Source organism: Oncorhynchus tshawytscha, linkage group LG07 (genome assembly GCF_018296145.1).
Source record: "Oncorhynchus tshawytscha isolate Ot180627B linkage group LG07, Otsh_v2.0, whole genome shotgun sequence".
In the NCBI taxonomy this organism is placed as follows: Eukaryota; Metazoa; Chordata; class Actinopteri; order Salmoniformes; family Salmonidae; genus Oncorhynchus; species Oncorhynchus tshawytscha.
This window is the reverse complement of record NC_056435.1, coordinates 65,489,947-65,634,125: the sequence shown is the minus strand read 5'-3', so window position 1 is coordinate 65,634,125 and position 144,179 is coordinate 65,489,947. Positions and strand designations below refer to the sequence as shown.

The window sequence follows — 144,179 nt, the reverse complement described above, 5'->3', positions numbered from 1 at the left end:
CTCTGTGTGTTGAGTAAAGCTGGTCTAGAGGTTTGTATGCATCTCTGTGTGTGGAGTAAAGCTGGTCTAGAGGTTTGTATGCATCTCTGTGTGCTGAGTAAAGCTGGTCTAGAGGTTTGTATGTGTCTCTGTGTGGAGTAAAGCTGGTCTAGAGGTTTGTATGTGTCTCTGTGTGGAGTAAAGCTGGTCTAGAGGTTTGTATGCATCTCTGTGTGTTGAGTAAAGCTGGTCTAGAGGTTTGTATGCGTCTCTGTGTGTGGAGTAAAGCTGGTCTAGAGGTTTGTATGCGTCTCTGTGTGTTGAGTAAAGCTGGTCTAGAGGTTTGTATGTGTCTCTGTGTGTTGAGTAAAGCTGGTCTAGAGGTTTGTATGTGTCTCTGTGTGCTGAGTAAAGCTGGTCTAGAGGTTTGTATGTGTCTCTGTGTGCTGAGTAAAGCTGGTCTAGAGGTTTGTATGTGTCTCTGTGTGCTGAGTAAAGCTGGTCTAGCGGTTTGTATGCGTCTCTGTGTGCTGAGTAAAGCTGGTCTAGAGGTTTGTATGTGTCTCTGTGTGTTGAGTAAAGCTGGTCTAGAGGTTTGTATGCGTCTCTGTGTGTTGAGTAAAGCTGGTCGAGAGGTTTGTATGTGTCTCTGTGTGGAGTAAAGCTGGTCTAGAGGTTTGTATGTGTCTCTGTGTGTGGAGTAAAGCTGGTCTAGAGGTTTGTATGTGTCTCTGTGTGTGGAGTAAAGCTGGTCTAGAGGTTTGGATGCGTCTCTGTGTGCTGAGTAAAGCTGGTCTAGAGGTTTGTATGCGTCTCTGTGTGTTGAGTAAAGCTGGTCTAGAGGTTTGTATGTGTCTCTGTGTGTGGAGTAAAGCTGGTCTAGAGGTTTGTATGTGTCTCTGTGTGTGGAGTAAAGCTGGTCTAGAGGTTTGTATGCGTCTCTGTGTGTTGAGTAAAGCTGGTCTAGAGGTTTGTATGTGTCTCTGTGTGTGGAGTAAAGGTGGTCTAGAGGTTTGTATGTGTCTCTGTGTGGAGTAAAGCTGGTCTAGAGGTTTGTATGTGTCTCTGTGTGTGGAGTAAAGGTGGTCTAGAGGTTTGTATGTGTCTCTGTGTGTGGAGTAAAGCTGGTCTAGAGGTTTGTATGTGTCTCTGTGTGTGGAGTAAAGCTGGTCTAGAGGTTTGTATGTGTCTCTGTGTGTGGAGTAAAGCTGGTCTAGAGGTTTGTATGCATCTCTGTGTGGAGTAAAGCTGGTCTAGAGGTTTGTATGTGTCTCTGTGTGTGGAGTAAAGCTGGTCTAGAGGTTTTTTCCCTCTGGTTGCACATTTAACATGCTGATAGAAATTAGGTAAAAACGGATTTAAGTTACCCTGCATTAAAGTCCCTGGCCACTATAAGCGCCGCCTCTGGATGAGCGTTTTCCTGTTTGCTTACAGCGGTATACAGCTCATTGAGTGTGGTTTTAGTGCCAGCACTGTTCTGTGGTGGTATGCAGACAGCTATGGAAAATACAGATGAAAACTCTCTGTGTCATTACATTACAGCCAAGAAAAACGATTGGATATCAGAGCGACGGTAACTCATCAGAACTTCCAGTATTACGACCAGGATTACGACTTCCCTGGAGCAGATCCTTTGTTTGCTCTCCCCAGAGAAATGTAACTTATTCCAGAGGCTGACCCAAGACAACGCCGGCGTAGGAGAGGTACTCGGGGCGGTATTCTGGTCCGATTTAGGAAGGGTGCACACCACCCACCACTCCCGGATATTTTACTCGCTAATGTCCAATCTCTGGAAAATAAAGAGTTGCTTTTCAGAGAGACACCAGGGATATTGTAACACAATCTGCTTCACAGAACCATGGCTCTCTCTTGAGATATACTGTCTAACTCTGTAAAGCCAGTTGGGTGCTCAGTACATCGCACCGACAGCAACAAACATGTCTCCGGGAAGCAGAAGGGTGGAGCTATGTTTTAAGACTAACGACTTATGGTGTAACTGTGATAACATACAGGAACTCAAGTCCTTCTGTTCACCCAACATAGAATATCTCACAATCAAATGCCGACTGTACTATCTCCAGAGAGTATTTTCGGCAATAATAACCAAGGCGGTCTATACCCCCCCTCAAGCTGATACCGCGATGGCCCTCAAAGGACTTCACTAGACTTTATGCAATCTGGAAACCACATATCCTGAGGCTGCATTTACAGTGGCTTGTGAAAGTATTCACCCCCCTTGGCATTTTTCCTATTTTGTTGCATTACAACCTGGAATTAAAATCTATTTTTTTTGGAGGTTTGCATCATTTTGATTTACACAACATGCCTACCACTTTGAAGATGTAAATGTTTTTTTATTGAGAAACAAACAACAAATAAGACAAAAAAACAGACAACTTGAGAGTGCATAACTATTCACCCCCCTAAAGTCAATACTTTGTTAGAGACACCTTTTGCAGGAATTACAGCTGCAAGTCTCTTGAGATATGTCTCTATAAGCTTGGCACATCTAGCCACTGGGATTTTTGCCCATTCTTCAAGGCAAAACTGCTCCAGCTCCTTCAAGTTGGATGGGTTCTGCTTGTGTCCAGCAATTTTTAAGTCATACCACAGATTACCACAGATTCAGGTCTGGGCTTTGACTACACCATTCCAAGATATTTAAATGTTTCCCCTTAAACCACTTGAGGGTTGCTTTAGCAGTATGCTTAGAGTGAACCTCTGTCCCAGTCTCAAATCTCTGGAAGACTGAAACAGGTTTCCCTCAAGAATTTCCCTGGATTTAGCCCCATCCATCATTCCTTCAATTCTGACCAGTTTCCCAGTCCCTGCCAACACCATGCTTCACTGTGGGGATGTTGTTCTCGGGGTGATGAGAGGTATTGGGTTTGCGTCAGACATAGCTTTTTCCTTGATGGACAAAAAGCTACATTTTAGTCTCATATGGTCAGAGTACCTTCTTCCATATGTTTGGGGAGTCTCTCATATGCCTTTTGGTGAACACCAAACGTGTTTGCTTATTCTTTTCTTTAAGCAATGGCTTTTTTCTGGTTACTCTTCTGTAAAGCCCAGCTCTGTCGTGTGTACAGCTTAAAGTGGTCCTATGGACAGATACTCCAATCTCCGTTGTGGAGCTTTGCAGCTCCTTCAGGGTTATCTTTGGTCTCTTTGTTGCCTCTCTGATTAATGCCCTCTTTGCCTGGTTCGTGAGTTTTGGTGGGTGGCCCTCTCTTGGCATGTTTGCCTTCCTTTACTAGTACACAGCCCTCTCTCTCTCTCTTCTCATTCCTCTACTGGTACACAGCTCTCTCCCTATCTTCTCCTTCCTCTACTGGTACACAGCCCTCTCCCTCTCTTCTCCTTCCTCTACTGGTACACAGCCCTCTCTCTCTTCTCCTTCCTCTACTGGTACACAGCCCTCTCCCTCTCTCTTCTCCTCCTCCTTCCTCTTCAGGGCCTGTCACGTGTGTTTAGAAGCAGACCTGAACTGGGTGCAGTTTTTGGATGTTGCTGTGGATCACAACCTACAGAAGATCAAAGCTCTGATTCAAGGGTCCAGCTAGATGATGAGTGGCAGTGGGTACGTGTGTATGAGGTGAATGAAAACAAAGAGGTGTGTGAAGAGGACTGGGGGTCTTTTCTCTGACCCTGAGCTCAATGGACTGGGACTTTGTTGAATGTTACTGAAGTGTGTGTTCTTCCCTCTTGTGTACACACATGCTCTACATCATTTTAACAGCAGATATATTACATTACTGCAAGACAAATATTTGACAAACATACATTTTTCTTCATGAGTGTATGAATATTTACAGATTCATTTGGGCATTATCACTTTTATTTTGTATTTTTAGGGGACCTACAGCCAGATGTTTTGTATTTTAGTGGGACATACAGCCAGATGTTTTGTATGCTTTGCAGTCATTAGAGAAACCAAGGCTGTTGAGTCTGCCGATAAGAATATGGTGATTGACAGAGTCGAAAGCCTTGGCCAGGTCGATGAAGACAACGGCACAGTTCTGTCTGTTATCGATGGTGGTTATGATATCATTTAGGACCTTGGAGCGTGGCTGAGGTGCACCCGTGACCAGCTTGGAAACCAGATTGCATAGTGGAGAAGGTATGGTGGGATTCTAAATGGTCGGTGATCTGTTTGTTCACTTGGCTTTCAAAGACTTTAGAAAGGCAGGTTAGGATGGATTTAGGTCTGTAACAATTTTGGGTCAGAGTGTCTCCCCCTTTGAAGAGGGGGAGAACCGTGGCCGCTTTCCAATCTTTAGGAATCTCAGACGACATACAGCCAGATGCTTTGTATTTTAGTGGGACATACAGCCAGATGCTTTGTATTTTAGTGGGACATACAGCCAGATGCTTTGTATTTTAGTGGAACATGCAGCCAGATGCTTTGTATTTTAGTGGGACATACAGCCAGATGCTTTGTATTTTAGTGGGACATACAGCCAGATGCTTTGTATTTTAGTGGGACATACAGTCAGATGCTTTGTATTTTAGTGGAACATACAGCCAGATGCTAACAGTGGCATAAGCCTGTTTGGAAATCTTTCTTTGAGTGACAGACTTGAATTCTGAAAGAATAATAAGTTAATCAGGATATTTATGCAAGTTATGCATTTTATTTTATTTGACAATTTAAAATGCATTAAGAAGCCACACCAGTCAAAAATACATGCACCACAATTACAGAGGATTACATAGACAAAGTCAAGTCATGAAAAACAAGATTCTCTGGTCTGATGAAACCAAGATTTAACTCTTTGTCCTGAATGCCAAGCGTCACATCTGGAGGAAACCTGGCACCATCCCTACGGTGAAGCATGGTGGTGGCAGCATCATGCTGTGGTGATGTTTTCAGTGGCAGGGACTGGGAGACAAGTCAGGATTGAGGGAAAGATGAACAGAGCAAAGTACAGAGAGATCCTTGATGAAAACCTGCTCCAGAGGGCTCAGGACATCAGACAGGGGCGCAGGTTCACCTTCCAACAGGACAACGACCCTAAGCACTGTCGTGGAATTATTCTAATCAAAAGGATTTAGTATTATAAATTGCATTAGTATTTTTGTATAAGCAAGCAGTAAACGAACTAGAGACAGATATTTGGCGCTATGTACATCTTGATGTCTGTTGCATGACAGAAAAATGTACCTTTTATAAATTCTCTCATTTGTGATTTGTCATGAACATCCAGGAGGATGGACTTTGCTATAAAATGCTGTGGCTTTGTCCTGCTGGTTGGGCTCTCAACAAATCACTTACGGGTGGGTCATTGACAAGCTCCGTTACTGCAGTAATTAAATAATAAAGTTTGATTGTTTTGAAGAAATCTAAAAGTCTTTCCTTTTGATTAGAATAATTCCACAACAGCCTGGGGGTGAAGGTTCACCTTCCAACAGGATAACGACCCTAAGCACACAGCCAAGACAACGCAGGAGTGGCTTCAGGACAAGTCTCTGAATGTCCTTGAGTGGCCCAGCCAGAGCCCGGACTTGAACCCGATCTAACATCTCTGGAGAGACCTGAAAATAGCTGAGCAGCAACGCTCCCCATCCAACCTGACAGAGATTGAGAGGATCTGCAGAGAAGATTGGGAGAAACTCCCCAAATACAGGTGTGGCAAACTTGTAGCGTCCTACCCAAGAAGACTCAAGGCTGTAATTGCTGCCAAACGTGCTTCAAAAAAAGGACTGCGTAAAGGGTCTGAATACTTATGCAAATGTGATATTACAGTTTTTTATTTTTAATACATTTGCAAATGGGGCATTGTGTGTAGATTGATGAGGGGAAAAAGCTATTTAATACATAAGCCTGTAAAGGAACAAAATGTGGGGAAAGTACTGTAGCTAGATAGACTCTCTTACCCAAATACATGGGTGAACGCTTCTCCCTCTCTGTCACGGATGCCATGGTTGCCCTTAGTTTGAAGATATAATCCAGAGACAGGTGTTTTACACAACAGCTTTCTGTGTTTTATCTTTTCGACTTCCTCTGCATATTTGCAATCAAACGGCAGAATTTTCTCCATCTCCTTAGCTATCATACTCTAATTCCACCAGACATTCCACTGATTTCAAAACTCGCTCCTCTAGAAAGTGGAGAGCAACACATACCGACCAGCTCATGTTATAGACAGAAGCGTGCTACATGGCAGACCAATTCGAACTCATGTCTCGGCATATCCAGCCATTACATTATCTCAGCCAATCATGACTAGCGGGAAGGTTCCTGCCTTTTTCAGTGGCTAAACCAACTAGGCTGGTAATTTCACAATTGTATTCATATTTACGGATGGCATACATGTTTGTTATTAAGGTACATGAAAGTTCACATGTTCCAGAAGGCATTTCAGCCCCCCAAAAAACACATGTTGAGAAAAAAAAGCTGTGAAGTATTGACACGTGACATATATGAAATATTGATACATTTACTCTGACACGTCACGACCCACCATTAACAGGTCAGGGTCGCGACCCATACTTTAAGAAAGGCTGATATAGGATATAACAGGAAAAGATGGTATAAATTGATGAACTTATTTGAGTTATTAGAGTAATTCTCACGAGGGCTTTACATTCTACGGCAGTGGGGGGACAACACTGGTGACGGTTTGATGTACACATTGCAGCTTGCCTTTATGTCCCTGAATTGATCACAGTTGAAGCCGGCCACTAGCTTCTTAGGACCGGGTCTGTATGGAGTGAAGGGTATCTTCACACATAGTCGTTGCCCTTGTTTTATCAAAGGCGTTCTGAGGAGACACGTGAAACAAATTATACCTCAAGGAAGCTTTAGATCTCTGAACTTCAACACACAAGGTAGTGTAAAATATTTCAGATGGAAAAACCCTAAGCTTTAACCACATGAACAGCCCATGAATGCGTGTACTTTCTAGTTTAGCCAAGAGCTAAATAATCTCTGGACAGACTATGTAACATAAATTGTATTGAATCATCTGTCAAAAGACTGTGATGCCATAACTAACAAGGAACCGTAGTTCCGGTGCTTTGGTGTCCTCACTAGATATCTGGACATATCAGGATTGGGTGGAGGTGGTGCTGAAAGTGTGTGTGGGGGGGGTTTCAAGCAATGATTTCAGACAATGATTTCAAGCTGAAAGTTTTCAGAAGGGGGGCTTGGCTGAGAGTTTCTGTTTAGGGGACTGGTGACTTCACTAGTATCATTAGTATCTTTGGTCAAACATTTTCCTCCAGAACCTAATCAAGCATCTTACACAATTACCTGAGAATTTAGGCCTGGGATTCTGAGATTAAGAGCTAAATTGCCAATTTGACGAGCAAAGATTCGGTTTGTCATAAAATCTGAATCCATCCCACTTGGCAAAAACTGGGTCCACATCCAGGATTCAAATCTGGACACATTTCACTGGGCACAGACGTCAGTTCAACGTCTAGTTCTGATTTACATTTGGTTGAGTTATCAACTGATGTGAATTAAAAACCAACAAAAAAGGTTAAACGTTTACTTTTTGTAAATCCAATCAGTTTTCCATGTTGATTCAACATCATCACACTGATTTTTTTGGTTGAAATTGCATGGAAATAATGTTGATTCAACCAGTTTTTGCACAGTGGGATGGATTCAGGTTTTATGACAAACTGAAACATTGCTAGTAAGGACTTCAGAGAAATGTCAGGGCCTACCTGGCTTCCATTGTTTCAGTCAGCAAGCCACTGCCGGTCACTGTTATGAAGCAGTCTCTTAGACCTTCGGATAGAGGGTTCTCAAACACAACCTCTGCCATCATGACACTATACTGCAATTCAGATCCAATGGCCTAAAAGAGAACACACATTCGAATAAAAGCATTTGCTAAATAGTATATTATATTGGAACTATCACACTGAACAAACTCCATCTCCAGTTTAATGGCTGTTACTGATATTGGCGTTGTATGTATTAGATCAACTGTTCAGATGACAATCTAACACTTTAGATTTTCATCTTCACAACACGTTTATTCACAGGGCAACCATTAATATCCTTGCAAATTGCTATTCCCGCTACTAGTGTGTTTGCCACCTATAAATTAAAATGGTAACCCAAGAGTATGAAAAGACCCTTGGGGCTTGTTCACTAATGACCCCAATGAATGTCACTCAGAGAAAGAGCTGTTCTAAGTGGGGTTTTGGAGTGGCTTAAGGAACTGACAGACTGCGAAATGACAATGTTGGGAATATGCTCACTTTGATGGTGAGCGAAGGGCTCTCTGGCACAAAGTCTTTCTCTGTGATGTACACTGCCCCACTCTTGTCCTTGTCTGTGACCACAGCCGAAACCTTGATGCTGTTGCTCTCCTGCATTTTCTCCCCATACACAGAGAAGGGGATGTGGATGGGTATAGTCAGATCTGCCAACAGAGACGATGCATTTGATTGTCAAGGTATCACAAATGCTAACATTCTGTGTCATCCTCAGTACAACGTTAGCAACCCTAACATTCTGTATCATCCTCAGTACCACGTTAGCAACCCTAACATTCTGTATCATCCTCAGTACAACGTTAGCAACACTAACATTCTGTATCATCCTCAGTACAACGTTAGCAACCCTAACATTCTGTATCATCCTCAGTACAACATTAGCAACCCTAACATTCTGTAGCGTCCTCAGTACAACATTATCAACACTAACATTCTGTTGTGTCCTCAGTACAACGTTAGCAACACTAACATTCTGTAGCGTCCTCAGTACCACGTTAGCAACCCTAACATTCTGTAGCATCCTCAGTACAACATTAGCAACACTAACATTCTGTATCATCCTCAGTACCACGTTAGCAACCCTAACATTCTGTGTCATCCTCAGTACAACGTTAGCAACACTAACATTCTGTAGCGTCCTCAGTACCACGTTAGCAACCCTAACATTCTGTAGCATCCTCAGTACAACATTAGCAACACTAACATTCTGTAGCATCCTCAGTACAACATTAGCAACACTAACATTCTGTTGTGTCCTCAGTACCACGTTAGCAACCCTAAAATTCTGTATCATCCTCAGTACCACGTTAGCAACCCTAACATTCTGTAGCGTCCTCAGTACCACGTTAGCAACACTAACATTCTGTATCATCCTCAGTACCACGTTAGCAACCCTAACATTCTGTATCATCCTCAGTACAACGTTAGCAACCCTAACATTCTGTATCATCCTCAGTACCACGTTAGCAACCCTAACATTCTGTATCATCCTCAGTACAACATTAGCAACCCTTACATTCTGTAGCGTCCTCAGTACAACATTAGCAACCTGACAGCCATAAGAGTAAGTGTCAGTCGATTTGCTACAACGTTATGGCAGCTATACATGAGACTTTACAGCTTTGTTAAATTGACCCGTTAAACTCTAACTATATAAACTCCTGAAACACAACACCATCATTGAGATTGATATATGCGTCATACCAAGGATGTTGACAAATAATTATGAAGGTGAATAGCTGCAATGTGCTCTTGGTTTTGTTAAGTGTTTCAGTTCTCTTTGTTCTGTGATGTAAATCCCTCCTTGTGTGCACTACTGTGTTACTTAAACATTGTAGGCCTACTCATGGAAAGAGTTTGAAACATTTTCACTCTACCTTGGTTGGGAAGGAGCTTCTGTTCTTTCAATTCGGTCTGTATCTGGGAGGATGGGATCCCATTGTATCTCATGGCCTGAACGTTGACATTGATCACTAGTGTCCGAGTCACATTGTCGTTGTTGTTCAGTACAAGCTTGAGGTCGATGTCTTTGCCGCTGATCGGCTTGGTCAGCTCCACGATCTTCATGGAAACGCCAGGTTTGTCGTCATGGATCCCTTTTGAATTCTCTTCTGATATGTTGACTCTTTTCACAGCTTGATTGTACACATCCCTCTCCTTTTCCGTGCCTGTTTAAAATGTGTGACATTTTGGATGAGTACCTGGTGACTCAAGCAGTTGCTCTCACTCACTTGGGAGAATTATCGTGACAGGTGGACACAGCACCTTTCTGACTCATCTCTTAAAAAAGTATAGAACTTTTTCCCAGACCAACCGTAGTTCTCAAATATATAAAATACACTTATACCCTTATGATAGGCATAACCCTTGTAACGCTGCATTATTTCTGAAATCAACTGATAACAGTTCAATCTTGATATAGTCAGACTCTCGGTTCATTCAATACCAACCCTCTGCATGTTTATAGTTGGCAGTGATGTCCACTCTCTTGTCGCTGCCCACTGCCTTGGTGCTGATGTTCTGACCTACGGACACACTGTCCGTGAAGATCTTTTTCTTGGAGCCGTCAGCGAACACCATCCAGGTTACACGGTCGGCGTTGACTTCGGCGAAGACAAAGGGCACATCGTATTTGAGGTCAACGTGACCCTGCAGTATGGCCTTGACTGGAGCAGGGTCCGCAGCAGTAAACACCTGGGGGAGGGGAAGAGAAAACAACATGAGCGTATAACAGGGAGTTCCCTTCATGTCTCCCAGACCCAGGACACGAACTCAGAACCATCTGCACAATAACACAACATACAATACATACAACCTGTGTTATTATGTAAGATGGCGTGAGATGAGATGGAAGTTGGACCGTACCAGTGCTTTTCTCCTGGGGAGTGGGGTCCACAGCCTGCCAGCCGTCGTATAAGGAGCCTGCTGAGAGATCGGGCCGTGTCATCCAGGCCTCCACCCACACATGGTAGTTCCTGAGCAGAAACACCAGTCTTCAAAACTTCATGCTATTGGCATCACTCTTCATACGTAGCCACAATTACCTCACGTTACACTTACCATACACTGTCGAGGCTCTTTTTGGGTCTGACTCCATAGTCGGAGAAGAAGTTGTCAATTGTCAGGTTTTTGTCGGTGTCGTGGGCTGACTGGAAGTTGGTAACCACTCGACATGGGATTCCCAAACACCTCAGTACTGACATGGAAATACATTTCAGGCATACTGGTTAACTAAAACAATACATTTCAGGCATACTGGTTAACTAAAACAATACATTTCAGGCATACTGGTTAACTAAAACAATACATTTCAGGCATACTGGTTAACTAAAACAATACATTTCAGGCATACTGGTTAACTAAAACAACACATTTCAGGCATACTGGTTAACTAAAACAACACATTTCAGGCATACTGGTTAACTAAAACAATACATTTCAGGCATACTGGTTAACTAAAACAATACATTTCAGGCATACTGGTTAACTAAAATAACACATTTCAGGCATACTGGTTAACTAAAATAAACACATCAAAGGCATTGACACCAGCCTCTCTCCTCTGGCCAGAGGTGAATCGGACACAAATGGTGGGTAATCTTGCCATCCCTCTCAAAAACCAATCACAGCCCTGGGTCTGAGTGCATGCAATAGTCAGTGCTATTTAAATAACATTGTATTGATTGATTGACTAAAATAATAATTAAAGAGAGATTGGACAGTTATATCCTACCTGTGCACATTACAGCGGCGAACACCCAACACTGGCCATACTTGACTGGATTACCACCATATTTGAGCCACCTCCTTAGTACCTCCACACTGCCGTTCCAGTGAGTGGGGGACATGCCACCATCGTATTGACCATCCCACCGCCCCATCAGGACACCTCTGTCATCGTTAGCGTTGATCTGGGCAAGGAAAATAATGTTCAAATTAGATTCCAGAACTGTCATTTGGCTGAGTGAATGTGTTTTTGTACAATCTAAAATGTAGTTGCTTTCCTGGATCTAGATTGAGCATAGCCTAAAAAGCATGTTCAGTGTGGAAAGTTACTTTTAGTCCAGGACTAGATTTAATCTGGGTCCGGGAAACCAGTCCTATATGTGTAACAACACCTTAATTAGTGGCACTGGACCCATTTATAGTGAACAGGGCCAGAAATAAACCAATGGATTTTCTTGTGCTGTTTAAACAGAACTATGAGCTGATGATGATTTAAAGAATGTCACTGTTATTAGTGGGGTTCAATAATGTTGTCACGGCTACTAGTGGGGTTCAATAATGTTGTCACTGTTACTAGTGGGGTTCAATATTGTTGTCTACTGTTACTACTGTTACTAGTGGGGTTCAATAACTGTTACTAGTCAATAATGTTGTCACTGTTACTAGTGGGGTTCAATAATGTTGTCACTGTTACTAGTGGGGTTCAATAATGTTGTCACTGTTACTAGTGTTGGGTTCAAATAATGTTGTCACTGTTACTAGTGGGGTTCAATAATGTTGTCTCTGTTACTAGTGGGGTTCAATAATTGTGTCACGGTTACTAGTGGGGTTCATTAATGTTGTCACGGTTACTAGTGGGGTCCAATAATGTTGTCTCTGTTACTAGTGGGGTTCAATAATGCTGTCACTGTTACTAGTGGGGTTCAATAATGTTGTCACTGTTACTAGTGGGGTTCAATAATGTTGTCACTGTTACTAGTGGGGTTCAATAATGTTGTCTCTGTTACTAGTGGGGTTCAATAATGCTGTCACTGTTACTAGTGGGGTTCAATAATGTTGTCACTGTTACTAGTGGGGTTCAATAATGTTGTCACGGTTACTAGTGGGGTCCAATAATGTTGTCTCTGTTACTAGTGGGGTTCAATAATGCTGTCACTGTTACTAGTGGGGTTCATTAATGTTGTCACTTACTACTTTGGTTCAATAATGTTGTCACTGTTACTAGTGGGGTTCAATAATGTCACTGTTACTAGTGGGGTTCAATAATGTTGTCACTGTTACTAGTGTGGGTCAGATCTCCAATCTTACCATGGCACTGACCACCCTACTGACATAGATGGGGTTACAACGAGCAGAGAAGTCCTTGGCGGGGTCACTCAAACACTTGGGATTCACGTCAAGCAGCTTCAGGCAAATGTCCACTATATCGTCTTCAAACTGGAGAAACAATACATTAGGGCAGGTTAGCTAGCAACCTACAACAATTTATAAAATGTCTTGTCTATACTAACTTACAATTTAGTCATTTAACAGACGCTATTATCCAGAGTGACTTACAGTATTGAGTGGATAAATGTTCGTATTGGTCTCCCGCGTTAATCGAAACCCACAACCCTTGAGTTGCAAAAGCCATGCTTTACCAATGGAGCCACACAGGGCTCTAGCCAATCATGTAGACTAAGATAACGTGTGACACTTGGGGTCGGTTTCCTGGACAACAGATTAGTCCTGGACTTCTCCAGAGTAAAAATACTTTTGGATAGAGATTCTCCCATTGAGTTTGCTTTTTAGTTGAGGAATATATTTAATCTGTATCCAGAAAACAAGCCCTATATGTTATGAGCAGCTAGCTAGTACTTTTCAACGGTACAATACTGTTTGGTTTGTTCTGTGTACCTGTCCGAAGTTCCACGCCATAGAGCTGATGTATTTGTCAGAACCTTTGTACACCAGGCCTTGTTCTCTCATCACATACTCCTGCCTCTCCTCCTCCTCAGGTAGATGCACCGAGTCCTCTACAGCCCGCAACAAAATACAGACGTTTTAAAACATCAATTATAAGAATTTGTTCCACTGACTTGAATGGTTAAATAAAGGATAAATAAAAAATACATTGTTATTTGTTATTATTAAATGAAAGGGTATCTGGACAATGTTTTAATTGCGAGTATCTTTAACATGTTATCATGCTGTTACTGTGTTGTGACCACTGTCTCCCATGCTAGAATGTAGTGTTACCAAGCTGTGTTACCAGGATATTACCAGGATGTTACCAGGCTGTTACCAGGATGTTACCAGACTGTGTTATCAGGCTGTGTTACCAGAATGTTACCAAGCTGTGTTACCAGGATGTTACCAGGATGTTACCAGGCTGTTACCAGGATGTTACCAGACTGTGTTATCAGGCTGTGTTACCAGAATGTTACCAAGCTGTGTTACCAGGATGTTAGCAGGATGTTACCAGGCTGTTACCAGGATGTTACCAAGCTGTGTTACCAGGATGTTAGCAGGATGGTAGCAGGCTGTTTCCAGGATGTGTTACCACGCTGTGCTACCAAGCTGTACTACCAAGCTGTGCTGCCAAGCCTTTATAATAGGATGTGCTACCAAGCCGTGCTAATAGGCTGTGCTACCAAGCTGTACTACCAAGCTGTGCTGCCAAGCCTTTATAATAGGATGTGCTACCAAGCCGTGCTAATAGGCTGTGCTACCAAGCTGTTACCAGGATGTGTTACCAAGCTGTGCTACCAAGCCGTGCTAATAGGCTATGCTACCAGTCTGTGCTACCAAGCTGTGCTACCAAGCTGTGCTGCCGGGGTGTGCTGCAAGGCTGTGCCATCAAGCTGTGCTAATTGGCTGTGCTACCAATGAACTCATCACATGGTTTAAACAGCAATGCAACCATTTTGATATTAGAGAACAGCATTCATAACCACAGATTGTTATTCATATAATGTGGCTCTGGATGTTGTGGCCCATTGTTTGTATCTGTGTGTCTATTATGTCCCAAAACAGTTATGAGGCGTCTTTCCAACCCATACAGAGACATGGGTTACAACAATCTCTGTAAAGTTAGCCATTTCCAGCTGTTAAACTGATAAGAACATTCAGGAATGCAGCATTTGACACCTCCTGGATACTGTATCAAATAATGACTGTGTGTTACCATGGCTGTGTTGAATCATTCACCACATTTGTTGTCCTTTGTGTGATTAAAAAGTTAATTTATCACAGTTCTAGTTAACATTTTTAGGAATGCTTTATACTTCATTCTAAAGTATTACATATGCTTTACCATACTCTCAAATCTCGTTCGCAGGAAGTGAATTAATTGTCCCAGAATGCCCCATGCGGGATAATGAAGTTGTTTTGAATTGAATTGTCTTTACCTTGGCACCAGGGATTAAACAGCAGAAGCAGCTTGCCCAGGCTGCTGCCCACCGAGGCGGTGGCGCTGGTCTTTACAGACAGGCTGTACTCTCCCACTGGGGCGTCTGCTGGGCTGGTGATGTCCAGGGTGATTGAACCCGCCGGGAGCACTGAGCCCTGGTGAACCTTGACCTTCCAGGATGAACGCTTCCAACGGCCTTCAGGTAGCCCGAACACTGACCTGGTCCCCAATGCCTCTGAAGGCTTGGGCCCTGGATGGAGAAGGGAGAATGTTGTGGATTGTTTTCAGTAGGAATTAAATTGATGAAAACTTTCAGAAACAGTGATGACCTATACACTGGGAGTACAAAAAATTAGGAACACCTTCCTAATATTGAGTTGTCCCCATTTGCCCTCAGAACAGCCTCAATTCGTCGGGGCATGAACACTACATGGTGTCGAAAGCGTTCCTCAGGGATTCTGGTTCATGTTAACGCCAATGCTTCTCACTGTTGTGTCAAGTTAGCTGGATGTCCTTTGGGTGGTGAACCATTCTTGATACACATGGAAAACTGTTGAGTGTGAAAAACCCAGCAGCATTGCAGTTCTTGACACACTCAAACTGGTGCGCTTGGCACCTACTACCATTCCCTGTTCAAAGGCACTTAAATCTATTGTCTTGCCCATTCACCCTCTGAATGGCACACATACACAATCCATGTCTCAGTTGTCTCAAGGCTTAAAAATCCTTCTTTAACCTGTCTCCTCCCTTTCATCTACACAGATTGAAGTGGATTCAATAAGGGATCATAACTTTCATCTGGATTCACCTGGTCAGTCTGTCATGGAAAGAGCAGGTGTTCCTAATGTTTTGTACACTGTGTATTTGATTCAATATTTTCTGACAGCGTAACTTTGATGTCAGGAGTACAGTACATATACAGTACAAGTGGAGGTATCTCAAATCCTGTCAGTGGTGCAATTCAGTCTATAGATAAGATTGAATTGACCCCAACTCAGCTATCTACAACACATATAAGGATTCGTTTTTATCTCTTTATTACTGCATGTGTCTGTCTTGTCAAAGGGGACTAACATAGGGCCGGTTTCCCTGCCCTAGCCTAGATTCATCCTAGTGTGTTTTAGTCCAGGACTAACATAATCTGAGTCTGGGAAACTAATACAAACAGCACTAATAAATAGCAGAGATAAATAAAGTTATTCTATTTTCTATTCTAACTCACCTGTCTCCACCGTCAGCTCCATTAAGTCTGTTGTGGATCTGAAGGGGCCATGGAGTTCAAAGGTGACCAGGAAGGACTGGCCTCTCCTGACTATCAGTCTGTTCACTGAGATGTCATTGGTGTTGTGGGCTGTGTTGTTCTTCTCACAGTGGAGCTCTACTTTACCAACGTCTTCAAGAAAGAAAGAAATTAATAAATATATAGATACTATATATATTTTTCATTTGAAACTGAATTACATTTTTCCTGACAACACAACTTTTTTGTTTTCTAGTGTGGGTGTCTGTTTCTGCATTTGCCGTTGTCTTTCCCAATGTTTGTTTGTCATATTTTTTCCTGACAGCAACATAGCAGAAACAGAATGTCAGTTGGGCTGGTTTAGACAACTGAATAGTAAAAAACACTTGTGGCCAATGACCTTGCATAACGCAGAAAATATATGCAACAAAAAAATAGGTGAAAGACCATACATAGACTTAGGAATTAGACCATACATAGACTTAGGAATTAGACCATACATAGACTTAGGAATTAGACCATACATAGACTTAGGAATTAGACCCTACATAGACTTAGGAATTAGACCCTACATAGACTTAGGAATTAGACCCTACATAGACTTAGGAATTAGACCATACATAGACTTAGGAATTAGACCCTACATAGACTTAGTTCTCATATAGACTTAGGAATTAGACCCTACATAGACTTAGGAATTAGACCCTACATATTAGGAATTAGACCCTACATAGACTTAGGAATTAGACCATACATAGACTTAAATTAATTCATAGACTTAGCAACATAGACTTAGGAATTAGAATGTAATATGTGAAGTGCAACATGGCAGAAGATTAGTGATGAAAACAGCCCCTTTAAGGCAGGAGAATCCCCCCCCAAAAAAAAAGTAAGCCTGTATATTGCACAGGTAACACATTATAGTAAACTACAGTATACCTGTATACAAATACTGTATGTACAAAGACAGCAGCAGATCTTCAAGTCCAGCTGTAACATTTGCTGATCTGCCCCTATCTGTAAATGTTTATATAATTTGCTGACGTGTTATCTATGCAATACACTACAGGCCAACTTTGCATATTTTCTCTAATGGCTCATAAATAATAAAAGCTGTCAGAAATCATATTAATTTAACAGAAGAACAAACACCAACAAGGATGATTTTCCTTTGTAAGAAAATGTTCCATTCTACAAGTCAAGTCACCCAATTACCCATTCACTGTACTAAATTACCCTCTGTCACTAAACATGACATAGGCTACCTTGACAATGCAATATCCACATTTTTCAGCATCTGAAAAATCTTGCAACGAGCATTGTTAATTGACTTACCAAAACCCATTGAAGCTGTCTCTCACGTGGTTGTGTTGGTAAGTAGATGCAGTTGCTTGTTGTAGTACTGCAGTACTGTAAGTAATGCAAGGATGCCAGGGCTTTTAAAGGGAGCCCAACCCAGGTCATAAGAATGTCTCAAAAATTACACTGAAAAATACACACCCTTTCACTAGAATGGTCTTCCTGGTTCCTCCCCTGTTTATAGGTGAAAATAACTACTTTACATTTTTGGGCAAGTGATCATAATCTCTGTGCCTTTCAGACCTTAATGTCATTCCCCTTCCATGATTCTGGCTCAAATGGACATTTAGACCTTCTACTGGCCAAATTGGCAACTATTTCAGATTGAGTCAGAGTGTATCTGTCAGTTCCACAGACTACAGCAGGTGTAAACAGTATAGTAAAATGCTTGCTTGCTTGCATGCTCTTCCTCAACGTTGCAGTAATACTATGTCATATAAAATAAATATACACGAGAAATGAAAAAAGGTACACAAGAATGAAGGAAATACACAGGAAAATGTTGACAAGTAGAATATAATGACATGGATAACATATTGATATGGATAATATATTGACATGGATAACATATTGATATGGATAATATAATGACATGGATAACATATTGATATGGATAATATAATGACATGGATAACATATTGATATGGATAATATATTGACATGGGTAATATATTGATATGGATAATATATTGACATGGGTAATATATTGATATGGATAATATATTGACATGGGTAATATATTGATATGGATAATATATTGACATGGGTAATATATTGATATGGATAATATATTGATATGGATAATATATTGATATGGATAATATATTGACATGGATAATATATTGGCATGGATAATATATTGATATGGAGAATGTATTGATATGGATAATATATTGATATGGATAATATATTGATATGGATAATATATTGACATATAGAATATAATGACATGGATAATATATTGACATGGATAATATATTGGCATGGATAATATATTGATATGGATAATATATTGACATATAGAATATATTGGCATGGAGAATATAATGACATGGAGAATGTATTGATATGGATAATATATTGATATGGATAATATATTGATATGGATAATATATTGATATGGATAATATATTGATATGGATAATATATTGATATGGATAATATATTGATATGGATAATATATTGACATGGATAATATATTGATATGGATAATATATTGATATGGATAATATATTGACATGGATAGACTATATTGACATGGATAATATATTGATATGGATAATATATTGACATGGATAATATATTGATATGGATAATATATTGATATGGATAATATATTGGCATGGATAATATAATGATATGGATAATATATTGACATGGATAATATATTGATATGGATAATATATTGACATGGATAATATAATGATATGGATAATATATTGACATGGATAATATATTGACATGGATAATATATTGATATGGATAATATATTGATATGGATAATATATTGACATGGATAATATATTGATATGGATAATATATTGATATGGATAATATATTGATATGGATAATATATTGACATGGATAATATATTGACATGGATAATATATTGATATGGATAATATATTGATATGGATAATATATTAACATGGATAATATAATGATATGGATAATATATTGACATGGATAATATATTGATATGGATAATATATTAACATGGATAATATAATGATATGGATAATATATTGACATGGATAATATATTGATATGGATAATATATTGACATGGATAATATATTGATATGGATAATATATTGATATGGATAATATATTGATATGGATAATATATTGATATGGATAATATATTGATATGGATAATATATTGATATGGATAATATATTGACATGGATAATATATTGATATGGATAATATATTGACATGGATAATATATTGATATGGATAATATATTGATATGGATAATATAATGATATGGATAATATATTGATATGGATAATATATTGACATGGATAATATATTGACATATAGAATATAATGACAAGGATAATATATTGACATATAGAATATATTGGCATGGAGAATATAATGACATGGGGAATGTATTGATATGGATAATATATTGACATGGGTAATATATTGATATGGATAATATATTGAAAGGGGTAATATATTGATATGGATAATATATTGACATGGGTAATATATTGATATGGGTAATATATTGATATGGGTAATATATTGATATGGATAATATATTGATAAGGATAATATATTGACATGGATAATATATTGATATGGATAATATATTGATATGGATAATATATTGACATGGATAATATATTGATATGGATAATATATTGACATATAGAATATATTGGCATGGAGAATATAATGACATGGAGAATGTATTGATATGGGTAATATATTGATATGGATAATATATTGACATATAGAATATATTGGCATGGAGAATATAATGACATGGAGAATGTATTGATATGTATACAAAATCAAAAATAGACACTATTGAAATCTATATACATCTTGATTTCTAGGCAGGGCAAATGACACATCAAATATTAATACTACCATCACTCCCCTGTCTTCAGTGCATTTGGAAAGTATTCAGACCTCTTCACTTTCTCCAGAGATGTTTGATCGGGTTCAAGTCCGGGCTCTGGCTCAGCCACTAAAGGACATTCAGAGACTTGTACCCGAAGCCACTCCTACGTTGTCTTGACTATGCGCTTATGGTTGTTGTCCTGTTGGAAGGTGAACCTCTGGCCAGGTCTGAGCGCTCTAGGAGCAGGTTTTCATCAACCATCATTCTATACTTTGCTCCGTTCATCTTTACCTTGATCCTGACTAGTCTCCCAGTCCCTACCGCTGAAAAACATCCCCACAGCATGATGCTGCCACCACCATGCTTCACCGTAGGGATGGTGCCAGGTTTCCTCCAGAAGTGACGCTTGGCATTCAGGCCAAAGAGTTCAATCTTGGTTTCATCACACCAGAAAATCTTGGCTTCGGTCTAGCCACTCTATCATAAAGGCCTGATTGGTGGAGAGCTGCAGAACTCTGGAGCTCTGTCAGAGTGACCATCGGGTTCTTGGTCACCTCCTTGACCAAGGCCCTTCTACCTCGATTGGGCAGTTTGGCCGGGCGGCTAGTCTTGGTGGTTCCAAACTTCTTCCATTTAAGAATTATGGAGGCCACTGTGTTCTTGGGGACCTTCAATGCTGCAGAAATGTTTTGGTACCCTTACCCAGATCTGTGCCTCGACACAATCCTGTCTCGGAGCTCTACGGACAATTCCTTCAACCTCATAGCTTGGTTCTGACATTCTCATAGCTTGGCTCTGACATGCACTGTCAACTGTGGAACCATATATAGACGTGTTTGCCTTTCCAAATAATTCCCAATCAATTGAATTTACAACAGGTGGACTCAAATCAAGTTGGAAAACATATCAAGGATGATCAATGGAAACAGTATGCACCTGAGTTCAATTTCGAGTCTCATAGCAAAGCGTCTGAATATTTATGTAAAAAATATGTTCTTAATTGGTTTTCGCTTTGGTATTGTGTCTAGGTTAGGGCTGACCCCATTTAGTTGAAAAAATGTTTTTCTGTTTTTAATTTTTCTTTGCAAAAAATTCTAAAAACCTGTTTTCACTTTGTCATATATGGGGTATTGTGTGTAGATTGATGTGAGAAAAAAAATGATGTAATACATTTAAGAATAAACAGTAAAGTAACAAAATGTGGAAAGGTCAAGGTGTCTGAATACTTTCCGAAGGCACTGAATGCTGCCATGGTGCAACGGCAATGCATTTGTTTGATAGAACAGTTCACAACTACAATCATTTAAACGTTAAAGGTACTTTATTCCCCATTTAACAGTTGTCAACTCCCTTTGAATTGGCTTTTATCATACAGTATTTATATATATTTTTTCTCTCTGGTTTCTACTTTCATTCACCAATAAGCAGTGTCACATTCTGTCATCCAGGTTATTCAAGACATCTTATTTCCCCATCTCTGACTAATGTGATTACACCTTTTTTCTGCACCTTTTTTTCACTGGTTTATCTTGATTATATATTTTCGCAAGGCACTGTAAATGTCAGTTCATCTACTTTTCTGCTTCTTGATAATTTCATGAAGGGAGTCTTGCTGCTCGGAACCATTGCGAAAGTGCTTACTCAACGTCCGATGTGGGAGAGGTAGACAAACTTCTGACTAAATGAACAAGGGGGAAACATTGTCTGTTAGCAAGTTTTTGTTCCAACCCAACACTAACACATCTGATTCAAATGATCCGACTGCTCATGCGATTCAATCCAGAGTAGTTAGGAACTGGTGTGTTGGTGCTGGGCTGGAATAAAATCCTGTGTACACGGCTCTCCAGGACCAGGCTCTTGGCCATCTGCCCTGTTCTTGACATGCAGCTCTGGTCACGCATCCCCCATCCACGCCCTCCTTGCCTGGGCCCTCATGGCCGTGTTCTGTGGCGGCCCCAGCTGCCTCACTTCCACCCTGCCCTCCACCCCACGGCTACAGCGCCCCAGGTGGGCCATGTATCTCTGAGCGTGGGCACCGCGGTGCCAGGTGCGTAGCTGGGAGTCATGTTTCTGGTGGGCGAACAGCTCTGTCTCATCCAGGTGAGGCTTGAGGCGCACGCCCTGCGCACGCTCCTGCCAGTGGAAGAGGAAGAGCTGCCGGGTGCTCTTCCTCTGGTCCCAGCGCATGGCGGTTCTCAGAGCTGTCATGCCCTCAGCGTCCTCCAGTTGGTGTGGGGCGCCGCGCACCAGTAGCTCCTGGATGGACTGCAACTGGCCCTGGGCGGCTGCCGCGTGGAGGGCCCCGCGCCCCAGGGGAGTCTGGCCCTTAACGTTGGCCCCTAGATAACAGGGTCAAGTTTGTTAGGCATACAGAAAGAAAACGGGCTAAAACAACAAACTGGCTTGACTTTTGCTTTCTTCTGCCAAATGTTTTCCGTTGCATGGCCTAATTAACATAACCCAGATATTGCCAGCGTACCAGAAAAACCCTGTCTCTCCAAAAAGTGAAATGTTCAGGAATTAAAAATAATAAATCCATTTTTTCAGACCTATTGTTATTTACAAATCGAAGTTCACAAGACATTTTTTTAAATTATTTATATTAGTCCTACAGAAATATTTTTTTATTTCACAGAGCATGGAGGGGAATCAGGGGCGTCATGCACACACAAATCTGAGGGGGAACAAAGTATGTGAGGATGGCTGGCGGTGGTATGGTAGCAAAATTACAAGATTATGTTATAATATTGTTTATGCAACGAATGGTTGTTTTATGCAATATTTTAGAGTTTTTAGATAGTTCTCATCTATGTCTGTGTAAACTGAGAGGAGCCTAAAATCCTACAGCTGGCATTCCAGAGATAAGATGTGGTCAGCGAGATAGCCTGGAAGAGTTTAGAACAATCCCTTATTTTTCTAATCATCCTGGAATCTGGGAAACTAAGCCAAGGTGGGGTTAAAACAACACCCCCGTGCAGATGACCATAGGTTAAACCCAAAGTGGCTTATGGTGCCCCCCAATCTGCAATCGAGGGGTGAAACCAGCCATGACTAAGCATTCTTTGTGTCAGCTATATAAAGATCTCTGCATTTCTGTGAAGGTTAGGCTGTTCGGCCCAACAGTCAAGAGTGTTGGGTTGACTAGTCTCATTATTCCAATAATTAATCGATATTGAATGAAGACGATTGTTTGAAGAAATGACAGTCTCTCTCACTTGATTAGAATATTCCACGACTGTAGTCTGGAGGGGGGCTAGCTCCCTCGTCCATAAATTGGAGAGTTTAGCTTTTTCAAACACTTGAAACAGCTTTTTTCTGCAATCTACAGCCAAAATCATTATGCCTAATTCCATGTAAAAAATAGCAACTCAATATATTTCTGCATATCTAAGCATAACTCTTGAGCTGTCTGTATCCTCCTGACTGGTGGTTCTTTTATTTTAATAAAGTAAATATGCTTATCTGCATTTCTTCCTAAAATCTGAGTAAAAGATTGAAATGAATACGAGTCTTAGTCAGTACATTTAGTGCTTGCGTTTCTAATGTCTACCAACCTTGCCAGCAGGCATGCCAGCTAAGATAGTTACAGTACACAAGCTAGCTAATCTTACTTGGTTGAGAGGCTGAATTGGCTTCTTGAAAGCTGGGAGATCGGGAACCTATCTGTGCCAGCTAAAGCCATCTTCATAAAATTGCTAAGTGGCTAGTAGTATAACAGAGAGTATTACATGTTTTTAAATGTGGAGTTTAATGAATGTGTTAAATATCTGAGGGGGGGCCTCCCGGGTGGCGCAGTGGTTAAGGGCACTGTACTGCAGCGCCAGCTGTGCCATCAGAGACTCTGGGTTCGCGCCCAGGCTCTGTCGTAACCGGCCGCGACCGGGAGGTCCGTGGGGCGACGCACAATTGGCCTAGCGTCGTCCGGGTTAGGGAGGGCCTGGCCGGTAGGGATATCCTTGTCTCATCGCGCACCAGCGACTCCTGTGGCAGGCCGGGCGCAGTGCGCGCTAACCTAGCATCGTCCGGGTTAGGGAGGGTCTGGCCGGTAGGGATATCCTTGCACGGTGTTTCCTCCGACACATCAGTGCGGCTGGCTTCCGGGTTGGATGCGCGCTGTGTTAAGAAGCAGTGCGGCTAGGTTGGGTTGTGTATCGGAGGACGCATCCCGTACGATGAGACAAGATAGTAGCTACTAAAAACAATTGGATACCACGAAAATGGGGAGAAAAAGGAGTAAAACTTCAATAACAAAAAACAACAAAAATATATATATCTGAGGGGGCACCTGCCCCTGTGCCCCCCATGGGCATCATGCCTCTGTGAGGGATGTCTACATTCAACTTATGTCAAAATAATACTTATCAAAATCTCCCCAAGTGAGATACAAGGTTTTTCCAGTGTGCCGGTGATATCCAGATGTTTTGCCTCTGCGGTGGTTGGTACCTTGTTGGAGCAGGAAGCGGACAGCGGGAATGTGTCCACGGTGGGCACTGATGAACAGCGCAGAGAAGAGACGGTGAGAGAGCCAGGAAGGAGCTCCACTCATAGAACCCATAGCACTGAGATGGGAGGAACGTGGCGGTGCTGGTTTGGACATCACACTCTTGAGCTACATGAAATAAAGAGAATTTATATGTGTGAAAAGTCGATGGAAATGTTCATCCTAAAAAAAGGGAAGAGTGAAGTAAATAAGGTCTACAGGTTGTAATAACAGCTGTGAGATGCTGTTTAGATGTGCAGTAATTACAGGCTAGCCACATTAGATCAAATAAGGAGGTGGATCTTTCAGCAAGTCTGGTAAAGAAATGCAGTATTGCTATTAGGTGATGATGGTTTTTAACCTTTATTTAACTAGGCAAGACAGTTAAGAACCAATTCTTATTTACAATGACGGCCTACCCTGGCCAAACCCCTAACCTGGACAACGCTGGGTCAATTGTGCGCCGCCCCAAGGGACTCCCAAACATGGCCGGTTGTGATATAGCCTGGAATCGAACCAGGGTCTGTAGTGACACCTCTTGCACTGAGATGCAGTGCCTTAGACCACTGAACCACTCGGAAGCCTACTTTTTTTTTTTACTATGATCAATAATGACCTGAGACATAGAGAGTCTCTGTGTAGGACTGCTGTAGACTATTCTAGGTTCTTCTTTCATGCCACATCACCTTGAATACATCACCAGTAGCTGCAGCGATCACAAGCTCAGACCATCCATCATAAGGCCAGATCATCAGGGTGACAGTTGTTCCAGGGATGATGTCATTACAGTGAATAGTGGTGTCATCACATAGGTCACCTGTTGGGTGGAGAGAGTACACATTAGGTCTGGTCAGAGAAGCATATCATTAGATAATTAGTCTGACTGGAAAACACCCTCAATAAAATGTTCACCATGACGATCCTATCACTGCTAGCCTACGTTTGAGATTTATAAGGTCCGTGATTCTAACTTCATTAAACCCAATAAAAATCTATGAATAAATATCTAATCATTAAATCAACAACATCTCCCCAGTTCTCATTAAAATATGTCAACAGTTAAACCAGCAAATGACATCAAAGGTATTTATTTTACCATTATCCAGGTAGCATACTCTCTGGAAGTCTGTGGGAATCCCAACCACTAATTCCATGGTGTTTTTTAGCTCTCTGATTCTCATATTGTGGTGGCAGTCGGGCACAACGAACATCTCTCCCGTTTCACGCAGCCTGGCACCAAGACTGAACTTGACTTTCTTCGACGGGTCACGGTAAACTGCACTTTTGGGCCTCGGTACACTCTTCGAGTCGATGTCGCGGTTAATCATCGCACTTTTGGGTCTCGGTACCTGAAGTGAAATCTTCTTCGTTGAGGTGTAAAAATATGCCATTGGATTGCTCATAGAAACGCGCTCAGTAATTTTTGCAGATTGCAAAGGGTTTAGAATTCTAAAAGAATGAATGAATGAATTCTCTTCCGTTTGGAATGTTGTCTGACTATTACTGTTGCTATGGTGATAGACGTTAGAGTCCCATTGTTGTGCTTTCGGCTCATGTGCGACAGTAACATACACAGAGATGAAACAATGCCTATGTTTTTGACATGTTACTATTGCAATGATTATAAGACCACTGAAATTATTGTTCATTTTTTAAATTCTTGTTGCCAAATACTTTATACACAAACAAAAATTCCAAAATTCTATACCAAAATGACACATTTTTCTGATTGAATTGAATTATCTTATTAAAACATTAACCCTAGTGAATAACAACAAGAATAACATCTTCCTGAATCATTATAATAAGATATTTTCAGAGTGAATACAATTGCACTAAAATTGTTTATTTTTTGTATTATTTTATTTATATTTAGTGTATTTTTGAGTATTTTCTTTTTAATACCTGTGTTTTGTTTTGTTAGACATGTTTGATGGAGCAATGTAAGTTGATTTTTGTATTGTGATTTTTTAAATACACACAGTTGAAAATATCTAATGTTTCATGATCAACTGATACTTAGTATCAGTTTAGTTATATTGACTTGGAAGTACCTGGTATATTATGGTCAGGAGGTAGGCCCACTTTTTAATGGATTTGCGACAGCAGTCCCACAGCAGACAGCAGTCCCACTTTAAATTCTGTACAACTTACTTCTGACATTGTAACGTGATTGTCTCAGTGGTGACAATTGAAATCGGCTATATAGTCAGTGGTGAAATGGTGATTTTTAGGTGAGGGAGCAGAACAGTTTGATCTCATCATTTTCTCAATCAAAGCTTTACCGACCAGTGGTTTTGAGCCACACCTACTAAATAAAAAAATAAATAATAATCTGAAATCTTTTTTGGTGTCACATATAAGTTTGCAAACCATGTAAAAAAAAAATATATATACATATATACAGTGCCTTGCGAAAGTATTCGGCCCCTTGAACTTTGCGACCAGGAACTGGACCGTAGATCGTCACCGGGGACTCCGGACCGTGGATCGTCGCCGGAGGAACCGGACCGTGGATCGTCGCCGGAGTTCCCGACCCTTGGATCGTCGCCGGGGACTGCGGACCGTAGATCATCGCAGAGGGCTCCGGACTCGGAATCCACCTGGAGGCTCCGGACTGGGAACCCCCGCTGGAGGCTCCGGGCCGGGAACCGTCGCTGGAGGCTCTGGACTGCCGACCATCTCTAGAGGCTCTGGACTGCCGACCGTCGTTGGAGGCTCTGGACTGCAGACCGTCGCTGGAGGCTCTGGACTGCAGACTGTCGCTGGAGACTCCGGACCTTGGATCGTCTCTGGAGGATCTGGGCCATGGATCATCACTGGAGGCAACGGGCCATGGATCATCTCTGGAGGCTCCGGGCCATGGATCATCACTGGAGGCTTCGGGCCATGGATCATCACTGGAGGCTCCGGGCCATGCATCATCACTTAATGTCACGCCCTGCCCTTAGAGATCCTTTTAATTCTCTATTTTGGTTAGGTCAGGGTGTGACTAGGGTGGGCAATCTAGTTTTCCTATTTCTTTGTTTGGCCTGGTATGGTTCCCAATCAGAGGCAGCTGTCTATTGTTGTCTCTGATTGGGGATCATACTTAGGCAGCCTTTTTCCCACCTTAGTTTGCTTATTTTCCACCATAATTTGCAAATAAATTCATTAAAAATCCTACAATGTGATTTTCTGGATTTTCTTCCCTCATTTTGTCTGTCATAGTTGAAGTGTACCTATGATGAAAATTACAGGCCTCTCTCATCTTTTTAAGCGGGAGAACTTGCACAATTGGTGGCTGACTAAATACTTTTTTGCCCCACTGTATATGGACGGAATTAATCGAACAAATGGACCAATTGTGATGTTTATGGGACATATTGGAGTGCCAACAAAAGAAGCTCGTCAAAGGTAAAGCATGTTTTATATTTTATTTCTGTGTTTTGTGTAGCGCCTGCAGGGTTGAAATATGCTACCCTCTTTGTTTACTGTTGCGCTATCATCAGATAGTAGCTTCTTATGCTTTCCCCTGAAAAGCATTTTAAAAATCTGACATGTTGGCTGGATTCACAACGAGTGTAGTTTTAATTGAGTATCTTACATGTGTGATGTAATGAAAGTTTGATTTTTATATAATTGATTTAAATTTGCCGCGCTGCATTTTCCCTGGCTTTTCCCTGGCTTTCCCTGGCTTTGAGTCGGACGCAAGCGTCCCCTATACCATAAGAGGTTAAGTCAAACAGCAGTTACATCAGTCAAATACAGAGTAGCCAGGTTCTGCTCTGCTTGCTTTTACAACTTGAAGAAAAAGCACAACACACAGTCAACAGCTGCCTCTGTTCGCTGGCTCTTTGGCGTCTGCACCGTCCTAAATCCAGCCGGCTGATACCGCTCTAAGGCGTCTGCATGGTCCTAAAGCACACTGATACTGTTTTTAAAAAATTATAACAGTGCAATGAAAAAACTGGGGCGGTGGTACAAAAATGCAATATCAGAATGTGTGTGTGTGTGTGTGTAGGGGGGGGGGGTCATGTCCCCCCATCCCCAGTGAAAGTTGCACCCCTGCATAAAACAGTCCCTCCCTCTACCACAATGGCATCAATTCTTCAACACTAAAAAAACTTCTAAGCTTCTTCCACTATGCACCATCATATTTCTCTCCCCAAATAATAGCCTAAAATGTTTGTTATTCCTTATGAGTAAAAGTGTAGTAGTCTGAGTGCAGTTACTTGTGATGAAATATGTGATCTAAGTGCCCCACACACCAACGTAATAAGGTTGATATTTGAACTGAACACAAATATAAAACGCAACATGCAACAATTTTAAAGATGTTGCTGAGTTACAGTTCAAATAAGGGAATTAGTCAATTGAAATAAATTCATTTGGCCCTAATCTGCGCCCCTGGGCAGGGGCGCAGCCATGGGTGGGCCTGGGAGGGCATAGGCCCACCCACTTGGGAGCCAGGCCGACCCACTGGGGAGCCAAAGCCAGCCAATCAGAATGAGGACTTGATTGACAATGTGTATGGGAATGTTCTTAAACAAATTACAACCTGGGTGGTTCGAGCCCTGAATACTGATTGACTGACAGCTGTCACCATGAACTCCTGAAGCTGGTACAGGTACTCTCTCCTGTTCTCTGCATGGAGCAGAGACAAGACAGAAGACAGAAAGCTTTACACCACAGCAACAGGTCCAAGTTATGGGTCGTTCCACGAAAAGAGTGCCTTTTGTATTGCTTTGATATTTTCAGTAGAACTTGTGCACCGATATTGCATTTTTAAAAGCCTGTTATATTAAATGAAGTGCCCCTTAATATACACCAAATAGAGAATTCAAGAAATCACCTAAAAAAATTATGCATTTTTACATGTCGCTCTGTGCACACTCTGTGACTTCTAGGAAGATTTGAATCCACATAACCTCAACATTTCTCTAAGTTTCCACCATCATTGTAAAGCCCTAGTTATTTTGTTGCACTGTAAAGTTACCCATAGCTACGCCCCAGCCATGGGTGGGCCTGGTAGAGCATAGGCCCACCCACTTGGGAGCGAAGCCCAGCCAATCAGAATGAGTTTTTCCCCACACAAAGGATCTATTACAAAGATAAATACTCTTCACCCCTCTGACGATCCTGCAAGGAAAGAAGCCGGATGTGGAGGCCCTGGGTTGGCATGGTTACACATAGTCTGTGGATGTGAGGCTGGTTGGACGTACTGCCAAATTCTCCAAAATGACGTTATGGTAGAGAAATTAACATTGAATTATCAGCTCTGGTGGACATTCCTGCATGGCAATTGCACACTCCCTCAAAACTTGAGACATCTGTGGCATTCTGTTGTGTGACTAAACTGGATTAATTATCTTGACAAAGGATAAAATGCTCACTAACAGGGATGTAAACAAATGTGCACAAAATTTGAGAGAAATAAGCTTTTGGTGGATATGACACATTTCTTGAATCTTTTATTTCAGCTCATAAATCATGAGACCAGCACTTTAAATGTTGCGTTTATATTTTTGTTCAGTGTAGTAGTCTGTCGGTTGTAATCAGAACATAGATTTTACTGACTATATTTCACCGCTTCACTTTATGTGTCAAACTTCAAGTATCGCAAAAAAATACTTTTAAAGAAGCAAGTAACAATTCTTCTTCATGGAAAACTCACCTAGCTGAGTTTTATATTGATCAAAAATTTGTGCTGCAGGTGTTTTGAACCTTTGTGACAATGATATGACACTCATTTGCACAATTCATTTGTTGGTTATACAAGGTAGTTTGGAGACAGGCTACACATGTCTTGATTTTTCTCATTTATATTATAAATTTAATTACAGAATGCTAAAAATAACATTACATAAAAAATATTTTAAAGAAATTATTGAATGTTACAAAGGTTGTGAAATGCAAAGTTCGGATATAAAATCTTTGAACAATGGTACATATTTGAAAAGAAAAATACATTTCATAAAATGCATATATATTAACAGCTCTACCATAAAGAAAAACAACATGGGGAAAATTGCTGACAGGTGTGATGCGTTAGGTAGTCTACAGCAGTGAACATTTCCATAAGATGGAAGACAGACTTGAGATGCACTCCACACCGCAATCAGTTTAGGATCTCAAGTCGTGTTTATGGCCAAAAATGGGTTGCCATGTGAACAGGTGAGAAAAAAAGAGAGAAAAAAGACTACAAAAGTGACAGCTCTCATTATATCCACATTCATGTCTCTACAGAAAACCCTAAAACTGGCCTTGGATCCCCTGGCTATACAGGTTAAGCTATACAATGGAAGTTATTTATTCTCCAACATACTTATTTCACTACTAATGAGATTTAGTAGTCAGAGCGTCTTGGAACACAAACCCAGGCCACACAAGCATTCCTATACTGTACAATTAATTGTGGTCAGTGCAGTGGTCTGACTGAAAAGCCAAAATGGGATTGGAATCCACAATGTTGAAGTGGATTTACATTTTTTAAAATTAATTTAACCTTTGTTTAACTAGGCAAGTCAGTTAAGAACAAATTCTTATTTACAATGACGGACTACACGGTGGATAAGGGGGAGTGCTTCACAGGTCTTTACCAAACTATCAATCTCTTTTTCTGCTTCTTCTTTCTACAGGTTTACAACAAACTCTGTCACTTTATCATAAGCCCTTGAGTCGTGAACACCCCAAATAACCCCAAAACACAATTGAAGGGATGCATCCAATATGGCACCCTGTTCCCTATACAGTGCACTTTTTTGACCATAGCCCTATGGGCCCTGGTCAAAAGTAGTGCACTATAAAGGGAATAGGGTGCCATTTGGGATGCAAAATTGACTGTCACCAGAGGTCCCGCTGACACCAGAGGTGCCGCTGACACCAGAGGTTTATTCAGGGGAGAGCAACGTTACAGAATGTACAGATGCATTGTATATAGAAGAATCACAATTCTAGTGAGTCGATCTATACATTCCATTTCTATCTGTGGCGTTCTAAAGCGCTGTACCTCATTCTATAAGCTAAACGCCCCTATGGCGAAACTGGCCTGAGTTATGTCCAATCAGAGGTATTTCATTGGTCTCTGGGAGACTTGGATCACATCATTGACATAGTAAACACACAGAGGGAAGATGCCACGAGTTCATTAACATATTTTGTTTCGTGCCAAGTGGTGCGGTTGTTCCTTCTCCTAAGCAGTAGTGGTTACGGAGGTCATTGAAGACAAGATGAAAAGAGAGAGAGAAACCGTGATGAAACCAGAGGACCTGAGAGAACCAGCTGGATACAGATGGGTTGAGGTGACTGGACGACGGGACGCTAGCCGAGCCGCATGGTGGGTTGTTTTCCACCTGGAATCCGATGCCATTTTGCGGTGGCTGTTTTAGCTTAGCGAGGTGCGGTTTTCAGATCGTGTGTGTGTGTGTGTGTGTGTGTGTGTGAGAGAGACAGAGAGAGAGCACATGACTGATTCTATGTATGTTTACGTATCAGTGCCTTTATTTCCTGCAGGCGAGTGTTCTGGTCAGGTCTGATGCTGGTGATAGTTATTGGCTGTGTGTTGGAGCAGGCTGGAATGTTCTAGATTAAAGCAGAAGTGTCCATAAGCACCATGTCGGGGTCCAGGCTGGCAAAGAAGCGTACGTCTCTGTCCTTGTCCGCCTGCAGGGTCATCACCGTCTCCTCCAGCTCTTCTAAGTAGGCACCGCCCGGCTCTTTGAAGTACGCTGCAAGTACAAGTCAAGTCACTATTTATTTAAAGTGCATTTTACATGGGTCACAACTATAGAAATATAATTACTAGAATGGGTGTCCCAATTCAAGTCAATGAGGCCCTAATGGGTGGACCGGTGGGCAGTACTTAACATAATTAAAATATAAGAATGTAGGAAACTGGGGAAATCTGGAGAACGATAGGGAACAATGAGGAATAGAGGGCAAAACATGAACAACAAAATGAAGGGAGAAAATAGTCCACAGAAGAGAGAGGGAAAACAATATTCTAAGTGGTATGCTCGTTTGGATATCAGAAACATACGGCACAACACATTTTGGGAGGATCAAAAACAACAACATGCAACGAGAGAGAAAATCTGTTGGAACTGGGAAAGACTCACTAACAGGAAGTCGCTCTGGGTAAGAGCTAAATGATTAAAATGTAAATGTACCTGCAAGACCAGTCACCATTTATTGTCATGTACTGTGCTTGACTTGCCTATTGCTATTGCTCTATTCAATATAATTAGTAGTTATGCTCTTCTTCTGCTATTTATTCATTTCATGTGTATTGCATCATACGTCTATTTCTGTTTCTATTTAAGCAATAAGGCACGAGGAGGTGTGGTATATGGCCAATATACCACAGCTAAGGACTGTTCTTAAGCATAACGCAACGCGGATACAGACCTTAGCCGTGGTATATTGGCCATATATCACCACCCCCAGAGCTGCCTTATTGCTATTATAAACTGGTTACCATTGTAATTAGAGCAATACAAATACATGTTTTGTCATATCCGTGGTATATGGTCTGATTACAGTACCACGGTTCAGCCAATCAGTATTCAGGGTTCGAACCACCCAGGTTATAATCTGTTGAAGAACATTCCCATACACATTATGTCAATCAAGCCCTCTGTTTGAACCACTTTGGAGGTTGCCTCATATCACTAACAGGAGATAGCTCACACCCTATTTTAACATGCTCCATGGCTTAGGACAAAAGGATGTTTTGGCTCAGCTCATTTGCTAAGAGGAAGAACTTTGCAGCTGTTTCTGATTAATAAACAATGTCATGCTGGTGGGTGGTAACATTTAAATAAAACCCAGCCCTGAAAAGAAATGGAGTCTGAAAAGAATTTGCATGTTATCTCATAGGAAAAAACATGGCATTGACACAGATTTCCGCAAATGTCACACCTTGAATTTCCCACTTCAAGGACAAATAATTGACACTTTCACTAAAATGATGACCTATTGAGGTAAATCATTTACAACACCATGGGTAAGCTCTGACCATCATCTTTCATCTCGAAAAAGTGGATTTCTGGTGTGGGCTTTTAAATGTGTGAGACATATTCCCTCTCGAAGACAAATTATGTTCTATTCCATTCTTGACTTTCTCAATAGCATAAAGCATCTCATGCATGAACCATATTCTTGGGTAGATAAGAGGGCCCAGTCTTTACCTTTCTCCATGACACTCTGCCGCAGTGCTTTGGCCACCAGCACGCGGACGTTGGCCACGGGGTCCAACGACAGGCTGAGGAGACTGGGGAGGAGGTGCTGGGCAAACTGGTCCATGGGCATACAGTCCTCCTCCACGATGGCCTGGGGAACACAGCGGAGAGTGAGTTAATAGAAAAACAGATTTAGATAGAAAAATAGATGACAGATGGTAAGCAGAGCCGTTCGTGTTCATTGGGGAATGCAACAGAAAATGTTTCAAAAATCAGTTTCCCTTCTGTTTGGTGCCTAATGAACATGACCAAGCAGTCAGGCATACAATTCTCACTTCCGCCTTCTTTCAGAATAGTTCTATGGCAAGCATGGCTGATGCAATTTCACACTAAACATTATTTTGAAGGCAGCAGATATTGGGATTAGTGTTTGTAAGGATTTCTTTTCATAAATACTATGTGTGTCCTGACCTGGCAGATGAAGGCAAAGGCCTGGCGGCCCACCCATTTTGGACAGTGGCAGAAGCGGGCGATGAGCTCGTTGCTGAAGTTCAGGCCCAGCTCGTGGGCTCCACACGCATACATCTTCTGTAAGATCTCCACCACCTGGGACAGACAAGATGATATTTGATGACATTTCCACAATACGAGGTCGAAATAACAGTATGAAATTGTGTATGAGCCGTTTGAAGAAAATGCCTGGAATTTCAGCCTGTTCAGGAAGGATGGATCTTTTGGCCCACAGCATGATGTCACAATGTGATCTGATCATAATAAACCAATGACTGTTCATCTGGGTAATGGGGTTGGCTGGAGACCATCCTATCAGGGCTGTGTATGTAAATACAATACATGACCAAAAGTATGTGGACACCTGCTCGTCGAACATCTGATTCCAAAATCATCAGCATTAACATGGCGTTGGTCCCCCCTTTGCTGTTATAACAGCCTCCACTCTTCTGGGAAGGCTTTCCACTAGATGGTGGAACATTGTTGCGGAGACTTCATTGTCATGATGAAACAGGAAAAGGCCCCCAAACTGTTGTCACAAAATCATCTAGACATTCCTTGAATGTTGTAGCATTAAGATTTCCCTTCACTAGAACTAAGGGGCCAAGCCCAAACCATGAAAAACAGCCCCAGACCATTTTTTACAGTTGGTAATTACGCATTCGGGTACCTAGCATTCTCCTGGCATCCGTCAAACCCAGATTAATCAGTTAGACTGCCAGATGGTGAAGCGTGATTCATCACTCCAGGTAGCGCGTTTCCACTGTTCCAGAGTCCAATGGCTGCGAGCTTTACACCATTTCTTCCAACGCTTGGCATTATGCATAGTGATCTTAGGCTTTTGTGCGGCTGCTCAGCCATGGAATCCCATTTCATGATGCTCCCGAAGAACAGTTCTTGTGAGGGAAGTTGCTTCCAGAGGCAGTTTGGAACTCATTAGTGAATGTTGCGACTGAGGACAGATTATTACATGCTACAACACTCGGCGGTCCCGTTCTGTGAGCTTGTGTGGCCTACCACTTCGCGGCTGAGCCGGTGTTGCCACTAGATGTTACCACTCCACATAACAGCATTTACAGTTGATCGGGACAAACTGACTTGTAGGAAATGTGGCATCCTATGACGGTGCCACGTTGAAAGTCACTGAGCCTTTCAGTAAGGCCATTCTATTGCCAATGTTTGTCTATGGAGATTGCTGACAGGTGTAAAATAGAGCATACAGCCATGCAACAGGTGATGCTGAAATAGCCGAATCCACTCATTTGAAGTAGTGTCCACATACTTTTGTCTATATAGTGTATGTGGGATGCTGGGCTGAAGGGAGTTGTAGTTTTCATGAAGCAAATATTCAAACTAGTTCAGTGCATAAACGTGGTAATTAAATAGAATGACCACAATCCATTGCGCCTGTTCTTCCTGGCTCGCACAGAGCCCGCACAACAGACTGCATGAGAGGAATGTACACAACATGACGAGAGGGATAGAGACAGTACGTGAAGTAGCTCTACCCGATTGATAGTTATGGGAGCTGGATATAAGCAGTCTAGAAAGTATGCCATGTCTTCTTTAAAGAACTAGTCAAATGGTTTCGTCAGACAGCTCTGCAGCATACTTAGGCAGCTACCAGCTAGCCACTAGCCTAGCTAAGTAGGAGGACTAAAAGACTGTAGAGTATGGGAAGCACAGGGATACCATTAGATGGTTGGCTGGCTGCTATTGCCTGAGCAGAGATGAGATGATCAAATAAAAACAAAGTAATATACACAACTGAAATATTTTGTTTTTTCATAGTAATTTCCTATTTTTCTATTGTTGTCCTGACACAGACAATGGAATATTTTCAGCCATTTGTGAGGCAAACCATGTTTGGATGCTTCCCATTCTTAAGAAAGGCAGGTCACTGATAAGATGACTGTCACTTCCACAGAAGTTTGTCACAATACAGACATGCGCACACAAGCACACCTCATATCATTGAGGACAATATGAGTACTTGAGGCTGTCAAAAATGATAAAGAAAACATTGTTACATCATTTCACCCCCCAAACAATTAAAGTACAAATGGCATGCCTACCAGCTGGTAAGAGATCCACCGGACCTCTGACACTTTGTCTGAGCAGAGGGTTAGTGCTATTTGTCTGAGGTAGTTATACACATCATCGTGGCTGTACAACTCCATGATCAAGATCAGCTGCCTGTGGACACACACATGAAGACGTTCTGTTCAACACACATTGGATCCTAAAAAAAAAAAAGTACATTTTCTTTCTCTGATATCTTCACTCCACAAAGAGGTCCAACAATACTTCTATATGCATTGGGAGAGCAGAGTAAATAAAACCAAGAGGGCGACTGCTTTTGTGACAGCATGGAGCGCCATGTTAACCTGAGTGACAGTCTGTTTGTGCCATCATGCCGAGTCCCTGTCACTCATTGTTGTGTTTGGCTTGATGAAGTAGACAAGAGCACAAACAGATACGGGGCCAGAATCCACAAACTGTCTCAGAGTAGGAGTGCTGATCTAGGATCTGTCCATATAATCTTATTACGATCTAAAAGGCAAAACTGGTTCTAGTTCAGCACTCCTACGCCGAGATACTGAGGATACGGGCCCAATGTTAGTGATTTACTGCCATATGCCGTCCTGCTCAGGAGCATCATTCATTGCCTGATCCACCCTGCTGACCTGGATGAAACCCTGTGATCATTGGAAGGCCCATCCAAGTGGAATACTAAAATTGTGCATGACATCACAGTCTGGTGGCAAGTGCGCCCTCTATTGGGAGAAATCTGGAGGCCTCGATCCTAGATGAATGAGAAAGACCTAGCCCTGATCTAAATAAATGGGAGACTCACCCGGCCAGCTGGTATCTAAATGAATGGGAAACTCACCCGGCCAGCTGGTATCTAAATGAATGGGAAACTCACCCGGCCAGCTGGTATCTAAATGAATGGGAAACTCACCCGGCCAGCTGGTATCTAAATGAATGGGAAACTCACCCGGCCAGCTGGTATCTAAATGAATGGGAAACCAGCTGGTATCTAAATGAATGGGAAACTCACTCGGCCAGCTGGTATCTAAATGAATGGGAAACTCACTCGGCCAGCTGGTATCTAAACATCCAGTTGCGGCTGTTGTCAGTCACCATGAACTCCTGAAGCTGGTACAGGTACTCTCTCCTGTTCTCTGCATGGAGCAGCTGCCACAAGACAAGACAGAAGACAGAAAGCTTTAGCACCACAGCAACAGATCCAAGTTATGGGTCGTTCCACGAAAAGAGTGCCTTTTGTATTGCTTTGATATTTTTGGTAGAAATTGTGCACTGATATTGAATTTTAAAAGCCTTTTCAATTAAAGTGCCCCTTAATATAGACCAAATAGAGAATTCAAGAAGTCAAAATGTTTACATAAATAAAGACTTACTAAAGTGCTAAAATTATGCATTTTTACATGTCGCTCTGTGCACCCTCTGACTTCTGGGAAGATTTGAATCCACATAACACCAAGTTTAAACCACCATTGTAAAGCCCTAGTTATTGTGTTGCTTTGACAAAGTCATTTGTGAAGATTACTAAGATGAAATCATCAACCCTGTTATGTACAAACCAGTTACTTTATTCGACACTTACTTGAGATGGGAAAATGAGTTTGTTATGACAGAATGCTAAAATTGGGTGAAACCAAAAGTTACGCATCTCAAAAGGCGTGGTGGAAACACCCTCATGTTTCCCCATCATTAAAAAACCCCTGGACAACAAATTATCATTTATTAGTGATGCAAGGCACAAGTATCAAGAGAAGTATAGACAAACGAAATAAGAGTAAAAGGAGTCAACCTGTAAACTAAACATGTTGTTATTGTGAAAGAGAAATTGGTTCAATGACAACCATATGAACTCAAATCAAATCAAATCAATCAAATTTTATTTGTCACATACACATGGTTAGCAGATGTTAATGCGAGTGTAGCGAAATGCTTGTGCTTCTAGTTCCGACAATGCAGTAATAACGAACAAGTAATCTAACTAACAATTCCAAAAAACTACTGTCTTATACACAGTGTAAGGGGATAAAGAATATGTACATAAGGATATATGAATGAGTGATGGTACAGAGCAGCATAGGCAAGATACAGTAGATGATATCGAGTACAGTATATACATATGAGATGAGTATGTAAACCAAGTGGCATAGTTAAAGTGGCTAGTGATACATCTATTACATAAGGATGCAGTCGATGATATAGAGTACAGTATCTACGTATGCATATGAGATGAATAATGTAGGGTAAGTAACATTATATAAGGTAGCATTGTTTAAAGTGGCTAGTGATATATTTACATCATTTCCCATCAATTCCCATTATTAAAGTGGCTGGAGTAGAGTCAGTGTCATTGACAGTGTGTTGGCAGTAGCCACTCAATGTTAGTGGTGGCTGTTTAACAGTCTGATGGCCTTGAGATAGAAGCTGTTTTTCAGTCTCTCGGTCCCAGCTTTGATGCACCTGTACTGACCTCGCCTTCTGGATGACAGCGGGGTGAACAGGCAGTGGCTCGGGTGGTTGATGTCCTTGATGATCTTTATGGCCTTCCTGTAGCATCGGGTGGTGTAGGTGTCCTGGAGGGCAGGTAGTTTGCCCCCGGTGATGCGTTGTGCAGACCTCACTACCCTCTGGAGAGCCTTACGGTTGAGGGCGGTGCAGTTGCCATACCAGGCGGTGATACAGCCCGCCAGGATGCTCTCGATTGTGCATCTGTAGAAGTTTGTGAGTGCTTTTGGTGACAAGCCGAATTTCTTCAGCCTCCTGAGGTTGAAGAGGCGCTGCTGCGCCTTCCTCACGATGCTGTCTGTGTGAGTGGACCAATTCAGTTTGTCTGTGATGTGTATGCCGAGGAACTTAAAACTTGCTACCCTCTCCACTACTGTTCCATCGATGTGGATGGGGGTGTTCCCTCTGCTGTTTCCTGAAGTCCACAATCATCTCCTTAGTTTTGTTGACGTTGAGTGTGAGGTTATTTTCCTGACACCACACTCCGAGGGCCCTCACCTCCTCCCTGTAGGCCGTCTCGTCGTTGTTGGTAATCAAGCCTACCACTGTTGTGTCGTCCGCAAACTTGATGATTGAGTTGGAGGCGTGCGTGGCCACGCAGTCGTGGGTGAACAGGGAGTACAGGAGAGGGCTCAGAACGCACCCTTGTGGGGCCCCAGTGTTGAGGATCAGCGGGGAGGAGATGTTGTTGCCTACCCTCACCACCTGGGGGCGGCCCGTCAGGAAGTCCAGTACCCAGTTGCACAGGGCGGGGTCGAGACCCAGGGTCTCGAGCTTGATGACGAGCTTGGAGGGTACTATGGTGTTGAATGCCGAGCTGTAGTCGATGAACAGCATTCTCACATAGGTATTCCTCTTGTCCAGATGGGTTAGGGCAGTGTGCAGTGTGGTTGAGATTGCATCGTCTGTGGACCTATTTGGGCGGTAAGCAAATTGGAGTGGGTCTAGGGTGTCAGGTAGGGTGGAGGTGATATGGTCCTTGACTAGTCTCTCAAAGCACTTCATGATGACGGATGTGAGTACTACGGGCGGTAGTCGTTTAGCTCAGTTACCTTAGCTTTCTTGGGAACAGGAACAATGGTGGCCCTCTTGAAGCATGTGGGAACAGCAGACTGGTATAGGGATTGATTGAATATGTCCGTAAACACACCGGCCAGCTGGTCTGCGCATGCTCTGAGGGCGCTGCTGGGGATGCCGTCTGGGCCTGCAGCCTTGCGAGGGTTAACACGTTTAAATGTCTTACTCACTTCGGCTGCAGTGAAGGAGAGACCGCATGTTTTCGTTGCAGGCCGTGTCAGTGGCACTGTATTGTCCTCAAAGCGGGCAAAAAAAGTTATTTAGTCTGCCTGGGAGCAAGACATCCTGGTCCGTGACTGGGCTGGGTTTCTTCCTGTAGTCCGTGATTGACTGTAGACCCTGCCACATGCCTCTTGTGTCTGAGCCGTTGAATTGAGATTCTACTTTGTCTCTGTACTGGCGTTTAGCTTGTTTGATAGCCTTGCGGAGGGAATAGCTGCACTGTTTGTATTCAGTCATGTTACCAGACACCTTGCCCTGATTAAAAGCAGTGGTTCGCGCCTTCAGTTTCACACGAATGCTGCCATCAATCCACGGTTTCTGGTTAGGGAATGTTTTAATCGTTGCTATGGGAACGACATCTTCAACGCACGTTCTAATGAACTCGCACACCGAATCAGCGTATTCGTCAATGTTGTTGTCTGACGCAATACGAAACATCTCCCAGTCGACGTGATGGAAGCAGTCTTGGAGTGTGGAGTCAGCTTGGTCGGACCAGCGTTGGACAGACCTCAGCGTGGGAGCCTCTTGTTTTAGTTTCTGTCTGTAGGCAGGGATCAACAAAATGGAGTCGTGGTCAGCTTTTCCGAAAGGGGGGCGGGGCAGGGCCTTATATGCGTCGCGGAAGTTAGAGTAACAATGATCCAGGGTCTTTCCACCCCTGGTTGCGCAATCGATATGCTGATAAAATTTAGGGAGTCTTGTTTTCAGATTAGCCTTGTTAAAATCCCCAGCTACAATGAATGCAGCCTCCGGATAAATCGTTTCCAGTTTGCAGAGAGTTAAATAAAGTTCGTTCAGAGCCATCGATGTGTCTGCTTGGGGGGGATATATACGGCTGTGATTATAATCGAAGAGAATTCTCTTGGTAGATAATGCGGTCTACATTTGATTGTGAGGAATTCTAAATCAGGTGAACAGAAGGATTTGAGTTCCTGTATGTTTCTTTCATCACACCATGTCACGTTAGTCATAAGGCATACGCCCCCGCCCCGCTTCTTACCAGAAAGATGTTTGTTTCTGTCGGCGCGATGCGTGGAGAAACCCGCTGGCTGCACCGCTTCGGATAGCGTCTCTCCAGTTAGCCATGTTTCCGTGAAGCAGAGAACGTTACAGTCTCTGATGTCCCTCTGGAATGCTACCCTTGCTCGGATTTCATCAACCTTGTTGTCAAGAGACTGGACATTGGCAAGAAGAATGCTAGGGAGTGGTGCACGGTGTGCCCGTCTCCGGAGTCTGACCAGAAGACCGCTTCGTTTCCCTCTTTTTCTGAGTCGTTTTTTTGGGTCGCTGCATGTAATCCACTCCGTAGCACTGGTTGTAAGGCAGAACACAGGATCCGCATCGCGAAAAACATATTCTTGGTCGTACTGATGGTGAGTTGACGCTGATCTTATATTCAGTAGTTCTTCTCGGCTGTATGTAATGAAACCTAAGATGACCTGGGGTACTAGTGTAAGAAATAACACGTAAAAAAAACAAAAAACTGCATAGTTTCCTAGGAAGGCGAAGCGAGGCGGCCATCTCTGTCGGCGCTGGAAATGACAGTACACAGGTCAAGTCAGGCAGACATCCACATTTAAAATCCATTATGGTAGCCTGAGTTCCAATCTGTTTGTGCTCTCATGACAACTCCTTGTCAATGTTTGGCCCGACAATGAGCAATGGCGTTGGTAAGAAGAGCACAAACACATCTGGGACCAGGCTAGTAAAACAGCACAGGAGGTGGACCAAACGTTTTAATTTTAATGTGTAGCCTATGTAGATGGCCGATTTAGAATCGCTACACAGTTGCTCGTTACACGTATGGTGGTCTCACCTTGAGGAAGTCATAGAGGTGTTTGAGCACGCCGATGCGCACCTCGTCCAGGTCCTTACGGAAGCCGTTGAAGATGGGCACCAGGTCGGCCGCCGTCAGCTGGTCCCCCAGGATCAGGGCCAGATCGTGGATGGAGAATGCCAGCGTCCGGCGCACTTTCCACTGTAGGGGTAATGGGTACAGCCAGGGGGTTAGCTTGGCTCGTCACAAAACAAAACGTTTCCATGTTAGAGAGAATTAGGAGGAGTATAGTCAACATGACCGTTGTCAGGTCAGAGGTGGTAATTGAGAGTATAGCCACACATGTTAGACACACCAAACATGTGGAAGAAGGTGCTCTGGTCAGATGAAACCAAAATTGAACTTTTTGGCAACAATGCAAAACGTTATGTTTGGCGTAAAAGCAACACAGCTCATCACCCTGAACACACCATCCCCACTGTCAAACATGGTGGTGGCAGCATCATGGTTTGGGCCTGCTTTTCTTCAGCAGGTACAGGGAAGATGGTTAAAATTGATGGGAAGATGGATGGAGCCAAATACAGGACCATTCTGGAAGAAAACCTGATGGAGTCTGCAAAAGACCTGAGACTGGGATGGAGATTTGTCTTCCAACAAGACAATGATCCAAAACATAAAGCAAAATCTACAATGGAATGGTTCAAAAATAAACATATCCAGGTGTTAGAATGGCCAAGTCAAAGTCCAGACCTGAATCCAATCGAGAATCTGTGGAAAGAACTGAAAACTGCTGTTCACAAATGCTCTCCATCCAACCTCACTGAGCTCGAGCTGTTTTGCAAGGAGGAATGGGAAAAAATGTCAGTCTCTCGATGTGCAAAACTGATAGAGACATACCCCAAGCGACTTACAGCTGTAATCGCAGCAAAAGGTGGCGCTACAAAGTATTAACTTAAGGGGGCTGAATAATTTTTCAGTTTTTGATTTGTTAAAAAAGTTTGAAATATCCAATAAATGTTGTTCCACTTCATGATTGTGTCCCACTTGTTGATTCTTCACAAAAAAATACAGTTTTATATCTTTATGTTTGAAGCCTGAAATGTGGCAAAAGGTCGCAAAGTTCAAGGGGCCGAATACTTTCGCAAGGCACTGTATATATTGAGTTAATAAAGCCACATACAAACATGGCCTCTTTCTGCTTTCTTAAGTAAATTTAAATAGGCATGTCCCTTAAGAACAAATTCTTATCAACAATGACTAGGAACAGTGTGTTAACTGCGTTGTTCAGGAGAAGAACGACAGATTTTTTATTAACTTGTCAGCTCGGGGATTCAATCAGCAACCTTTCGGCTTCTGGCCCAATGGTTTAACCACTAGGCTACCTCCCTAGTGGTTAGGCTATCTGCCTAGTGGTTAGGCTACCTCCCTAGTGGCTAGGCTACCTCCCTAGTGGCTAGGCTACCTCCCTAGTGGCTAGGCTACCTGCCTAGTGGTTAGAGCTAGAACATTCAAGCCCATTTGGGTGCCGCCATAGATTTACAGTAGAAGTGCCCGTCCAAGAAGGCTGAAGGTCATTGGCTAAAGATAAAATTACATCAAATCACTTTTTTTTTCTACCGTTTCTACCGTAGCTTTGATTGGACTGATCATGTCAACATCATACTTTCAAAATCTTAGCAAGCAAGCTAGACAAGCAGTCATCATCATGAATCACGTTGACAATCTACTGGCAAATCCTTTTCCATGCTTATCATATGAAGAGAAATTATAGATAAAACGTCTCTGTGTTCATTTGCCATAAACATTTCACAACAAGTCGGGAATCACAAATTCAACTACGAGTGGTTTGGAAGGAAGCAGTGGCTAACTACAAGGATCTCAAAGCAATCACTATTTGATTCCTTTGCCTGCTATTCAATGGAGAGTGTGCGTGGTCCAAGTCTGGGTTTAAGGATTTAAAACATCTGTCTGAAAGGGTCTCTAAACATGTGAATTGTACATCACATATAGACAACGCTGTTAAACTCGAACTACTGGGGAAATCAAATGTTTTGACTCAGCTAGACACCTTATATACGAGCCATCGACCTTTTGTTTCGTTCGTTGTTTGAATGAGTAGACCAAGGTGCGGCGTGGTAGGCGAACATCTTACTTTCAGTACAATAAACACAGAAAAAAACACAAAAAAAAAAAAAACGTAAAGTTCTGCAGGCTACACAGCAACTATACAAAATCAAGATCCCACAAACTAAGATGGAAAAAAGGCTGCCTAAGTATGATCCCCAATCAGAGACAACAATAGACAGCTGCCTCGGATTGGGAACCATACCCGGCCAACATAGAACTACAAAATAGATTGCCCACCATAGTCACACCCTGACCTAACCAAATAGAGAATAAAAAGGCTCTCTAAGGTCAGGGAGTGATAGTACCCCCCCCCCAAAGGTGCGGACTCCGGCCGCAAAACCTGACTCTATGGGGGAGGGTCCGGATGGGCATCTAGCCTCGGTGTCGGGCTCCGGTTCGGAACGTAGACCCCGCTCCGCTCGCTGATCCCCCCGAACCGGACCGTGGATCGTCGCCGAAGGAACCGGACCGTGGATCATCGCCGGAGGAACCGGACCATAGATCGTCACCGGGGACTCCGGACCGTGGATCGTCGCCGGAGGAACCGGACCGTGGATCGTCGCCGGAGTTCCCGACCCTTGGATCATCGCCGGGGACTGCGGACCGTAGATCATCGCAGAGGGCTCCGGACTCGGAATCCACCTGGAGGCTCCGGGCCGGGAACCGTCGCTGGAGGCTCTGGACTGCCGACCATCTCTAGAGGCTCTGGACTGCCGACCGTCGTTGGAGGCTCTGGACTGCAGACCGTCGCTGGAGGCTCTGGACTGCAGAAAGTCGCTGGAGACTCCGGACATTGGATCGTCTCTGGAGGATCTGGGCCATGGATCATCACTGGAGGCAACGGGCCATGGATCATCACTGGAGGCTCCGGGCCATGGATCATCACTGGAGGCTTCGGGCCATGGATCATCACTGGAGGCTCCGGGCCATGCATCATCACTTAATGTCACGCCCTGTCCTTAGAGATCCTTTTAATTCTCTATTTTGGTTAGGTCAGATTGTGACTAGGGTGGGCAATCTAGTTTTCCTATTTCTTTGTTTGGCCTGGTATGGTTCCCAATCAGAGGCAGCTGTCTATTGTTGTCTCTGATTGGGGATCATACTTAGGCAGCCTTTTTCCCACCTTAGTTTGCTTATTTTCCACCATAATTTGCAAATAAATTCATTAAAAATCCTACAATGTGATTTTCTGGATTTTCTTCCCTCATTTTGTCTGTCATAGTTGAAGTGTACCTATGATGAAAATTACAGGCCTCTCTCATCTTTTTAAGCGGGAGAACTTGCACAATTGGTGGCTGACTAAATACTTTTTTGCCCCACTGTATATGGACGGAATTAATCGAACAAATGGACCAATTGTGATGTTTATGGGACATATTGGAGTGCCAACAACAGAAGCTCGTCAAAGTTAAAGCATGTTTTATATTTTATTTCTGCGTTTTGTGTAGCGCCTGCAGGGTTGAAATATGCTACCCTCTTTGTTTACTGTTGTGCTATCATCAGATAGTAGCTTCTTATGCTTTCCCCTGAAAAGCATTTTAAAAATCTGACATGTTGGCTGGATTCACAACGAGTGTAGTTTTAATTGAGTATCTTACATGTGTGATGTAATGAAAGTTTGATTTTTATATAATTGATTTAAATTTGCCGCGCTGCATTTTCCCTGGCTTTTGGCAGAGTCGGACGCAAGCGTCCCCTATACCATAAGAAGTTAAGTCAAACAGCAGTTACATCAGTCAAATACAGAGTAGCCAGTTTCTGCTCTGCTTGCTTTTACAACTTGGAGAAAAAGCACAACACACAGACAACAGCTGCCTCTGTTCGCTGGCTCTTTGGCGTCCGCACCGTCCTAAATCCAGCCGGCTGATACCGCTCTAAGGTGTCTGCATGGTCCTAAAGCACACTGATACTGTTTAAAAAAATTTATAACAGTGCAATGAAAAAACTGGGGCGGTGGTACAAAAATGCAATATCAGAATGTGTGTGTGTGTGTATGTAGGGGGGGGGGGTCATGTCCCCCCATCCCCAGTGAAAGTTGCACCCCTGCATAAAACAGTCCCTCCCTCTACCACAATGGCATCAATTCTTCAACACTAAAAAAACTTCTAAGCTTCTTCCACTATGCACCATCATATTTCTCTCCCCAAATAATAGCCTAAAATGTTTGTTTTTCCTTATGAGTAAAAGTGTAGTAGTCTGAGTGCAGTTACTTGTGATGAAATATGTGATCTAAGTGCCCCACACACCAACGTAATAAGGTTGATATTTGAACTGAACACAAATATAAAACGCAACATGCAACAATTTTAAAGATGTTGCTGAGTTACAGTTCAATTAAGGGAATTAGTCAATTGAAATAAATTCATTTGGCCCTAATCTATGGATTTCACATGACTGGGCAGGGGCGCAGCCATGGGTGGGCCTGGGAGGGCATAGGCCCACCCACTTGGGGGCCAGGCCGACCCACTGGGGAGCCAAAGCCAGCCAATCAGAATGAGGACTTGATTGACAATGTGTATGGGAAGGTTCTTAAACAAATTACAACCTGGGTGGTTCGAGCCCTGAATACTGATTGACTGACAGCCGTCACCATGAACTCCTGAAGCTGGTACAGGTACTCTCTCCTGTTCTCTGCATGGAGCAGAGACAAGACAGAAGACAGAAAGCTTTAACACCACAGCAACAGGTCCAAGTTACGGGTCGTTCCACGAAAAGAGTGCCTTTTGTATTGCTTTGATATTTTCAGTAGAACTTGTGCACCGATATTGCATTTTTAAAAGCCTGTTATATTAAATGAAGTGCCCCTTAATATACACCAAATAGAGAATTCAAGAAATCACCTAAAAAAATTATGCATTTTTACATGTCGCTCTGTGCACACTCTGTGACTTCTAGGAAGATTTGAATCCACATAACCTCAACATTTCTCTAAGTTTCCACCATCATTGTAAAGCCCTAGTTATTTTGTTGCACTGTAAAGTTACCCATAGCTACGCCCCAGCCATGGGTGGGCCTGGTAGAGCATAGGCCCACCCACTTGGGAGCGAAGCACAGCCAATCAGAATGAGTTTTTCCCCACAAAAAGGCTCTATTACAAAGATAAATACTCTTCACCCCCTCTGACGATCCTGCAGGGAAAGAAGCCGGATGTGGAGGCCCTGGGTTGGCATGGTTACACGTAGTCTGTGGATGTGAGGCTGGTTGGACGTACTGCCAAATTCTCCAAAATGACGTTATGGTAGAGAAATTAACATTGAATTATCAGCTCTGGTGGACATTCCTGCATGGCAATTGCACACTCCCTCAAAACTTGAGACATCTGTGGCATTCTGTTGTGTGACTAAACAGGATTAATTATCTTGACAAAGGATAAAATGCTCACTAACAGGGATGTAAACAAATGTGCACAAAATTTGAGAGAAATAAGCTTTTGGTGCATATGACACATTTCTTGAATCTTTTATTTCAGCTCATAAATCACGAGACCAGCACTTTAAATGTTGCGTTTATATTTTTGTTCAGTGTAGTAGTCTGTCGGTTGTAATCAGAACATAGATTTTACTGACTATATTTCACCGCTTCACTTTACGTGTCAAACTTCAAGTATCGCAAAAAAATACTTTTAAAGAAGCAAGTAACAATTCTTCTTCATGGAAAACTCACCTAGCTGAGTTTTATATTTAGCAAAAATTTGTGCTGCAGGTGTTTTGAACCTTTGTGACAATGATATGACACTCATTTGCACAATTCATTTGTTGGTTATACAAGGTAGTTTGGAGACAGGCTACACATGTCTTGATTTTTCTCATTTATATTATAAATTTAATTACAGAATGCTAAAAATAACATTACATAAAAAATATTTGAAAGAAATTATTGAATGTTACAAAGGTTGTGAAATGCAAAGTTCGGATATAAAATCTTTGAACAATGGTACATATTTGAAAAGAAAAATACATTTCATAAAATGCATATATATTAACAGCTCTACCATAAAGAAAAACAACATGGGGAAAATTGCTGACAGGTGTGATGCGTTAGGTAGTCTACAGCAGTGAACATTTCCATAAGATGGAAGACAGACTTGAGATGCACTCCACACCGCAATCAGTTTAGGATCTCAAGTCGTGTTTATGGCCAAAAATGGGTTGCCATGTGAACAGGTGAGAAAAAAAAGAGAGAAAAAAAAGACTACAAAAGTGACAGCTCTCATTATATCCACATTCATGTCTCTACAGAAAACCCTAAAACTGGCCTTGGATCCCCTGGCTATACAGGTTAAGCTATACAATGGAAGTTATTTATTCTCCAACATACTTATTTCACTACTAATGAGATTTAGTAGTCAGAGCGTCTTGGAACACAAACCCAGGCCACACAAGCATTCCTATACTGTACAATTAATTGTGGTCAGTGCAGTGGTCTGACTGAAAAGCCAAAATGGGATTGGAATCCACAATGTTGAAGTGGATTTACATTTTTTAAAATTAATTTAACCTTTGTTTAACTAGGCAAGTCAGTTAAGAACAAATTCTTATTTACAATGACGGACTACACGGTGGATAAGGGGGAGTGCTTCACAGGTCTTTACCAAACTATCAATCTCTTTTTCTGCTTCTTCTTTCTACAGGTTTACAACAAACTCTGTCACTTTATCATAAGCCCTTGAGTCGTGAACACCCCAAATAACCCCAAAACACAATTGAAGGGATGCATCCAATATGGCACCCTGTTCCCTATACAGTGCACTTTTTTGACCATAGCCCTATGGGCCCTGGTCAAAAGTAGTGCACTATAAAGGGAATAGGGTGCCATTTGGGATGCAAAATTGACTGTCACCAGAGGTCCCGCTGACACCAGAGGTTTATTCAGGGGAGAGCAACGTTACAGAATGTACAGATGCATTGTATATAGAAGAATCACAATTCTAGTGAGTCGATCTATACATTCCATTTCTATCTGTGGCGTTCTAAAGCGCTGTACCTCATTCTATAAGCTAAACGCCCCTATGGCGAAACTGGCCTGAGTTATGTCCAATCAGAGGTATTTCATTGGTCTCTGGGAGACTTGGATCACATCATTGACATAGTAAACACACAGAGGGAAGATGCCACGAGTTCATTAACATATTTTGTTTCGTGCCAAGTGGTGCGGTTGTTCCTTCTCCTAAGCAGTAGTGGTTACGGAGGTCATTGAAGACAAGATGAAAAGAGAGAGAGAAACCGTGATGAAACCAGAGGACCTGAGAGAACCAGCTGGATACAGATGGGTTGAGGTGACTGGACGACGGGACGCTAGCCGAGCCGCATGGTGGGTTGTTTTCCACCTGGAATCCGATGCCATTTTGCGGTGGCTGTTTTAGCTTAGCGAGGTGCGGTTTTCAGATCGTGTGTGTGTGTGTGTGTGTGTGTGTGTGTGTGTGTGTGTGTGTGTGTGTGTGTGTGTGAGAGAGACAGAGAGAGAGCACATGACTGATTCTATGTATGTTTACGTATCAGTGCCTTTATTTCCTGCAGGCGAGTGTTCTGGTCAGGTCTGATGCTGGTGATAGTTATTGGCTGTGTGTTGGAGCAGGCTGGAACGTTCTAGATTAAAGCAGAAGTGTCCATAAGCACCATGTCGGGGTCCAGGCTGGCAAAGAAGCGTACGTCTCTGTCCTTGTCCGCCTGCAGGGTCATCACCGTCTCCTCCAGCTCTTCTAAGTAGGCACTGCCCGGCTCTTTGAAGTACGCTGCAAGTACAAGTCAAGTCACTATTTATTTAAAGTGCATTTTACATGGGTCACAACTATAGAAATATAATTACTAGAATGGGTGTCCCAATTCAAGTCAATGAGGCCCTAATGGGTGGACCGGTGGGCAGTACTTAACATAATTAAAATATAAGAATGTAGGAAACTGGGGAAATCTGGAGAACGATAGGGAACAATGAGGAATAGAGGGCAAAACATGAACAACAAAATGAAGGGAGAAAATAGTCCACAGAAGAGAGAGGGAAAACAATATTCTAAGTGGTATGCTCGTTTGGATATCAGAAACATACGGCACAACACATTTTGGGAGGATCAAAAACAACAACATGCAACGAGAGAGAAAATCTGTTGGAACTGGGAAAGACTCACTAACAGGAAGTCGCTCTGGGTAAGAGCTAAATGATTAAAATGTAAATGTACCTGCAAGACCAGTCACCATTTATTGTCATGTACTGTGCTTGACTTGCCTATTGCTATTGCTCTATTCAATATAATTAGTAGTTATGCTCTTCTTCTGCTATTTATTCATTTCATGTGTATTGCATCATACGTCTATTTCTGTTTCTATTTAAGCAATAAGGCACGAGGAGGTGTGGTATATGGCCAATATACCACAGCTAAGGACTGTTCTTAAGCATAACGCAACGCGGATACAGACCTTAGCCGTGGTATATTGGCCATATATCACCACCCCCAGAGCTGCCTTATTGCTATTATAAACTGGTTACCATTGTAATTAGAGCAATACAAATACATGTTTTGTCATATCCGTGGTATATGGTCTGATTACAGTACCACGGTTCAGCCAATCAGTATTCAGGGTTCGAACCACCCAGGTTATAATCTGTTGAAGAACATTCCCATACACATTATGTCAATCAAGCCCTCTGTTTGAACCACTTTGGAGGTTGCCTCATATCACTAACAGGAGATAGCTCACACCCTATTTTAACATGCTCCATGGCTTAGGACAAAAGGATGTTTTGGCTCAGCTCATTTGCTAAGAGGAAGAACTTTGCAGCTGTTTCTGATTAATAAACAATGTCATGCTGGTGGGTGGTAACATTTAAATAAAACCCAGCCCTGAAAAGAAATGGAGTCTGAAAAGAATTTGCATGTTATCTCATAGGAAAAAACATGGCATTGACACAGATTTCCGCAAATGTCACACCTTGAATTTCCCACTTCAAGGACAAATAATTGACACTTTCACTAAAATGATGACCTATTGAGGTAAATCATTTACAACACCATGGGTAAGCTCTGACCATCATCTTTCATCTCGAAAAGTGGATTTCTGGTGTGGGCTTTTAAATGTGTGAGACATATTCCCTCTCGAAGACAAATTATGTTCTATTCCATTCTTGACTTTCTCAATAGCATAAAGCATCTCATGCATGAACCATATTCTTGGGTAGATAAGAGGGCCCAGTCTTTACCTTTCTCCATGACACTCTGCCGCAGTGCTTTGGCCACCAGCACGCGGACGTTGGCCACGGGGTCCAACGACAGGCTGAGGAGACTGGGGAGGAGGTGCTGGGCAAACTGGTCCATGGGCATACAGTCCTCCTCCACGATGGCCTGGGGAACACAGCGGAGAGTGAGTTAATAGAAAAACAGATTTAGATAGAAAAATAGATGACAGATGGTAAGCAGAGCCGTTCGTGTTCATTGGGGAATGCAACAGAAAATGTTTCAAAAATCAGTTTCCCTTCTGTTTGGTGCCTAATGAACATGACCAAGCAGTCAGGCATACAATTCTCACTTCCGCCTTCTTTCAGAATAGTTCTATGGCAAGCATGGCTGATGCAATTTCACACTAAACATTATTTTGAAGGCAGCAGATATTGGGATTAGTGTTTGTAAGGATTTCTTTTCATAAATACTATGTGTGTCCTGACCTGGCAGATGAAGGCAAAGGCCTGGCGGCCCACCCATTTTGGACAGTGGCAGAAGCGGGCGATGAGCTCGTTGCTGAAGTTCAGGCCCAGCTCGTGGGCTCCACACGCATACATCTTCTGTAAGATCTCCACCACCTGGGACAGACAAGATGATATTTGATGACATTTCCACAATACGAGGTCGAAATAACAGTATGAAATTGTGTATGAGCCGTTTGAAGAAAATGCCTGGAATTTCAGCCTGTTCAGGAAGGATGGATCTTTTGGCCCACAGCATGATGTCACAATGTGATCTGATCATAATAAACCAATGACTGTTCATCTGGGTAATGGGGTTGGCTGGAGACCATCCTATCAGGGCTGTGTATGTAAATACAATACATGACCAAAAGTATGTGGACACCTGCTCGTCGAACATCTGATTCCAAAATCATCAGCATTAATATGGCGTTGGTCCCCCCTTTGCTGTTATAACAGCCTCCACTCTTCTGGGAAGGCTTTCCACTAGATGGTGGAACATTGTTGCGGAGACTTCATTGTCATGATGAAACAGGAAAAGGCCCCCAAACTGTTGTCACAAAATCATCTAGACATTCCTTGAATGTTGTAGCATTAAGATTTCCCTTCACTAGAACTAAGGGGCCAAACCCAAACCATGAAAAACAGCCCCAGACCATTTTTTACAGTTGGTAATTACGCATTCGGGTACCTAGTATTCTCCTGGCATCCGTCAAACCCAGATTAATCAGTTAGACTGCCAGATGGTGAAGCGTGATTCATCACTCCAGGTAGCGCGTTTCCACTGTTCCAGAGTCCAATGGCTGCGAGCTTTACACCATTTCTTCCAACGCTTGGCATTATGCATAGTGATCTTAGGCTTTTGTGCTGCTGCTCAGCCATGGAATCCCATTTCATGATGCTCCCGAAGAACAGTTCTTGTGAGGGAAGTTGCTTCCAGAGGCAGTTTGGAACTCATTAGTGAATGTTGCGACTGAGGACAGATTATTACATGCTACAACACTCGGCGGTCCCGTTCTGTGAGCTTGTGTGGCCTACCACTTCGCGGCTGAGCCGGTGTTGCCACTAGATGTTACCACTCCACATAACAGCATTTACAGTTGATCGGGACAAACTGACTTGTAGGAAATGTGGCATCCTATGACGGTGCCACGTTGAAAGTCACTGAGCCTTTCAGTAAGGCCATTCTATTGCCAATGTTTGTCTATGGAGATTGCTGACAGGTGTAAAATAGAGCATACAGCCATGCAACAGGTGATGCTGAAATAGCCGAATCCACTCATTTGAAGTAGTGTCCACATACTTTTGTCTATATAGTGTATGTGGGATGCTGGGCTGAAGGGAGTTGTAGTTTTCATGAAGCAAATATTCAAACTAGTTCAGTGCATAAACGTGGTAATTAAATAGAATGACCACAATCCATTGTGCCTGTTCTTCCTGGCTCGCACAGAGCCCGCACAACAGACTGCATGAGAGGAATGTACACAACATGACGAGAGGGATAGAGACAGTACGTGAAGTAGCTCTACCCGATTGATAGTTATAGGAGCTGGATATAAGCAGTCTAGAAAGTATGCCATGTCTTCTTTAAAGAACTAGTCAAATGGTTTCGTCAGACAGCTCTGCAGCATACTTAGGCAGCTACCAGCTAGCCACTAGCCTAGCTAAGTAGGAGGACTAAAAGACTGTAGAGTATGGGAAGCACAGGGATACCATTAGATGGTTGGCTGGCTGCTATTGCCTGAGCAGAGATGAGATGATCAAATAAAAACAAAGTAATATACACAACTGAAATATTTTGTTTTTTCATAGTAATTTCCTATTTTTCTATTGTTGTCCTGACACAGACAATGGAATATTTTCAGCCATTTGTGAGGCAAACCATGTTTGGATGCTTCCCATTCTTAAGAAAGGCAGGTCACTGATAAGATGACTGTCACTTCCACAGAAGTTTGTCACAATACAGACATGCGCACACAAGCACACCTCATATCATTGAGGACAATATGAGTACTTGAGGCTGTCAAAAATGATAAAGAAAACATTGTTACATCATTTCACCCCCCAAACAATTAAAGTACAAATGGCGTGCCTACCAGCTGGTAAGAGATCCACCGGACCTCTGACACTTTGTCTGAGCAGAGGGTTAGTGCTATTTGTCTTAGGTAGTTATACACATCATCGTGGCTGTACAACTCCATGATCAAGATCAGCTGCCTGTGGACACACACATGAAGACGTTCTGTTCAACACACATTGGATCCTAAAAAAAAAAAGTACATTTTCTTTCTCTGATATCTTCACTCCACAAAGAGGTCCAACAATACTTCTATATGCATTGGGAGAGCAGAGTAAATAAAACCAAGAGGGCGACTGCTTTTGTGACACCATGGAGCGCCATGTTAACCTGAGTGACAGTCTGTTTGTGCCATCATGCCGAGTCCCTGTCAATCATTGTTGTGTTTGGCTTGATGGAGTAGACAAGAGCACAAACAGATACGGGGCCAGAATCCACAAACTGTCTCAGAGTAGGAGTGCTGATCTAGGATCTGTCCATATAATCTTATTACGATCTAAAAGGCAAAACTGGTTCTAGTTCAGCACTCCTACGCCGAGATACTGAGGATACGGGCCCAATGTTAGTGATTTACTGCCATATGCCGTCCTGCTCAGGAGCATCATTCATTGCCTGATCCACCCTGCTGACCTGGATGAAACCCTGTGATCATTGGAAGGCCCATCCAAGTGGAATACTAAAATTGTGCATGACATCACAGTCTGGTGGCAAGTGCGCCCTCTATTGGGAGAAATCTGGAGGCCTCGATCCTAGATGAATGAGAAAGACCTAGCCCTGATCTAAATGAATGGGAAACTCACCCGGCCAGCTGGTATCTAAATGAATGGGAAACTCACCCGGCCAGCTGGTATCTAAATGAATGGGAAACTCACTCGGCCAGCTGGTATCTAAATGAATGGGAAACTCACCCGGCCAGCTGGTATCTAAATGAATGGGAAACTCACCCGGCCAGCTGGTATCTAAATGAATGGGAAACTCACTCGGCCAGCTGGTATCTAAATGAATGGGAAACTCACTCGGCCAGCTGGTATCTAAACCTCCAGTTGCGGCTGTTGTCCGTCACCATGAACTCCTGAAGCTGGTACAGGTACTCTCTCCTGTTCTCTGCATGGAGCAGCTGCCACAAGACAAGACAGAAGACAGAAAGCTTTAGCACCACAGCAACAGATCCAAGTTATGGGTCGTTCCACGAAAAGAGTGCCTTTTGTATTGCTTTGATATTTTTGGTAGAAATTGTGCACTGATATTGAATTTTAAAAGCCTTTTCAATTAAAGTGCCCCTTAATATAGACCAAATAGAGAATTCAAGAAGTCAAAATGTTTACATAAATAAAGACTTACTAAAGTGCTAAAATTATGCATTTTTACATGTCGCTCTGTGCACCCTCTGACTTCTGGGAAGATTTGAATCCACATAACACCAAGTTTAAACCACCATTGTAAAGCCCTAGTTATTGTGTTGCTTTGACAAAGTCATTTCTGAAGATTACTAAGATGAAATCATCAACCCTGTTATGTACAAACCAGTTACTTTATTCGACACTTACTTGAGATGGGAAAATGAGTTTGTTATGACAGAATGCTAAAATTGGGTGAAACCAAAAGTTACGCATCTCAAAAAGGCGCGGTGGAAACACCCTCATGTTTCCCCATCATTAAAAAACCCCTGGACAACAAATTATCATTTATTAGTGATGCAAGGCACAAGTATCAAAAGAAGTATAGACAAACGAAATAAGAGTAAAAGGAGTCAACCTGTAAACCAAACATGTTGTTATTGTGAAAGAGAAATTGGTTCAATGACAACCATATGAACTCAGTACACAGGTCAAGTCAGGCAGACATCCACATTTAAAATCCATTATGGTAGCCTGAGTTCCAATCTGTTTGTGCTCTCATGACAACTCCTTGTCAATGTTTGGCCCGACAATGAGCAATGGAGTTGGTAAGAAGAGCACAAACACATCTGGGACCAGGCTAGTAAAACAGCACAGGAGGTGGACCAAACGTTTTCATTTTAATGTGTAGCCTATGTAGATGGCCGATTTAGAATCGCTACACAGTTGCTCGTTACACGTATGGTGGTCTCACCTTGAGGAAGTCATAGAGGTGTTTGAGCACGCCGATGCGCACCTCGTCCAGGTCCTTAAGGAAGCCGTTGAAGATGGGCACCAGGTCGGCCGCCGTCAGCTGGTCCCCCAGGATCAGGGCCAGATCGTGGATGGAGAACGCCAGCGTCCGGCGCACTTTCCACTGTAGGGGTAATGGGTACAGCCAGTGGGTTAGCTTGGCTCGTCACAAAACAAAACGTTTCCATGTTAGAGAGAATTAGGAGGAGTATAGTCAACATGACCGTTGTCAGGTCAGAGGTGGTAATTGAGAGTATAGCCACTGCTACTTCAGCACACTCTCTCCTCTCGACCGCTGTCCCATCTAATTTGCCCAGAAGTAAGCAAACATTTGAGGTAACTGAAGTTCCGTACAGCCTCCAAGTCAAAATGACAAGCTGTATTGCTTTTGGTTGCAAACTAACATGTCAATATTACGTCATGAGACCTGTGACCAAGCAGTCACTGAACTGGCCATTACCATAGCAACGTGCATAGGATTTCAAACACAAATGTAACGGTTGTTCTCTGACGTATCAATCTCCAGTGATGAGATGATGTCAATACATAGTGTGTTGTTCACTTTTCGTTCCAAACCAAGCTCTTATCATTGAAGACCGAGACTTTTCTCTGTCGTGTTCTTGGGCACACAACGGAAAACTTTTGAATCCAAAAGCACCCACCTGTACATCGGTGGCGAGGGTCTCGTACGTGTCCTTTAGGCAGTGCCAGTTCTGTCGGCCCAGGGTGAGGGCCACGCCAGGTAGGCTGAACGCACAGTGCTTGGCGATCTCAGTGTCCACCGTCTGGGCCTGCGCCGGGTCCGTCATGGAAAGATACTGGTCCAGCAGCTGCTGGGGAATCACATTCTGGAGGAGGGAGGGGGGGGGACAAGAGTGGTTCAAACTTGTTACTATCATAGCCATGGCAGCAGCTCTCAGTAGAAGGGACAAGAGGAGCTGGTTTCCCCGGACGAAAGCCCGATTCACATTCAACAGCTGAGACGAGAACGGACTGCTTTACGTGTTCGTGATCTGAATGGTGTAGTTTCAGAAAGTCTCGTGTCGGATGCTGGAGTTTCCAAAATTCCACACGTCAAATCTTAGCGAAAGACTAGATGTGTCCGTTTAGCCAATACGATAACAATGCGCTAACCTTCCGTGTTTAGCCAACCAAGGTTACAGCCAGATATCCATTTCTGTGGGGATAGCTGAAGTTAGCTAGCCTGGCTTGCTAATATTTCGTTGTCAAGTCACAAAGTGAGCTGGTGAGCCAGCCAGTGGCTGCATGTATTTCATGAAACTTGTTTGCTAAATACCTTGCTACAAGTAGCTAGCAACTTTGTAGCAAAGTTTCAGCACTGTGCTCAACCTTTTGTATTTTGTATTTCAATTCCCCAGTCAGCTGTTTTACAACATAAAATTCCAATTCTATCTTGTTTTGTCTCATCTTTCCTTTTGTTGGCTGCTGGATCTGTACCAGGCTTAAGCCCGTCCAGGACTCAAATGCACCATCAATGGAGATATGCATTTTAGACCAGGACTAGGCTGAATCTGGAACACTGGCCCTAGATCTTGTCAATCGCAATTCCTTGGACACTGGATCATTTTACTATTCTCAGACAAAACAACTTAAAGATGTACCTCAGACTTGACTGGAACATAAATGTCCCTCTATGTGCACAGTAAGGTTTATTAGAAATTCAGAAATTCAGTGTTTGACAGAACTGACTAACTGACCTGGACCTTGGACTTCTCCTCACACACCTGGTTGAAAGCAGAGTCCTCTTTCCCCTCCAGGCTCTCCATCAGCTCCGGCTCCTGATCAACAACAGGAGTAGATACATAGACAAATATACCAGTCAGCTAGCAGACAAATATACCAGTCAGCTAGCAGACAAATATACCAGTCAGCTAGCAGACAAATATACCAGTCTGAGGTCCGGACAACAGGACCACCGATTTGACACACTTAACTCTATCTGAGAAGTAGTTGGTGAACCAGGCGAGGCAGTCATTAGAGAAACCAAGGCTGTTGAGTCTGCCGATAAGAATATGGTGATTGACAGAGTCGAAAACCTTGGCTAGGTTGATGAAGACGGCTGCACAGTACTGTTTTTTAATCAATGGTAGTTATGATATCGTTTAGGACCTTGAGTGTGGCTGAGGTGCACCCGTGACCAGCTCAGAAACCGGATTGCATAGTGGAGAAGGTACGGTGGGATTCAAGATGGTCGATGATCTGTTTGTTCACTAGGCTTTTGTGTCAAAGTTCAATATAGTCTCATTAACAGTGTCAAAGTTCCATTTAGTTTCTCAGTGTCAAAAAGCAATTAATCAAAGTCATTTTGACTCACCACGCTGCTGTGGTCCGAGTCCTCCCGTACTAGGACAGGCGAGTTGGGGGGTGACTCATAAGGCTCTGGCTCCTTCTCAGTCTCAGCTTCTGCCTCTTTCTGTTCCTCTGTGGGTGCTGGGTCCTTGGCCTGCTGGGTTGGTGGCTCAGGTGTCTGTCTCTCCTCTGTGGTCACTCTGTTCTGGGAGGACTCCTCATCTGGTTCTCCACCCTCTGGTGTCTGGCTCTCTGACTCGCCCTCCTCCTCAGACTGGCTCTCTGACTCGCCCTCCTCCTCAGACTGGCTCTCCAGCTGGGCAGCCTTTAGGGCGGCTGAGAGCACCTGTACTTGGGCTGGAAGACACATGCGGAAACACACACACACACACACACACACACACACACACACACACACACACACACACACACACTTGTAATGTGACATAAAAAAGGTACCGGAGCTCCAAGTCTAGGACCAAAAAGCCCCTCAACAGCTTTTACCCCAAAGCCATAAGACTGCTGAACAATTAATAAAATCGCCACCAATTAATAAAAATGTTGTACACTGATGCTACTCGCTGTTTATTATCTCTGCATAGTCACTACACCCCCACCTACATGTACAAATGACCTCAACTAACCTGTACCACCGCACACTGACTCTGTACCGGTGTCCCCTGTATATAGCCTCGTTGTTGTTTTTCTCATTGTGTACTTTTTCTTATTACTTTTTATTTTAGTCTACTTGGTAAATATTATCTTAACTCTTCTTGAACTGCACTGTTGGTTAAGGGCCTTCACAGTAAAGTCTACACTTGTTGTATACGGCACATGTGACAAATAAAGTTTGATTTGATTTGAACACAGAGGTCACGCTCAAACTCCTAAATGTCCAGACTATTAAGTTCACTGTGTGTTAAATAATGTTGTGAAGGTTGGATGATATCCAGCGCATTGTGTCACCATAAAACTCAATTTGTCCAAAACCAATTTCTTTACTTAATTGACAACCTTTGAAGAGACATGTTTCCCTCAATCCTCACCTTGTACATCAGGGTCGTCCATGTGGGACTGGAGGCAGTCCAATACCTTCTGGATCTGAGAGCAGGTGGCTGGATCCAGACTGGACACCACCACCTCCTCCTCCTCCTTTTCTCCCTCTGTCCGAGTCCGAGGACCCTGGTCCTTCAGCATCTCCAGCTCCTGGCTGATATCCACTAACGGAGGCCTCCAGTAGAGGAAAGAGTTAAAATTCTGGTCTGTTTGTTCCGTCTCCTTGTTTTTATTATTTGTGGGAGGAAGGTTGTTGTTGTTGAGCGCCTGGCCTTCGTGTTGGTTTTGGGGAGGAGTGTGTGTGGAGTCGCTGCCACTGTTCCCCCTGGACATCGATTCTAGGGATGGGGTGGAGCGGCCATCTTGGTTAATGGGTGTGTGTGAGGGTCTCACTGTGGGGCCGTTGGAGGACTCTATGCAGAGGGGAGAATTGCTGCAACAGAGAGCCAACAAATATCAGAGAGCCCCATTATCTCCCTCTAACTATATCAACATAATTTATTCCAAATGCATTTGTTTTTAAATAATCACAACACAACTTTGTGACACAACACACATTAATTCAAACCCATTTAACACTAGTCATTTTGACTGCTCATGAATTGTATTAATTTATTACTCCATTTTTTTTCTCATGCAGGCCTCTGTCCTCGACTTTTCCAAAATAAGTCTATATAACACACTGTCGTTGTTAGAATCTTAATATCAGGTACTGGAGTTACAACCAGTTGAATGAGGTAATGTCATTCATTGAATGGTTTTCCCCCATTGCTCTGCTCCTCCCAACAGTAGGGCCTGCTCCTTTCTTCCTGCTCCTCCCAACAGTAGGGCCTGCTCCTTTCTTCCTCCTCCTCCCAACAGTAGGGCCTGCTCCTTTCTTCCTCCTCCTCCCAAACAGTAGGGCCTGCTCCGCTCCTCCCAAACAGTAGGGCCTGCTCCGCTCCTCCCAAATAGTAGGGCCTGCTCCTCTCCTCCCAAACAGTAGGGCCTGCTCCGCTCCTCCCAAACAGTAGGGCCTGCTCCGCTCCTCCCAAACAGTAGGGCCTGCTCCGCTCCTCCCAAACAGTAGGGCCTGCTCCGCTCCTCCCAAACAGTAGGGCCTGCTCCCAAACAGCTCCTCCCAAACAGTAGGGCCTGCTCCGCTCCCCCAAACAGTAGGGCCTGCTCCGCTCCCCCCAAACAGTAGGGCCTGCTCCGCTCCCCCCAAACAGTAGGGCCTGCTCCACTCCTCCCAACAGTTGAAAGTGCAGTGCCCAGCTGATAATCACCCCGATAATGAAACTGAACCAAAACCAATTTCACTAATATAACAACAGATGAAATAAATTAAGTAAAGTATGTTGGGGAGAAAGGGGGAGAATGGGTGAGTTGATGAGCGGTTGATGAGCGGTCTAATCAGTCTACTCTGGCCTACAGGGAATACAGGCTAGACAGCGAGAGCGTGTGTAAATGTACATGCTGAACTGCTTTCAATATCTGGGAAGATATCCACATGAGGCAGCAGGTGAGAGAGTGTGGGAGAATGTGGTGATGAGGCTTATGGAACCTTATGCTGGCAAGGGGACAAATGTCACCATGGAAAATTTCTTCACTGTCATTGGCAAATAAATTGGCTTGTAAAGAAAACAAGTCTGGTCGCACCATGAACAAAGTGAAACAGGAGCTATCTCCCTCTGCGCAAAATTCAGCACCTACACAGCCATGGTGGAGTACAACAGTGCTGAAAAATGTCAAGAAGATGGGAACAAAAAGAGAACCGTAGACTGTTACGCACTACAACCAAACAAAGGTATGACAAAGTGTCAAGCAAGTGAACGTTACCAAAATTGTGTCAACTGTTTGGACAAGGAATAACAGCTGCTAAAACTCTCAACCAATGTTCTTCTACCTTCCGGAATGCATATAATGCCCTCCCCCGCCCTCCATTCAGCAAATCAGACCACGATTCCATCTTGCTCCTCCCCTCCTATTGCCAGAAACTCAAACAGGAAGCACCTGGGGTGAGGACTATTCAACGCTGGTCTGACCAATCGGAAATCACGCTTCAAGATTGTTTTGATCACTGGGATATGTTCAGTGTAGCTTCAGAATATAATAGACACATACGGTGAATTAATAACAGCTAAATGAAATCCAACTGATGCCATTGCTTGAAGACGCACACAAGATTATATTAATTGACTGATGTCCTATCGACACTTACATTCATTATAACTATAATAAAATCACAACACTCAAAACTCTAAATTCAAAAGTGAAAACAAGAAAAGGCTATTGGTTCATTTTACTAGTGTTTTTTTGGACCCAGAGTGGTGCGGTGACAATGTGTGTGTTTTGCTGTTGGTTTGTGTTTGTGTCCTAACCTGTCAGAGGGACACGTGGGGACCTCCAGCAGCGTGCCGTCCTCTTTGAAGTAGAGGCCCGTGCTGGAGGGGTTGGCAAAGGTGGAGATGAAGCGTCCCAAAGACTGGAAGGCAGCCTGGCGCACCTGGAGGGTCAAGAGAGCATGTCGACCACGTCATTAAATACAACAACGTAGTAACACACATAATAATATATGTATCTCTATGATGTTCACCGTCAATCTATCATCACTGTTATTATTGTAATATGTGGTCATTCATGCGGAAAAACATCTCATACAAACAACACCAGAATAGAATGATGTTTATACTGTGTGTGTGTATGTGTGTGTGTGTGTGCACAGTCTCTTACCCAGCGAGACTGGTCACTGATGAGGCTACTGAAAAGGGGGGACAGTTTAGTGCGTCGCACCTCAGGGGAGGTGGAGTTGGAGACGATCATGAAGCAGTCGGCGCACGCCTTCCGGATGCCCCACAGGCTGTCAGAGCACAGGTCAAAGAACTTGGACATCTGGGCAGTGACAGAAGATAATCATTACAAGGGATGTATTCATTAGTGGAGATCGTTGCAAACTGTAGCAAAACATTTTCCAATGAAAAACGAGAATATCTTATTAGACAAAGGTAGGTTGCACTTAAGGAAATCACAAATATCATGGATATATGGAGGATTAAATGTCCTGACCTAGTGAGATATACATGGTGGAGGCTCCATTAGGCTAGTCACCTTGACTACTTTCTTATGTCATTCTCGCTGGCACCAAAAGTTTGAAAAGTGTTGATACGGGACAGAATGCAGTAGGACCATAAAATAATTGGCATATACGGTACATAGATCATCAAGGACAACAACCACCCGACCCACTGGCTGTTCACCCCGCTATCATCCAGAAGGCGAGGTCAGTACAGGTACATCCAAGCATGGACCGAGAGACTGAAAAACAGCTTCTATCTCAAGGCCATCAGACTGTTAAACAGCCACCACTAACATGGAGTGGCTGCTGCCAACACACTGACTCAACTCCAGCCACTTTAATAATGGGAATTGATGGAAATTGATGTAAAATGTATCACTAGCCACTTTAAACAATGCTACTTAATATAATGTTTACATACCCTACATTACTCATCTCATATGTATATACTGTACTCGATACCATCTACTGCATCTTGCCTATGCCGTTCTGTACCATCACTCATTCATATATTTTGTATGTACATATTCTTTATCCCTTTACACTTGTGTGTATAAGGTAGTAGTTTTGGAATTGTTAGGTTAGATTACTCGTTGGTTATTATTGCATTGTTGGAACTAGAAGCACAAGCATTTCGCTACACTCGCATTAACATCTGCTAACCATGTGTATGTGACAAATGAATTTGATTTGATTACATTACTCTTACATAATGTCCACGTGGGCGAGGATATTGGAAACTTGTGACAGAGTGTGCAAAGCTGTCATCAAGGCAAAAGGTGGTTTCTTAGAAGAATCTAAAATATATTTTGATTTGTTTAACACTTTTTGGTTACTACAGGATTCCACGTGTTATTTCATAGTTTTGATGTCTTCACTATTATTCTACAATGTAGAAAATAGTAAAAGTAAAGAAAAACCCTTGAATGAGTAGGTGTGTCCAAACTTTTGACTGGTACTGTGCTTCTACACCTGCATTACTTTCTGTTTGGGGTTTTAGGCTGGGATTCTGTACAGCACTCTGTGGCATCAGCTGATGTAAGAAGGGCTTTATAAATACATTTGATTGATTGATACTGTATCTTTGAGTGTGATGATGAAATAAAGCAACATCCTAGTGACTCACCAGTAGTTTCTCTGTGGCATCAGCTGATGTAAGAAGGGCTTTATAAATACATTTGATTGATTGATTGATTGATTGATTGATACTGTATCTTTGAGTGTGAGGATGAAATAAAGCAACATCCCTAGTGACTCACCAGTACTTTCTATGTGGCATCAGCTGATACAAGAAGGGATTTATAAATATGATTGATTGATTGATACTGTATCTTTGAGTGTGATGATGAAATAAAGCAACATCCTAGTGACTCACCAGTAGTTTCTCTGTGGCATCCCGGCCCACAATGGAACAGAACTCTCCGAAATTGGCTGCACACACCTGAAGGAAAACAGTGTCAAAAACCTGTTAAAACTGGTTTGTTCATGCAGCTTTTTTGCTCACTCGTACGACTGGAGGAAAACAACAACAACAAAAAACATACCCTTTATTCTAAATGTATTTACCCGTGTCGGCCTTATAGGCTTAATACGGTTGGTTCTGAATAATAAGGGGCACATTACAATCATTACAAGCTCAGGAAAATCTCCAAAATAAATACCCCTCCCCAACTGGCACTAAATTCCCAAGGGGATTACAATTCCAAACAGATAGTTTAGGCAGTCATACTTAATCACAAAACACACTGCATTCATTCAGTTTGTGAACATTTCGGAAGATTCAAGATGGGAAACACACTCCTTGAGCGACTACCATAAACAGTGCGTCATGTTTATTGTCAAACCTGCGCTCTAGTTGGATCCGGAGAACTGTGTGTTTGAGTTTACCTTGCGGACTTGGAAGAGCCTGGCGTCGCTGCACAGCTCACAGAAACGCTCCAACAGCTGCTCCACGGTCTCTTTGCTCAGCATGGTTACCAGCTTACACATGATCTACAGAGCAGGGAGAGAGGATCACAATCAATGTAATTCTAATGAAATCCACAGGGGCTCCAGAGTACAGATTTGGGATCAGCTTCCCCTCCCCCAATGTAAAAAAATGTTTTCTGGGGAAAATGCTAAACTGACCCAAGATCTGCGTCTAGGGACACCCTTACACCTCCACATGGATCAGAGCACAAAGGAAGCACAGTGCTTGATTCTCAAACAGCACTGTTGGACTTGGTGGAGGATTCAGCTGGGCATTCCACACAGCCTTACCATTCCACAGCTAACCGTATTAGAGAAAGCATCATCAAGGTTACAAAAATAAACCCTCTTTTATAAACACAGTACTGGTGGTAGTGACCTTGCATTTATGCTGACTTGTCTACCCACTGCAAACTCCTCTGAAGCTGCATCTCAAATGGACTTCAATATTGTGGCTAGGGTCCACTAACAACCATCCTCATTCTTCCCATCCAGGGATCAGTCTTAGCCGATATCCTCATTCTTCCCATCCAGGGATCAGTCTTAGCCGATATCCTCATTCTTCCCATCCAGGGATCAGTCTTAGCCGATATCCTCATTCTTCCCATCCAGGGATCAGTCTTAGCCGATATCATCTTTGTCTGACGTGTTTTTGGTAGAATGCCTCAAAACCACTACTCTTGCATCTGTGTCCTGTATGTCTCTGTGTTCTATACAGTGCTTTCAGAAAGTATTGCCTTTTCCCCCCACATTTTGTTACGTTACAGCTTTATTCTAAAAATGATTTTATTGTTTTTTTGTTCACAATAGCAAAGCAAATGTTTGTTTTTTTGTGCATATTTATTCAAAATAAACCCATAAATATCATATTTACATAAGTATTCAGATCATTTACTCGGTACTTTGTTGAAGCACCTTTCGGAGTGATTACAGCCTCAAAGTCTTCTGGGGTATGACGCGACAAGCTTGGCTCACCTGTATGTGAGTTTCTCCCATTGTTCTCTGCAGTTCCTCTCAAGCTCTGTCATGTTGGATGGGGAGCGTCGCTGCACCACTATTTTCATGTCTCTCCAGAGATGTTTGATGGGGTTAAAAATCAGAGATCTGGCTGGGCCACTCAAAGACATTCAGAGACTTGTCCCAAAGCCACACTTGCATTGTCTTGGCTGTGTGCTTAGGGTTGTTGTCCTGTTGGAAGGTGAACCTTCCAACCTTCACCCCCAGTCTGAGGTCCTGGGTGCTCTGGAGCAGGTTTTCATCAAGGATCTCTCTGCACTTTGCTCCTTTCATCATTCCCTCGATTCTGACTAGTCTCCCAGTCCCTACCACTGAAAAACATCCCCACAGCATGATGCTGCCACCACCATGCTTCACCGTAGAGATGGTGCCAGGTTTCCTCCAGACATGCCGCTTGCCATTCAGGACAAAGAGTTGAATCTTGGTTTTGTTAGATCAGAGAATCTTGTTTCTCATGGTCAGAGGGTCCTTTAGGCAAACTCCAAGCGGGCTGCCATGTGCCTTTTACTGAGGAGTGGCTTCGGTCTGGTCACTCTACCGTAAAGGTCTGATTGTTGGAGTGCTGCAGAGACGGTTGTCCTTCTGGAAGTTTCTCCAATCTCCACAGAGGAACTCTGGAGCTCTGTCAGAGTGACCATCGGGTTCTTGTTCACCTCCCTGACCAAGGCCCTTCTTCCCCAATTGCTCAGTTTGGCCGGGTGGCCAGCTCTAGGAAGAGACTTGGTAGTTCCAAACTTCTTCCATTTAACAATGATGGAGGCCATTTTGTTCCCGGGGACCTTCAATGCTGCAGGTATTTTTTGGTACCCTTCCCCAGATTTGTGCATCGATACAATCCTGTCTTGGAGCTCTACGGACAATTGTTTTGACCTCATGGCTTGGTTTTTGCTCTGACATGCACTGTCAACTGTGGGACCTTATATAGACAGGTGTGTGCCTTTCCAAATCATGTACAATCAGTTTAATTTACCACATGTGGACTCACAGTTGTTGAAACATCTCAAGGATGATCAATAGCAAAGGGTCTGAATACTTATATAAATAAGGTATCTGTTTTCATTTTGTCATTATGGGGTATTGTGTGTAGATTGTTGAGGCTTTTAAAAAAAAATCTATTTTAGAATAAGGCTGAAACGTAACTAAATGTGAGCTTGAATCATCAATAAACCCAAAGCCAAAGTCATATTACCGCGACGGCCTCTATCTTGTAGTCGTCGTCGCTGCTGGGCTCGGTGAGGTCCAGTAGAACAGGACATACCTTGGTCTCCATGTCGCCTTTGCAGATGAGGCCCTGCTCTAACAGCACCAACAGGGCCGCCTGACTGGTCTTCCTCACCTGGGGAAAAATACCATCTCTGTCAGTACTGACGGCTTTACTTCAAAATATGCTGTACAATATATAGTGTTTACTTAGCCTGGAAATGCACACTGATTGTGCGCTGCACGTGTTCTGTTCAGTTCACTATGGTAGCCTTTTATCCTAGAATTTGTTTAATGTATTACGAGCTCGTTGAATTTCCAATAACAATTAACATTTACAATTCATAGGCACAAATGACAAGCAAGGGGTGTCAGTAATCACAATTGCTTTAGATAATGTCACGGTTTTGTTGTGGTCTGTTGGGAGTCCTATGTGTTCCTACCTGGTTATTGGGGTCTGTGAGATAATGAACCACGATGGGCACCAGATATCTGGAGAAGGCTGCTGGGAAGTTGGGCTGGCTCTCGTGTAGGAACATTGCGATGTTGGGCACCTGCTCCATCAGCTCAGCGCGCACTGTGGGCTCTGAGGACACACACAAAGAGGACACAGACACACACATAGGGAGATGGTCACAAACATGCGTACAAAAAAAAGTTCAAACAAAACAATACATTTTTATTTGGGGTTAATTGCATATAAAAGTTAGTCAATTAATTTATTCAATTTTACTCCAGTGGATCGTTAAGCTTCCATGTCCAATTCAAGTGACAGCAATTAAAATGGAATTGACCCCAACGTCACAAACAATTGACAGATGTCAAATAATATGAGACAGATAAAAACAACATCTACCTCCATCTTCAGACATTCGGGCAACTGTCTCCATGACACTGATAAAGTCATTCTCATTGTCACTGAATTCTCGAAGCACATCAAGCAACCCGCGTGCCACGATCTGCCTAGAAAGCAACACAAACCCCAAGTTAGTGCCTGTGCCAACATCTAGCCCAAGTAGCACAACACAGCGCTACCGGCCTGTAGCTGACGAGAAAATTACACACATGCACTTGGAAATCACCCCAATGAGGACTTGTACTCAACAAGCAGAGCATGAAAAATTAATTCCCATGAGTGGAGTTCAACTGGGGGCAATGGAGGTGTTTGGAGACGTGATGTGCATGCTAACGTCTTTAAAACCACTGAGGGCATCAGGCAGGCTTTTATCATTGATTGAGCAGAAAGCAAGAAGAGACCAAATCAGAAACACCAAGGTCAAACTATGCTAGTCATAACAATCGTGGCGCCTCGTGAGTTCATGTCTTGAAGCACAGGGTGAAAAGACCTGGAAGTATGGAATGCCCAGCCTACACTCAGCCCATTCACTGATGCCCGACATCTGTTATATTACAGCCATGCCATGGCATGAGCCCAGGTTTGGTGAATTCACATGAACCAGAACTTTTAAATCCAATGTGTACTGTGGTCATTACATTGCAAAAACAAATGGCAGTCATCATGAGCATCACATTACGTCTAAACTTTTGCTTCCCTGTGCCGTGTTTGCAAGTGCATCATAATTTCCGTTCCTACCTGTTGAAGACATTTTCGCTGAAAGCGTATTTCTCTAGTCTCCCCAGGGGGGTGAGATTGTCCTGCCCTGCATCCAGAAAAGCTGTGATCCGAATCCCGTCGCACTCTGATCCGTAGTCATCAAACCCGACTGTCCGGGAAAGAAAGAAAAAAAATCACAACTTCACAAACATGTTTGGTTCACGCTGAGGTGAGTGAGTGTGGAGACAAGGTACGGTGCAGTCAGGAAAGTGACCTTTTCCACTTTTGTTACGTTTCAGTCTTTTTCTAAAATTGATTCAATAAAATGTTTCTCATCAATCTACACACAATACCCCATAATGACAAAGCAAAAACAGGTTTTTAGATTTTTTTTGCAAATGTATGAAATTTTATTTGCATATGTATTCAGACCCTTTGCAAGGAGACTCGAAATTAAGCTCAGGTACGTCCTGTTTTCATTGATCATCCTTGAGATGATTCTACAACTTAATTGGAGTCCACCTGTGGTAAATTCAATTGATTGGACATGATTTGGAAAGGCACACCCTGTCTATATAAAAGGTCCCACAGTTGATAGCGCATGTCAGAGCAAAAATTCTCTAACATTGAAGGTCCCCAAGAACACAGCAGCCTCCATCATTCTTAAATGGAAGAGAACCACCAAGACTCTTCCTAGAGCTGGCCACCCGGCCAAACGGAGCAATCGGGGGAGAAGGGCCTTGGTCAGGAAGGTGACCAAGAACCCGATGGTCACTCTGACAGAGCTCCAGAGTTCCTCTGTGGAGATTGGAAAACCTTCCAGAAGGACAACCATCTCTGCAGCCCTCTACCAATCATTCCTTTATGGTAGAGTGGCCAGACCGAAGCAACTCCTCAGTAAAAGGCACATGACAGCCCGCTTGGAGTTTGCCAAAAGGCACCTAATTGACTCTCAGACCATGAGAAACAAGATTCTCTGGTCTGATGAAACCTAGATTGAAGTCTTTGGCCTGAATGCAAAGTGTCACGTCTGGAGGAAACCTGGCTCAGACTGGGGCAAAGGTTCACCTTCCAACAGGACCATGACCCTAATGATCTGAATACTTATGTAAATGTGATATTTCCAGGTTATTTTTTTTATACATTTGCAAAAAAATCCTAAAAAAACTTTTTGCTTCATCATTATGGGGTTTTGTGTGTTGATTGATGACATACATTTAATTAAAAAAAATTTTTTTTAGAATAAGGCTGTAATGTAACAACATGTGGAAAAAGTCAAGGGGTCTGAATACTTTCCGAATGCACTGCAAGTAAGCACTTTCACCCGGACAAGGAACCACTGCTGTCAGATTAGGCTCAGTGTTAGAATTATAATGTTGATATAAGTGCACTTTGGGTTAACCCTGGCGCAAGTAGTAAGACACCACATTTAACTTCCATATACATAGTAAGCAAAGTGAAAAAGTGACAGCTATAGCACTGCCTGTTTCAGTTACAAAATGAGTAGCCTATGACAAGAGGGATAGATGGATATTGGTAATAATAGCTTGCCTGAACCCAGAGGGGGGGGGTCTGACACAAAGTTAGGGGGTAGCCTAGCGGTAAAGAGCGTTGGGCCAGTAACCGAAAGGTCACTGGTTTGAATCCCCGAGCTGACTAAGTGAAGAAAACAATGTTGATGTGCCCTTGAGCAAGGCACTTAACCGTAATTGTTCCTGTAAGTGGCTGTGGATAACAGCATCTGCTAAATGACTACAATGTCAATGTAAAATGTAACAGCCTTACATTTCATGTGGACAAAGACGGTCAACCAGAAACTACAGGCTTCCCTCACCACACTTTGGAAGGTGTCAGTAAAATCCTGCATTGTATGTGCCTCAGTAAATCTTTCTACATGAACTTCACAAGAATTCAACATGGCATTTGAAACATATTGGTGAGAGGGAAATACTCACAGTCATCCAAATCATCATGGCTATCTTCAAAATATAAAGACAGACCTGCAAAATGGAATGGCGATGAGGACAGATTTTTACAAACATAAAATCATTAATACCTTCAGACAAATGCTAGCTATACGACGACCTGGGGATTAGCAAATACATCAGCTGTTACTATGTTACGTAAGAGAGAAAAGGGGCAAGCTAGCAAAAAATTGCAGTCATTCAATCTTGTCTGTAACAGTTGACATAATGGGAAAATTCGGAGTACAACACATTTCTCATCCTTGGATTGAGGTATGTTTTCCACGCCGTATCGTGCACCAGCTCTGCAGTGTCTTAATCCTTAAGAGTCTAAGTCAGAATAAATAGAAAAATAAAAAATAAAACAAAAACAGATTAAAACAACAACCGTTGGTAAGTCATTTGTGATGTCACACGGAGTATGTTTTGAGATGATGGCCATACCAAGGATCATTTTGCTATTTGAAAAAAATATATACAGTACCAGTCAAAAGTTTGGACACACCTATTCATTCAAGGGTTTTTCTTTATTTTTAACATTTTCTACATTGTATAATAATAGTGAAGACATGGTGTGGCAGGGTAGCCTAGTGGTTAGAGTGTTGGACTAGTAACCGAAAGGTTGCAAGTTCAAATCACAGAGCAGACAAGGTACAAATCTGTCATTCTTCCCCTGAATAGGCAGTTAACCCACTGTTCCTAGGCAGTCATTGAAAATAAGAATTTGTTCTAGTTAAATAAAAGGTAAAAAATAAATAAATAAACATCACAACTATGAAATATGTTTTTCAACAGGACAAAGACCCAACACACCTCCAGGCTGTGTAAGGGCTACATGACCAAGAAGGAGAGTGATGGAGTGCTGCATCAGATGACCTTGCCTCCATAATCACCCACCCTCAAACCAATTGAGATGGTTTGGGATGAGTTGGACCACAGAGTGAAGGAAAGGCAGCCAACAAGTGCTCAGCATATGTGGGAACTCCTTCAAGACTGTAGGAAAAGCATTCCAGGTGAAGCTGGTTGAGAGATTGCCAAGAGTGTGCAAAGCTGTCATCAAGGCAAAGGGTGGCTACTTGGAAGAAGGTTCTTGGAGTTTGCCAAAAGGCACCTAAAGGACTCTCAGCCCATGAGAAACAAGATTCTCTGGTCTAATGAAACCAGGATTGAACTCTTTAGCCAGAATGCCAAGCTTCACGTCTGGAGGAAACCTGGCACCATCTCTACGGTGAAGCATGGTGGTGGCAGCATCATGCAGTGGGGATGTTTTTCAGTGGCAGGGACTGGGAGACTAGTCAGTATCGAGGGAAAGATGAACAGATTAAAGTACAGAGAGATCCTTGATGAAAACCTGCTCCAGAGTGCTCAGGACCTCAGACTGGGGCGGAAGTTTACCTTCCAACAGGACAACAACCCTAAGCACACAGCCAAGACAATGCAGGAGTGGCTTTGGGACAAGTCTCTGAATGTCTGAGTGGCTCAGCCAGAGCCCGGACTTGAACCCGATCGAATATCTCTGAAGAGACTTGAAAATATATGTGCAGCAACGCTCCCCATTCAACCTGACAGAGCTTGAAAGGATCTGTAGAGAAGAATGGGATAAACAGATGTGCCACGCATGTAGCATCATACCCAAGAAGATTTGAGGCTGTAATCACTCCCAAAGCTGCTTCAACAAAGTACTGAGTAAAGGGTCTGAATACTTATGTACGTCATTTATTTTTTAAATACATTTCTAAAACCCTGTTTTTGCTTTGTCATGGGTTGTTTGTAGATTATGAGGAAAAAATCTAATGTAATCTATTTTAGAACAAGGCTGTAATGTAAGAAAGTGGGAGAGGAAAAGTCAAGGGGTCTGAATACTTTCCGAACGCACTGTACTTACATAATTTTAAAAAAACTGGTACCCAGCTACATTCCGACTGGTCTTGTGAGTGTCCTGGAGCTAAACAACCAATATGTACACTACCTTTCAAAAGTTTGGGGTCACTTAGAAATGTAATTGTTTTTGAAAAAAAAAATCACATTTTTTTGTCCATTAAAATAACATCAAATTGATCAGAAATACAGTGTAGACATTGTTAATGTTGTAAATGACTATTGTAGCTGGAAACGGCAACAACAAAACATGTATGTAATATCTACAAGACGCCCATTATCAGCAACCATCACTCCTGTTTTCCAATGGCATGTTGTGTTAGCTAACCCAAGTTTATCATTTTAAAGGGCTAATTGATCATTAGAAAACCATTTAGCAATTATGTTAGCACAGCTGAAAATGGTTGTTCTGATTAAAGAAGGAATACAACTGTCTTTCTTTAGACTAGTTGAGTATCTGGAGCATCAGCATTTGTGAGTTTGATTACAGGCTCAAAATGGCCAGAAACAGAGACCTTTGATCTGAAACTCGTCTATTCGTGTTCTGGCCTGTGTGACATAGGATGTAAAATCTGAAAACACTTGAACCCTACGTCACAGCAATCCGTCACAGCAATCCTCGTAACTCAGCAGGAGAGACTGGTTTCATCACTGTAGCACATTCAGAGCTTGATTTATAGCCATTTGTCTAAAATAATTCAGATTTTAAACAAGATTAATATAAGATTAAAGGTGAGTTCCTACTGAGTTTAGGAAACCAAACTATAGCTCTGTGAGATGTTCACAGTGATGGGGGCAGATGTTTTGAACAAGAGAGACCTTTAGAAAATATGCAAATTTTCTCTAACACTAAGCATACAAATATGTATTTTACAGTTAAGGTAAAATCTTATAGTTAGTAATTTTATAATTTGATTAAACAATATTTAGAAAGCATAAGTAATTTCAAGCCTTATTCATACAGTTTTGTTGAATTGGAAATACAAAATATTTCATGGTTTCATAATTATCATATTTGTACTGTGCACTTGTATCCTCAAGTGACTACATGTCAGCAATTGTATAACTATAAATAATTACCTTTGAGATTACATTTAACTGTTTTTAATACAACCTCACATTTGTTTTGAGCAAACTTCGCTGTCGGACAGAGAGGGGCACCTGGATCACAGCTGGGAGGCAGCCAGGTTCCAAATCATATGCAAGGGCGTGATTAATCGGACCCCTCAATACACACAGGAATGCTGTCTGACCCTAGTACAGCTGTAAACAAGCGGTTCGGATCTGATGGCTAGTGGGGCATTTAGCCTAATCCAGTGGTAACAAGTAAAACCAAGAGAGCATTGGCCAGCCAATGTTAATAAAACACAGAACTAGGAAATATTCCTCCAACTCAAAAACAAACCTTTCCCATAATTTATTGTATGCTGTTTCAGCCAATGAAAATAACTAACTAACATGAGCCACGTACCTAATTTGCGCTGGTACTGGAAAGTTATATACGGTTGCCAAATCACAAGGTTGCTTGCTTGCTGCATACCATTGTTTTAAGATGGATTTGGAATGCCAAGATATCGATGTAAAGGCTAGCAAGCTAGCTAGCAAGATACAGTAGTTTAGGCATGAAAGCAAGTCGACCTGACATATTTAACTAACATTACATTTTAAATTGACCTAACACACAATACATTATAGCTACAACCCATACCTAGAAACATGTGCAGTGTTTGTGTTGTCAACAGGCAGATATAAACACTAGAACTGGCTAGCTAAGATATCCCTTTCGCTTGAAAACACAGCTTGCTGCCCATGTAACGATAGCTAGCTATCCTTATTGCTTGAAAACACACAATAAATCTAGAAATTGTGTCAATGTAGGCTACTTTTCACAAGACATCCTAAACAGTATTTGGACAAACACGATTTCGTTAAAGTTTCGAATAAACGTTATTATCATAGCTAGCCACATACCTGCCATCTTGATTATATGCTCGGTGATCGATTGTTTGGGCTGTCACCATAGAGAATGATAGAGGCCTCTAGTGGCCAGAAGACTATCGTAGCAGGGGCAATGCCAGTGAGGGCTTCCACCATTTTAACAAAGACAGTATAGCTGCAGTCCAAACAACATTTTTTTAAATCTCCTCTGCCTGCACACTACCCACTTTGATTGCCATCTTAAGTGAAGGTCCAATTCACTAACGTTATCCCCTCACCCTCGTTTTAGCTCAAGGGGAGCGAGTGAAGAACTTTGATGACTTGTGGGGTTGATATGACCCACAATTCAATGCAAATTGTAGTCACGAGTCATACTCTGGAGGCCACACAGTGTGGAAATGAATCAACACGGCTGCATTTTCGGCATGTCAGACAAAATTATGACACTAGCTTGCTAAAAAAATGTATATGACAGATTTTTGCGTTGGCAAATTGGCTTAGTCTGGTAGTGAGAAGCCTTATAAACCGTAGCTAGCTTCATAAACATATTTTGGGGAATTCTGAAATGTATTGGAATAAATTACCAAACTATAAAACTAGCTAGCCAGCTATGAGTAACTGTAGCTAGCTACTTGACAGGAGTGCTAACTAGCTAGGTACATTAATAGCTTTAGGTTGATTGTTTTTAAGCTCAATTTCAAGATTTCCACCAAGGATGTTGCCTCTCCGATCATCACTCTCCCTCGCTTGGGCAAGGGACATTTAAGGTACTTTTTTAAATGTATTTTTTTACTTTCATTTAACTCGGAGAGTCAGTTAAGAACAAATTCTTATTTACATGACTGCCTACCGTGGAACAGTGGGTTAGCTGCCTTGTTCAGGGGCAGAACAATTTTTTGTTTTTGTTTTACCTTGTCAGCTCTGGGATTTGATTGAACAGCCTTTCAATTACTGGCCCAACGCTCTAACCACTAGGCTACCTGCCGCCCCGGGTGTGACGATGTAAAATGTTATTCAAGGGTTTAGGGCCGAGGACGGTCTACTTTGAATTTGGACTGCAGCCTTTGAAGATTGGAGAAGTAGTTTTAGCCTATAGAAATCCCCAATCACACTTGTAGGCAATGGCATGGCAATATTGGCTTGCTAACAGTGCGCAGGCTGTCAAATCAAAGTCACTCCTTCGATACAAAGTAATTTCACAAGGTTGGAGTAATAAGCCGTTCAACTACTTAAGACATTGGCCAAATCTAGGTTTTGGCAATAAATTCTAAGAAAATTAACAACTAAGGTATCATTTTTCACTTCTCAAACCCCAGCCTTGTCTGTTTGGCAAGCGTTTCTGGAAATATCGCGATGTTGCGCCTCTGGGTTTAGATACTCCACAGCTGGCCATTTGTCACAGATACGAAGACGAGTCACCTATCTATCTCTATGGCTTACAATCAACGTAGCCAATACTACTTCCTGAAAGTACTTCCTGATTTTGTTTTTCAAGTTTAAAATAATAATAATGTAAACAATAATGTAGTTAAATATGTAGGAGATATAAGTTGGTATTATTAAAACGAACATAAAGAAAGCGTGTTGGCTACATACATTTATAAACTAAAATTAACTACGGAGTGTCACGTGACACGACATTGGTCCGTAGTTCAAGATGGAGTCTGCGCCTTATTTTGTAGCTTTCCACCTACAGTAATCATAATATGGCAAATTATATCAGTGATTTTTAAAGTTCTGAGTTTGAGAAGTTCATTTTTTCTTTGCTTCTCGTCAAATCTGTTTGGGATTTGAATATAGGTATTTGATGAAAAGAGAGGTTATTTGCTAAAAATCTTGTCAACTGAAACATCTAGCTAGGTAGCGATCGGTTAAGTGGTTGGAATGTTCATAAACGTTCTTTTAATTCGGAGATCGATATGACGTTGAGAGAGTTAAAGGTTTGCCTTCTTGGGGTAAGACAATCTGATTTGTATTCATCTAACTATCTAACTGTTCATTCAGATTGCAGTATGTCAAGTGACAGACGCCACAGCAATGCTACTAAACGTTTTGTGCACCGCACTACCTAATATGTAGCTGGCTGAACTCTCCTCCATGGCGAAGTAAGTTTCTGATGAACTCCACCAACGGAGTGGGGCAGAGACCAGTTCGTCAAACTCCCTTGACCGTGGAGTTTAGTCAGTTAGCTAATATTTAAATGACATGACTCTATTTTACTCATCAGTAGTAGATTAGTCGTCCATACTAATGTTGATAAACATTACATGTGTATGTATTGCACAAGTGTTGTGAAATATTTGCATCATATCAGTAGGAATATTTCTTCTTGAACCAATGGGGTATTCTCTTCACATAATGATGTTATCCTGATGATGAGTTAATGGTCTGTGTGGTCTTGGCAGTAACTGAGTATGGATGAATTCTAACATTCACTAAACTCTTTTCCCTTGTGATTCTTCAGGACACTGGGGTTGGAAAGTCAAGCATTGTTTGGAGGTTTGTGGAGGACAACTTTGACCCTAACATTAATCCAACTATTGGGTAAGTGTTATAGTCCTTCACCCACTAAATATTCTGGAAAGATGATTTCCTATCCTACAAGGTCCAACTGAAATTTGACTTACTCTTTCAAACCCAACCGCTCTGGAAAAAATACACACATACAGTACAGGGGCTGCCACACTGGGTGCCCAGTGAGCTGTTTTGGGAAGTTAAGTGCAATGGCATGTAGGATTTGATTCCAGCAACCCTCCGGTTGCCAGCTCACTTCCTGACAGATTTTTCCCACGGATCTGGGATTTGAACTGGCAACCCTCCGGTTGCTGGCTCGCATCTCTAACCTGCCCCTTACTGTACTGCCTGCCAATGCATTGAGTAATACGTTTAGAAAAATGCATGCACATATTGGGATTTACTGGGAGTGATGTCATCCCAGTCTAATTCATTTATAGCCTGGCCCCAGATCTGTTTCTGCTATCATGTCAACTCATGACAGTGAGAGGCAAGGAGTTGATATGATCGCACAAACAGATCTGGGACCAGGCTAATCATTTTATCACAAGCTAATCAATGTATCACTTCTGTACTTTTTTTTTGTAATGTGGTAAAAGGGTGAGCCTTATTGTACACTCAACAAAAATATAAATGCAACAATTTCAACGATCTTACTGATTTACAGTTCATAAGGAAATCATTCAATTGAAATAAATAAATCAAGGCCCTAATCTATGGATTACACATGACTGGGAATACTCATATGCATCTGTTGGTCACAGAGACCCTTAAAAAAAGATAGGGGTGTGGATCAGAAAACCAGTCAGTATCTGGTGTGACCATCGTTTACCTCATGACACATCTCCTTCGCATAGAGTTGATCAGGCTGTTGATTTTGGCCTGTGGAATGTTGTCCCACTCCTCTTCAATGGATGTGCGAAGTTGCTGGATATTGGTGGAACTGGAACACTGTCAAACACTTTGATCCAGAGCATCCCAAACATGTTCAATGGGTGACATGTCTGGTGAGTATGTAGGCCATGGAAGAAATGGGACATTTTCAGCTTCCAGGAATTGTGTACAGATCCTTGCCACATGGGGCTGTGTATTATCATTTGAAACATGAGGTGATGACGGCGGATGAATGGCACGACAATGGGCCTCAGGATCTCATCACGGTATCTCTGTGCATTCAAATTGCCATCGATAAAATGTAATTGTGTTTGTTGCTTATGCCTCCCCATACCATAACCCCATCGCCAACCATACCTCTCACCCACACAGCAGGGTAGCCTAGTGGTTAGAGCGTTGGACTAGTAACCGAAAGGTTGCAAGTTCGAATCCCTGAGCTGACATGGTACAAATCTGTCGTTCTGCCCCTGAACAGGCAGTTAACCCACTTGCCTAGTAAAAAAAAAAAAAAATACATGCTGTCTGCCATCTGCCCCGTATAGTTGAAACCAGGATTCATCCTTGAAGAGCACAGTTCTCCAGCTTGCCAGTGACCCTTCAAAGGGGAGCTTTTGCCCACTAAAGTTGGTTACGACGCTGAACTGCAGTCAGGTCATGACCTTGGTGAGGATGATGAGCACACAGATGAGCTTCCCTGAGACGGTTCCTGACAGTTTTTGCAGAAATTATTACATTGTGCAATCCCACAGTTTCATCAGTTGTCCGGGTGACTGGTCTCCGATGACCCCGCAGGTGAAGAAGCCGGATGTGGAGGTCCTGAGCTGTCATGGTTACACGTGGTCTGTGGTTATGAGGCTGGTAGGACGTACTGCCAAATTCTTTAAAATTATTTTGGAGGTGGCTTATGGTAGAGAAATGAAAATTACATTCTCTGGCAGCATCTCTGGTGGACATTCCTGCAGTCAGCATGCCAATTGCACACTCAACTTGAGAAATCTGTGGCATTGTGTTGTATGGTGCACTTGTGTAATTATCATGCTGTTTAATCAGCTTGTTGATATACCACACTGGTCAGGTGGATGGATTATCTTGACAAACAAGAAATGCTCACTAACAGGGATGTAAACAAATTTGTGCATAACATTTGCGAGAAATAAGCTTCTTGTGCATATGTACAATTTTATTTCAGCTCATGAAATATGGCATCAACACTACATGTTGCATTTTATATTTTTGTTCAGTGTCATAAACTAGTTGTTCCCAACTCCGGTCCCCGAGTACCCCCAACAGTACAAATTTTGAATGTAGCCCCGGACAAGAACTACTGATTCAACTTGTCAACTTATCATCAGGCCCTCTTGAGTTGAATCAGGTATTGTATATTTGTCTGGGGCTACAACATGTGCTGTTGGGGGAAGTCAAGGACTGGAGTTGGGAAACACTGTATTAAACCATGTTAACATTATTTTGAAATGTGACTCGCATTGTATGGTTGTATTTTTGTCTTCCAGGGCATCCTTCATGACAAAGACGGTGCAGTATCAAAATGAGCTTCACAAATTTCTCATCTGGGACACTGCAGGGCAAGAGAGAGTTAGTAATCTTCTATCTTTTACAATATATTTTTCTCCAGATGAAGTGGTCCCTGTTAGATATAGGCCTTGTTTGAATAAAAATGCATCCTTCATTCCTCACTTCATTGAGGTAGCTTAATTACTGATCTCACATGATATGTAAAATCAACATATTGGAAGTATCGCTCTCACTGACCTATCCAATCAGATAAGAGATTACATCAAGAAAGGAAGGAAAGAAAGAACACCACATTTCTAAGGAATTTGACCAGGGCCATAGAGGTCTATGTTAGGGCTCCCGAGTGGCACATCGGTGCAATAGGCAACACAGTCCCTGATTCGAATCCAGGCTGAATCACATCCGGCCGTGATTGGGAGTCGCATAGGGCAGCGCACAATCGGCCCAGAGTCGTCCGGGGTAGGCCGTCATTGTAAATAAGAATTTGTTATTAACTGACTTGCCTAGTTAAATAAATAAAAAAATATATATATATATGTTGAAGGCACATACTCCAAGTGCAGTATGTCATTGTACCTGGTAGGGGGCGATATTTAGCTTACATTTAGCTGCCCCCACCAAAACATCAGCTTCTCTTTCCTCTCTCACTCTCTAACACAGCAAAGTTTCACTTTCAGCTATTAGTGAAGGGGGGGGGGGCATTGATACTGTTTCATATTTCAATATTGTTTTTGGAGGGTATTATATAGATATTTTGACTCCAGATCTCGATTTGTAATGTTGCGTTTTGTCGACTAGCGCTAGTCGACTGTACCTGTGCCAAAACTCAGGTATTTTTCATCCTCGAGCTTGTTCTCCATCTTCTTTTTAAATAGTAAGCCGCTACCATATTTTTCAGTACTTTTATTTTCATGACTGATCAAAACTAATTTTCTCATGGCTCTCTCTTGTCCCTCTGCAGCGGACATATAATGAGCTATATGTTTGGAACATCACATCGCAATATCGAGTTGCAATACATATCATATCGACACCGAAGTATCAAGATAATACAGGATCGTGAGGTCCCTGGCAATTCCCAGCTCTATCATCTATGTGTACTGTGTCATTGGAGCGCACTCCACATTATGCTAAATCATGCCTTCCATGTGCATCGTCCTTTGAACAGTCAAGACGAGTGGCTCATCAGCAGTCATAACGTGAGAGGCGAAAGTCTAGGGGCCACTCGCAACATGATCTGCTGTGATGTTAAATCTGGAATGCCTTGTAGCCCACACAGACGGACGACTGAAATAGATTATTTTTCAAAAGATGCACCACATGAGTAATATAACACGGTGTAGAAACGCATCATGCATGTACACTAATATACAACAACTCTGTTGAATACAGTTCTGAAACCAGGTTAATGTACAACAACTCTGTTGAATACAGTTCTGAAACCAGGTTAATATACAACAACTCTGTTGAATACAGTTCTGAAACCAGGTTAATGTACAACAACTCTGTTGAATACAGTTCTGAAACCAGGTTAATATACAACAACTAGTCTGGCTCCGGATGGGTTTGTGCCATATAGCCAACTTTTTATGGTCGTTATCGTAACAAACGTTTGACGTTTGGCATACAAATGACGTTTGGCATACCTGTTTACGGTGGTGAGATAATGGTCTGTTCCTCTGTGTTGTGTTCTAGAGAGGGGTGGTGAGATAATGGTCTGTTCCTCTGTGTTGTCTTTTAGAGAGGGGTGGTGAGATAATGGTCTGTTCCTCTGTGTTGTCTTCTAGAGAGGGGTGGTGAGATAATGGTCTGTTCCTCTGTGTTGTCTTCTAGAGAGGGGTGGTGAGATAATGGTCTGTTCCTCTGTTGTCTTCTACAGAGGGGTGGTGAGATAATGGTCTGTTCTAGACGTCGACCGATTTAATCGGAATAGCCGATTAATTAGGGCCAATTTCAGGTTTTCATAACAATCGGAAATCGGTATTTTTGGACACAGAATTGGCCGATTTATTATTATTTTTTTCCCACCTTTATTTATCCTTTATTTAACTAGGCAAGTCAGTTAAGAACGCATTCTTATTTTCAATGACTGCCTAGGAACAGTGGGTTAACTGCCTTGTTCAGGGGCAGAATGACAGATTTTTACCTTGTCAGCTCGGGGATTCAATCTTGCAACCTTACAGTTAACTAGTCCAATGCTCTAACCACCTGATTACATTGCACTCCACGAGTTTATCTAGCGTGTCCTGCGTTGCATATAATCGATGCGGTGCGTTTTCGCGAAAAAGGACTGTCTTGCTCCAATGTGTACCTAACCATAAACATCAATGTCTTTCTTAAAATCAATACACAGTAGTATATATTTTTAAAAAGGCATATTTTGCTAAAAGTAATCCAGGTTAGCAGGCAATATTAACCAGGTGAAATTGTGTCACTTCTCTTGCGTTCATTGCATGCAGAGTCTGTGTATATGCAACAGTTTGGGCCGCCTAATTTGCCAGAATTTTACGTAATTATGACATAACATTGAAGGTTGTGCAATGTAACAGGAATATTTAGATGCCACCCATTAGATAAAATATGGAACGGTTCGGTATTTCACTGAAAGAATAAACGTCTTGTTTTCGAGATGATAGTTTCCGGATTCGACCATATTAATGACCTGGCTCGTATTTCTGTGTGTTATTATGTTATAATGAAGTCTATGATTTGATAGAGCAGTCTGACTGAGCGATGGTAGGCACCAGCAGGCTCGTAAGCATTCATTCAAACAGCACTTTCGTGGGTTTTGCCAGCAGGTCATCGCTGTGCTTCAAGCATTGAGCTGTTTATGACTTCAAGTTTATGACATCAACTCCAAATCAAATCAAATCAAATTTATTTATATAGCCCTTCGTACATCAGCTGATATCTCAAAGTGCTGTACAGAAACCCAGCCTAAAACCCCAAACAGCAAGCAATGCAGGTGTAGAAGCACGGTGGCTAGGAAAAACTCCCTAGAAAGGCCAAAACCTCCAGAGATTAGGCTGGAGTAACGATGTGATGTGAAATGGCTAGCTAGTTAGTGGGGTGCGCGCTAATAGCGTTTCAAACGTCACTCGCTCTGAGACTTGGAGTGGTTGTTCCCCTTGCTCTGCAATGGCCACCGCGGCTTTTGTGGAGAGATGGGTAACGCTGCTTTGAGGGTGGCTGTTGTCAATGTGTTCCTGGTTCGAACCCAGGTAGGGGCGAGGAGAAGGACGGAAGCTATACTGTTACACTGGCAATACTAAAGTGACTATCGGATGTTGTTATAGGCAAAGGTATATGAAATACAAATCGTATAGAGAGAAATTGTCCTATAATTCCTATAATAACTACGACCTAAAACTTCTTACCTGGGAATATTCCTGTTAAAAGGAACCACCAGCTTTCATATGTACTCATGTTCTGTACAAGGAACTTAAACGTTAGCTTTTTTACATGGCACATATTGCACTTTTACTTTCTTCTCCAACACTTTGTTTTTGCATTATTTAAACCAAATTGAACATGTTTCATTTTAATCAATAAATTGATTTTATTGATGTATTATATTAAGTTAAAATAAGTGTTCAGTATTGTTGTAATTGTCATTATTACAAATACTTTTTTTATATAAATCGGCCGATTAATCGGCATTGGCTTTTTTTGGTCCTCCAATAATCTGTATCGGCGTTGAAAAATCATAATCGGTCGACCTCTAGTCTGTTCCTCTGTGTTGTGTTCTAGAGAGGGGTGGCGAGATAATGGTCTGTTCCTCTGTGTTGTGTTCTGGAGAGAGGTGGTGAGATAATGGTCTGTTCCTCTGTGTTGTGTTCTAGAGAGGGGTGGCGAGATAATGGTCTGTTCCTCTGTGTTGTATTCTAGAGAGGGGTGGTGAGATAAAACAGGGTTTTTTCTTCTGTTCTTTGAGCTTGTCTGAGGGCTTGGCCTGAAACAACGCTTACATTTGATTTCCCCTTAAGATAAGACACTTTCTCTGCCTGCTCCCTGGTTCCAACTGATCCACAGCCACTCTCCCTGCCAGCTCTCCTGCTCTCTCTCTCTGCATAGGTTTAGTCAGGGTAGTGGTGAAGCCCACACCATATTGCTGAGGCGTTCAGATCTACTCAGGGTAGAGCCAAAAGGAAGGGGTAGGGAACGATTTGGGACTCTCTCGCACACACTCACTCCGTCTCTCCCAGTGTTCCACGGCTGTGAGCGAGAAGATGGGAACATTTCTGGCCTGCTTCACTGTTGTCTTCCTTCATTGTAAATCTGCAGCTGCCTTGTTTCGAAGCTGATCGCCTCTGGAGAAGTTGTGGTCATCAGAACCAGTTTGTAATTAACAGTATTGGAGTTCGGTTGAGAGATTTACTAGAAGCCGGTGGAATGAGAGAGAGCTGTGATTAGAGCTGTGATGATGCACCCTCTGATGGCCTGGCGGGTGCATCATCTTAGCTGTGCTTGTCAACACCCCTGTCCTGAGACCTCCCATCTCACTATGCTGCTGCACAGAGAAGAAGCTGGGTCTCCCCTTTGCTCTCTGCATGGACGGGCACCTTTCATTGGGTGCCAGGCTCATCATTTCAGTAATTCATCTACACACGTTTAGCAAAATAAGGGCCGTTTTTATTTTTTTATTTTTTACAGCTCTGGTGTGGCCGGATGTCTGGGCCCGTATCAACAAAGCCTCTTGAAGTAGGCAGTTTCACCTTTTTCTATCATAATGAAATAACATTATATGGACAGGTTGGGACCTGATCCTAGATCAGCACTCCTACTTTGAGATGCATTGTGGATTCTAGCCCTCACTGTGAAAATGCTCTCTGGATACACTTTGGAAGGGGACCACACAAGACTGGCTGTACTGCGTCTAGCTACACATCGCTAGCCAGTCAGACAGGCAGCATCCCTTTCCGCCATCTGCCAAGTATCCCAAGTTGGACTCCCTCCGGTAGTCTCGGGGCCAGTAACAACTATAATTGCAAGGAATGTGTGCTTTTCCTGAGGTAACCGTGTCATTCCAAGCTGGGATAGTTTATTCCTTTTTATTGTAAAGGAAAATGAGAATTGGCCCAGGTCGTGCCAAGTCAATGTTTGACTGGGATCACTCCTGTTTGTTTTAAAGCTAATCTCTTTATTTCATTAGCTAATAGATTACATGCCTATTATTCCTTTCATGGTTAAATATGCTAATTATGTTAGAAGATTTGTGTGGTAGATTATCCTAAAATGTAGGAGGATCTAGCCTAAATGGTAGTCTAACTTATGACAGGTGTGTTACCTTCCACTTGTTTGTTGCAGATGGTCTGAATACCATTCATTGTTACTTCTCAGTATACGTGATAACAATCATACCAAATCAAACATATGCTGCATGCCTTTTCAACAATATCAAAATACTCGTGTTCACATCATTTGAAAGAGTGAGTCTGAAATTGATTGTGAATGAAGATACTTTTCTGCGGGTAATTTAGGCTATAGCCTGCACATTTTAGAGATATTGGATTTGGTATTTGGACAAGAATGCTTAGGTTCGCATTTGGTGACAGCAGCTAGGTAAATGAAACCAAAGTATGGATCGCTGTCTCTCCTCGTCCAATAGTTAGGTGAACTAACCTTTTTAAGCTTGACAACAGGTTTAAACAGTCATCGCAGAGACCTTCTGCATTTACCCCATCCAGTGGAAGGGAAATATGCATTTGATTTAGAGTTCTATGAACACAGGCATATGCTAATTGCGTTGGCCTTTTCAAGCCAGAACTCATAAGCTTTTGGAAAATATTATACCAGAAGAAATGGAGAACTGGCAAACATCAGGCAAACCCCCCCCAACAATGGAATGGGAAACGCTGAAAACTCAGCTTGTTTTTATTATACAGGGATTTGTGATCTGCTGGGTGAAGACCAAATGTATAGTTCTCCATTAATATGAAATGGCTAACTGCCTTTGACACATTGTGCTCCTCTTTATCCTGATGCTTACCACATGTGAGCCCTCGATGGAAAGGCTTGCCATACTTCCCATGTAACGAAAGCCACTTGGCATATAGGCTTGGAACAGAATTCCTTTTGGGGTTTTCAAAAAGGTCCATCGTTTCTCTTTGCTTTAGTTTCACTCCTCCATTTTGAGTTGGATGTTTTATCTCATAACACGTTCAGGTAAAAGGGAAGTAAGTTACGTGACGAAATGTAACCGTATACAGCTTAATAAAGATTGGGTAGTTTGACTGTGTAATGTTTTGGAAACGGGCGGTAGAACGGATTGCAATGCTATTTTGGTAGCCTTTGATTTTCTCATGGATGTCCTAAATAAACAATTACGAGCGATCTAGATACACAATCCTTGAAGATGAGCCAAAAATGTCTGTGACTGTTTCTTTAAAGCATAGCATCTCTTAGGATAAGTCATGTACTGTTACTTTAATTATGATCTACACTACCACAAATGCGTACATGGCCCCTTGACCTCACTATAACAGTGCAACCGGTTTGGCTGTAGATAAATCCCTGTTGAAAGCTTTAGAAAACCAACTATCTTCTCTGTCCAGAGGGACAGCCTCTTTATCTGAAGAATGGTTGCAGTCCATTACTCACCGTGCTCTTTCTCCACTTCTCTCTGCTTTCCCATAGTTCCGTGCGTTGGCGCCAATGTACTACAGAGGCTCTGCGGCAGCCATCATTGTTTATGACATCACTAAAGAGGTAAAGTTTTCCCTCTGGTAACATGCTGTGATATGACATTTGTTTAGTTGTTTTTTTCCTCAAATGTTTAAAAGGACACTACCACTCTTTTCCTGTGATGTAATTTTGCTAAATTATATTTTTTTTACAACAGAAAAAAAATCTCTAAATAGATTGACCTTTTGCAAAACACAGGTATCCATGCACAGAATTCTGCTGTCAACTGTAGGCAACTATGGGGGCCCACTGGTCACTGAGTCCAATGTAGGCATGTTCAGTAAACATCTGATACTGGCCACTCTCACATTCCATGTGGAGAGAGGCACACCCATTTGTCTGCATATCATGTTTACATCGCCTATGTTTCATGAATGTTTAAACCACATACTCCCACACAGTCATGCGTTGCATAACCTTTTCTCAAACTCTGACATCTTACAATATAAGATGTTTACTAGGCCTATATAATGTATACTATAAAGTTAGTAAGAATGGCTCGAACCGTTGTTTCTCAGGACTCGTTCCAGACGTTAAAGAACTGGGTGAAGGAGCTTCGTCAGCACGGCCCGCCCAACATCGTGGTAGCCATCGCTGGCAACAAGTGTGACCTATCCGATGCCAGGTAAATAAATCCCTCATGTCCCCCAGGAAGACATGGTTGCGTCCCAAATGGCACCATATTCCATATATAGTGCACTACTTTGGACCAGGGTCCTGGTCAAAAGTAGTGCACTATATAGGGAATAGGGTGTCATTTGGGACACAGACACTGGTTTATTGTTACAAATCAGCAGCATGGCTTCCATACTCTCATTTTACCAGACAAATCGCTGAATTGTTGACACGAGATTTGCTTGTGCTATATTTTCTAATGAAAGTTAAAGGACTCGTCCACGCTTTGTTTGTGCAAGGGACGTCATCGGCCGAGCCAAGCGTGTATCTTGAAACTTTCGGCTCCAACAATTTGAACGTACCGAGGAACGGTAACAAGCGGCCGATATAGCTCTCTGCTGGAGATAAACTTCTCCCAGTTTATCTAATGTCACTCAAACATGCTGGCTATAGATGAGAGGACTTTAACTACTAGAGTAGCTTAATTTGCATTGAAGCAAGGGAGAGAACTGATGCTTGAAAATCGATGACATTTTTTTCCATCTACCATCAATTAGTATTAGTCTTAATTGACAATCTAAACAGTTGTTAGACATGACTGTACATGGAAATGTTATACAGGTCTGGTTGAAAAAGAGAAACATGGATATGCTATTGTTTGCAGTCGGGAGTGGACTCGGGAGCTTACGATGCTTGTTCGCCTCCATGTAGTCCACTGTAATAAGATGAGCATGAGCTGGATTGAATGACAGAACAGTAGCACTGGGGGAAGAAGTCTAGCAGAGATGAGCACTGTGATACTGGTGGGGTGGTGCCACCTTAAGTCCCATTCTCTGTTCATCTCCCTGTTGGGTTCGTCTCATGTTTGAAGGGGTGTGTCCTCGTGCCTCCTCTTTCTCATCTGCACTGATGTGAAACAACTGGACAGGCTGACGTGAATTCTTGGCTCATGTCTCCCCAGTATTGAGCTGCACCCATAAAAATCCCCATTTAAAAGCTGAACTTTTTAAGCTAGAGATATTTGCTTTTGCATTGGATGTGTCTCAAGAGAAAGAGGAATGCAAAGAGTGTGCAAAGCTGTCATCAAGGCATTGGGTGGCTATTTTGAAGAATCTCAAATATAAAATATATTTTGATTTGTTTAACACTTTTGTTGGTTACTACATGACTCCATATGTGTTATTTCATAGTTTTGATGTCTACAATGTAGAAAATAGTAAAAAATAAAGAAAAACCCTTGGATGAGTAGATGTGTCCAAACTTTTGACTGGTACTGTATATCAAACCTTTTTTAATGTACTCAGAGGACCTTTATTAGCATATGGAGAATAAGGGGTTAAATACATGTAAAAATGTTTTATTGTTTCCTGGTCTTTCTTATATCTCTCAGATAAAGGACAGAGACTTCAGAACAAACTTCCATTTGATTTTTTGGGGGACTAGCTGTTATTCAATGCGTTCGTATGGGCTAATAGCAGCAAGACACAAAAAATATTTTGTATACATTTTTTTTGATACTTCGAGTGGTCTTAATTCTAAATCAAATAGATAAATGATCCTTGGTGTGATCTTCTTAAAACAATTGCACATAGCTTAGTAGAACCCCCTTCCCTGTCTGTTACTGGTTAAGACTTGAACACACCCGTCTTTATAGGGAGGTCTCGGAGAAGGATGCCAAGGACTACGCTGACTCCATCCACGCCATCTTTGTGGAGACCAGCGCCAAGAACGCCATTAACATCAATGAGGTCTTTATAGAGATAAGTAAGTGTGTTTTTTTTTTTTCACTAGCTTTTGGAGGCATCCAATCTTTTAGGCCAAATATATGCTTTATGGTATACCATGTTTATTACTAGTGGTGTACAATGGCTGAAATTGTCCTTGTTAATTTAAGTGTACCAAGCAATATTGTGTGAGCTTCTGCTGATGTTCCTATTTTAACCAATGGTTTCTGGGTGTAACTTTTTTTTTTTTTGTCCCTCCTGCACATTTTGTTCCCGCCTGCAGGTCAACGGATCCCTGTCCTAGATGCAGGGGGAGGGGCTGCAGGGAATGGCTTCAAACTGCGCCGGCGGCCCTCAGAGACCCGGACCCGGACCTGCTGCTGATGCTGCCAGTGATTCCTGACCGTAGTCCCCATATTGACCCTTGACCCCTGACCCTTCTCTGCTTGCAGCCTCCATAATCCCCCCCTAACCACAGACCTGCGTCACAGAGACCTGGGAGCTGTAAATTCCACTCCTCCATCAGGAAACCCTGATTACTACCGCCATTGCGTCCTGCGTCTAATGCTACACTGTAAAGAGAGAGCAGCCGAGCAAATTACAGTTCACTGGGATATATGACCATATCTCATCGTTCTATGCGGCTAACTTTGGCTCAGTTATTGTGAAGCTGTAGTCTTGTGTTGTTAATGCCTATCTGGAGCCCAAAAGGTTCAAATGAAGTCCACAGCCTTTAAAGGCGCTGTATTTGTCGTGCAGCATTTACAGTGATATGACCTCTGCAGAAGTCAGGGCATTTTATTATTATTGCTCTTATCCAAGCAGCACAGAGCTGTTGTGAAGGAAGTTGTCATGGTAGTGAGTTTGTGTTTATGCTGGACCTCCCGCCCACTCCTACCGTCAACCAATCGTGTCACTGCGGAGTTATACGGAGCACTCTGTATTGTTACAAAATTTGAGATGCGCACAGCGATGTGGTGTGGAGCTGAATTGTGTCACACCATCCTTACGGTGAATCCGACTACATTTTTGGATTAAGCATAAATTGGATCTCAGTATTTAGCCTTTAGGTTCGCCAAGTAGGTCTATGGCAGCTATTCTTTAGGATCGCCAAGTAGGTCTATGGCAGCTATTCTTTAGGATCGCCAAGTAGGTCTATGGCAGCTATCCTTTAGGTTTGCCAAGTAGGTCTATGGCAGCTATCCTTTAGGTTTGCCAAGTAGGTCTATGGCAGCTATCCTTTAGGTTCGCCAAGTAGGTCTATGGCAGCTATCCTTTAGGATTGCCAAGTAGGTCTATGGCAGCTATCCTTTCGGATTGCCAAGTAGGTCTATGGCAGCTATCCTTTAGGATTGCCAAGTAGGTCTATGGCAGCTATCCTTTAGGATTGCCAAGTAGGTCTATGGCAGCTATCCTTTAGGTTTGCCAAGTAGGTCTATGGCAGCTATCCTTTAGGTTTGCCAAGTAGGTCTATGGCAGCTATCCTTTAGGATTGCCAAGTAGGTCTATGGCAGCTATCCTTTAGGATTGCCAAGTAGGTCTATGGCAGCTATCCTTTAGGATCGCCAAGTAGGTCTATGGCAGCTATCCTTTAGGATCGCCAAGTAGGTCTATGGCAGTCTTACCCCCCTCCTTGCTGTGTTCACTTCATCCTCCCGTTTTCCAGATCTGTGGCTCGTCCAAGCCTATGGCACCAGATTCCTATGTGGCTCTGGTCAAAAGTAGTGCACCTTATACACTGAGTGTACAAAACATTAAGAACACCTTCCTAATATTGAGTTGTCAGCCTCGTTTAGTTGGGGCATGGACTCTACAAGGTGTCGAAAGCGTTTCACAGGGATGCTGGCCCATGTTGACGCCATTGCTTTCCACAGTTGTCCATTTGGCTGGATGTCCTTTGGGTGGTGGACCATTCTTGATACACACAGGAAACTGTTGAGTGTGAAAAACCCAGCAGCGTTGCAGTTCTTGACACAAACCGGTGCGCCTGGTACCTACTACCATACCCTGTTCAAGCCACTTCAATCTTTTCTCTTGCCCATTCACCCTCTGAATGGCAGTCCACAGGAGGTTGGTGGCACCTTCATTTAAGAAGAACAGGATCGTGGTAATGGCTGGAGCGTAATCAGTGGAATGGTATCATGTACATTAAACACATGGTCTCCAGGTCTTTGATGCCATTCCATCTGCTCCGTTCCAGGCATTATTATGAGCCATTTTCCCCTCAGCAGCCTCCACTGTGGCACACATAGACAATACATGTCTCAAGGCTTAAAAATCCTTCTTTAACCTGTTTCCTCCCCTTCATCTACACTGATTGAAGTGGATTTAACAGGTGACATCAATAAGGGATCACCTGGTCATTCTCTGTCATGGAAAGAGCAGGTATTCCTAATTATTTGTCCACTCAGTTTAGAGAAATGGGGTACCATCTGAGAGGAATCCTACATCTGTCCTGTCCTTGAAGCTTTTCTGCGTGAACTGTCCCCGAGTAGTCCAAAGCCACAGCAGTTGCTATGGTTTCCCCAAGTTGTAAGAGCTCCCCTCCCGGCTTTTTTTTTTTATGTCTTGTAATACTTCTGAAAAGTTTACACAGATTTTATTTCCGTTCTTATCTTGTAAACCTCTACACGGGTCATGGCATCATTGGATCTGCAGCATGCAGTGCTTCTTCTCTTGGAACAACCACACTATTTTCCAACAGGAGACTAAATGAATGTTCTACACGAATGTTCTATTTGTTAAGGTAGATAAGTCCGGTGCATGATGGGAAGTGTAGTTGTGTAGTCTGTTATATTTTAAGGACCTTCACACAGTGCTTTGCAGCACAGGGCCAAGGCAGGTGTTTGCCAAACCGTTTGAGAAACAGTAATGAAAATCCCTAATGGGGGGTAATGTGCGCTTTTTCTGTCATATTGTTTCTCCATTACAATTTCAGTGCTCATCAGTATCATTGTGTCTCTCAGTGACTGCTTTAGCCTTAACACTTTGGAGGGGAAATGGGTTTGATAAAGGGGATTTTAACTTGGCTGTTTGATGGTTACCACCGAAAAGGAGTCATTTTATTGCTGTCTTCTACTACATTGAGGCCTCGTCTCTTAGAGGGCCAGGCTGTTTGAGTGCTGACAAGACTGGCAGTCAGTAAGTGTGCGGTTATAACTGCTAACGTTTTCCACTTTAATAGTTGGTGCGGCAGGGTAGCCTAGTGGTTAGAGCGTTGGACTAGTAACCGGAAGGTTGCAAGTTCAAACCCCCCGAGCTGACAAGGTACAAATCTGTCGTTCTGCCCCTGAACAGGCAGTTAACCCACTGTTCCTAGGCCGTCATTGAAAATAAGAATTTGTTCTTAACTGACTTGCCTAGTTAAATAAAGGTAAAACATTTTTTCATTTTTTTATTTAGCCAATCGCTGAAATTCTGTAAATGAATTTCCATGGAGTGCTTGGAGTATACTGCCAGCCCTTTTACAGTGTTCATTGCGTTTCAATGTTTTTGAAATGGTATTTTAACTGTTTGTGTTAGTTGGCAACCCCCGTCCGTCTGCGATCTCTCACTGTTTTTTTTTGTCATGACCGTTTTACAGGAGAGTGATTTTGTGCGGTCCTGCCAATTCTTTAATTGTCCCATAAAAAATATAAAAAAATCATCGTTCTTTTCTCATTCCTTTACAGAATAAGCACTGGCTCGCACATCCAACATAGTTTTACTACCTGGCCAGAGATTTAAAAAAAGGACCATATCTGGAAACTGGACTTGTTCTAAGAAGAACAAGTCGACAATCTTTAGATCTTTCTAAAGAAAAGGTTTCCCGCAGAGAACCAGGCACAGCTTTCCATTGACATGCTGACCCTCTGATGAACCGTGCTCTCTTTTCAATTCCAACTGATGTGCTCTCCTCCGGGGACCTGTTTCATTCGTTCCCCTTGCTCCTTCTTTCTGCTGCTGGCTGCCTTCACTACGCTGTGAAGCAAGCAATTAAGGAAAGCTTGAATATGGTGTGCATCTGGAACACCTTGTCCAAAAATACAAAGAGAAGCAATGAAGGAACACTGAGCAATGTGTTCACTCTGTCTTAAATTGCTCCTTTGTGTAGTACAGTAATGTAAAGTCTCACATTTTAGTTCCTGACCTATTGCCATTTGACAGGCAATTTAGGGATAATGCCTAGCATAGAGCAATCCATGTAGTTGTTCCCCTTTCCTTTTGATTTCCTCCTAGTGTCTTTCTCTCTTGCCGAAAACACGTGAATGGGCCACATTTAACACCAGTTGAGGACTGGCCAGCCTACCTCTAGCTGTAGACTGGCCAGCCTGCCTCTAGCTGTAGACTGGCCAGCCTGCCTCTAGCTGTAGACTGGCCAGCCTGCCTCTAGCTGTAGACTGGCCAGCCTGCCTCTAGCTGTAGACTGGCCAGCCTGCCTCTAGCTGTAGACTGGCCAGCCTGCCTCTAGCTGTAGACTGGCCAGCCTGCCTCTAGCTGTAGACTGGCCAGCCTGCCTCTAGCTGTAGACTGGCCAGCCTGCCTCTAGCTGTAGACTGGCCAGCCTGCCTCTAGCTGTAGACTGGCCAGCCTGCCTCTAGCTGTAGACTGGCCAGCCTGCCTCTAGCTGTAGACTGGCCAGCCTGCCTCTAGCTGTAGACTGGCCAGCCTGCCTCTAGCTGTAGACTGGCCAGCCTGCCTCTAGCTGTAGACTGGCCAGCCTGCCTCTAGCTGTAGACTGGCCAGCCTGCCTCTAGCTGTAGACTGGCCAGCCTGCCTCTAGCTGTAGACTGGCCAGCCTGCCTCTAGCTGTAGACTGAGCCTGCCTCTAGCTGCTGGCCAGCCTGCCTCTAGCTGTAGACTGGCCAGCCTGCCTCTAGCTGTAGACTGGCCAGCCTGCCTCTAGCTGTAGACTGGCCAGCCTGCCTCTAGCTGTAGACTGGCCAGCCTGCCTCTAGCTGTAGACTGGCCAGCCTGCCTCTAGCTGTAGACTGGCCAGCCTGCCTCTAGCTGTAGACTGGCCAGCCTGCCTCTAGCTGTAGACTGGCCAGCCTGCCTCTAGCTGTAGACTGGCCAGCCTGCCTCTAGCTGTAGACTGGCCAGCCTGCCTCTAGCTGTAGACTGGCCAGCCTGCCTCTAGCTGTAGACTGGCCAGCCTGCCGTCTGAATTGTCCGACCTTTTTTTAATGTGTGCATTTGTTCACTTCCTTCCATTGATTTAAAGGAAATGACTGGTTTAAGAAATATGATGGAAAAACTCTCTGTATTCAGTGGACACCAATCTAACCCAATTGTACACGGTTTAAGGGATAGGAGGGATAATGGTGTTTCAGGGTGGGTCTCTTGAGGTGAAGTTGTCTTCAAGGGGCTTTTGTCCTTTCCATTATAATCAGTGCTGATGGGGAAGGTGTGTTAATAGCAGGGTTGACTGTAATGTTCTTCAGGATTTTTTTTTTTTTACAACCATGTCAGTGCAATAATTGTCTTTATGGCAAGGGTTACTAAAATGTGACAAGAATGTTTAGGTATCGAGAAGATCTAGTTTCAAGTTTTATTGTCACATGCACAAGTACAGTGAAATGCTTGACTTGCACGCGCTACCCAACAGTGCAGTAATCAATATCAAAATAGTATAACTCATTTTGTGTGTGTGTGTATATATATAAGTGTATATACTGAACAAAAAATATAAACGCAACAATTTTACTGAGTTACAGTTCATAAGGAAATCAGTCAATTGAAATAAATGTATTAGGCCCTAATCTATGGATTTCACATAACTGCTTAGGGACACAGCCATGGGTGAGCTTGGGAGGGCATAGGCCCACCCACTTGGGAACCAGGTCCAGCCAATCGGAATTCATTTTTATTTTCCCCCACAAAAGTGCTTTATTGCAGACGGGAATACTCCTCAGTCGATCCCACACGTGAAGAAGCCGGATGTGGAGGACCTGGGCTGACGTGGTAACACGTGGTCTGTGGTTGTGAGGCCGGTTGGACGTACTGCCAAATTCTCTAAAATGGAGGTGGCATATGGTACTGAAATTAACATTAAATTCTCTGGCAACAGCTCTGGTGTATATCCCTGCAGTCAGCATGCCAATTGCAAGCTCCCTCAATTTGAGACATCTGTGGCATTGTGTTGTGACAAAACTGCACATTTTAGTGGCCTTTTGTCCCCAGAACAAGTTGCACTTGTGTAATGATAATGCTGTTTAATCAGCTTCTTGATATGCACACCTGTCAGGTGGATGGATTATTTTAGTAAATGAGAAATGCTCACTAACAGGAATGTAGACAAAATTCTGCACAAAATTTGAGATACACACTAAAAGTTTATATGGAAAATCTGGGATCTTTTATTTCAGCCCATGAAACATGGGACCAACACTTTACATGTTACGTTTATATTTTTGTTCAGTGTAATTAAGAAACCACATGGCCAGGGGCTGATGAGTCTGTTTGTCTGAGCCTTGATACACCAGTATCTTCTACTCAGTCACCGCCTGGCATGCATGTCCTGGATGGCTGAGAGCTCACCCACAATGATGAGGTAGAACTGTCCGTACCACCCTCTGTAGGGCCTTCCGGTTGAGGGCGTTGTAGTTGCTATATCAGACGGTGATACAACCAGTCAGGATGTTCTCGGTGGTGTAGCTGTAAAAGTTCCTAAGGATCTGATGGGCCATGCCAAATCATTTCAGCCTCCAGAGGGAGAAGAGGCACTGCCGTGCCTTCTTTACGACTATGCTGTTGTAGGAGGACAATGATAAGTCTTCAGTGATGTAGACACAGAGGAACTTGAAGCTCTTGACCCTCTTCACTGCAGCCCTGTTGGTGGGGCCCCTCTTTCCTCAATTCCAAGATCAGCTCATTGGTCTTGCTGACATTTAGGGAGAGGTTGTTGTGCTGACCTCTTCCCTGTAGGGTTTCCCAAATGTGGTCCTCAGGACCCCAAGGGGTGCAAGTCTAGTTTTTTGCTCTAGCACTGCATAGCTGATTAGTTGATTATTTTAATAATCAAGTTTTGATCATTTCAATCAGCTGTGTAGTGTGAGGGGAAAAAACAATGTACACCCCTTGGGGTCTCGAGGACCGAGTTTGGGAAGCGCTGCTGTAGGCTGTCTCATCGTCATTGGTGATCAGGCAGACCACCGTCGTTTCGTTAGCGAACTTGATGATGGAGTTGGAGGCGAGCTATGAGTACAGGAGGGGGCTAAGCACACACAGTTTGGGGGGCCCCTGTGTTGAGGGTCAGCTTGTTGACTGTGTTGTTGCCTACCTTCACCGCCTGATGTCGGTCTGTCAGGAAGTCCAGGATCCAGTTGCATAGGGAGGTGTTCAGTCCCAGGGTCCTGAGCTTGGTGAGGAGCTATAATATGCTTACATGTTACTTTTAGTGATTGATTAAGTTTTGAGCTTCTGATCATCAATTATTCAAAAGGCCTTTAAAAATACAATGTTTTTATGGTTGTGGCGTTTTAAGTGTTCCTCAATGATTTCCACTTGAAATGATATCGTAGTTAGCCAGGACAGTGCATTTATTAAAAAGGGAAATGTATTTCTGGTACTTTACAACTGCACTTTCAGATGAAATATTTGTGTACCTTACCTTTTTAGGTATATTATTGCTGATTTATTTTTGCTGCCATTTTTCTGCAGCAAACCTATCTGAAAAAATATTAACCAGACAAGTCCCAATACGTCTTGTACTGTTTGTTTGAGTAAATCATTTTCTTTCATAGCCTTTGTAATGGCATTGCATCATATGCCTTTGTATTCCAGCAATCATTATTTTACAGTATGACTTTTTATTTTGCTCTCTATCTTTGTAGAAGATGAGGCAGCTTCTTCTCTGTGACATTTAAAATGTAATTTCAATAACACACATCACAATTGCATTGCTCACATTTGTTCTAATGCTTAACAGTTGGAAATGTAGATATTTGTAACATAAATAACAGTGTAATGTCTAGGTGTACTCATTTATGTCTGGTGTTTGACAAGATAAAAGTTACTGAATTTGGCATTGGAGTGCTAAGGGCCTATCATAGAAAGACAACCAGTTGCATTAATTTTTGGGAAAAATACCAACAGTCTTAGGCTGGTCCTGAGAGATTTTGCAGCAAAACATTATGTGAATTGTCTTATTCAATGTAGATGCCACCAAACATGCACACAAATCAATGACTATTTTAAAAATCAATCACTATTTAGCCTGTAATATTGAATATAATGTATGTTACATTGTCGGAGATGCTAGACCAGGCATAGATCTACACATGTATAGTAACTCCACCACTACTTTGTCATATTTAGCTTTCATACTTGTCATAATGACTGTAAACAATAACCAAAAAAAAAGAGTCTGAAACATGTTAGCATTGTTTTTGTTGAATGTCTAAAAGGGAATTGTCAAGCAGTTTACTAATAAATAAAAACATATTGAAGGAATTTGTGTGTGAGTGCGATACTGTCTGCTGGGCTGGGCTGTGAATACCTCTGGTCCAGGGTGTTGGTGCACATTCCTCTTCTAAGTTAAGAGGTACAGGTACGACCTGGACCAGAGGTACCTTGGAGGCTGTGTGCTTATGTGAGTCAGGGAGATAAAAGTGGGGTTATGTAATTGGTCCTCTTGCGCCAGTGGCAGTTAGCCTTCTGGTTATTTATATATATATATATATATATATATATATGTGTGTGTGTGTGTGTGTATATATATATATAATACATGACTCTTCAGGCATGTGTATCACTGGGATAGGATTCCATGCTGCACTTTGAATAGTGCTGAGGATGCTGAACGTTCACCTGACAACCTCTCAACACGCCAACACTGGGGTCAATCAGGTTAGTTATTTCAAGTAAACCTGTGTGTCACATGCATGTTATAAAGGGACATTGTGAAGGGTGATACATGAATAGGTGCACCATAGGGCTGTGTTGGGACTGGCACTTTTCCCACTTTTGCAGATATGGTTTACAGAAACATAAATGTATATCCTTTTATTTGGTAAATACTTTATCAAAGTGGGGTTTTTTTTTTGTCAATTTGCACTTGCCTGAAACTACAGGATTAACAGGAATGTCATTATAGGTCGTTAGAAATGCATGATGTATGGCATTAATTATAAGAGGCCATAACACTGTGATAACATGATACATAAGAAGGTCCTGAGAAAGATTGATGACCATGAGACACCTGTCCCTCCCTCCCAGGCTTAGGTGTCCCAACTCCCAAGCTTTGCCCGGACTCCGTCTCGCATCACCTCTTCACTCCTCGTTGAGTGGCTATGCAGGGGCTGTGACGTTGCACAAAGCCTCTCTCTCACTCCTTTCTTGCTGCATCACAACCGCCGCTAGTAGCTCCCTGGCTATTTGCACTGACCGGGGGACAGGATAATCGCATAGCTAATTAGCATAATAATAACTCTAAGGATAACACTAGCTAACATCACCACAACAGGAGTAATCTACGGAAACGATTTACATTGAGCTATCCCCTTGGAACCGCTGGGTCATGGCCAGACAAGATCAGGTCCTGCTCTTGGAGCCACAGCACGAACTGAAATTCCGAGGTAAGATACTACTGAGGAGGGGAGGGCCCAACTCTGAAGGGAGGGGGGGGGAGCCATTTTTGTGAGTGGGGTAGTTAGTAACAGGCCCATTTAATAAGGAGGGGGCACACTATATGCCCATTAATTTGTAAAATAACAGTGAGCTAGGGAGGAGAATAATTTCAAACGACTGGTTGGCAGCGTACACAGCCTTTCCTGAACATTAACCTGTGCTTGCTAGCTAGCTAGCTATTCCTGCAGCTCCCTGACAAGTCTTTACTGCTAATAATGTCGAGTTGACCTTCTAGTAAGGTAACTAGTTAGCTGGTAGCTAGCCTAGTAACGTCAGTTAGTGCATTATGTTTCAGGTGCATTGTGCAACATCGTTCCAGTAATTTAGGCGAGTCAGTCTGTTTATTATTGTGCTAGCTGTGTGTTTCAAGCACAATGTCAAAATACAATTACTGGTTGAATCGCAGCGATTATCGTTCATGCCCGACGACAATCATGTCAGTGTAATTTATGAGTTAACAATGAATAGCAGCTGATTGTCCCAACATGCATGTTGAAAGCATCATGATAGGTAGGTAGCTAACGTTAACTAATTTGTCTAGTTTGCTAGTTACTGTAATTAACTAGCGGTTAGTCTAACCGCTAGCAAGAAGGAACTGGGCATGAAATACTAGCTAACGTTAGCTATATTGCTATCTGGCGGTTCTTCTCATCAATTGGCAAGTGTTGTTCATGACCAGGTGTGGAAAGCAGCAATATGGGTCAGGATACCATATGGACACTTTGTACTGGGCATCCTACGAATTACAATGTGTCCAGTTAGTTAAATATTAATTTATTGACTCCACTCAATAGGCTACGTTGCCTGAAGCATTATCACAATGTGACTCTAGGCCATTTTTGAGATACAAAATAACAAATAGCCTTTCATCTGTGTTTGTTGAATTATATATATATAGGGTCTTTCCACAGTAATTTGAGATGCCCTATTGCCTTGTCAAGCCAATATAATCCATTGCTTAAAGGTGCAATATGCAGACATTGTTCTGCCATTTCCTGGTTGCTAAAATTCTAGTACCTCGCCGCATTTCAGTTTGTGACAAAACAAGCAACATATAGTGTAGAGAATCATGGTACCAATATATTTTCAATAACCAAAAATATTGTATTTTCAGCTGTTTTAAAGCTAGTTTACAAAAATGAAAGTAAGCGATGCAAAAACTAAATTTAAGAAAGGGAAACATAAATAGAGCACAAAGAACAGATCTACCACTTCTTAGACTTGCTTTGAATGAGAATGACAGATCTTTAACTCACATTTCTATGTGAATTTGATTGGGTCCCAGAAAAGTTAAAGCAGCTTTAAACTGCACTGCTTGTTGTGAAGGTAGCCATTTTGTTTGTCTTGGCTCATTGCAAACAAACTGAGCCCACTAATTGATAACTAGGAGAAATAGGTTTACCTCAAGGAAATCCCAAGCCACACAGACCAGTACAGGGGTTCCCAAACTTGGGTTCATGGGCCCCTGGAGATCCGCATGGGGCTTTCAGGTTATTCAGCAAAGTGACAGAAATAACTAAAATGTCAAGACTTCTGTTAGGTAAAATCACAATCAGGTATAAGCCTGATATTGTTATTTTTGTTATTTACGGGGCCTCAACATGAACAAGTTGGGGAACCCAGTGCTAGCATGCCTACAAAGTCATTGTCAATATAGAGCAGGAATGGGCAACTGGTGGCCCTTTTTGTAGGTCCGTGGATCAATTTCCCCCAAAATGTATATTATTTGTATTTTTCAAGGGGAGATATTCTACTAGGATAGGTGCAATTCTGAAATTTGGTTCTGCATCAGCACTTTTTCTCTCATTATGTTATCTCCTTATGAGATGAGTAATGCAACTTATGTAAACATTTATTCAAGTGGCATTATTAAAGTGACTAGTGATCCATTTATTAAAGTGGCCAGTGATTTCAAGTCTGTATGTAGGCAGCAGCCTCTCTGTGTTAGTGATGGCTGTTAAACAGTCTGATGGCCTTGAGATAGAAGCTGTTTTTCAGTCTCTCGGTACCAGCTTTGATGCATGCACCTGTACTGACCTCACCTTCTGGATGGTAGCAGGGTGAACAGGCAGTGTCTCGGGTGGTGGTTGTCCTTGAAGATCTTTTTGGCTTTCCTGTGACATCGGGTGCTGTAGGTGTCCTGGAGGGCAGGTAGTTTGCCCCCGGTGATGCGTTGTGCAGGAGGGTCTTGCGGTTGTGGGCGGTGCAGTTGCATCAACAAAGCAGAGTGGGTGGACACCCTACACTATGTTACCATGAAATTATGGCCATGTTTCGAGAACATTGCAACACATCTGCGCTAAACTATTGAAGCAGTTTTGAATGTCTATTAGTAGTGATATTGTACTTCTAGCCAAGTGGGAAGTAGTCGGAGGTTTGTAAACCAGTCATTTTCCATTGTTTGGTAACACCTAAATTACTAATTAAAGTCTTTGACTGGACAGATAATCCGATCACCTAACCTCTTAGACTAAAATTGCCCATTGAAAGGCAGGCCTGTGTCGACAACTAATCCAGCTGTGTTCCTTTCGGGTTCTTTATAAATCTCCTTATTCTTTATTAGTATCAATTTGGAACCGCACACTCAAGGTACACAAGTCTTGCTCTTTCTCAATAACAAACCTTTCAGACTACACAACAGCATTAAATCATTTCTTCAGAACTCTCTTTTTGTGGCTGTATTTTTTTTCTGCCATTTGGAAAGCTGTTGTAGATGAGGTATAGGCTACAGTAGTTAGCTGCATGAGTCGTTTCATTGAACGATGTTTCACCAGTTGTGAGGGTTTAAAATTCGCCTCTTGTCTTGGCTCAGTGTGTGAAGGGAAGTGTCAGTTGCTGTGGACATTTGCGGGCTGAAACCTTATCTTAGTCTATGTGCTAATTCACACTACGAGGCAGCTCACTTCCACATTTCCATCCACAATGCACCTTTGTTTCCCTCAAACAAAAGGGTTTCCTCTATAACAGCTAGTAGGGCTGGGAATTGCCAGGGACCTCACAATACGATATTATCACAATACTTAAGTGCCAATATGATATGTATTGCGATTCTCACGATTCTATTGCAATTCAATACTGCGATTTGATATTCCAAACATACAGTGGGGCAAAAAAGTATTTAGTCAGCCACCAATTGTGCAAGTTCTCCCACTTAAAAAGATGAGAGAGGCCTGTAATTTTCATCATAGGTACACTTCAACTATGACAGACAAAATTAGAAAAAATTCCAGAAAATCACATTGTAGGATTTTTAATGAATTTATTTGCAAATTATGGTGGAAAATAAGTATTTGGTCAATAACAAAAGTTTATCTCTATACTTTGTTATATACCCTTTGTTGGCAATGACAGAGGTCAAACGTTTTCTGTAAGTCTTCACAAGGTTTTCACACACTGTTGCTGGTATTTTGGCCCATTCCTCCATGCACATCTCCTCTAGAGCAGTGATGTTTTGGGGCTGTTGCTGGGCAACACGGACTTTCAACTCCCTCCAAAGGTTTTCTATGGGGTTGAGATCTGGAGACTGGCTAGGCCACTCCAGGACCTTGAAATGCTTCTTACGAAGCCACTCCTTCGTTGCCCGGACGGTGTGTTTGGGATCATTGTCATGCTGAAAGACCCAGCCACATTTCATCTTCAATGCCCCTGCTGATGGAAGGAGGTTTTTACCAAAAAGTTATATTTTGGTTACATCTGACCATATAACATTCTCCCAATCTTCTTCTGGATCATCCAAATGCTCTCTAGCAAACTTCAGACGGGCCTGGACATGTACTGGCTTAAGCAGGGGGACACGTCTGGCACTGCAGGATTTGAGTCCCTGGCGGCGTAGTGTGTTACTGATGGTAGGCTTTGTTACTTTGGTCCCAGCTCTCTGCAGGTTATTCACTAGGTCCCCCTGTGTGGTTCTGGGATTTTTGCTCACCGTTCTTGTGATAATTTTGACCCCACGGGGTGAGATCTTGCGTGGAGCCCCAGATCGAGGGAGATTATCAGTGGTCTTGTGTGTCTTCTATTTCCTAATAATTGCTGCCACAGTTGATTTCTTCAAACCAAGCTGCTTACCTATTGCAGATTCAGTCTTCCCAGCCTGGTGCAGGTCTAAAATTTTGTTTCTGGTGTCCTTTGACAGCTCTTTGGTCTTGGCCATAGTGGTGTTTGGAGTGTGACTGTTCGAGGTTGTGGACAGGTGTCTTTTATGCTGATAACACATTTAAACAGGTGCCATTAATACAGGTAACAAGTGGAGGACAGAGGAGCCTCTTAAAGAAGAAGTTACAGGTCTGTGAGAGCCAGAAATCTTGCTTGTTTGTAGGTGACCAAATACTTATTTTCCACCATAATTTGCAAATAAATTCATTAAAAATCCTACAATGTGATTTTCTGGATTTTTTTTTTGGTAGTGATGGAACCTAGGCTTATGAGTGTCTTAACAATGTGGCCGAAAATGTAGGCCGTTTCCCAAAACACCAAGGCACGCAGAGAACGTTGGCTAAGTGCGTCAGCAAGACTAAGGCGCTGAATGTGGACCACAGGAAACGGAGGGCCAAGCACCCCCCCATTCACATCGACGGGCTGTAGTGGAGCGGATCGAGAGCTTCAAGTGTCTCAGTGTCCACATCACTAAGGATCTATCATGGTCCACACACACCAACACGGTTGTGAAGAGGACACCACAATGTTAATTTCCCCCTCGGGAGGCTGAAAAGATTTGGCATGGGCCCTCAGATCCTCAAAAAGTTATACAGGTGCACTATTGATAGCATCTTGACTAGCTGAGGGTAGTGCATAACTAGCTGAGCGTAGGACATACCAGGCGGTGTCAGAGGAAGGCCCTAAAAAGTGCTGGAGACTTCAGCCACCCAAGTCATAGAGGGTGGCACCAAGTGTGGAACTAACAGGACCCGGAACAGCTTCTACCCCCAAGCCATAAATAAGACTGCTAAATTGTTAGTCCGGGTAGCTGTTTGGTTAACTTTTTAACCACCTACATTGACAATTTTTGTACTAACTTTTTAAACTCGTCACAAACGTTGCTGCTACTGTTTATCACCTGTCCTGTTGCCTAGTTACTTCATCCCTAGATGCATGTACGTACAGTGCCTTTAGAAAGTATTCATAACATTTTGTTGTGTTAGAGCCTGAATTCAAAATGTAGGGTGTTAACCCATACAATTATTTAATTCAATGTTAATAAATTAAATAAAAAGTCCAAACCCTATGTCTTTACCATAAATGGTTCACAATACTATTCACTCAGATCATTTAGCATGATTAAAGTGAATAGAATTTCGTTATGGCCACAGTAAAGTGGTTGCTGCTCAATAGAATTATCACTGCTCCACGGGCAGAATGGCGCTAGCTTTGAATGTCAACTGACAAGCTAGCTAGTGGCTGCAGGTTGCTGTGTGAGAACATGGGGTTTTTCTAAATGAATAAATCTGCAGAATACAAAACAAAATTGGGTCTATATATTTATTAATTTACAAAGCTAACAGACTGAGTTTCAATGTATATCTTCCCCAAAGACAATCTGTTTGAGTCTTTCCCTTTATAATGCCATGGAAACACACCCTCAACGTTGATTGACTGGGGTTAGAGGAATAGAAAGCCACAGATTTGCTGATTAATAATCACGAGGCCATCAAGTTGATTTTGATTCGTCCAAACTGTGGAAACAGCTCCAAGTGTTACCATCTCCCAACGGCGAAAAATGGAAGATACAACCAAGAGTTGGGCTGTTTAAACTAGCAACGGTCACAATAAACTAACGCTCTTATTTAATCAACGCTGTTAAGTACAAGTATATTAAGGTTATACTATTGTAGAGAATCTAATGATTAGTTGACTCTGATGTATAATGGCGTAGGGCAAATAAGTACATTTATACACTACTGACAACTGATCATTTAGTAGCATCCTCTTGAATTGACCCTTTTTTTTCACTACATTCTAGAGCAGTGAGTGAATGCCCTTCAAAATGGCACCCCCTCTTTTTTTTTTCTCAGCCATCTACACACAATACCCCATAATCACATTTTTGCACATTTATTGAAAAATGAACGACAGAAGTATTTACACCTGAGTCGATACTTTGTAGAAGCACCTTTTGGAGGCGATTACAGCTTTGAGTCACCTTGGGTATGTCTGTATCAGCTTTGCACATATGGATTTGGGCATATTTTTTCTTTTTCATTCTTGCTTGCACAATGTTTCAAGCTCTGTTAAGTTCGATGGGAGCGGCAGTGAATAGCAATCTTCAAGTCTTTCCACAGATTGCCAATGGGATTTAAGTCCGGGCTTTGGCTTGGCCTCATACCCATGCACATCGATTCAGTACTGGTACCCAGGGTATATACCAAAGTCATTGTTACTCATTGTGTATTTATTATTACTTTTAATAATACATGTTATTACTTTTCTATTATTTCTCTATTTTCTCTCTCTGCATTATTGGGAAGGTAAGTTAGCATTTCACTCTTAGTCTACACCTGTTGTTTATGAAGCATGAGACTAATAATATTTTATTTGATCAAATTTGATTTCATACTGATATAATACACCATTAAAATCTTACCTTAACATTAGAATTAGGCATACTCCACAATACTGACAATTGATCAGCTCCTAGGGAGATATTACCACCTATGGCTGCAAATATTTAGCTGGCTTATTATGCTTACCCAATAGTAATGCACTAAATGACAGATTGGGCATGTCATTGTGCACATGTTGTTACACATCATGAAATACAGTATTCAGACCCCTTGATTTTTCCACATTTTGTTACATTACAGCCTTATTCTAAAATTGATTAAATTACTTTTTTTTGCCTCAATCAACACACAATACCCCATAATGACAAAGCGAAAACAGATTTTTATACATTTTTGCAAATGTATTAAAAAATAAAATGAATTGAGCTCAGGTGCATCCTGTTTCCATTGACCATCCCTGAGATGTTTCTACAACTTGATTGAAGTCCACTTGTGGTAAATTCAATTGATTGGACATGATTTGGAAAGGCACACACCTGACTATATAAGGTCCCACAGGTGACAGTGCATGTCAGATCAAAAACCAAGCCATGAGGTCAAAGGAATTATCCGTAGAGCTCCAAGACAGGATTGTGTTGAGGCACAGATCTGAGGAAGTGTACCAAAACATTTCTGCAGCATTGAAGGTCCCCAAGAACACAGTGGCCTCCATCATTCTGAAATGAAAGAAGTTTGGAACCACAAAGACTCTTCCGAGAGCTGGCCGCCCCGCCAAACTGAACAATCGGAGAAAGGCCTTGGTCAGAGAGGTGACCAAGAACCCGATGGTCATTCTGACTGAGCTCCAGAGTTCCTCTGTTTACAAAAAACTGTTTTTGCTTTATCATTATGGGGTATTGTGTGTAGAATGATGAGGGGGGGAAAAAACATTTTAATACATTTTAGAATAAGGCTGTAATGTAACAATGTGGAGAAGGTCAAGGGGTCTGAATATGCAAACATTGCAGTATTGGCGAAATAGATTTCAATTGATTAAACATTAAATTGATTTCATTATGATTGAAATATATGGGCCCATGTAGCCTATATCTTTTAATGCAGTCATCTCAGTTTTATTTTATTAAAGCATATGTTTATCCTTCACGTATTTGTAACAATTGCAAAAACTTTGGCAACTTTGTATTTGTAGTCAACTTCATTCTGAAGAAGTCACAGAGACGATAAGATCTTCATTTTACATTTAGCTGAGATCTTTTATGAAAAAAGTGATGCGGAAGGGCAAACAAGCATCTAACAACGCACTTAGCTGTTCTATGAGTGGTCTGAGGCAGTTGGTAAATAACGAGCGCTTTCAAGTGCAACTTCAGTAACAATGGTTTTTGGGAAACCGCTTGGAGATTTAACGATGCTTCTAATGATGAACTTAGCCTTAAAGATGCTTTTGGGAAACCAGGCCATGGTTGGTTGCAGGGACTTGAGGCTAGTAGTGTTCCTTCCATTCCCCTGGTGCCTCATGTCTTCTTGTTCTTCAAGGACAGCCATTAGCCTACCTTGACTAGACAATTAGAGATTATTAGAAGCAAATTGAAGGTAATTGGAGCCCTCAGTGATTCAAGGTATTCCACACAGTTTTGACCAAATGAAATAAACCTGTAAAAATATAGGCCTACGGCCCTCCCGAGTGGCGCTGCAGTCTAAGCACGCAGTGCTTGAGGCGTCACTACAGACCCGGGATCGATCCCAGGCTGTGTCACAGCCGGCCGTGACCGGGAGATCCATGAGGTGGCACACAATTGGTCCAGCATCGTCCGGGTTAGGGGAGGGTTTGGCTGGCCAGGATGTCCCATTGTGCTCAAGCGACACCTTGTGGTGGGTCTGGGCGTCTGCAGTACAGTACAGTCTGCAGTACAGTATTTCCTCTGACACATTGGTGCAGCTGGCTTCCAGGTTATGCGAGCAGTGTGTCAAGAAGCAGTGCGGCTAGGCGGGGTCCTGTTTCAGAGGACGCTCTCAACCTTCTGTACGGGAGTTGCAGCGATGGGACAAGACTGCAACTACCAATTTGGGAATCACGAAATTGGGGAGAAAAAGGGTTTAAAGTAAAATATATATTTATACATTTCAAAAAATTATACAAATATATTTGCACCACACCTGGTTGGTTGACCCTCACAGCCAGCTACGTCCTTCCCAATTCTCCTCCCCCAACCAGTAGTTTCCTATTTCCTCCAAACCCTGCTTTCCTTTAGATAGGTCTACTAGGCCCAGGCTGTTGTATACGTTTAGGCTTCTTTTCTTATTGATAGGCCTAATAGGTTAAAAATACCAAATTATTGACCCTGTGGCACTGAAGTCATTTATTTCCAGTTCCTCTAGAACAGGGTTTCTTAAACTTGGTCCTTGGGACCCCAAGTGGTGCACGTTTTGGTTTTTGCACTAGTACTACACAGCAGATTCAAACAATAAATGAATCATCAAGCTTTGATCATTTGAATCAGCTGTGTAGTGTTTGGGCAAAAAACAAAAGGTTCACCCCTTGGGGTCACTGAGGACCGAGTTTGGGAAACGCTGCTCTAAGAAGGTCTATGCTTTCTCCTCTTAGATGTTTTGTGAGCTGAACCTAGTAGGCTAAACTATACATTTAATCTAGGCTGTCAGTTTAAAGGCCACTTTTTTATAGTTCTGTAGAACGACAGTAATACTGGTAGCCAATCCTTTCTTGGAAGTGAAAGAAAACCTGTCCTCATATTAAGCCCACTCTGGTGGTTTAAAATGAAAAATGTTTAACAAAGACTTGATTCACTACAACCGAGCAATTAATGTAACTGCACCTGGATATAGGGCCCAACGATATACGCTTTCATCTCATCTTCTAAATGGCATGTTATTATTATATTATTATATTTCTAAATTAGCCATGGCCTTAATTGCATCAGCTGCTCTACTTATTCAAAATGAGTAATAACAGCTAGTTTTCAGTTTTCCCCTGACCACTCCCAATTTGCTATTTGCTGAGAAGCTATTTGTTTCTTTTTTTTTGACCATTTGAATTAAAAACAATCACAGTAAGGTACTCAATTGTTACCCAGAAATGATTTGATATTGAGATAGCAATGGACCTTTTAATAAAACCCTTTTTTTTTACCTTTATTTAACTAGGCGAGTCAGTTAAGAACAAATTCTTATTTTCAATGACGGCCTAGGAACAGTGGGTTAACTGCCTGTTCAGGGGCAGAACGACAGATTTGTACCTTGTCAGCTCGGGGGGTTTGAACTTGCAACCTTCCGGTTACTAGTCCAACGCTCTAACCACTGGAACTCGCAAAAAAAAAAAAAAAAAAAAAACCTGTCATCTTCATATGTGTTGTAGTGTAGTCTGTTGTTACATCATTTGAGGTGTTTGAGGTGTTTGAGCCACCCTGTATTCAGGAGAATGCTGTGTCTCAACCGATGGCTGGCACAACACAAACACCTAAGATGATATGAAAGAGTCTAAGCTACAGTACAACATTTGTGAAAATGAGAAAAATCTGAGTTTACGCGTTTTTAGATCATTAAAGGTTAAAAAATGAAATTTGTTATTATTCTTTTTTCAAGAAATCACAGAATAGTTTGACAACCCTGTTTGTAAGCTATAAAATGATATCAAATTCAACCGTTTGTCTCTTTCAGTGATGATGACATGGTGGGGTAGGCAAAATGGGTCAACTTTGAGAACCTCCTGAGTGTTTTGGCATTCATGTCCAAAAAGTCCCTTTCTAACCACTTCTACCATGGGAAAAACATGTATGGAAGGTTTCATTCACATCAAAAAGGGTGCAGTCAAAGGGATTTAAATCAGATGGAACGACCCCAGACTGAGGTTAGTAGAGGCAACTGTATTTTGGTTCAGGCTATAACCAAGTCTGGGGTTCTATTTTGGTGTTGGCATCTGACCTAATGTGTCAACGTCCATACACCTCAAACGCATGTTGATGAAGCCTTGCTCCCGCTGATAATTTGACGGAATCAATTAGGCCTACTGCCCTTTCAGTGAATAGGCCTACACGTCTGTATGTGGGTCATTAACTAATACAGTTCATAGATGTCCCCACTCAAAAGCATAGCTCAAAAGTAGGCCTCCTAAACCTTGGATTAGTATTCAGACTTGTTGTCCTTAGGATGTGTTCCTCTATGTCACGTAATGTGCATCGCCTTAAGCCTGATTTTTGTATTGTAACTTCCCTCTCTTTCTTCAAACCATTTCCTCATTCTGAAATGGCGATCCGGCACATGACAGACCTCCGCACATGCCTTTTGATGTGCTGATTCAGTAACATTCATTTGATTAGCTCACCATGTTTTCTCTACGGTTTGCACAGCTTTCACATGCATTAGTCTGTCTGCTTGTGGCAATTTTGTACACTCTCTTTCTGTCAGCGTTACCGACCATCAATCCCAGTGTTATGGAATGTGATAGCCTTGTGATTGGAACCCCAGGGGATATAGAATGTGATAGCCTTGTGATTGGAACCCCAGGTGATATAGAATGTGATAGCCTTGTGATTGGAACCCCCAGGGGGTATGGAATGTGATAGCCTTGTGATTGGAACCACAGGGGATATAGAATGTGATAGCCTTGTGATTGGAACCCCAGGTGATATAGAATGTGATAGCCTTGTGATTGGAACCCCAGGGGGTATGGAATGTGATAGCCTTGTGTTGTGATTGGAACCCCAGGGGGTATGGAATGTGATAGCCTTGTGATTGGAACCGCAGGAGGTATTGAATGTGATAGCCTTGTGATTGGAACCCCAGGGGGTATGGAATGTGATAGCCTTGTGATTGGAACCCCAGGGGGTATGGAATGTGATAGCCTTGTGATTGGAACCCCAGGGGGTATGGAATGTGATAGCCTTGTGATTGGAACCCCAGGTGATATAGAATGTGATAGCCTTGTGATTGGAACCCCAGGTGATATAGAATGTGATAGCCTTGTGATTGGAACCCCAGGGGGTCTGGAATGTGATAGCCTTGTGTTGTGATTGGAACCCCAGGGGGTATGGAATGTGATAGCCTTGTGATTGGAACCGCAGGAGGTATTGAATGTGATAGCCTTGTGATTGGAACCACAGGGGGTATTGAATGTGATAGTCTGGTGATTGGAACCCCAGGTGTCTGTAACCTGCCTGGCGGTCTTCAGCATAGGTTTTAAAAGTAGACTAACGGATTTGTCGCTAAGCCCGTCATTGTCTCTCATTGTCTCAAAGCAAGTAGTTGTGAATCATGACCCCTTTGGGCAAATCCAGATTTGTATTGTGTTGTTGTTATTTTCTTTAATCAGGAAGTTGCCCAACTTTGTACAATGATGTCATTATTGAATCTACCTTTTTAAAGGGCCAATCGGCAATTGAAACAATAACAAAGTTCATCCCTTCCACTGGTAAACAGCTTATATTTTGGGTTCTGATGACAGTGTATCTATGCTCATGAGGCATTAATTACTATGTTATTTTCTTCAAGAATCAATGGGTACATCATTAATTTAAGTCCAAACATTTATGTAGTAACTGCAGATTGTCCCTTTTAGGCCCACCTCTGTAAAGCCTGTTGTCTGTGAAGTCGCCTATTGTCGGTCTAAATCCCAGTATATATTTAGGTTTGATTAACAAAAAAAAGAATAATAATAAAAAAAGATGGAGGCTCCAGCTTCTCTAACCCTTTTCCTTTTTGGGACCTTGTTCTCCCTCTACAGGTCCCTTCTCGGATGTGGTCAACACCACCCTAAAGCTCGCCAACCCTACAGACAGGAATGTGTGCTTCAAAGTCAAGACGACGGCCCCGCGCCGTTACTGCGTCCGGCCGAACAGCGGCGTCCTCGATGCCGGCACCTCAATCAACGTCTCAGGTAGGCCTAAGTATCATATTGTGTATCTCGTCGCAAAATTCCAGAAACTTTCCCAACGTTCCCAGGTTTTTCAGAAATCCTTGTTGAAGGAATTGAGTGTGGATTGCAGTCTCTCCTTCTCCATAGACTGTTTTCAATGTAAGGAAACAAATATGCACCTTAGAGACTGCTGCCCCATGAGCACTGGTCACTTTAATAATGTTTACAATGTATTTGGAAACTATTCATTCCCCTTTTTCCACATTTTGTTACGTTACAGCCTTATTCTAAAATGTATTAAATAAAACATTTTCCTCAATCTACACACCTTACCCCATAATGACAAAGTGAAAATAGGTTTTGCAAATGTATTTTTAAAAAATTAAACCGATACCTTATTTATATAAGTACCCTTTGCTATGAGACTTGAAATGTAGCTGTTTCCATTTATCATCCTTGAGATGTTTCTACAATTTGATTGGACTCTACCTGTGGTAAATTCAATTGATTGGACATGATTTGAAAAGGCACACACTTGTCTATATAAGGTCCCACAGTTGAAAGTGCATGTCAGAGCAAAAACCATGAGGTCGAAGGAATTGTCCGTAGAGCTCCAAGACAGGATTGTGTTGAGGCACGGATCTGGGTAAGGTTAACAAAACATTTCAGCAGCATTGAAGGTCCCGACGAACACAGTGGCCTTCATCATTCTTAAATGGAAGAAGTTTGGATCCACCAAGACTCTTCCTAAAGCTCCCCGCCCAGTAAAACTGAGCAATTGGGGAAGAAGGGCCTTGACCAAGAACCCGATGGTCACTCTGACAGCTCCAGCGTTCCTCTGTGGAGAGAACCTTCCAGGAGGACAACCACCTCTGCAGCACTCCATCAATCGGGCCTTAATGGTAGAGTGGCCAGACGGAAGCCACTGCTCAGTAAAACACACATGACAGCCCGCTGCCAAAAGGCACCTAAAGGACTGACCATGAGAAACAGGATTCTTTGGTCTGATGAAACCAAGATTGAACTCTTTGGCCTGAATGCCAAGCGTCACATCTGGAAGAAACATGGCACCGTCCCTACAGTGAAGCAGGGTGGTAGCAGCATCATGCTGTGGGAATGTTTTTCAGTGGCAGGGACTGGGAGACTAGTCAGGATCAAGGGAAAGATGAACGGAGCAAAGTACAGAGAGATCCTTGTTGAAAACCTGCTCCAGAGCCCTCAAGACATCAGACTGGGGTGAAGGTTCACCTTCCAATAGGACACAGTCAAGACAATGCAGGAGTGGCTTCGGGACAAGTCTCTGAATGTCCTTGAGTGGCCCAGCCAGAGCCCAGACTTGAACCCAATCAAACATCTCTGGAGAGACCTGAAAATAGCTATGCAGCAACGCTCCCCATCCAACCTGACCGAGCTTGAGAAGATCTGCAGAGGAGAATGGGAGAAATTCCCCAAATACAGGCATGCCAAGCTTGTAGTGTCATACCCAAGAAGACATGAGGCTATAATCGCTGCTTCAACAAAGTACTGAGTAACATGCTGACCAGACCAGACACGTCGCGTGCGAGAGCGTCGCAAAATAAATATAGAAATCCATGTAATTCAATTATTGCACCCACACTGCTCACGCGCGCCAACAAGCGTCTGCGTTGCCACGGGCTAAAATAGAACTCCTTTGTATTTCTGACGCAGATCGCGCTGCAAGTCCTGCTTCTCCCATCTCCTCATTGGTTTATAGAAGCAGGTACCCACGTGCCATCTCCTCATTGGTTATACCAATGTTGGTGACTGAAAGATGAAATGTTTTGCCGGTTGTCATGGTAATACTATGAAAGTGTAGATGCCAATCACCATATAAGTTCAAAGATGAAAAAGCCTGGAAGAGGAGAGATGACTTGAAACGATTCGGTTGGCCATTTTATGCATGGATTAATTGTCAGTGTAGAGGACCTTGTGCATTTCAGGTAAAATAACAACTCAATGTTTATATCTCAGGACAAATTAGCTGGCCACAGCAAGATAGCTAAATAGGACAAATTAGCTAGAAAGTGAAAGCGAATTAGCTAAATTGCCATACATGTTTAATGCTTTTCGACCTGTCCCCAAATTAATGTCATTGGTTCAGAGTTTGTTTTGATATTTTAACCTGCGTGTCGTGATCGCGTTTGGTGTAGGGGGACAAAATAAATGCATGCACGATAGCACACGATGGCGCACGTGTGCAGCCAGTTTGGGTTCCATGTAAAGGGTCTGAATACTTATGTAAATGTGATATTCCACTTTATTTTTAATTTTTTTTGGAAAACATTTTTAAAAAATTGTTTTTGCTTTGTTATGTGTAGATTGGTGAGGGGAAGAAAATATTTAGTCAATTTTAGAATAAGGCTGTAATGTAACAAAATGTGGAAAAAGTCCAGGAGTCTGAATACTTTCCGAATGAACTGTTCTTACCGTTTTACACACTTCATATGTATATACTGTACAGTCATGGCCAAATGTTTTGAGAATGACACAAATATTAATTTTCAAAGTCTGCTGCCTCAGTTTGTATGATGGCAATTTGAATATACTCCAGAATGTTATGAAGAGTGATCAGATTAATTGCAATTCATTGCAAAATCCCTCTTTGCCATGCAAATGGCAAAATGAGTCCCCAAAAAACATTTCCATTGCATTTCAGCCCTGCCACAAAAGGACCAGCTGACATCATGTCAGTGATTCTCTCGTTAACACAGGTGTGAGTGTTGACGAGGACAAGGCTGGAGATCACTCTGTCATGCTGATTGAGTTGGAATAACAGACTGTAAGCTTCAAAAGCAGGATGGTGCTTGGAATCATTGTTCTTCCTCTGTCAATCATGGTTACCTGCAAGGAAACACGTGCCGTCATCATTGCTTTGCACAAAAAGGGCTTCACAGGCAAGGATATTGCTGCCAGTAATATTGCACCTAAATCAACCATTCATCGGATTATCAAGAACTTCAAGGAGAGCGGTTCAATTGTTGTGAAGAAGGCTTCAGGGTGCCCAAGAAAGTCCAGCAAGCGCAAGGACCATCTCCTAAAGTTGATTCAGCTGCGGGATCGGGGAGCCACCAGTACAGAGCTTGCTCAGGAATGGCAGCAGGCAGGTGTGAGTGCATCTGCATGCACAGTGAGGAGAAGACTTTTGGAGGATGGCCTGGTGTCAAGAAGGGCAGCAAAGAAGCCGCTTCTCTCCAGGAAAAACATCAGGGACAGACTGATATTCTGCAAAAGGTACAGGAATTGGACTGCTGAGGACTGGGGTAAAGTCATTTTCTCTGATGAATTCCCTTTCTGATTGTTTGGGACATCCGGAAAAAAGCTTGTCCGGAGAAGACAAGGTGAGCGCTACCATCAGTCCTGTGTCATGCCAACAGTAAAGCATCCTAAGACCATTCATGTGTGGGGTTGCTTCTCAACCAAGGGAGTGGGCTCACTCACCTTTTCCAGCATGATGGAGCACCTTGCCATAAGATAAAAAATGATAACTAAGTGGCTCAGGGAACAAAACATCAATATTTTGGGTCCATGGCCAGGAAACTCCCCAGACCTTAATCCCATTGAGAACTTGTGGTCAATCCTCAAGAGGCGGGTGGACAAACAAAAACCCACAAATTCTGACAAACTACAAGCATTGATTATGCAAGAATGGGCTACCATCAGTCAGGATGTGGCCCAGAAGTTAATTGACAGCATGCCAAGGCGGATTGCAGAGGTCCTGAAAAAGAAGGGTTAACACTGCAAATATTGACTCTTTGCATCAACTTCATGCAATTGTCAATAAAAATCCCTTGACACTTATGAAATGCTTGTAATTGTACTTCAGTATTCCATAGTAACATCTGACAAAAGTATCTAAATACACTGAGGCAGCAGACTTTGTGAAAATTAATATTTGTGTCATTCTCAAAACCTTTGGCCACGACTGTATTCTAGTCCCGCATAATCCTATATAACTACTGCTGTACAAACCTTTTCTAGTCATATACTGTCTATACTCACCATCATATACACTGAACAAAAATATAAACGCAACCTGTAAAGTGTTTGTCCCATTTTCATGAGCTGAAATAAATGATCCCAGAAATGTTCCATACACACAAAAAACCTATTTCTCTCAGATGTTGTGCACAAATTTGATTACATCCTGGTTAGTGAGCAGTTCTCCTTTGCCAAGATAATCCTTCCACCTGACAGGTGTGGCATATCAATAAGCTGATTAAACAGCATAATCATTACAGAGGTGCACCTTGTGCTGGGGACAATAAATGGCCACTAAAATATACGGTATTGTCACACAACACAATACCACAGATGTCTCAAGTTTTGAAGAAGTGTGCAATTGGCATACTGACTGCAATAATGTCCACCAGAGCTGTTGCCAGATAATTTAATATTAATTTCTCTACCAAAAGCCACCTCCGATGTCATTTTAGAGAATTTGGCAGTACGTCCAACCGGCCTCACAACCGCAGACCACATCTGGGCGAGCGGTTTGCTGATGTCAATGTTGTAAACATGGTGGGGTTATGGTATGTGCAGGCATAAGCTACAGATAACGAGCACAATTGCATTTTATTTATGGCAATTTGAATGCACAAAGATTCCTTGCTGAGATCCTGAGGCCCAATGTCGTTACATTCATTATATTTTTGTTCAGTATGCAGTACACGTCAAAAGTTTGGAAACACCTACTCATTCAAGAGTTTATATTTATTGATACTATTTTCTACATTGTAGTCTAATAGTGAAGACATCAAAACTATGAAATAACACATATGGAATCATGTAGTAACCAAAATAGTTTTAAACAAATCAAAATAGATTTTAGATTCTTCAAAGTAGCCACCCTTGCGCTGATGACATCTTTGAACACTCTTGGCATTCTCTCAACCAGCTTCACCTGGAAGGCTTTTCCAACAGTCTTGACAGAGTAATTCCCACATATGCTGAGCACTTGTTGGCTGCTTTTCCTTCACTCTGCGGTCCAACTCATCCCAAACCATCTCAATTGGGTTGAGGTCGGGTGATTGTGGAGGTCAGGTCATCTGATGTAGCACTTCTTCACTCTCCTTCTTGGTCAAATAGCCATTACACAGCCTGGAGATTGTTGTCTGGAGATTGTTGAAAAACAAATGAAAGTCCCACTTAGCGCAAACCAGATGGGATGGCGTATCGCTGCAGAATGCTGTGGTAGCCATTCTGGTTATGTGTGCCTTGAATTCTAAATAAATCACAGACAGTTTCACCAGCAAGGCACCATCACACCTCCTCCATGCTTCACGGTGGGAACTACACATGCAGAGATCATCCGTTCACCTACTCTGTGTCTCACAAAGACACAGCGGTTGGAACCAAAAATCTAAAAATTTGGACTCATCAGACCAAAGAACAGATTTCCACCGGTCTAATGTACATTGCTTGGGCCAAGAAACACGAGCAATATCTTTTTTACATTTTTATTTATTTCACTTTTATTTAACCAGGTAGGTCAGTTGAGAAGAATTTCTCATTTACAACTGCACCTGGCCAAGATGAAGCAAAGCAGTGGGACACAAACAACACAGTTACACATGGGATAAACAAACATACAGTCAATAACACAATAGCAAAATCTATATACAGTGTGTGCAAATGTAGTAAGATCAGGGAGGTAAGGCAATAAATAGGCCATAGTGGCAAAATATTTACAGTTTAGCAATTAAACACTGGTCTGATAGATGTGCAGAAGATGAATGTGCAAGTAGAGATACTGGGGTGCAAAGAAATAAATAACAATATGGGGATGAGATAGTTGGGTGTGCTATTTACAGATGGGCTGTGTACAGGTGCAATGATTGGTAAGCTGCTCTGACAGCTGATGCTAAAATTTAGTGAGGGGGCGATATAAGACTCCAGCTTTAGTGGTTTTTGCAATTTGTTCCAGTCATCGGCAGCAGAGAACTGGAAGGAAAGGCAGCCAAAGGAGGAGTTGGCTCTGTGGATGACCTGTGACATATACCTGCTGGAGCGTGTGCTACGGGTGGGTGCTGCTATGGTGACCAGTGAGCTGAGATAAGGCGGAGCTTTACCTAGCAAAGATTTATAGATGACCTGGAGCCAGTGGGTTTGGCGACGAACATGAAGTGAGGGCCAGCCAACGAGAGCATACAGGTCGCAGTGGTGAGTAGGAAATGGGGCTTTGGTGACAAAACGGATGGCACTGGGATAGACTACATCCAATTTGCTGAGTAGAGTGTTGGAGGCTATTTTGTTAATGACATCGCCGAAGTCAAGGATCGGTAGGATAGTCAGTTTTACAGGGGTATGTTTGACAGCATGGGTGAATGATGCTTTGTTGCGAAATAGGAAGCCGAGAATTAATTTTGGATTGGAGATGCTTAATGTGAGTCTGGAAGGAGAGTTTACAGTCTAGCCAGACACTTAGGTATTTGTAGTTGCCCACATATTCTAAGTAAGAACCGTCCAGAGTAGTGATGCCAGTCATTTGTGAGATACCAAGGCTGTTGAGTCTGCTGATAAGAATGCGGTGATTGACAGAGTCGAAAGCCTTGGCCAGGTTGATGAAGACGGCTGCAGAGTATTGTCTTTTATCGATGGTAGTTATGGTATCGTTTAGGACCTTGAGCGTGGCTGAGCTCGGAAACTAGATTGCATAGCGGAGAAGGTACGGTGGGATTCAAAATGGTCAGGGATCTGTTTGTTAACTTGGCTTTCGAAGACTTTAGAAAGGCAGGGTAGGATAGATATAGGTCTGTAACAGTTTGCGTCTGGAGTGTCTCCCCTATTGATGAGAGGGATGACCGCGGCAGCTTTCCAATCTTTAGGGATCTCAGACGATACGAAAGAGAGTTTGAACAGGCTAGTAATTGGGGTTGCAACAATTGTGGCGGATAATTTTAGAAAGAGAGGGTCCAGATTGTCTAGCCCAACTGATTTGTAGGGGTCCAGATTTTGCAGCTCTTTCAGAACATCAGCTATCTGGATTTGGGTGAAGGAGAAATGGGGGAAGCTTGGGCAAGTTGCTGTGGGGGGTGCAGAGCTGTTGACCGGGTAGGGGTAGCCAGGTAGAGAGCATGGCCATCCATAGAAAAATGCTTATTAAAATTCTTGATTATCGTAGCTGTATCAATGGTGGCAGTGTTTCCTAGCCTCAGTGCAGTGGGCAGCTGGGAGGAGGTGCTCTTATTCTCCATGGACTTTAGTGTCCTAGAACCTTTTGGAGTTTGTGCTACAGGATGGTGTCCTTTAGCAAGGGATTGGGAAAGGGGGATACTTAGTAGTGGTTTCTTTGTGGCAATTCGACCATGAAGGCCTGAATCACACAGTCTCCTGAACAGTTGATGTTGAGATGTGTCTGTTACTTGAACTCTTTGAAGCATTTATTTGGGCTGCAATTTCTGATGCTGGTAACTCTAATGAACTAATCCTCTACAGCAGAGGTAACTCTGGGGGTCCTCCTTTCCTGTGGCGGTCCTCATGAGAGCCACTTTATCATAGCGCTTGATGGTTTTTGTGGCTGCACTTGAAGAAACCTTCAAAGTTCTTGACAGTTTTCAGACTGACTGACCTTCATGTCTTAAAGTAATGAAGGACTGTCATTTCTTTGCTTATTTGAGCTGTTCTTGCCATAATATGGACTTGGTCTTTTACCAAATAGGGCCATCTTCTGTATACCACCCCTACCTTGTCACAACACAACTGATTGTCTCAAATGCATTAAGAAGGAAAGAAATTCCGCAAATTCACTTTTAACAAGGCACACATGTTAATTGAAATGCATACCAGGTGACTACCTCATGAGGCTGGTTGAGAGAATGCAAAGAGTGTGTAAAGCTGTCATCAAAGCAAATGGTGGCTACTTTGAAGAATCTCAAATATAAATATATTTTGATTTGTTTAACACTTTTTTGTTTACTACATGATTCCATATGTGTTATTTGATGTCTTCACTATTATTCTACAATGTAGAAAATAGTAAAAATACAGAAAAACCCTTGAATGAGTAGGTGTGTCCAAACTTTTCACTGGTACTGTGTAACTTTAACCCTTTTCAACAGAAGTCTGTCTAAGTAATGGAACTTCCTTACAGAATTGCATGCAAGTTATTTAAACAATTGGGTTTGAATGTTGTTATAAGTGTGCTGGCGCATTCAAACAATGTTAAAATGAAAGGTACTTGCCATTTTAACCATTGTCCATGTAACAGACCATTTACATTTTTGGGGCAAGTGACCACGACCTTTGGGAAAGTAAAACATTAACTGGACTTGTCTGATGGGCAAGTGCCTTTAAGAGCTTAATGGCAACCCCTGCGGTAATATACTCTTCACCACACTATACTCTTCACCACACCATATATATTCTCTTCACCACATCAAGCCCACTAATAAACAGCTAGACAGTAGGAGAGCATAGAAAAACGACGGATAGAGAAATCCTTTTATGCAGATTGTGACAGCGAGGCAATATAACCCATTTTCAGTGTGGTCCTCCGGACCACCTCGGTGAAGACCAAAATTGTGACATCCCTGCACCTTTTAGAATCAAATCATTGGAGCAATAATGTGTACAGGAGGTATTTATGTAAAGTAGTATTTTGTCAAATCAGTTGAGAAGTCCAGGCAGTTCTGCAGAATAGTATGAATTCTGTTGGCTTGAGATGGGGTTCTCTCTCTGTCCCCCTTGGACCAACAGCTGTGTTCTCACCCCGGGACTGCTCTTTGAGGGAGACAGGACCTGGCTAGAGTTTCCTGAGTCCACTAACATGGCTATTTGCTGCCACCAGCTCTATTTTCACTGGCTGGATTCAGTTTCAGGCCACACTTCGAGTCACCAAGGGAATCTGTAGTGGGCGACAAAGAACCCCGGGTTCAGACAGCCACAGCCCTTCTCCTCCAACAGAGGCTTTTCTCTCTAATTGTAAACAGATTAGCACAAACGGCAATGTGGAAATTCACTTTGCCTAGACCGAAAGGGAACACTTTGCCAAAGTATATCTAAAATCCCTAATGTGTCATTTGCAGGCTCAGTTGGAGACACACACTGTGCTTTTAAAGCTTAGGTTAACCCCCACAAAACGTTATATGTTAAACGCACACCACAGAGATGCTCAACTTGATTGGTATTGTGCTGCTGTTTTATGATAAAATATTAGTGATTGGGGGATCGATACAGTTACATATTGTAACATGGTTTCAGCACTTTTTATTTCCAACTAATTTTCTGTTTTCTCATGTCTCTCTCTTGCCCCTCTGCAACAGACATATAGTGAGCAATATGTTTGTAACATCAAATTGCAATACAATCGCAGTATCGAATCGCAATACACATAGAATCGTGAGAATTGCAATACATATCGTATCGGCACCTAAGTATCGTGCTAATATCGTATCGTGAGGTCCCTGGCAATTCCCAGCCCTAGAAACTATAGAGCTCTCGAAAGCACCGAGAGGGGCCTTGTGTCAACAAATTGAAGGAGTTTTAAGCCCTCAAGACATTTCAACATTCTATAGAAAAAGCTTAGGCAATTCCTTTCTTTATGGCTGGCCAATGTTTTGCCAACTTTTTCCTCAGGACACATTATTGGTCCACATTATTGGTCCACATTATTGTTGTGAGAGATCCAATCTCCCGATCAAGATGTAGATCAGAATCTAGAGTGATGAAGTTGCTTAATGAATCATCTCACTCCATTTGGATGGGACATTACTTGAAGGAAGAAATATCCACAACTCTAATGCTCACCAGCGGTTCATTGAGATGGTGTGTCTCAAGAAACCACTAAGGAATATTACAGAGTTTTGGATATTTCTTCTTGAACTGCATATGAATTATTGCTATACAGTACAAATGGAAATTCAATCAATTTCTTAACTCTTGAAACCACACAATCCTTAGCTAAGCTAACAATATAATTTCTGCACAATACTTCTTCCACTTAGGGGACCCCTTTTTAGTTTAAGGGCACTTTCAGAGGCAAAGGTGCTATACAGTGGGGCAAAATGTGATTTTCTGGATTTTTTTTTTTTCATTTTGTCTGTCATGGTTGATGTGTACCTATGATGAAAATTACAGGCCTCTCATCTTTTTAAGTGGGAGAACTTGCACAATTGGTGGCTGACTAAATACTTTTTTGCCCCACTGTATATACTAATCTCTGCTGGAATGCTGGAAGTAGCCTATAGGTCTAACCATACAATCCTATCACTATAGCTTTCAGAGTGCTTGGGGCCCTTTTTCTCTGTCAATCACTATAGCTTTCAGAGTGCTTGGGGCCCTTTTTCTCTGTCTATCACTATAGCTTTCAGAGTGCTTGGGGCCCTTTTTCGCTCAGTCTATCACTATAGCTTTCAGTGTGCTTGGGGCCCTTGTTCTCTCAGTCTCTCACTATAGCTTTCAGAGTGCTTGGGGCCCTTGTTCTCTCAGTCTCTCACTATAGCTTTCAGAGTGCTTGGGGCCCTTGTTCTCTCAGTTGTAGCTTGTGGTATTTAGCAGTAGTCATGGCCTCCCTCGGTCTTTCCTTTGTGAATGGATCCACTAGCAGACTTTGAGGTTGATATGGATAATAATTCCATAGTTTAGTCCCCAGGGACCCAATCATTTAAGCACTCCCAACTCTCCCTCTTCTAATAGCTCTATTTAATCAACAACCAGTAAGGAAAAACAAGCAAATAATTTTCTGCTTTACTACAATTAACTTCTCTGAATATTAGGAACGTTATCCCCCATATGAAGGTGTCCATAATATATCACAGGATAAAAAGGAGCTGTCAGGACTGGTTTAGTTATGTCATTCAAAGCGTGTGAGTTTTGAAAAATATTTTTTGACAAATTTGGGACTTATTTTAGGTTATTTAATGACCCTCCAAGAACGTATATGTTTTCCTTCCCTTTGGACCCAGGGTGGATGGCTGCGCAAATTGGGTCTGACTGCAACAGGATGTCAATCTGTTTCAGCCGTCTGTTTTTGGTTTGCAATATTGAACTTGCTTGATTGCCGTAATGGCATACAAGAACACTTGTGAAGTTTTTTGTACTCCGGAGAGAATTGGCATGTGCCATATACGAGAGCCGTCCTAGTTCGCCACATCTGAGAGCGCTAGCACTGGCTTTGAAATGAAGAGGTCATTTGTTTTGAATGAAAGTTAGCCATAGCTCCCCCGAAATCACTCCCACAGTCGGCATTGATGTTAAACGCGCAGCCCCTTTGAGTCCAAACGCGCTCCTCTTAAAACAGTAATGAATATGAGTATGGAGATTACCCATCAATACCCATTTTATTCCCTGCCAGAGCAGTTGAGACGCCAACATATGAAAGTGATCATTGTAAATCATTTGAACAGCTTGAAAATACCTTTTGGTCATTGGAATGACATCAAATAACACTTGATTGGATGATGTGAAGAGATGATGGGTAAAATCATTTTTAGACACACCTGTTTTTTATTAGGGCAATTTGTAATGTTAAAGTGAAAAACATTGAAGCTGTTAGAAAAATTGCCATCAGTGAGGAGTTATGTAGATCCGTCAATGTTTTGCAGTCATGGTAACATGAATATATCACATCCCCAAATGGCACCCCATTCCCTTTATAGTGCACTACTTTTGACCAGAGCCTTTATGCCCTATAAAAGGAATAGGGTACCACATCGTTTATCGTTTGAATACTTAATAAATCTCCTTCAAATCAGAGTACTTCAACTGAAACACAGAATTAGGAGAATGTGCTGACAAAAGCATGCATTTTATTGAAGTTGAAGGTAGTTTCGCGAGTGATTGCTTACTAGCGTTAGCGCAATGAATGGGAGTTTGTGGAAGTCTGATCCCATGGACTACCAGTCATTACGCTAACGCAAGTTAGCAACTTCAATCAAACTGCACGCAGAGACATCCAATTGACAAAATCTCACACCATCCCTACAACGCTCATTGACTTTGAACACATTTTCAACAGTCATATTCTTTTCACCCACCAATGAAGTTGTATGACTGCCCTAATTCTTAATAGAATAATTGATTTATGAGTCAACAAAAAAATAGCTGTAATCTTAACTATAGGATAATGACAGCGAGAGAAGACCAAGTGACAGACAACTTTGCTATTGTCTGGTAAGGGATCATATATAAGCACCACTCCGGTATAGAGACGCTCTGCTGTCCCAAAGCTCATAGACCTAGGGCAAACAATAGCAAAACATTTTGAAATGCAAAACGAAAATCAGGGTTTCTTAATGGACAGGTCCAAGCAGGCCCCTCCTTTTTCAGGTTTCTTCAGTTTTGTGCCTAAGGAACACAATTCTGTATGTATATTTATGTTTCTTTCTGCTGTGCCCTTCTCCCAGTGATGCTGCAGCCTTTCGACTACGACCCCAACGAGAAAAGCAAACACAAGTTCATGGTGCAGTCCATGCTGGCCCCACCCGAAATGACAGACATGGAGGGAGTGGTGAGTGTGTCCTGTCACCGTCCACTCACTCACTCACTCACTCACTCACTCACTCACTCACTCACTCACTCACTCGCATACTATAGAAGAAATTGCACCAATATGGAAATCTGGGCCGTTAATTATAGCATAGATATTTTTACCTGAACACATCTGCTGATATGACTAGTATATTGTACATACCTGACAATTATCTGCCAATACCAAGATGACGAATATATTGTGCTTACCTGACAATTATCTGACAATACCAATATGACTGATATCCCAACGTCTCAAGTTGACCACCATCATTCCTGTTTCCAAGAACTCTTAAGGCTTCATGCCAAAATGACTACCACCCTGCAGCACTCACATCTGTAATCATGAAGTGCTTTGAAAGGCCGGTCATGGCACACATCAACTACATTATCCCAGACACGCTAGACCCACTCCAATTTGCATACTGCCCCAACAGAACCATAGCCAATGCAATCTGAATTGCTCTCCACACTGCCCTCTCCCACCTGGACAAGAGGAATACCTGTGGGAATGCTGTTCCTCGACTACAGCTCAGCGTTCAGCACCATAGTGCCCTCTAAGCTTGTCACCAAGCTCAGGACCCTGGGACGGGCCGGTAGGCAACAACACATCCGTCACGCTGACCCTCAACACGGGGGCCCTCCAGGGGTGGGTGCTTAGCCCCCTCCTGTATTTCCTGTTTACCCACGACTGCGTGGCTAAGCACAACTCCAACACCATCATCAAGTTTGCTGACGACACGACGGTGGTGGGATCACCAACAGCGATGAGACAGCCTACAGGGAGGAGGTCAGAGAACTGGCAGCATGGTGCCAGGACAACAACCTCTCACTCAACGTCAGCAAGACAAAGGCACAGACGTCAATTCAACGTCTATTCCACGTTGGTTCAACATATTTTAATTGAAATGACGTGGGATAAAAACATTGATTCAACCAGTGTGTGCCCAGTGGGGAGCTGATCGTGAACATCAGGAAATAGGGGTGGGTGCACAACCCCATCCACATCAACTGGGCTGCAGTGAAGAGGGTCAAGAGCTTCAAGTTCCTCTGTGTCTACATCACTGAGGACTTATCATGGTTCTCTCACACCGGTACAGTCGTAAAGAAGGCACGTCAACCCCCTTTTTCTCCCTCAGGAGGCTGAAATGATTTGGCACGGACCCTCAGATCCTGCTGCGCCATCGAGAGCATCCTGACTGGTTGTATCACTGTCTGGTATGGCAACTGCACCGCCCTCGACCAGAGGGCCCTATAGAGGGTGGTAGGACGGCCCAGCGCATCACTGGGGGTGAGCCGCCAGCCATCCAGGACATACACGCCAGGCGGTATCTGAGAAAGGCACGAGAAATTGCCAAAGTCTCCAGCCCCCCGACATGGACTGTTCTCCATGCTCCCATCCGGCAGGCGCAACCAGTGCATCAAGGCTCAGACAAATAGACACCAAAATAGACTCCTAAACAGCTTCAATCCCCCGACCATAAGAGTGTTAAATGGCTAACAACTACTGCCACAGACTCTCCACACTGACTCTGTGCCCATCTACCCACTCATACACAGCCTACACTGCTGCTAAAATGATTATTGATTAGATGTATTACTCCATTACGCTGCTGTCCATTGATTGCCATTACCAATTCCATTACCGATAGTATTGATCTATTTATTCTGCTACTGGTCACTAGTACTCCTGTTTACATGTATCACTACCAGTCCAAAGTTTTAAAACACTTACTCATTCAAGGGTTTTTCTTTATTTGTACTATTTTCTACATTGTATAACAATAGTGAAGACATCAAAACTATGAAATTGCACATATGGAATCATGTAGTAACCAAAAAAGTGTTAAACAAATCAGAATATATTTTATATTTCATATTCTTCAAATAGCCACCCTTTGCCTTGATGACAGCTTTGCACACTCTTGGCATTCTCTCAACCAGCTTCATGAGGTAGTCACTTGGAATGCATTTCAATTCAAAGTGAATTTGTGGAATTTGTTTCTTTCTTAATGCATTGGAGCCAATCAGTTGTGTTGTGACAAGGTAGGGGTGGTATACAGAAGATACCCCTATTTGGTAAAAGACCAAGTTCCTATTGTGGCAAGAACAGTTCAAATAAGCAAAGAGAACACTTTTTTAACACTTTTTGGGGTATATTACATGATTCCATATGTGTTATTTCATAGTTTTGATGTCTTCACTATTATCCTACAATGTAGAAAATAGTAAAAAATTAAGAAAAACCCATCAGTAGGTGTCCTAAAACTTCTGACTGCTAGTGTATATTACCACTAGTATTTATATATTCCTTCTACCAGTCACTTTTCAGCCATGTTTACATGTATATCCTTCTACCAGTCACTTTTTATGTGTAAACACATGTGTAAACACACCACACCACTGCATTGATTAAGGTACTGACACTGACCTGTATATACTTGCATTCGCGTGTGTCTTTACCTCACATTGTAGTTTTTTTATATATATATATTTTTTTTTTTTTTTTTTTTTTTTTTTTTATTATTATTATTATTATCACTGCATTGTTGGAAAGAGGTCTCAAGGTAAGAATGTCACTGTACTGTTTTACACCTGTTCTATCCTGTGCACATGGCAAATACACTTTGGAACTTAAAACTTACCTGACATTTATCTGCCGATACAGATATGACTAATATATCATGCATCAATCACCCCTAGCGCGCACACACACATACACACACATGCTTTGCATACCACAAAATCCATAAATCAGTCTAGGCCAAGGGTCACACACCCTGAGGAAGATGATGACAAAGAACCCAGGCTAGGCCCACAGCTTGATTGAGGACCAACAAGCCTTACAAACATTTGTTCCACTGTCACTGCTTTCTGTTTCTCTCTCTCTCTGTCTGTTTCTCTCTCTTTCTGTTTCACTCTCTTTCTGTTTCTCTCTGTCTGTTTCTCTCTTTCTGTTTCTCTCTCTCTGTCTGTTTCTCTCTTTCTGTTTCACTCTCTGTTTCTGTTTCTCTCTGTCTGTTTCTCTCACTTTCTGTTTCTCTCTCTGTCTGTTTCTCTCTTTCTGTTTCTCTCTCTTTCTGTTTCTCTCTCTCTATCTGTTTCTCTCTCTATCTGTTTCTCTCTCTTTCTGTTTCTCTCTTTCTGTTTCTCTCTGTCTGTTTCTCTCTTTCTGTTTCACTCTCTGTTTCTGTTTCTCTCACTTTCTGTTTCTCTCGCTTTCTGTTTCTCTCTCTCTCTCTATCTGTTTCTCTCTCTATCTGTTTCTCTCTCGGTCTGTTTCTCTCTCTTTCTGTTTCACTCTCTGTTTCTGTTTCTCTCACTTTCTGTTTCTCTCTCTCTTTCTGCTTCTCTCTCGGTCTGTTTCACTCTCTGTTTCTGTTTCTCTCACTTTCTGTTTCACTCTCTTTCTGTTTCTCTCTTTCTGTTTCACTCTCTGTTTCTGTTTCTCTCACTTTCTGTTTCTCTCGCTTTCTGTTTCTCTCTCTCTCTCTATCTGTTTCTCTCTCTATCTGTTTCTCTCTCGGTCTGTTTCTCTCTCTTTCTGTTTCACTCTCTGTTTCTGTTTCTCTCACTTTCTGTTTCTCTCTCTCTTTCTGCTTCTCTCTCGGTCTTGTTTGCGTGCGGAATTAGGCCTAAGTGGTCTCTTGTGTGCTTTCCCTGCAGTGACAGGACTCTTGAGAATTTGGTTTGCTATTACAATTGAGACACACACACAGGAACACACACTTGGGATAGGTGAGAAATTGGTTTGGGCGGTATACTGTTTTCTGGGGTATTTTTAAAATACCCACGGGATGATTTTCAATACCTTTACAACTATTTTCAGTTTTTTATTTAATTGTCATATTTATTTAGATTTTTTAAGTAAATATCTGCAGTCAACTTGGGCACTCAGTTATGAAATAAAGCAGATGGCGTTCTTCAATTTCTGTGTTAGATTATTTTTCATTATGAAGCCTTACCAGTAGTTCCCTGAAACAGCTGAGCCATCACGTTGTTTGTTTCCAAGCGCACAACGACGAGAGACCCGAGCCTCGTGAGCAGGGTTGGGGATCAATTCCATTTCAGTTCCTGTCAATTCAGGAAGTAAACCAAATTCCAATTCCAGATTTTCCTCACTGAAAGGCATTGGAATTAAAGTTTGGAATTCATTGTACTTCCTGAATTGACTGGAATTTAAATGGACTTGACCCCACCCTGTTCGTGAGCCACTCTCACTGTTGTGCAGCATGCAATGATCTGGAAACACTTCACAACTAAATAATTTCCAGACAGATATTTTAACTATTAAGTTAACTGTGTCTAAATTGCAGTTGTGCATTTGGTTTGCTAACTTAGTAGCTAGTTATCCAAGTGGTAAGCTTTTCTTGATAACTGCAGAGAATTCCAACCTGGATCAAGATCCTTTCTGTGTCAGATTAGTTTTGTGCAGAAAACTGTGAGTAGCATTTTCTTGTTACATGTGTAAGTTAATGAGCTGGGATGTCTGTCCTGTATAAAATGTTTGCATGTGCTCATTTGCAATTCGCTAACAATCCCCAGTGTAATTCTTATAGGTACGCGTTAGCATTGCTAACCTTTGGATTACAGAGACTCAGTGGGGTCTTTTGCGTTTTTTAAAATAGCAACCTTATGTTCAGTGCCTGTAATTACCGCATACTCCGGGATGACACAAGGACAGTATGAAAGTATGGATACCGCCCAAACTTAGTGAAAAACAAAACACTGCCGAGTCTGAAGCCTCTTGATTGTGACAGAACAGAAAGGTTTGATAAACACTTCACACAAGTGGAGGAGGAAGACAATGGGGGAACAAATCTCACTGCCAGTAAACCACTGTCCAGTTTGCTTTCCCCAGTCTTGGGCTCATAATTGTTGGCTGTGGTCTCTCCCTCTCTCTCTGCAGTGGAAGGAGGCAAAGCCAGAAGAGCTGATGGACTCCAAACTGAGGTGTGTCTTTGAGCTGCCGGCGGAGAACGAGAAAACGGTGGGTTCATAGAGACTTATTACTTCTCTTTTGCAATATTTATATAGTTGCCTCCCAAAAAAATGACAGCCTACTATAAAATACATAATTCAACTACTGAGCTGTATTGTATGCTCAAATAAATGGGGAATTTATATTATTTTCTACTAATACAATTTGTCAGAGAAATTGATTTTGTTAAACGAGTCATATTTTTTTTTTCTCAAAAGGTAGGGGTCAAAATGATTGACACCCCTGTTTTCAATACCTCAACCCTTGCGAGGATAACATCACTGAGCCTTTTTCTGAAATGTTTTATTAGTTGTAGAACATATTGGGAGGGGGATCTTAACCATTCCAAACCCTCTGTGCGTATGAACTGCCCTCCAATACAAAACTACCGGGGTTTGGGACCAACTTTTTTATTTCGTTTTCAGGAGAGGGGTTATTGGTACAGGTGTAAGTCATAATCATTCAGATATGTTCATAATTCACACACACAAAAAAAACACTCAGAGAAATGCATACAAAGATAACCCTAACACATTTTCCCCCTCAGTCTCCTTCCACCCTCCCCACCCCGCCTAGCCGACCTCCCCGACCCGAAGAAAGCATGCCACCCATCCCACCCAGCAACCGAGGTTGCTTGTCAGTCCTCCCTCCCACCCATCCATCTCCTGAGACTCCCCCCATAACATCCAGAGATTCTAATAGTAACTGTATCCACTGGTTAAATGGGAGAGAGAGTGAGAACCAATATTTTGTCAGTAATCATTTTGAAATTGATTTTGTAACTTTGTCCCAGAATCATTTAACTGCATGACACTCCCACATCATATGACGGAATGTGCCTTACTGATTTAGGGGACATAGTGAACCATCGGGAGTTGGGGATCATTTCAGCCTAAAATATTGAATTGCCGTTAAATACAGTCTGTGAACAAACTTAAAATGTAAAGTACCATTAAAAAGTTTGGACTATGTTGTAGAATAATAGTGAAGACGTGAAAACTATGAAATAACACAAATGGAATCATGAAGTAACCTAAAAAGTTTTTTTTTTTAAATCTAAATATATTTAAGAAGTAGCCACCCTTTGCCTTGATGACAGCGTTGCACACTCTTGCCGTTCTCTCAACCAGATTTTTTTCAACTGCATATTTACCATCTTCTGTCATCTTCCCTCTTCCTTGTTTTTCTCACACACACGTATTTTTCTTTCCCTGTCGCTCCGTCTCATCCGTTACACGTCTCTAAAACTCAAGTGATTTAGTACAGAAAATCCCTGTGGAGAAAATCCCTGTCATCAGGAGTCGAGGCAGAGCTCCCCTTGTCTTGCCATAACCCCAGCCATAGCCCCAGCCATAGCCCCAGACATAGCCCCAGACATAGCCCCAGCCATAGCCCCAGACATAACCCCAGACATAGCCCCAGACATAGCCCCAGACATAGCCCCAGACATAGCCCCAGCCATAGCCCCAGACATAGCCCCCAGCCATAAGCCCCAGACATAACCCCAGACATAACCCCAGACATAGCCCCAGCCATAGCCCCAGCCCCAGACATAGCCCCAGCCATAGCCCCAGCCATAGCCCCAGACATAACCCCAGACAGACATAACCATAACCCCAGCCATAGCCCCAGCCATAACCATAGCCCCAGCCATAACCATAACCCCAGCCTTAGCCATAGCCCCAGCCATAACCATAGTTCCCTGGGCCACACTCACTTTTCACACAGAAAATCCCTGTCATCAGGAGTCGAGGCAGAGCTCCCCTTGTCTTGCCATAGCCCCAGACATAACCCCAGCCATAGCCCCAGACATAACCCCAGCCATAGCCCCAGACATAACCCCCCCAGCCTTAGCCCCAGCCTTAGCCCCAGCCATAACCCCAGCCATAGCCCCAGCCATAGCCCCAGCCATAACCCCAGACATAGCCCCAGCCATAACCCCAGGCATAGCCCCAGCCATAACCCCAGCCTTAGCCCCAGCCATAGCCCCAGCCATAACCATAACCCCAGCCATAACCCCAGCCTTAGCCCCAGCCCCAGCCATAACCATAACCTTAGCCATAGCCCCAGCCATAACCATAGCCCCAGCCATAACCATAACCCCAGCCATAACCCCAGACATAGCCCCAGCCATAGCCCCAGCCATAACCCCAGGCATAGCCCCAGCCATAACCCCCCAGCCTTAGCCATAGCCCCAGCCATAACCATAGTTCCCTGGGCCACACTCACTTTTCACACAGAAAATCCCTGTCATCAGGAGTCGAGGCAGAGCTCCCAGTCTTGCCATAGCCCCAGACATAACCCCAGCCATAGCCCCAGCCATAACCCCAGCCTAACCCCAGCCTTAGCCCCAGACATAGCCCCAGCCATAACCCCAGCCATAGCCCCAGACATAACCCCAGCCATAGCCCCAGCCATAACCCCAGCCTTAGCCCCAGCCTTTTCCCCAGACATAACCCCAGCCATAACCCCAGCCATAGCCCCAGCCATAGCCCCAGCCATAACCCCAGACATAGCCCCAGGCATAGCCCCAGCCATAACCCCAGGCATAGCCCCAGCCATAACCCCAGCCTTAGCCCCAGCCATAGCCCCAGCCATAACCATAACCAGCCATAGCCCCAGCCATAACCCCAGCCATAGCCCCAGCCATAACCATAACCCCAGCCATAACCATAACCCCAGCCATAGCCCCAGCCATAACCATAGCCCCAGCCATAACCATAGCCCCAGCCATAACCATAACCCCAGCCTTAGCCATAGTTCCCTGGGCCACACTCTCACTTTTCACACAGAAAATCCCTGTCATCAGGAGTCATAGAGCTCCCAGTCTTGCCATAACCCCAGCCATAGCCCCAGCCATAGCCCCAGCCATAGCCCCAGCCATAGCCCCAGCCATAGCCCCAGCCATAACCCCAGACATAGCCCCAGCCATAACCCCCTGCCACAGCCCCAGACATAACCCCAGAAAACCCCTGCCATCAGCCATAACCCCAGCCAGAGCCATAACCCCAGACATAACCCCAGCCATAGCCCCAGCCATAACCCCAGCCATAGCCCCAGCCATAACCCCAGCCATAACCCCAGCCATAACCCCAGCCATAGCCCCAGCCATAGCCCCAGCCATAACCCCAGCCATAACCCCAGACATAGCCCCAGCCATAACCCCAGCCATAGCCCCAGCCATAGCCCCAGCCATAACCCCAGCCATAGCCCCAGCCTTAGCCATAGCCCCAGCCATAACCCCAGCCTTAGCAAAGCCCCAGCCATAGCCCCAGCCAGCCATAGCCCCAGCCACAACCCCAGCCATAACCCCAGCCATAACCATAACCCCAGCCATAACCATAACCCCAGTCATAACCATAGCCCCAGCCATAGCCCCAGTCGTAGCCCCAGTCATAACCATAGCCCCAGTCATAACCATAACCCCAGCCATAACCATAACCCCAGTCATAACCATAGCCCCAGCCATAGCCCCAGTCGTAGCCCCAGTCATAACCATAGCCCCAGTCATAACCATAACCCCAGCCATAACCATAGCCCCAGCCATAACCCCAGCCATAACCATAGCCCCAGCCATAACCCCAGCCTTAGCCATAGCCCCAGCCATAGCCCCAGCCATAACCATAGCCGCAGCCATAGCCCCAGTCATAACCATAGCCCCAGCCCCAGCCATAACCCCAGCCTTAGCCATAGCCCCAGCCATAACCATAACCCCAGCCATAACCCCAGCCATAACCATAGCCCCAGCCATAACCCCAGCCTTAGCCATAGCCCCAGCCATAACCCCAGCCTTAGCCATAAGCCATAACCCCAGCCTTAGCCATAGCCCCAGCCATAACCATAACCCCAGCCATAACCCCAGCCATAACCATAACCCCAGCCATAACCCCAGCCATAACCATAACCCCAGCCATAGCCCCAGCCATAACCATAGCCCCAGCCCCAACCATAACCATAGCCCCAGCCATAACCATAGCCCCAGCCATAACCATAACCCCAGCCTTAGCCATATCCCCAGTCGTAACCATAGCCCCAGTCGTAACCATAGCCCCAGCCATAACCATAACCCCAGCCTTAGCCATAGCCCCAGCCATAACCATAACCCAGTTCCCTGGGCCACACTCACTTTTCACACAGTTTATTATTGTTGCAATTACTCTGCAAAGCACACACAGATGGTAGAAGATCACTTCCCCCGGGATGAGCAGAAAATATGAGCCCCATAAACAAAGCCACAGGGAAAATGGGTCGTTGTTGTTTTTGTTAATTATGATCAGCGAGATATATGGCTGGAAGCAACAGCCTCGTCGTGCCACGTAGTTGGGAGTGAAAATGGAAACCAGCTTTTGCGTCTCTTTTTGGAAGTATTGGGATTGGGGGAGTGTGTGTGTGTGTGTGTGTGTGTGTGTGTGTGCGTGTCTGACTTCACTCGCCTGCCTCTCTCTTAGTGTACGACATGACTGCAATCACTACCAGCCAGGCCTGCAGCAGAACAAGTTACCAACATTCACTTTCTCCATATTGATTCCTTATTGTGACATTACCTTTGAGGTATGTTTCTGCATATGTACCAAGATGTTGAAATAAACCTAAGCCCTCTCTCCCTCTTCCCGCCTCTTCACCCACAGCACCAAGACCCGGATGCCAACAAGATGATGTCGTCCAACCTGCTCAAGTCAGAGTCCTCCACACTGTCCATGAAGTCCATGAGCTCCACCCTGGACGACGGCGAGGTCAAGAAGGTCATGGAGGAGTGTAAGAGGTTGCAGACGGAGGCACAGCGGCTACGGGAAGAGAACAAGCAGATCAGGGTGAGAACCAAGGAGATGTCTGGGATTCAATCATGGACTCAGTCAATGGCTATACACTGAGTGGACCAAACATTAAGAACACCTGCTCTTTCCATGGCATAGCCTGACCAGGTGAAAGCTATGATCCCTTGTTGATGTCACTTGTTAAATCCACTTCAATCAGTGTAGATGAAAGGGAGGAGACGGGTTAAAGGATGATTTTTAAGCCTTGAGACAACTGAGACATGGATTGTGTATGTGTACCATTCAGAGGGTGAATGGGCAAGGCAAAAGATTGAACTGCCTTTGAACGGGGTATGGTAGTACAGTAGGGACCAGGCATACCGGTTTGTTTCAAGAACTGCAACGCTGCTGGGTTTTTCACGCTCAACAGTTTCCCTGTGTGTGTCAAGAATGGTCCACCACCCAAAGGATATTCATTATCCAGCCAACTTAACACAACTGTGGGAAGCATTGGAGTCAACATGGGCCAACATCCCTGTGGAATGCTTTCGACACCTTGTAGTGTCCATATCCTGTCGATTTGAGGCTGTTCTTAAGGCAAAAAGGAGTGCAACTGAAGGTGTTCCTAATGTTTTATACACTCAGTGTAAATCATTCATTTTAAATTCAAAAAATGGATGTAGCAGCCCCAGATTTCCCCTTTTAAAGAGCATCACGCCACCCGCCACAGATTTCCCCTTTCAAGAGCAGCACGCCACCCGCCACAGATTTCCCCTTTCAAGAGCAGCACACCACCCGCTGGCCTGCCACCTCCCCTTTAAGTAGTGCCAGAGGCGGAATTGCTTTTGGCCACTCCCATCCCTGGATCCAGATAACACTAACAGAGCCCGCCCACCCGCTGTTGGGAAATTAAGTGTGTTAAAAGCTGGCGCCTGGTGGAGTCCTGAGGGGGTTTAGATGATTTAAACATCCCCTTTGAATGAATGGACGACATTACCTATCTTTGACTGAATAAATGACATGACCTATCTTTGACTGAATAAATGACATGACCTATCTTTGACTGAATAAATGACATTACCGATCTTTGACTGAATAAATGACATTACCTATCTTTGACTGAATAAATTACATTACCGATCTTTGACTGAATAAATGACATTACCGATCTTTGACTGAATAAATGACATTACCTATCTTTGACTGAATAAATGACATTACCGATCTTTGACTGAATAAATGACATTACCTATCTTTGACTGAGGGATGTGGATAATACTGATGGTAATTTCTCCCCCCTTTCTCTCTTATTTCACCATATCTATCCCTCTCCCCCCCTTTCTCTTTTTCCTTTCTCTCATATCTATCCCTCTCTCTTTCTCCTCTCTCCATATCTATCCCTCTCTCTTTCTCCTCTCTCCATATCTATCCCTCTCCCCTCTCTATCCCCCTCTTTTCTCTCTTTCTCTATCTCTTCACCCTCTCTCTTTGTTCCTATTTCATCTTTCTCCTCCTCTCACTCTCTTTTGGTTTCACCACCCCATCCAGGAAGACGATGGCCTGAGGATGAGGAAGAGCAATGTGTTGTCCTCCTCCCAGCACTCCTCCCACTCCATGGTGAAGGAGGAGGGGCTGAGCCTGCGCACAGTGGCCCTCATCGTGCTCTTCTTCGTGGTCGGAGTCATCATCGGCAAGTTGGTCTTGTAAGAGCAAGCGGCGAGCGAGAGACGGCCAACCGCATGCTTTCGGGGGATTGAAACAAACGGATTTGGGATTTTTTTTATTTCAGAAATGCCATATCAATGGGGTAGTTTTGAATCGTTCATTTATGTACAAATAAAAAAAGATACAAATCAAAATTCCATGTTATGAACTAACCAACGAGAGAAAAAACAACAACAACTTGTTACAAGATCTCTTTAATCATAACATAATCATTCTGGCCTACGCCACAGATACAGTAGGAGGGAGTAAAATGCAGATCATTGATAGTCATTGAAGTGAAGGATTTTCTAAACGCCGTGGGGGGGGCTTGCGATTGGGTCAGTTTGCGTTGTGTGAATGAATGTTTTCACGGATTGTCATTTATCTTCACAAGTGGCCACAGGCCGTAGGCATACTCTGTGTAGTGAATCCATAGTAACCCTGGATTAAAGTAAAACCAGGTGGGCAGCACTCTTTTTGTCTCACCTCCTTTACAACATGATTGACAGAGAGGCTTCAGGAAGTAGATGGGATTATGCACAGGGCTACTGTCAACCAAACTGACTCTTCCAATCAGAGGCTTTGTATAGACCGTCTCCTCTGTGATTGGGGAACATCCTTAATCGACACAACAACCCCCTCCTCCGTCTCCCCATTCTCTGTTTTTCCAAGCTAGAACATTTCCCCCCTTCTGATCATAAATACCTGAGTTGGCAGTATATTCTTGATTGCATGCGTCCACTAAAGAGCGTTGCATTTTTTGGGACATTTTAAATTTAATTGAATTGCATTCATCATTGTGATGTTTCTTTTCAGCCTTAGATTTTCTCAACTCAACCGTCAGATTTTATTTTCCCCCTTTTCATTTTTTTTCTTTTTTTTTCTTTTTTGTGATAAAGTTTTTTTGGTTTTTAGGGTTTGAGGTATTATTAAAAAATGTATGCAGCTAAATGAACACCGGATGGGTTGGGACTGAGTCACTGAATAACCTACTTACTTTGTGACTGTTATTAGCACGTTATTCTGGAAGGAAAGAAGGGAGAGAGGGAATGAGGAAAGGTACTTGTAGAAGTGAGTTTTTTTGAGATTTTGTCGGTTTTCTTTTTTCTTCTCCAAGCTGTACATTTGTTGATCTGTCAGGCAGAACTGTCATTTAAATGGTTTATGCTGTCCGTTCACCATGCTGTGACTGTCCACGTAACTCTTAAAGAACATTTCTCCAACTGTATGGTCATTGGCTTCATTCACCCCACTACGGTCAGCATCGATAGTTTTGGATCTTTGTCTGTTTGTTTCACCGTTATAATTATCACTGCACTCATGTTCATTTTAATGCACTATATTGTCAAGAATGTTTTTTTCCCAGTATCTATCAATGTAACTGTTTTGTTAGTTGACGTGTCTCTGCATTTAACTCACGACATACTAAACTATATCCTGAAGGGACCATTCTGCCTTTTGTGTTTGTCCCTACTGTTTTTGATTGCTTTGTCCTTAATGGGATTCATGTCAAAAATGCAATACACTCAATTTCTTTCATCTCACTGTCGCAGATTATGGATAACAAAAAATAACTTGCCGATGGAAGTATGGATTTGAGGAAAGAGCGAGGGATTGAGTAACCTACTGTATCTACGTGTGACTGAGAGTAACCTACTGTATCTACGTGTGACTGAGCATAACCTACTGTATCTGTGTGACTGAGCATAACCTACCGTATCTGTGTGACTGAGCATAACCTACCGTATCTGTGTGACTGAGCATAACCTGTATCTACGTGTGACTGAGCACAACCTACTGTATCTACGTGTGACTGAGCATAACCTACTGTATCTGTGTGACTGAGCATAACCTACTGTATCTACGTGTGACTGTGTAACATACTGTATCTACATGTGACAGAGTAACCTACTGTATCTACGTGTGACTGTAACCTACTGTATCTACGTGTGACTGAGCATAACCTACTGTATCTACATGTGACTGAGCGTAACCTACTGTATCTATGTGTGACTGAGCGTAACCTACTGTATCTATGTGTGACTGAGCGTAACCTACTGTATCTACGTGTGACTGAGCGTAACCTACTGTATCTACGTGTGACTGAGCGTAACCTACTGTATCTACGTGTGACAGAGTAACCTACTGTATCTACGTGGGACTGAGAGTAACCTACTGTATCTACCTGTGACTGAGCGTAACCTACTGTATCTACCTGTGACTGAGCGTAACCTCCTGTATCTACCTGTGACTGAGAGTAACCTACTGTATCTACGTGTGACTGAGCGTAACCTACTGTATCTACGTGTGACAGAGTAACCTACTGTATCTACGTGGGACTGAGAGTAACCTACTGTATCTACGTGGGACTGAGAGTAACCTACTGTATCTACGTGGGACTGAGCGTAACCTACTGTATCTACGTGTGACTGAGCGTAACCTACTGTATCTACGTGTGACTGAGCGTAACCTACTGTATCTACGTGTGACTGAGCATAACCTACTGTATCTACGTGTGACTGAGCGTAACCTACTGTATCTACGTGTGACTGAGCGTAACCTACTGTATCTACGTGTGACTGAGCGTAACCTACTGTATCTACGTGTGACTGAGCGTAACCTACTGTATCTACGTGTGACTGAGAGTAACCTACTGTATCTACGTGGGACTGAGCGTAACCTACTGTATCTACGTGTGACTGAGCATAACCTACTGTATCTACGTGTGACTGAGAGTAACCTACTGTATCTACGTGTGACTGAGAGTAACCTACTGTATCTACGTGTGACTGAGAGTAACCTACTGTATCTACGTGTGACTGAGAGTAACCTACTGTATCTACGTGGGACTGAGAGTAACCTACTGTATCTATGTGTGACTGAGAGTAACCTACTGTATCTACGTGTGACTGAGCGTAACCTACTGTATCTACGTGGGACTGAGCGTAACCTACTGTATCTACGTGTGACTGAGAGTAACCTACTGTATCTACGTGGGACTGAGCGTAACCTACTGTATCTACGTGTGACTGAGCATAACCTACTGTATCTACGTGTGACTGAGAGTAACCTACTGTATCTACGTGTGACTGAGAGTAACCTACTGTATCTACGTGTGACTGAGAGTAACCTACTGTATCTACGTGTGACTGAGAGTAACCTACTGTATCTATGTGTGACTGAGAGTAACCTACTGTATCTACGTGTGACTGAGAGTAACCTACTGTATCTACGTGTGACTGAGCATAACCTACTGTATCTACGTGTGACTGAGAGTAACCTACTGTATCTACGTGTGACTGAGAGTAACCTACTGTATCTATGTGTGACTGAGAGTAACCTACTGTATCTACGTGTGACTGAGCATAACCTACTGTATCTACGTGTGACTGAGCATAACCTACTGTATCTACGTGTGACTGAGAGTAACCTACTGTATCTACGTGTGACTGAGAGTAACCTACTGTATCTACGTGTGACTGAGCATAACCTACTGTATCTACGTGTGACTGAGAGTAACCTACTGTATCTACGTGTGACTGAGAGTAACCTACTGTATCTACGTGTGACTGAGAGTAACCTACTGTATCTATGTGTGACTGAGCATAACCTCCTGTATCTATGTGTGTGTGAAGCATGACTGCTTAGAGGGAGGGCAGAACAGGTCTGAGCTGAGCTACTCTGTCCCAATGGTTGTGAAAACACTCAAATTGACCTGTCTACCATCGTGCTCCATGTAAGCAGTCGGCAACTGTTTTGTATGTATATAAATAAGTCTAAGAAAAATTCCTATTCCTAGTCAAGTAGTCAGTCTATGGTGTTAAACCTTGATGGACTATGTAGCATCTTAATCATTTAAATGAATAAAGACCCTACCTAATTCTGTGTGAAGTAATTTCCTCTTTGTTCAACAAACCGGTCCGGAAAACAATTCCATTTTTCATCCTCTGACTGAGAAAGCCGGCAGACGTGTTGACCGGTTTTATCTACTTTATAAAGTGTCAAGCTGTAAAAAGCTCATCAGTGTCCAAGCTCATCACCGTGTCCGAGCTCATCACCGTGTCCGAGCTCATCACCGTGTCCGAGCTCATCACCGTGTCCGAGCTCATCACCGTGTCCGAGCTCATCACCGTGTCCGAGCTCATCACCGTGTCCGAGCTCATCACCGTGTCCAAGCTCATCACCGTGTCCGAGCTCATCACCGTGTCCAAGCTCATCACAGTGTCCAAGCTCATCACCGTGTCCGAGCTCATCACCGTGTCCAAGCTCATCACCGTGTCCGAGCTCATCACCGTGTCCAAGCTCATCACCGTGTCCAAGCTCATCACAGTGTCCAAGCTCATCACCGTGTCCAAGCTCATCACCGTGTCCGAGGGAAGAGGGACTTGGTTGGATGTCACTACTTTCACATGTCTAGATTAAATAATGGAGAGGGAAATGTCAGCATCTGAAATTAGCATTCCCCTCACAGCCAATACATCTCCACTGACATCTGCTGCTACATTAGCTATAGATGGTTTGCTTTATTTGGCTGTGGTTCTTGAAATTGTTTTTTTTTTTACGTTGAAAACTATGTTTCCTTCTGGTAATTGGCTTTCAATGTGTCGTGGTGTTAAATGAGAAGTTGTTTTATTCATGTTATTTTATCTTTAACACCCTGTAAATGTTCTGTCAGCACTTCAGGTTTTGATTTGACCTCCTGAGGTGCACCTGAAGTCAGTAGGAACTGTGGTGTTTAAGTTGGTGGGGCCTAGATACTGTACATCTAGAGGCACTGTTGTGGAAATGACCCCCATATTCATTTACATTTTTCGATTCAGCTAGGGAATTGTCGTTTCCAAGAAAAATAGCAATGGAATGTTCTCAAAACTGTGATAATGATAATCGACCCTATCTGACACACCTGGAAACGGGTCAACTCAGAAATACCCTATGCATTGACACCGTGTGTTGTGTGCCAATTTTCCATCGCGAATCTTTATATACACTTAAGGAAGGAGGAATTTACACCAGAAGACTTGTCATAGAGATTTATGAGGAAATGGATGGTTTCCAATCATTCTCTTCACAGCCTTCACAGACCTATAGTCTGGTGGATGAAACTCTACAGATGTTTTTTACTCCACAGTGACCACAGGAAAACCACATTAGATGTTACGTGTTTGAGTTTTGGCCTTTGACTGGATTGGTTCCAATTGTGTCTGTAGTGTACATACAAGGCCTTCAGAAAGTATTCATACACCTTGACCTATTCTACATTTTGTTGTGTTACAGACTCAATTCAAAATAGTCAATATATATATATATTTTTTATCTCTCACCCATCTACACACAATACGTGTGACTGAGCATAACCTACTGTATTATTGACAAAGTCAAAACATTGGAATTTTTTGCAAATGTATTGAAAATTAAGTGGAGAAATATCTAATTTACATAAGTATTTACACCCCTTTGCTATGACACTCCAAATTGAGCTCAGGTGTATCCAATTCCCTTTGATCATCCTGGATGTTGCTACAATGTGATTGGAGTCCACCTGTGGCCAATTCAATTATTTGGACATGATTTAAAGAAACACACCTGTCTATATAAGGTCCCTACAGTTGGTGTGCACGTTCGAGCAGAAACTATACCATGAAGTACAATAAACTGTAGATTGCTGAGAATTGTGTTGAGGCATGTAAATGGGGATGGTTATTTAAAAAATTCTAGAGTGTGGAAATTGTAAAAATATGGAACTACCGAGACTACCTAGAGCTTGTGTCCGACCAAATTGAGCAACCGGGAAAGAAGGATAATGGTCAGGGTGGTGACCAAGAACCCAATGACCACTCTGACAGAACTTCCTTGGCCGAGAACCTGCCTGGTGGACAACAGTCTCTACAGCACTTCACCAATCTGGGCTTTATGGGAGAGTGGCCAGACGGAAGACACTCCTGAGAAAAAGGTACATGACAGCACACCTGGAGTTTGCAAAAAGGCACATGGACGATTCGGAGCATAAGAAAAAAGACTGATCTGATAAGACAAAAGGGTAGCTCTTTGGCCTAAATGCAAAGCGCCATGTATGTAGGAAACCAGGCACAGCTCATCACCCATCTAACACAATCCCTACTGTGAAGCATGGTGGTGGCAGCATCATGCTATGGGGATGCTTTTCAGCAGCAGGAACTGGGAGACAAGTAAAGATAGAGGGACCAAATAGGCAAATCCTTGATGAGAACCTGCTTCAAAATGTAAATAACCTTAGACTGTGGTGACAATTTTACCTTCCTACAGGACAATGACCCCAACCATACAGCCAAAGCAATGCTAAGATGGCTTCAGAATAAGAATGTGAAAGTCTTTGAGTGGCCCGGGCCAAAGCCCAGACTTGAATCCAATTGAAAATCTGTGGAAGGACTTGAAGATTGCTGTTCACCGCCCCTCCCATCTAATTTAATATACAGGGAAGAACGGAAGAAATCCCCCAATCCAGATGTGCAAAGCTGATACAGACGTACCCAAGACAACGCAAAGCTGTACTCGCTGCCAAAGGTACTTCTATAAAGCATTGATTCGGGTATTTTAATATTTATGTAAATGAGATATTTCTGTATTTAATTTTAAATGTGCAAACATTTCTAAAATGTTTTTACTTTGTCATTATGGGGTATTGGTGAAAAAATAAATATTGAATCAAATTTGAATTCAGGCTGTAACACAACAAAATGTGTAATAAGTTAAGGGGTATGAATACTTTCTGACGGCACTAGCTATTTGAATGCTGGCAGAAACTGACAAAGTGAGTTCCAGAAAGTGCCTGTCTATGGCTACGTTGCCTTTTAGGCCTGAATTAATTCAATCCTAAATTAGGTTGTGCTGATGTTTGAACCCATATCAGCAAATGTCACTCTACGTAGCTAGCTGACTCAATTTATATTCAAATCAATGTCTGTCACAGGAGAGATTGTGCAGATGTAACTGTCCTCCTAGAAACAGAATCCACTGTAGGATGAGACATTGTGAAGGTGTCACAGGTCAGGACTGTATTCACTTGTGCTCCAGTTTAAATGTTGTCCTCCCCCTTTTGATTGAGGGTTGTGACTTTAATCCAACAACTGTCAAGTCAAATCAAATTTGATTGGTCACATACACGTGTTTAGCAGATGTTATTGCAGGTGTAGCGAAATGCTTGTGCTTCTAGCTCCGACAGTGCAGTAATATCTAACAATTACACAACATATACCCAATAGACAGACAGTAAAGGAATGGAATTAAGAATATAAAAATATATGGATGAGCAATGTCAGAGTGGCATAGAATAAGATACAGTAGAATAGTATAGGATATAGTAGGATACAGTATATACATATGATTTGGGTAATGCAAGATATGTAAACATTATTAAAGTGACTAGTGTTCCATTTATTAAAGTGGCCAGTGATGTCAAGTCTATGTATATAGGCAGCAGCCTCTAATGTGCTAGTGTCTAGCTCAATCACCTCTTTATTTTAATGAATCTGGTACTCATTGAGGTATTTTCAATAAAACTGAGGTCTGGCTGAGTTTCCAAGTTTAAAAAAAACTAATAAAACATTAACTGTCCAAGTGCACTACATTAAACTATGCATCAAGCATAACTTATTCACCATCAAATAGGCTTCTTGGTGTTAACTGTATGCCATAATTAGTATTGGCAATGTGCGGACCATTGTTTGTAACTTGTTCAAGTACATGGGGAAAACAATCCACCTTCCTGCTTCTAACAGTTTGAGCAACAAGTAACAAGCAACAGCGTATGTTTAGATTTTATTTGTTGTCCTTTGCAGACATAAGTGTAACCCCGAACATTTTTAATGGCCCTAATATTTGTCTGACGAGGAAGCCGATTGCATGCAACCCATTTCAACCTGTAAATATGCAAAGACCATGTTACAATTTTGATACATGGGACCATTACTGTCTAAATAGGATTTGAAAGCAGGAGTATGCCAGATCTGTTGGAGTCATGACAACTAGCACACATTGCGTCTTTTTTAGGGGGAGGGAGGACAATAACTGCTGAAGCTTTTCCAGTAACATTGTGATGGCTCTTCGAAGCAGATGTTGTGATTTAGAGCGTCGCCAATAGAAACAGTAGCTGTTTTAGGGTACCTTCAATCCACAAAATGTTTATCTTGTTTCTCAATGGGAGACAACATAACTGGCTGTTGACTAGTGGGATCTAATAGGTTGGTTCAAAGTAACTTAATGAGGATTTCTCCACCATTTTTCCAGATTAACATTAGGTCATGATATACAGGCCCTTGTTCCTGGCAGCTGATGAGGCACCAGTACAGTACCCATAATGCAGCAGATCTGTGGTCGTACACAGCACGTCATTTGTTTCGACAAGGAAAGAAGTTAACATGTTATAATAGCGATGCATTCTCAGAGCCAGAGAAGCTGAAGTGCAGCTGATGTTTTTAACTCATATGCGCACAAAAAATTATGGGATTTTATTAACAGCTTGAAATGAGAGCACAAGTGTGAGAGAGGAAGTCTATCGAAGTCATGGGTACAAACAGTGATGTAAAGTTTTTCACCAGTTTGGCTTTGTGGCGAGGGTTAATGTGTGGGCTCTGCTGCGTATGAAGGGGTAAAGGCGGCCATCCATATCCATACGATGAGGTGAGATGCTCCAAAAACTATTTCAGCACGTTGGCCCTTGTCCATTTTCTCTGTAGTCTACAGTCGTGGCATCTGTAGTCTACAGTCGATGGCAGCCCATTCTTGCATAATCAATGCTTGGAGTTTGTCGGAATTTGTGGGTTTTTGTTTGTCCACCCACTTCTTGAGGATTGACCACAAGTTCTCAATGGGATTAAGGTCTGGGGAGTTTCCTGGCCATGGACCCAAAATATTGATGTTTTGTTCCGTGAGCCACTTAGCTATCACTTTGGCCTTATGGCAAAGTGCTCCATCGTGCTGGAAAAGGCATTGTTCGTCACCTAACTCTTCCTGTTTTTTTGGGAGAAGTTGCTCCCGGAGGATGTGTTGGTACCATTCTTTATTCATGGCTGTGCTCTTAGGCAAAATTGTGAGGGAGCCCACTCCCTTGGCTGAGAAGCAACCCCACACATGAATGGTCTCAGGATGCTTTATTGTTGGCATGACACAGGACTGATGGTAGCGCTCACCTTGTCTTCTCCGGACAAGATTTTTTCCAGATGCCCCAAACAATCAGAAAGGGGATTCATCAGAGAAAATGACTTAACTCCAGTGCTCAGCAGTCCAATCCCTGTACCTTTTGCAGAATATCAGTCTGTCCCTGATGTTTTCCCTGGAGAGAAGTGGCTTCTTTGCTGCCCTTCTTGACACCAGGCCATCCTCCAAAAGCCTTCGCCTCACTGTGCTTGCAGATGCACTCACACCTGCCTGCTGCCATTCCTGAACAAGCTCTGTACTGGTGGCGGCCTGATCCCGCAGCTGAATCAACTTTAGGAGACGGTCCTGGCGCTTGCTGGACATTCTTGGGCGCCCTGAAGCATTCTTCACAACAATTGAACCACTCTCCTTGAAGTTCTTGATGATCCGATAAATGGTTGATTTAGGTGCAACATCCTTGCCTGTGAAGACCTTTTTGTGCAAAGCAATGAAGACGGCACGTGTTTCCTTGCAGGTAACCATGTTTGACAGAGGAAGAACAATGATTCCAAGCACCACCCTCCTTTTGAAGCTTCCAGTCTGTTATTCAAACTCAATCAGCATGACAGTGTGATCTCCAGCCTTGTCCTCGTCAACACTCACACCTGTGTTAACGAGAGAATCACTGACATGATGTCAGTTGGTCCTTTTGTGGCAGGGCTGAAATGCAGTTCAAATGTTTTTAGGGGATTCAGTTCATTTGCATGGCAAAGAGGGGACATTGCAATGAATTGCAATTAATCTGATCACTCTTCATAACATTCTAGAGTATATGCAAATTTCCATCATACAGAGGCAGCAGACTTTGTGAAACATAGTATTTGTGTCATTCTCAAAACTTTTGGCCACGAATGTACATTATAAAGACTGGATCAAGTGTTCTCTCACAGGGCATTAGTAAGACAAACCCACCGAAATGTCTGAGGTTTGGAAACCCTGTTTCGCTGAAAGGAAACCTTTCTCAGCATGTTTGGCTTGCCTTCTTTCTAGTTATTTTACGGAGCATTCTTTTCCTGCACGAAGTATGACACTTTTCGGAGACCCCACTTCAGAATCCAGACTTTCCCACAGTTGGTGAAGCTCTCCAGATAATTGAATGTCTGAGCACATATTTAGATTAGCATTGTGCATCAGGTACAATGGCACTACAATGGTTTGGTTCTGATTTTGCTAACAGAACTCACTGGCTAAACGTTCGTCCAAAGTCAACTGCTCAACGAACAGCCCATTAAATTAACTCCGCAGCCAAACTGGCACGCAACAACGCATGTCCCTGGAAGGAGTCGCTTTCACCAAATAGGGAGCAGTAAAAAGCACTTTTATAATTGACTTTTAACGGATGCCTTTAACGAGCCACTGGCTTGATTGCAAACAGGTTACCCTGTAATTCGCCCTTGCCTGACGCTCAG

At 42.7% G+C, this 144,179-nt stretch overlaps 5 protein-coding genes and 1 pseudogene across 6 annotated transcripts; 2 read left to right on the top strand and 4 right to left on the bottom strand.

Moving 5' to 3' along the window:
- Positions 1-5,692: 5,692 nt before the first annotated feature.
- LOC112255538 lies at positions 5,693-17,516 on the bottom strand (annotated as a pseudogene).
- Positions 17,517-21,290: 3,774 nt separating this feature from the next.
- Positions 21,291-26,055, bottom strand: LOC112255359 (ankyrin repeat domain-containing protein 60). Its single transcript, XM_024428354.2, has 4 exons — positions 25,589-26,055; positions 25,179-25,309; positions 24,456-24,621; positions 21,291-22,351 (listed from the first exon to the last, which is right to left on the bottom strand). Exons 1-4 carry the CDS (start codon positions 25,893-25,895, stop codon positions 21,906-21,908), a joined length of 1,050 nt encoding a protein of 349 aa, XP_024284122.2. The 5' UTR covers positions 25,896-26,055; the 3' UTR covers positions 21,291-21,905.
- A 5,292-nt stretch (positions 26,056-31,347) lies between these two features.
- On the bottom strand, positions 31,348-34,402 carry LOC121846815 (serine/threonine-protein phosphatase 4 regulatory subunit 1-like). Its single transcript, XM_042324829.1, has 4 exons — positions 34,353-34,402; positions 34,125-34,259; positions 33,663-33,804; positions 31,348-32,201 (listed from the first exon to the last, which is right to left on the bottom strand). The coding sequence occupies exons 2-4, from the start codon at positions 34,236-34,238 to the stop codon at positions 32,056-32,058; spliced, it is 402 nt and encodes a 133-aa protein (XP_042180763.1). The 5' UTR covers positions 34,239-34,259; positions 34,353-34,402; the 3' UTR covers positions 31,348-32,055.
- Positions 34,403-49,399: 14,997 nt separating this feature from the next.
- Positions 49,400-73,999, bottom strand: LOC112255051 (serine/threonine-protein phosphatase 4 regulatory subunit 1-like). Of its 2 annotated transcripts, none has more exons than XM_042324828.1 (20): positions 73,772-73,999; positions 69,914-69,958; positions 67,998-68,127; positions 67,260-67,366; positions 66,847-66,989; positions 66,393-66,539; positions 64,106-64,210; positions 63,594-63,659; positions 61,876-62,034; positions 61,524-61,648; positions 59,151-59,593; positions 58,130-58,461; positions 57,540-57,593; positions 56,457-56,642; positions 55,757-55,918; positions 54,682-54,782; positions 53,685-53,805; positions 51,571-51,705; positions 51,109-51,250; positions 49,400-49,648 (listed from the first exon to the last, which is right to left on the bottom strand). In XM_042324828.1, the coding sequence occupies exons 1-20, from the start codon at positions 73,776-73,778 to the stop codon at positions 49,503-49,505; spliced, it is 2,856 nt and encodes a 951-aa protein (XP_042180762.1). In that variant the 5' UTR covers positions 73,779-73,999; the 3' UTR covers positions 49,400-49,502. The 2 variants fall into 2 exon arrangements, with proteins under 2 accessions (XP_042180762.1, XP_042180761.1); XM_042324827.1 differs by having other exon boundaries at positions 57,513-57,593; positions 73,772-73,998.
- A 1,384-nt stretch (positions 74,000-75,383) lies between these two features.
- Positions 75,384-89,524, top strand: rab22a (RAB22A, member RAS oncogene family). Its single transcript, XM_024428105.2, has 7 exons — positions 75,384-75,693; positions 76,203-76,282; positions 78,658-78,739; positions 85,316-85,387; positions 85,882-85,988; positions 87,633-87,742; positions 87,986-89,524. Exons 1-7 carry the CDS (start codon positions 75,658-75,660, stop codon positions 88,084-88,086), a joined length of 588 nt encoding a protein of 195 aa, XP_024283873.1. The 5' UTR covers positions 75,384-75,657; the 3' UTR covers positions 88,087-89,524.
- Positions 89,525-96,952: 7,428 nt separating this feature from the next.
- Positions 96,953-135,708, top strand: LOC112255050 (vesicle-associated membrane protein-associated protein B). Its single transcript, XM_042324826.1, has 6 exons — positions 96,953-97,259; positions 109,543-109,695; positions 122,037-122,140; positions 127,070-127,150; positions 131,770-131,952; positions 133,444-135,708. Exons 1-6 carry the CDS (start codon positions 97,202-97,204, stop codon positions 133,600-133,602), a joined length of 738 nt encoding a protein of 245 aa, XP_042180760.1. The 5' UTR covers positions 96,953-97,201; the 3' UTR covers positions 133,603-135,708.
- The last annotated feature ends 8,471 nt before the right edge of the window (positions 135,709-144,179 follow it).

Excerpts from the sequence above, each read along its gene's own strand:
- LOC112255359 (XM_024428354.2), bottom strand. The coding sequence starts at position 25,895 with ATGAGCAATCCAATGGCATATTTTTACACCTCAACGAAGAAGATTTCA. Across the intron at positions 24,622-25,178 it reads CTACTGGTGATGTATTCAAG|CTCAAGAGTGTGATGTCCAA; the intron begins GTGATGTGGCAT and ends TATTTCATGTAG. Across the intron at positions 22,352-24,455 it reads CCGCTTCCTGCTCCAACAAG|GGGCCAACGTTAAGGGCCAG; the intron begins GTACCAACCACC and ends CCTGTTATCTAG.
- LOC121846815 (XM_042324829.1), bottom strand. The coding sequence starts at position 34,238 with ATGTATGCGTGTGGAGCCCACGAGCTGGGCCTGAACTTCAGCAACGAG. Across the intron at positions 33,805-34,124 it reads CCTTTGCCTTCATCTGCCAG|GCCATCGTGGAGGAGGACTG; the intron begins GTCAGGACACAC and ends TGTGTTCCCCAG. Across the intron at positions 32,202-33,662 it reads GCAGAGTGTCATGGAGAAAG|CGTACTTCAAAGAGCCGGGC; the intron begins GTAAAGACTGGG and ends TTGTACTTGCAG.
- LOC112255051 (XM_042324827.1), bottom strand. Across the intron at positions 67,367-67,997 it reads AGCGAAAATGTCTTCAACAG|GCAGATCGTGGCACGCGGGT; the intron begins GTAGGAACGGAA and ends GTTGCTTTCTAG. Across the intron at positions 66,990-67,259 it reads CCGAATGTCTGAAGATGGAG|AGCCCACAGTGCGCGCTGAG; the intron begins GTAGATGTTGTT and ends GTGTGTCCTCAG.
- rab22a (XM_024428105.2), top strand. The coding sequence starts at position 75,658 with ATGACGTTGAGAGAGTTAAAGGTTTGCCTTCTTGGG. Across the intron at positions 75,694-76,202 it reads TAAAGGTTTGCCTTCTTGGG|GACACTGGGGTTGGAAAGTC; the intron begins GTAAGACAATCT and ends GTGATTCTTCAG. Across the intron at positions 76,283-78,657 it reads AACATTAATCCAACTATTGG|GGCATCCTTCATGACAAAGA; the intron begins GTAAGTGTTATA and ends TTTGTCTTCCAG.
- LOC112255050 (XM_042324826.1), top strand. The coding sequence starts at position 97,202 with ATGGCCAGACAAGATCAGGTCCTGCTCTTGGAGCCACAGCACGAACTG. Across the intron at positions 127,151-131,769 it reads CGGCGGAGAACGAGAAAACG|CACCAAGACCCGGATGCCAA; the intron begins GTGGGTTCATAG and ends CTTCACCCACAG. Across the intron at positions 131,953-133,443 it reads AAGAGAACAAGCAGATCAGG|GAAGACGATGGCCTGAGGAT; the intron begins GTGAGAACCAAG and ends CACCCCATCCAG.